At 42.0% G+C, this 144,179-nt stretch overlaps 2 protein-coding genes and 2 long non-coding RNA genes across 7 annotated transcripts; 3 read left to right on the top strand and 1 right to left on the bottom strand.

Moving 5' to 3' along the window:
• Positions 1-33,542: 33,542 nt before the first annotated feature.
• LOC139543230 (uncharacterized) lies at positions 33,543-36,092 on the bottom strand. Its single transcript, XR_011668627.1, has 6 exons — positions 35,944-36,092; positions 34,945-35,025; positions 34,641-34,695; positions 34,090-34,182; positions 33,869-33,934; positions 33,543-33,723 (listed from the first exon to the last, which is right to left on the bottom strand). It is a non-coding gene; the product is annotated as an uncharacterized lncRNA (long non-coding RNA).
• Positions 36,093-65,364: 29,272 nt separating this feature from the next.
• cd37 (CD37 molecule) lies at positions 65,365-83,636 on the top strand. 4 transcript variants are annotated; one of them, XM_071346931.1, is made up of 10 exons: positions 65,365-65,447; positions 66,310-66,382; positions 66,604-66,667; positions 67,114-67,244; positions 73,337-73,411; positions 74,154-74,261; positions 75,226-75,390; positions 75,640-75,723; positions 77,367-77,470; positions 83,432-83,636. In XM_071346931.1, exons 2-10 carry the CDS (start codon positions 66,317-66,319, stop codon positions 83,442-83,444), a joined length of 810 nt encoding a protein of 269 aa, XP_071203032.1. In that variant the 5' UTR covers positions 65,365-65,447; positions 66,310-66,316; the 3' UTR covers positions 83,445-83,636. The 4 variants fall into 4 exon arrangements, with proteins under 4 accessions (XP_071203032.1, XP_071203033.1, XP_071203031.1 ...); XM_071346929.1 differs by lacking the exon at positions 65,365-65,447 and adding an exon at positions 66,157-66,206; XM_071346932.1 differs by lacking the exon at positions 77,367-77,470 and having other exon boundaries at positions 65,366-65,447.
• Positions 83,637-94,880: 11,244 nt separating this feature from the next.
• Positions 94,881-111,436, top strand: LOC139543229 (uncharacterized). The gene is made up of 4 exons (XR_011668626.1): positions 94,881-94,894; positions 107,819-107,876; positions 108,093-108,230; positions 111,161-111,436. It is a non-coding gene; the product is annotated as an uncharacterized lncRNA (long non-coding RNA).
• A 12,994-nt stretch (positions 111,437-124,430) lies between these two features.
• On the top strand, positions 124,431-130,521 carry tbx6 (T-box transcription factor 6). The gene is made up of 8 exons (XM_071346928.1): positions 124,431-124,723; positions 125,380-125,593; positions 126,102-126,369; positions 126,570-126,713; positions 127,060-127,130; positions 127,213-127,262; positions 127,502-127,808; positions 128,367-130,521. Exons 1-8 carry the CDS (start codon positions 124,654-124,656, stop codon positions 129,703-129,705), a joined length of 2,463 nt encoding a protein of 820 aa, XP_071203029.1. The 5' UTR covers positions 124,431-124,653; the 3' UTR covers positions 129,706-130,521.
• Positions 130,522-144,179: the final 13,658 nt, after the last annotated feature.

Below are 144,179 nucleotides of genomic sequence, written 5' to 3'. Positions count from 1 at the left end.
TGATCCAGAGGAGGAATGGGAGAAGGTCATGTGGTCTGATGAGACAAAAATAGAGCTTTTTGTTCTAAACTCCACTCGCTGTGTTTGGAGGAAGAAGAAGGATGAGTACAACCCCAAGAACACCATCCCAACCGTGAAGCATGGAGGTGGAAACATCATTCTTTGGGGATGCTTTTCTGCAAAGGGGACAGGACGACTGCACCGTATTGAGGGCAGGATGGATGGGGCCATGTATCGCGAGATCTTGGCCAACAACCTCCTTCCCTCAGTAAGAGCATTGAAGATGGGTCGTGGCTGGGTCTTCCAGCATGACAACGACCCGAAACACACAGCCAGGGCAACTAAGGAGTGGCTCCGTAAGAAGCATCTCAAGGTCCTGGAGTGTTCTAGCCAGTCTCCAGACCTGAACCCAATAGAAAATCTTTGGATGGATCTGAAAGTCCGTATTGCCCAGCAACAGCCCCGAAACCTGAAGGATCTGGAGAAGGTCTGTATGGAGGAATGGGCCAAAATCCCAGCTGCAGTGTGTGCAAACCTGGTCAAGACCTACAGGAAACGTATGATCTCTGTAATTGCAAACAAAGGTTTCTGTACCAAATATTAAGTTCTGCTTTTCTGATGTATCAAATACTTATGTCGTGCAATAAAATGCAAATTAATTACTTAAAAATCATACAATGTGATTTTCTGGATTTTTGTTTTAGATTCCGTCTCTCACAGTTGGTGTACCTATGATACAAATTACAGACCTCTACATGCTTTGTAAGTAGGAAAACCTGCAAAATCGGCAGTGTATCAAATACTTGTTCTCCCCACTGTATATACATTTGCAAAAATGTCTTAAAACCTTTTCACTTTTTCATTATGGGGTATTGTGTGTAGATTGATGAGGGTAAAACATTATTCAACCAATTTTAGATTAAGACTGTAATGAAGCAAAATGTGGAAACAGTCAAGGGGTCAGAATACTTTCCAAATGCACTACAAATGGATAAAGCTATGCAGAAATATAGCAGCAGTTAACAATGAATGTCCAGAAATGGGGTGCAATAGCATGAGGCATTGTAGGCCGATTTCTTTTTGGCATAGTAATTTTTCAATGGCTACCTTTTATATTTTTTGTTTGCTTGCCATGCTAACAAAAGTAGCAAGCAAAGCCATAAAGCAGGCCTAGTTAGCACAAAAAGTGTTAACAATTATGAACGTGTCCATTAACACTACATGTAACAAAAATAACTGATCTGTCACGCCCTGACCATAGTTTGCGTTGTTTGTTTCTATGTTTTGTTTGGTCAGGGTGTGATATGAGTGGGCATTCTATGTTGTATGTCTAGTTTGTCTGTTTCTATGTGTTTGGCCTGATATGGTTCTCAATCAGAGGCAGGTGTTTCTCGTTGTCTCTGATTGGGAACCATATTTAGGTAGCCTGTTTTGTCTTTGTGGGTTGTGGGTGATTGTTCCTGTTACTGTGTTTACGTTACGGGACTGTTTCGTCTTCGTTCATTTTGTCGGTTTATTGTTTTTGTTCGTTGTCAAAGTATTCTATTAAAATGGATAATCATCACGCTGCATTTTGGTCCTCCTCTCTTTCGCCCGACGAAGAACGTTACACGATTAGTAGGCTCAAAATGGCTGTTTGACCGAGCCGTTAACATTTCGCAGTCATTAGCAGCCGATACCAACTATACAAAACAAAGATAAAAGGCTGGTTCTCACATTTCATTGACACATACTGGTTTTTGTTTGTGAGAGTTCTTTGTTGTAATCAACTACTCAGCTCTGTCTGGGTGGAATGCCCAGACAGAGTTATATAGAGGGCACACCTGCCACGAACGCCCTCCCACGCATCCACGTCCCGGAGCAGAGATTTCTGTACAAAGATTAAAAACTGTCAGTTCCTTTTGGCTTTACCAGTACAAACCATCAACAATCACCAGACAACCAATAATACATACCCAGACAGTGACTTGGTCTACTCAGACAATCATAAATACTTAGGAATTCAAGTCACACATCATATCATCAAAGAGGATCATTTCAAATGCCATATATATGATTGTTTGAGTAGAGCAAGCCACTACCTGGGTTGCCTAAACGTCGGACTGTTACCATGGTTACTCCATGGATATCAGTCTTAAAAAAAATATGCTGCAGTCTCTACAAGGCAGAATGTTGAATAAAATTATATTTGCACTTACTCTACCGGTTGTACATGCCGTTGGTCCTTTTGGCGGTATAATGTAGAGATGGGGTTTCCACAGGAAAGTGTTGTTTACCTGACTGCTCGTGGCACTGGTAGGTTCCGTTGCTTGTATTTACAATCTGTTAACGTGTTGCATGTGATGCCCAATATGTAAGCAATAGCCAAATGTCACCGAATGTAGTCAAACGAAACACGCTACCTCACGTTCAGCTGAAATGCGAGGCCGTTCGGTTGTGTTAGGCTCGGCCATATACTGCAACTGTTTGTCACTTGAAAATAAAAAGAGTAAATACAAACGATATACAGACCAGCGTACTGGAGGCCGGGTTGATAACACTTCCTTGTGGATATTTTGTGTCCGATTACCTCAAAAAATAGTGTCAAAATCAGCAGACAACAGGTAAAGTATGTTGGAATTAAGTTTGTTCAACATTCCGACTTGTAATGGGACTGTTTGGGAATGTTGAGCTTACATGTTAGAGATGAGTGTGTAAGTATTTCACCCTCGGATTCTAGAAAGAGGCTGCCATCTGGATATGTATTACTTGGTTGTCTGATGATTGTTGATGAAAAAGGAACTGGCAGTTGGTTTTTAATCTACAGAATTCCATGCTCAGTGATATGGACGCAAGAGGGGGCATTCGCGGCAGGTGTGCCCTCTACCCATCTCTATGGTCACTTGAGGATGGAGGGATCTTGTGGTAGGTATCCCCTCTATATAACTTCATGGCAATATATTTATATGTACACATATGTACAGGTTCAACGACGCCTCTATTCAATCTGGGTCCTTCACCCAGACAAAGCTGAGAAGTTGAGCACGACAAACAACTCTCTCGAACAACAACCAGTATGCGTGAGTGAAACGTAAGTACAAGCCTTTTATCTTATGAAATAAACTCAGCAAAAAAAGAAATGTCCCTTTTTCAGGACTCTCTTTCAAAGATAATTCTTAAAAATCCAAATAACTTCACAGATCTTCATTGCAAAGGGTTTAAACACTGTTTCCCATGCTTGTTCAATGAACCATAAACAATTAATAAACATGCACCTGTGGAACGGTCGTTAAGACATTAACAGCTTACAGACGGTAGGCAATTAAGGTCACAGTTATGAAAACTTAGGACACTAAAGAGGACTTTCTACTAACTCTGAAAAACAACAAAAGAAAGATGCCCAGGGTCCCTGCTCATCTGCGTGAACGTGCCTTAGGAATGCTGCAAGGAGGCATGAGGACTGCAGATGGGGCCAGGGCAATAAATTGCAATGTCCGTACTGTGAGACGCCTAAGACAGTGCTACAGGGAGACAGGACGGACAGCTGATCGTTCTCGCAGTGGCAGACCACGTGTAATAACACCTGCACAGGATCGGTACATCCGAACATCACACCTGCGGGACAGGTACAGGATGGCAACAACAACTGCCCAAGTTATACCAGGAACGCACAATCCCTCCATCAGTGCTGAGACTGTCCGCAATAGGCTGAGAGAGGCTGGACTGAGGGCTTGCAGGCCTGTTGTAAGGCAAGTCCTCACCAGACATCACCGGCAACAACGTTGCCTATGGGCACCAGCCCCACGGTTGCTGGACCAGACAGGCAAAAAGTGCTCTTCACTGACGAGTGGCGGTTTTGTCTCACCAGGGGTGATGGTCGGATTTACGTTTATCGTCAAAGGAATGAACGTTACACTGAGGCCTGTACTCTGGAGCGGGAACGATTTGGAGGGTCCGTCATGGTCTGGGGCGGTGTGTCACAGCCCTTCCTGCAGGGTACCACATGTCATCCTGAAATGACCCTCCAGAATGACAATGATACCAGCCATACTGCTTGTTCTGTGCGTGATTTCCTGCAAGACAGGAATATCAGTGCCCTGTCATGGCCAGCGAAGAGCCTGGTTCTCAATCCCATTGAGGGTGAGACCTGTTGGATCGGAGGGTGAGGGCTGGGGCCATTCCCCCCAGAAATGTCTGGGAACTTGCAGGTGCCTTGGTGGAAGAGTGGGGTAACATCTCAAAGCAAGAACAGGCAAATCTGGTGCAGTCCATGAGGAGGAGATGCACTGCAGTACTTAATACAGCTGGTGGCCACACCAGATACTGACTGTTACTTTTGATTTTGACCCCCCCTTTGTTCAGGGACACATTATTCCATTTCTGTTAGTCACATGTCTGTGGAACTTGTTCAGTTTATGTCTAAGTTGTTGAATCTTGTTATGTTCATACAAATATTTACACATGTTAAGTTTGCTGAAAATAAACGCAGTTGACAGTGAGAGGACGTTTCTTTTTTTTAGGATAGGAAGAGGACTCACCATTGTTTGTTTTGTATAGTTGATATCATCTGCTAATGGCTGGGGAATGCTAAAGGCTCAGTCAAACAGCCATTTTCAGTCTATTGATCTGTTCTCTTTGGTACTTGTAGTGTTAATTGTTGCACATTTTGTGAATAGCCTTTTTTATGCTAACTAGGCCTGCTTTATGGCTATGCTTGCTACTTTTGTTAGCTTTATATTGTTTGTTTGCTTGCCATACTATGTTATGTCGCCATTGATTAAATTAGCCTGCTATAGCTTCGGCCTACCATGCCGCATACCATTACACCCCGTTTCTGGCCATTCCTTGTTAACTACTACTATATTTATGCAAAGCTATACCATTTCATATGCTTACTGCATTTACATATTGTCATTGATTATTTCCATTAACAGACAGTTTAGTTTAGCATGTTCATTGCGGTTATTGCACTTTATTATTTGCAACTTTCTGTGTTTCCTTTAAGATAAATCATACTCCATACAAAGCGAACCAAGTCTCAATTCAAGATGAGCGTCTCATGTTAACTGTCAATCATTCCCTGCAATGTACAGTGCCTTCAGAAAGTATTGACACCCTTTGACGTTTTCCACATTTTGTTAGCCTGAGTTTAAAATGGATTAAGCAGAGTGTCACTGGCCTACACACAAAACCCCATAATGTCAATGGAATTATGTTTTTCGAAATGTGTACAAATTAACTAAATGAAAAGCTGAAATGTCTTGCGTCAAGAATTCAACCCCTTTGTTATGGTTCTGGGTGCAACAATAGTGTTTAACATGATTTTTGAATGACTACCTCATCTCTGTACCCACCACATAAAATGATCTCTAAGGTCCCTCAGTCAGGCACTGAATTTCAAACACAGATTCAACCACAAAGACCAGGGAGTTTTTCCAATGCCTCACAAAGAAGGGCACCTATTGATACAGTGGGGCAAAAAAGTATTTAGTCAGCCACCAATTGTGCAAGTTCTCCCACTTAAAAATATGAGAGAGGCCTGTAATTTTCATCATAGGTACACTTCAACTATGACAGACAAAATGAGAAAGAAAAATCCAGAATATCACATTGTAGGATTTTTTATTTATTTATTTGCAAATTATGGTGGAAAATAAGTATTTGGTCACCTACAAACAAGCAAGATTTCTGGCTCTCACAGACCTGTAACTTCTTTAAGAGGCTCCTCTCTCCTCCACTCGTTACCTGTATTAATGGCACCTGTTTGAACTTGTTATCAGTATAAAAGACACCTGTCCACAACCTCAAACAGTCACACTCCAAACTCCACTATGGCCAAGACCAAAGAGCTGTCAAAGGACACCAGAAACAAAATTGTAGACCTGCACCAGGCTGGGAAGACTGAATCTGCAATAGGTAAGCAGCTTGGTTTGAAGAAATCAACTGTGGGAGCAATTATTAGGAAATGGAAGACATACAAGACCACTGATAATCTCCCTCGATCTGGGGCTCCACGCAAGATCTCACCCCGTGGGGTCAAAATGATCACAAGAACGGTGAGCAAAAATCCCAGAACCACACGGGGAGACCTAGTGAATGACCTGCAGAGAGCTGGGACCAAAGTAACAAAGCCTACCATCAGTAACACACTACGCCGCCAGGGACTCAAATCCTGCAGTGCCAGACGTGTCCCCCTGCTTAAGCCAGTACATGTCCAGGCCCGTCTGAAGTTTGCTAGAGAGCATTTGGATGATCCAGAAGAAGATTGGGAGAATGTCATATGGTCAGATGAAACCAAAATAGAACTTTTTGGTAAAAACTCAACTCGTCGTGTTTGGAGGACAAAGAATGCTGAGTTGCATCCAAAGAACACCATACCTACTGTGAAGCATGGGAGTGGAAACATCATGCTTTGGGGCTGTTTTTCTGCAAAGGGACCAGGACGACTGATCCGTGTAAAGGAAAGAATGAATGGGGCCATGTATCGTGAGATTTTGAGTGAAAACCTCCTTCCATCAGCAAGGGCATTGAAGATGAAACGTGGCTGGGTCTTTCAGCATGACAATGATCCCAAACACACTGCCCGGGCAACGAAGGAGTGGCTTCGTAAGAAGCATTTCAAGGTCCTGGAGTGGCCTAGCCAGTCTCCAGATCTCAACCCCATAGAACATTTTTGGAGGGAGTTGAAAGTCCGTGTTGCCCAGCAACAGCCCCAAAACATCACTGCTCTAGAGGAGATCTGCATGGAGGAATGGGCCAAAATACCAGCAACAGTGTGTGAAAACCTTGTGAAGACTTACAGAAAACGTTTGACCTCTGTCATTGCCAACAAAGGGTATATAACAAAGTATTGAGAAACTTTTGTTATTGACCAAATACTTATTTTCCACCATAATTTGCAAATAAATTCATTAAAAATCCTACAATGTGATTTTCTGGATTTTTTTTTCATTTTGTCTGTTATAGTTGAAGTGTACCTATGATGAAAATTACAGGCCTCCTCTTTTTAAGTGGGAGAACTTGCACAATTGGTGGCTGACTAAATACTTTTTTGCCCCACTGTATATGGGTAAAAATTTGGATTCTGTATCAATACACCCAGTCACTACAAAGATACAGGCGTCCTTCCTACCTCAGTTGCTGGAGATGAAAGAAACCGCTCAGGGATTTCACCACGAGGCCAATGGTGACTTTAAAACAGTTACAACGTTGAATCCAACTGAGGATGGATCAACATTGTAGTTACTCCACAATACTAACCTAAGTGACAGAGTGAAAAGAAGGAAGTCTGTACGGAATAAAAATATTCCAAAACATTCATCCTGTTTGCACTAAGGCACTATAGTAAAACTGCAGAAAATGTGGTAAATAAATGAACTTTATGTCCTGAATACAAAAGGGTTATGTTTAGGGAAAATACATTACTTAGCACAACTCTTCATTTTTTAAACAAGGTGGTGGCTGCATCAAGTTATGGGTATGCTTGTGTAACGGATGTGAAATGGCTAGCTAGTTAGCGGTGGTGCGAGCTAGCAGCCTTTCAGTCGGTTACGTCACTTGCTCTGAAACCTAGAAGTAGTGGTTCCCCTTGCTCTGCAAGGGCCGCGGCTTTTGTGGAGCGATGGGTAACGATGCTTCGTGGGTGACTGTTGTTGATGTGTGCAGAGGGTCCCTGGTTCGCGCCCGTGTCGGGACGAGGGGACGGTCTAAAGTTATACTGTTACACTTGTCATCGGCAAGGACTAGGGAGTTTTTTTAGGGGGATAAAAAATAAATGGAATAGAGCTAAACACAGGGAAAATCCTTGAAGGAAACCTGGTCCAGTCTGCTTTACAAACACTGGGAGACAAATTCACCTTTCTGCAGGATATTAACCTGAAACACAAGGCCAAATATACACTGGAGTTGCTTACCAAGACGATATTGAATGTTCCTGAGTGGCCTAGTTACAGTTTTGACTTAAATCGGATTGAAAATCTATGGCAATACTTAAATGTCTATCTAGCAATGATCAACAACAAACTTGACAGAGTTTGAAGAATTTAAAAAGGAATGTGATAATGCCCTCGAAGCCAGTGTTTGGAGGATATATTGGCACGGTCGAGCCAATGATTGACGTTAAACGTTTTGATTTAATTTATTCATACTATTTCATCCTTCAAGATATAGTCCTGACACAAATCTAGGGTTGCTGCCCAATTCGGCTGGTTGTTCGTTTGATTGGTTCGGTTGCTTGAGATGAAACCCAGTCGTTCAGTCTTTTTTGTTCTGTATCTATGGACACGACCCAGTCGTTAATTTTTTATGTTCCATTGCCATACTGGCTGGCAATGTTCTTATCCCTTGCTTGCTAGCTAGCCAACTATGGCCAACTTAGTCACGTCAAAAAGTGCATCCAGAATAACACCAAAGTAGCCGCATTTGTTTAAGCTGTTTTTTTGGTGACATTTGGATACATCCAGAACAATGAGCTAATAAAGCGCGGTTTTGCCTGGCATAGAAAATGTGCTCACCGTTCAGGACACTGTTGTTCAGAGGAGCTAGCTAACAACACAGCTAACACAGTCACTTCAAACTGAAGCTGGAAAGACTGCAAACTAACCTATTTCCAATTAACATTTCTTTGTATATATCCATAAAATTGATGACAGCAGATTATGATTTAGACTGTCTGGGAAATGCTGTCTGTCTCGTCCCGACACGCTCCATACTATGGAACAGCTGGAGATTGAATTTTAATATTGAAACACTGTTGCAAATGTCGGAGAGAAAGACAGCAAGGTTTATACAAATCTCCGCTGTTAAACTAAATGTTAGTCTAAAATAAATCATGTGAAATAATGCCTAGATGCTTTTTATAGTGGAGATCAAGTTTATAAATTGCCTGGCTGGACTGATGAGAAAGTGAATTGTGCAGTCAGATGGAACAGAGTAAATAGGCGTTTTACCGGCATAGATTTAGTCAGTGGTAACTTGTGGAAAAGACACCGGCTAGAATGCGGTTTTAACCAATCAGCATTCAGGATTAGACCCACCCGTATAATATTGTTATAAGCTTACATAAATAGTCTATGGAAAGGGGAGACTCTCACAAACACTATGGTGTTCTCTCTCTTTCTCTATGACCCCCACAAGTGTCATGGGACTTATAAATGAATGGATGTATCTAGGTAGTTTTGTGCAAAAAAAAAGAAGGGGTTAAATACAGTGCCTTCGGAAAGTATTCAGACCCCTTGACTTTTTAGACATTTTGTTACGTTACAACCTTCTAAAATTGATACAATTGTTTTTCATCAATCTATACACAATACCCCATAATAATAAAACAAAAACAGGTTAAGAATTTTTGCTAATTTCTAAATGATTAAAAAGCTGAAATATCACATTTACATAAATATTCAGACCCTTTACTCAGTACTTTGTTGAAGCAACAGTGGCAGCGATTACAGCATTGAGTCTTCTTGGCTGATGCTACAAGCTTGCACACCTGTATTTGGGGAGTTTCTCTCATTCTTCTCTGCAGATCCTCTCAATCGCTGTCAAGTTGGATGGGGAGCGTTGCTGCACAGCTATTTTCAGGTATCTCCAGAGATGTTCGATCGGATTCAAGTCGGGGCTCTGGCTGGGCCACTCAAGAACATTCAGAGACTTGTCCCAAAGCCACTCCTGCATTGTCTTGGCTGTGTGTTTAGGGTCGTTGTCCTGTTGGAAGATGAACCTTCACCCCAGTCTGGGGTACTGAGCACATTGGGGCAGGTTTTCATCAAGGATCTCTGTACTTTGCGCCATTCATCTTTGCCTCGATCCTGACTAGTCTCCCAGTCCCTGCCGCTGAAAAACATCCCCACAGCATGATGCTGCCACCCATGCTTCACCGTAGGGATGGTGCCAGGTTTGCTCCTGACGCGACGCTTGGTATTCAGGCCAAAGAGTTCAGTCTTGGTTTCATCAGACCAGAGAATCTTGTTTCTCATGGTCTGATAGTCTTTAGGTGCCTTTTTGGGAAACTCCAAGCGGGCTGTCATGTGCCTTTTACTGAGGAGTGGCTTCCGTCTGGCCACTCTACCATAAAGGCCTGATTGGTGGAATGCTGCAGAGATTGTTGTCCTTCTGAAGGTTCTCCCATCTCCACAGAGGAACTCTGGAGCTCTGTCAGAGTGACCATCAGGTTCTTGGTTACCTCCCTTACCAAGGCCCTTCTCCCCCGATTGCTCAGTTTGGCCAGACAGCCAGCTCTAGGAAGAGTCTTGGTGGTTCCAAACTTATTCCATTTAAGAATGATGGAGGCCACTGTGTTCTTGGGAACCTTCAATGCTGCAGAAATGTTTTGGTACCCTTCCCCAGATCTGTGCCTCGACACAATCCTGTCTCTGAGCTCTACGGACTATTCCTTCGACCTCATGGCTTAGTTTTTTCTCTGACATGCACTGTCAACTGTGGGACCTTATATAGGCAGGTGTGTGCCTTTCCAAATCAATTGAATTTACCACAGGTCGACTCAATCAAGTTGTAGAAACATCTAAAAAATGATCAATGGAAACAGGATGCACCTGAGCTCAATTTTGAGTATCATGGCAAAGGGTCTGAATAGTTATGTAAATAAGCTATTTCTGTTTTTTATTTTGAAAACTTTCCTAAAAACTTGTTTTTCTTTGTCATTATGGGGTATTCTGTGTAAATTGCTGAGAATTTGCTTTTATTTAATCCATTTTAGGATAAGGCCGAACGTAAACAAAATTTGGAAAAAGTCAAGGGGTCAGAATACTTTCCGAAGACACTGTATGTGTAACGGCTGTCGTCTTCCTCGTCTGAGGAGGATAAGTTAGAAGGATCGGAGGACCAATGCGCAGCGTGGTAATTGTTCATCTTGTTTTAATAAAGGTCAACACTCCAAAATACAAAACAACAAAACAGCCACTCTGGCGGCTCCTGACTGGCGGGCGGCTCTGGCGGCTCCTGACTGGCGGGCGGCTCTGGCGGCTCCTGACTGGCGGGCGGCTCTGGCGGCTCCTGACTGGCGGGCGGCTCTGGCGGCTCCTGACTGGCGGGCGGCTCTGGCGGCTCCTGACTGGCGGGCGGCTCTGGCGGCTCCTGACTGGCGGGCGGCTCTGGCGGCTCCTGACTGGCGGGCGGCTCTGGAGGCTCCTGACTGGCGGGCGGCTCTGGCGGCTCCTGACTGGCGGGAGGCTCTGGCGGCTCCTGACTGGCGGGCGGCTCCTGACTGGCGGGCGGCTCTGGCGGCTCCTGACTGGCGGGCGGCTCTGGCGGCTCCTGACTGGCGGGCGGCTCTGGCGGATCCTGACTGGTGGGCGGCTCTGGCGGATCCTGACTGGCGGGCGGATCTGGCGGCTCCTGACTGGCGGGCGGCTCTGGCGGCTCCTGACTGGCGGGCGGCTCTGGCGGCTCCTGACTGGCGGGCAGGCTCTGGCGGCTCCTGACTGGCGGGCGGCTCTGGCGGCTCCTGACTGGCGGGCGGCTCTGACGGCGCTGGACAGACGGGCGGCTCTGACGGCGCTGGACAGACGGGCGGCTCTGACGGCGCTGGACAGACGGGCGGCTCAGGCGGCGCTGGACAGACGGGTGGCTCTGGCCTGCTGAGGCGCACAGTAGGCCTGTTGCGTGGTGCCGGAACTGGTGGTACCGGACTGGGGACACGCACCACTGGGCGAGTGCGGGGAGGAGGAACAGGGCTTACAGGGCTCTGGAGACGCACAGGAAGCCTGGTGCGTGGTGTAGGCACCGGAGGGCTGGTGCGAGGGACTGCCACAGGAGGGCTGGTACGTGGGGCTGCCACAGGAGGGCTGGTGCTTATTTAATCCATTTTAGGATAAGGCCGAACGTAAACAAAACTTGGAAAAAGTCAAGGGGTCAGAATACTTTCCGAAGACACTGTATGTGTAACGGCTGTCGTCTTCCTCGTCTGAGGAGGATAAGTTAGAAGGATCGGAGGACCAATGCGCAGCGTGGTAATTGTTCATCTTGTTTTAATAAAGGTGAACACTCAAAATACAAAACAACAAAACAGCCGCTCTGGTGGCTCCTGACTGGCGGGCGGCTCTGGCGGCTCCTGACTGGCTGGCGGCTCTGGCGGCTCCTGACTGGCGGGCGGCTCTGGCGGCTCCTGACTGGCGGGCGGCTCTGGCGGCTCCTGACTGGCGGGCGGCTCTGGCGGCTCCTGACTGGCGGGCGGCTCTGGCGGCTCCTGACTGGCGGGCGGCTCTGGCGGATCCTGACTGGCGGGCGGCTCTGGCGGATCCTGACTGGCGGGCGGCTCTGGCGGATCCTGACTGGCGGGCGGATCTGGCGGCTCCTGACTGGCGGGCGGCTCTGGCGGCTCCTGACTGGCGGGCGGCTCTGGCGGCTCCTGACTGGCGGGCGGCACTGGCGGCTCCTGACTGGCGGGCGGCTCTGGCGGCTCCTGACTGGCGGGCGGCTCTGGCGGCTCCTGACTGGCGGGCGGCTCTGGCGGCTCCTGACTGGCGGGCGGCTCTGGCGGCTCCTGACTGGCGGGCGGCTCTGGCGGCTCCTGACTGGCGGGCGGCTCTGGCGGCTCCTGACTGGCGGGCGGCTCTGGCGGCTCCTGACTGGCGGGCGGCTCTGACGGCGCTGGACAGACGGGCGGCTCAGGCGGCGCTGGACAGACGGGCGGCTCTGTTCTGCTGAGGCGCACAGTAGGCCTGGTGCGTGGTGCCGGAACTGGTGGTACCGGACTGGGGACACGCACCACTGGGCGAGTGCGGGGAGGAGGAACAGGGCTTACAGGGCTCTGGAGATGCACAGGAATCCTGGTGCGTGGTGTAGGCACCGGAGGGCTGGTGCGAGGGACTGCCACAGGAGGGCTGGTACGTGGGGCTGCCACAGGAGGGCTGGTGCTTGGAGAAGGCACCGGATAGACCGGACCGTAGAGGCGCACTACAGGTCTTGAGCACCGAGCCTGCCCAACCCTACCTGGCTGGATGCTCACTGTAGCCATGCCAGTGCGGCGAGGTGTCTGCCCGTACTCTCGCTCTCCACGGTAAGCATGGGAAGTTGGCGCAGGTCTCCTACCTGACTTCGCCACACTCCCCGTGTTCCCCCACCCAATAATTTTTTGGGGCTGCCTCTTTCTCCTGTTGCGCTGCCGTGTGCGTGTAGCCTCCTCCATTCTCCTGTAACCCTCCTCGCACTGCTCCAGCGAATCCCAGGCGGGCTCCGGCACTCTCCCTGGGTCGACCGACCACCTCTCTATTTCTTCCCAAGTTGTATAGTCCAGATTCTCCTCCCAGGTCTAGTAGTCCTGCTGCTGCCAGTCACCACGCTGCTTGGTCCTTTCTTGGTGGGTGGTTCTGTAACGGCTGTCGTCTTCCTCGTCTGAGGAGGATAAGCTAGAAGGATCGGAGGACCAATGCGCAGCGTGGTAATTGTTCATCTTGTTTTAATAAAGGTGAACACTCAAAATAAAAGTGACAACCGAAACAGTTCTATCTGGTGCAGACACACAAAGACTGAAAACAACCACCCACAAAACCCAACACAAAACAGGCTACCTAAATATGGTTCCCCAATCAGGGACAACGATTGACAGCTGCCTCTGATTGAGAACCATATCAGGCCAAACACAGAAATAGCAAAACATATAAATACAAACATAGACTGCCCACCCCAACTCACGCCCTGACCATACTAAATAAAGACAAAACAAAGGAAATAAAGGTCAGAACGTGACAGTATGTGTCCAAATATTTTTTTTCTCCCTGAGCTTAATCTCTTAGATGTAAGATAGATATTTCAAATTTGTGTTCCTTATGTTGGGCTATAGTAGTAAAGGCCAAGATCAATATTTTATCAAATCATTCTTACAACTTTTGTTTTGATACCTAAAGGAGTCCTAAAATTCCAAATCAAATAGCTAAATGATCCATGCTATGACCATCTTAAAACAATTCCATATGTATGCTTAGTAGAACCCCCCCCCATACAAGCCTATCACCCCCTATATACACACGTCTATAGGTGATAGGCTTGTGTACTGTATATAGGCTTACATTACATTAGCATTATGGTAATAGTTTATCTTGCCTTATGATTGGCTGGGTTGAGATGACACCATATTGCTTCCACGTGCCCAATCATCTCAGATCTATAGGATTGGCTAAGGAATAGTGGCTAGGGGTCCAATTGGATTTCAGCATACCAGGTATGCATCATGGAATCGTTTTTGTGGCATAAACAAACATTTGCAGTCAACACAAACAATGCCAAAAACAGTTTACAAAAACAGTTTAACTGTGGGGAAGAAATAATATTATTTTGACGTTGACCCATGCCTTGTTGACACATTTTACTGTAATGTTTCCTGTATCCTAAAGAGTAAACAACCATTTCCATCACTAAATCCTCCTCTTCTCTCTTAAATAACTGCTTCTATGGGACCAATGTTGTTGGGTGTTTGGGTATCTTGGGTCCCAAATGGCACCCTATTCCCTATATAGACCACTGCTTTTGACCAGAACCCTACGGGCCATAGTCAAAATAGTGCACTTTATAAGGAATAGGGTGCCATTTCAGACGCAACCCTATGTGTGTCTACCCTGTGCACCTGTGCCCCTCACTCACGCTCTGCCTGTACCATAGGGAAGGGAGGGAGTGTGTGAGAACTTTGAAGGTGATATGTAACTGAATTACCACATTTCCTGACAGGATACTCACTCTTGTACTCAGTGGGCAGAGGAAGCTGAATGTCGGACTCATGCAGGCTGGCGACCTGCAGGACTAAAACAACAGGATGCATAAGGGATAGGGTGTAAGGTAGAAGACCCGTGGCAAAGTGCGAGGGAACTGTAAAAACAACACAATGCAATACATCTTTATTGTCCATTGAAATGGACATGTCTTAATTTGCTGTCATACAAAGTCCTATACCATGGCGTTTTTGAATACATGATTTTGATTGGCCTTGGAAAAGTACTATAGCCATTACTGCACATGCATTTATGTGTAGTGTCCTCTGCTGGTAAGAAGCATTGATGTAAGACTAAACCACTTGTAGTTTAGTTTAAACATAGGAACCAGGGTTAGGGTCAATTCCATTTCAATTCAGACATAGTAATGAACGTGTCGGGACGAGACAGACAGCGTTTCCCAGCCAGTCGAACTCATCAATCAGCTGGCACCATTTGTATGGATATACAAAGACATTTAAATAGAAAAAAGGTCAAACAAAACGAATTGCAGCCAGTTTGCAGTCTTTCCAGCTTCAGTTTGAAGTGACTGTGTTAGCTGTGTTGTAGGCTAGCTCCTCTGAACAACAGTGTCCTGACAAGTGAGCACATGTTCTATGTCAAGTGAAATCGCGCCTCATTAGCTTATTGTTATGGATGTATCCAAATAAATGTAATTCCTCATTTGTCCAGTGTTGGTGATCACGTGCCTGCTGGAGCCGCATCTTGTTTTTAGCTGAATGGAGTGCAACCCGGTGTGGTTGTCTGCTGCCATAGCCCATCCGGATAGACAACTTGTCTGACCCAGTACTAGATGGTAGATGGTGAACCTAATAAACTGTCCGGTGAGTGAATTATAGTGGTATTCAGGTTACAGGATTTTGATATTTAATCTGTTTGTTTGCCTTGGCTAGCTATCTAGCTGGATGGCTAATTTTTGCATTAAGTAATGCAGCAGCAGTTACGGCTTTTTTGATTCACCTGTCGGTTGGAAGGTGGAGACTGCGGTGTCTGGAGATGTCAGAGAAGCTCTGTGTGTCACGTTCTGACCTTAGTTCCTTTTTATGTCTTTATTTTAGTTTGGTCAGAGTGTGATTTGGGGTGGGCATTCTATGTTGTTTTTCTATGCTTTGTTCTATTTCTATGTGTTTGGCCTAGTATGGTTCTCAATCAGAGGCAGGTGTCAGTCGTTGTCTCTGATTGGGAGCCATATTTAGGTAGCCTGTTTTCCTTTGTGTTTTGTGGGTGGTTGTTTCCTGTGTCTGTGTTTGCACCATACGGGACTGTTTCGATTTTCGTTAGTTCATTTTCTTTGTTATTTTGTATTTTTGTAGTGTTCAGTTTTATATAATAAAATGGACACTTACCATGCTGCACATTGGTCCTCCTCTTCTTCCACCCACGACGAGCGTTACAGAACCACCCACCAACCAAGGACCAAGCAGCGTGGTAAACGGCAGCAGCGAGTTCTGGACTCCTGGACATGGGAGGAGATTCTGGACGGAAAGGGACCCTGGGCACAGGCTGGGGAATATCGCCGCCCCAAGGCAGAGCTGGAGGCAGCAAAAGCTGAGCGGCGTTGGTATGAGGAGGCAGCACGGCAGCGCGGCTGGGACGAGAGGCAGCCCCAAAAATGTATTGGGGGGTGGCACACGGGGAGTGTGGTTAAGTCAGGTAGGAGACCTGAGCCAACTCCCCGTGCTTTCCGTGGAGAGAGGTGGTCCGGGCAGGCACCGTGTTATGCGGAGAAGCGCATCCTCGTATCGGCCGGGCTAGAGTGGGCATCGAGCCAGGTGCGATGAAGCCTGCTCAGCGCATCTGGTCTCCAGTGCGTCTCCTCGGTCCGTGTTATATGGCACCAGCCCTACGCACTGTGTCTCCCGTGGGTCTGCATAGCCCAGTCCTGTGCCTACGCCCCGCAAGTGCCGGGCTAAAATCAACATCCAGCCAGGACGGGTTGTTCAGGCCCTTAGTTCGAGACCTCCAGTGCACTTCCACAGACCGGTCTATCCTGTGCCTCCTCCAAGGACCAGGCCTCCAGTAGATCTCTCCAGCCTGGTGAGTACTGTGACTGTTCTAAGAACCAAGTCTCCTGTGTGTTCCTCCAGTCCAGATGCTCCAGAGCCTCCCTCCAGTCCGGACCCTCCAGAGCCGCCCGTCTGTCCTGAGCCGCCTGAGCCGCCCGTCTGTCCTGAGCCGCCTTGCTTCACTTCCACCGGGTAAGGGATGTAGTCTTTTGTAAAAGGGTGACTGTGGAAAAAAATTGAAATTATTGCTGTGCCAGACCTAACGTATGGTTATTGGTGAATGACCAAATAAATTAATGATACAAACCTGGTGTACTTGTAATCTCCCCTACCACATAAATACACGGTATGTACAGTTGAAGTCGGAAGTTTACATACACCTTAGCCAAATACATTTAAACTCCGTTTTTCACAATTCCTGACATTTAATCCTAGTAAAAATTACCTGTCTTAGGTCAGTTAGGATCACCACTTTAATTTAAAAAATGTGAAATGTCAGAATAATAGTAGAGATAATGATTTATTTCAGCTTTTATTTCTTTCATCACATTCCCAGTGTGTCAGAAGTTTACATACACTCAATTAGTATTTGGTAGCATTGCCTTTAAATTCTTTAACTTGACTCAAACGTTACTGGTAGCCTTCCACAAGCTTCCCACAATAAGTTGGGTAGATTTTGACCCATTCCTCCTGACAGAGCTGGAGTAACTGAGTCAGGTTTGTAGGCTTCCTTGCTCGCGCACGCTTTCTCAGTTCTGCCCACAGATTTTCTATGGGATTGAGGTCAAGGCTTTGTGATAGCCACTCCAATACCTTGACTTTGTTGTCCTTAAGCCATTTTGCCACAATTTTGGAAGTATGCTTGGGGTCATTGTCCATTTGGAAGACCCATTTGTGACTAAGCTTTAACTTCCTGACTGATGTCTTGAGATGTTGCTTCAATATATCCACATAATTTTCCTTCCTCATGATGCCATCTATTTTGTGAAGTGCACCACTCCCTCCTGCAGCAAAGCACCCACACAACATGATGCTGCCACCCCCGTGCTTCACGGTTGGGATGGTGTCCTTCGGCTTGCAAGCCTCCCCTTTTTCTTCCAAACATAACAATGCTCATTATGGCCAAACAGTTCTATTTTTCTTTCATCAGACCAGAGGACATTTCTCCAAAAAGTACGATCTTTGTCCCCATGTGCAGTTGCAAACCGTAGTCTGGCTTTTTTATGGCGGTTTTGGAGCAGTAGCTTCTTCCTTGCTGAGCAGCCTATCAGGTAATGTCAATATAGGACTCGTTTTACTGTGGATATACATAATTTTGTACCTGTTTCCTCCAGCATCTTCACAAGGTCCGTTGCTGTTGTTCTGGGATTGATTTGCACTTTTTGCACAAAAGTACGTTCATCTCTAGGAGACAGAAGGTGTCTCCTTCCTGAGCGGTATGACGGCTGCGTGGTGCCATGTTGTTTATACTTGCATACTATTGTTTGTATGCAGATGAACGTGGTACCTTCAGGCGTTTGGAAATTGCTCCTAAGGATGAAGCTTATGGAGGTCTACAATTGTTTTGGGGAGGTCTTGGCTGATTTCTTTTGATTTTCCCATGAAGGTAGGCCTTGAAATATATACACAGGTACACCTCCAATTTACTCAAATGATGTCAATTAGCCTATCAGAAGCTTCTAAAGCCATGACATAATTTTCTGGAATTTTCCAAGCTGTTTAAAGGCACAGTCAACTTAGTGTATGTAAACTTCTGACCCACTGGACTTGTGATACAGTGAATTATAAGTGAAATAATCTGTCTGTAAACAAGTGTTGTAAAAATGACTTGTGTCATGCACAAAGTAGATGTCCTAACCGACTAGCCAACAATATAGTTTGTCAACAAGACATTTGTGGAGTGACTGAAAAACGAGTTTTAATGACTCCAACCTAAGTGTATGTAACCTTCCGACTTCATCTGTGTGTACACATGCGATTGTGTGCAAAACAATGACTCAATGTGTTTGTTTGACTGTAAAATAACTCCAGATGTTTTCCTCAGGAACAATATACAATAGACTTCAGGGAAGCAGTGGGAGAGAGAGAAGGGGGAGAGAGAGAAGTGGCGAGGCGGGGGGTATTGTGAGAAAGAAAATTACAATATTTCCTCACTGTGGAGATTAAATGATAACCCCTAATAATATTGTTTTCCTTGAAGACTGAGTTATAGTATGACATGACAATAATTCTGAAATTCATCTGATTATAATTATTATAACTGAACTGGTCATGAGGGAGTTTTTTGGGGGGGGGGGTGTGAAGGACATTTCAGAAATAAACACGGTGACGGCAAACGTGACTCAAGGGAAATTATGGCAGGAAGATTGGGACGATAAAGAGAGAAGAGATGGAGTTATTTTGGGCCGTTGGGTTTCCTGCAGGTGATGGAAATGAAATAGTATTCTAACAAAACAATCGCTCCACAGATTGCGAGCGAGGTGGGGAGAGGAGGAGGATGAGGAGGAGGGAAGTGTGCAAGAAGAGGAGTGATTATAGCACATAAACAAAATTAGAATTAATAGAAACATTCGATATGGAGCAATATGATTTTAAGTTACATGTGACGTTGACTTGGATACTATATACGAAGTGTTTATATTTAAAGTGTAGCTGTTAGTAAATGCACAATAACACTGTCAAAACTATTGATTGATTATTGGAGGAGGAGTTGGCTTATTGTGAGTATAGTAACTTTTGGACACACCTCCCCTCACCCCATCTCTCCAGTTTATAAAAGGAGAGAGCAGGAGAAAATATGCTAACGTTTGAGAACTAGAATCCAGGGACCAATACAATACAAAAATAATTTCAGGATTAATGGTTTACCTAAAAAGGCATAACACTGTTTTCAGTTGTCTTAGTGGTGAGTTTTCTTTCATTTCTATTCTTGTATTCATTCATTCATTCAAAGTCTATTGCATTTGTATATGAATTATGAAGTTTATCAGTACTTTAAAAGTCTATCAGTACTTATCGGTATCAAGGTTTATCTGTACATATATCCCCTTGCATGAGAATTGATAAATGTATGAAAATATTGAAATGTATTCCAGTGATAGCATGGATAATCATATCATTATAGGTGCAATATATTACTATGCTATGTAGTGTAATGTTATATAATACAATTTTATTGTGATTTCTATGTAATAATTATTTGATCTTCCTTATAGGCCACCACAGTATGGAGATGGCTGTACTGCTGCTTCTGACTGTTCCTGTGACAGTAGCCTCACCCCTCAGATCAACATATTGGTGATTTATAGACTGCTTCTATTACCACAACCCTCAGACTTAGCACAGGCAGAGATACGGACCACATACCACCAGGCCTGGGTCAAATAAATATGTAAAGTACTTTAAAATACTGTTTGGAAGTATTTTATGTGCAGTTGATTTAGCTTGTAGTTTGCACTTTTGGGACTATTCAATTGGTTCCATTGTAGGCCTACTGGGCAAACGAAATCAAACAGGTCAAGCATTTGACATAAGTATTTGACCTAGGTCTGACAACCACACCACTCAGAGATCCAGACAGTTTCTGTGGAAGTAATTACACAACAAATACAAATTACAGAAGAGAACCACCTTTCTCATCCTCAATACACCAGCCTCCACTGAACAATGGGAGAGTAATTGATGACATCTGTATCCAAAATCACTGATTACACAGAAGAGCATCTACCTTCTTCCAGACAATACTGAGGCAAATAAGATACACACCCAGACACATGTTATATTCCTCAGAATATGACATCAAGCAGTAGTCAAATAATGGCTATAGTATGAACTTGAAGATTGCAGCCTTTATGGTCATGATCTGTTGGCAATAATCTACTTTTGGCCCCACAGGACGCAGTCTGATACCTACCAATCAGGGGGGCACCTACAGACGTTAGAGCTAAACAGGAGGTTAGAGGTCATGTCAGAAGTCATGCAAGATCTACACCTACCAGAACTAAAGGTCATTCCACTTGTTCAAATACAAGACATGGACGTTTTTCCGTATAGGTAAGCTGCCTACGAGTGTTGCATTGTAGTCTCTGACCATGTGGCATTGTGAGAGGGGGTTAGGGCTACTTTTTTACACAATAAAAAAAAAAATGTATTTAAAATGTTCAATTGGTCGTACTTAGGCACTCTTAATAGGCTACACTCTGTTTTCATGGTTAGAATGTGTTTTATATAATACTCTCTTTCTCCCTTCCTTTCTCTCAGCATCAGGTTGAAACTCCGTTCGAAGCGAGCTCCTCAGCGCGGGTGTCAACTTGGCACTTGTCAACTTCACAACCTGGCCAACACATTGTACCAGATGGGCAAGACCAGTGGAAAAGATGAGTCTAAAAAAGCCCACGATGCCCATGGTTATGGGAGATAGTGCCTAGAGAGAAAGGAAACGATTATGGACTATTAATGGTAGAGACAGTTTGGAGCATATTCAACGTTATTATTACGTTATAACAAAGTTATTATCTCACCAATTGACTGTCCTTCCCCGATGGAGCTGGTACTCATACATTCGTTAAAGTGATGCTTCGTTTAAAAATCAAAGTTTGTCAGTCCAATGTCAAGAAGAGTCCATGTTCAGCTATTTGCCTCAATCCAAAATGAATGGGAGTTAAAGAGGCTATCTTTCTCATTGATTTGTGATTGAGGCATAGCTGGATTTACATGGCAGATGGCGTAGGGAATAGACTCATCTCAACAAGACTACTTCTGAGGTTTGAAAATATTTGACAAACTTTCATTTTGAGGTGAACTATCCATTTAACAGTGCTCTGCACCCAGGAGGTGAATGAGATTATTGTGAAAGAATGACAAATATAATACAATGTTTTGTACAAAGGGAGATGCTTCTATAGGCTATTTAAATGTATTGTAAAATAAGAAATTATTTTGGTTGTGGTTTGACTTTCCCTTATTACAGTAAATGTTATAAAATATCTGCTCAATATACTGTTTGTCAAGTCCTGCACGGGCATTGTTTGTCTACAGTCTAAACTTGTTATTCATAGGTTGCATTGCTCTACCGCATTTTCCGCCATTGGTCACGTTCCACTGCTTAGACGTTGCCAGATCTTACAACGCCCGGACACGTTTGGTCCTCTGATAGACCTTTAAGCGTCTACCGTAGTCCAAAACGTGTACCCACAGCATTATTATAGAATATTGGACCGTTGGCTTTCATACTTTTCAAATTCTCAGCGCAGCACAAGCAATTGCTCCAACTGTCAACACATTCAAATGAATATGATACGTTGGATGGGAATTGTGGGCCGTGAGTCTCCCGCGGCTGGTGGTCTTAGAGCCGCTTTGCTATGTCGTAATGGGACGCCGGACTATCGCTTCTCACCATCTGTGGACTATGATTTAGGCCTTAAGCAGTGGACGAGACCATTCTTTTGCAAGGTGTCAGGCTACTTTTTTCTTCTTTCTTCTTCTCGCCTTTCATGATTCTAAACCCCACCATCACCCAGGGCCTCATTTATAAATGTTGCGTTAGTACAAAATATACCGTAAAACATACGCGCGCCAGTTTTGACGCAGAAGTTGGCATTTATAAAAACTGAACACGACGTGAGAATGTGCTTATTTTCATGCAAATTTTAGCCCATGTGTACACTGTAAACCCCTACTCCATTTGATCTCAAATACTTCTAGTAAGTTGAGCTCAAACTCAATGAAAAGTAATTATTACTTAAAGTGTTTGTGGTACTGACTCAAAACTAAATGAGAGGTCACATCAACTCTATTTTTTAAAGTTATGATAACTTTTTTCCACGCATGCTCTACTGCAGGTAGATTTATTGGGATTGTTTTTATATCTGTGTTTTTGCATGTACATTGAGTGAGTAATTGATTGTTATACTACACAAAGATAAATACCATACATTTTTCTAATCCAATCATTTAGTTAGATTTTCTGCACCCCTTACTGATATGTGACCGACCACCTGGATTCGGTCCTATGTAACAAAATTTGAAATTGTGTTTTTTACATTGGATAAAAGTAGAGGCTCGAAGCTACAAATGTTATCATACACTACAGTTGAGGAACAATGGGAAAGTAATTCTGCATTTTAAGTTAATAAACGTGTAACCCCACTTTTGAGAAAATGTCCCTTCAATGTTTTGGTACACCTACTGGAGAGCTCTACTTTGTCTGCATTTACATTACATTTAAGTCATTTAGCAGACGCTCTTATCCAGAGCGACTTACAAATTGGTGCATTCACCTTATGCACCCATTCAGCATCGTTCACACCCTCTTAAGCCTTAGCCCCACCCATCTATTTAAGGATTCACATGTGAAGCCATGTGCTAAACAACCAAATATTTTAAGACTGAAGGCTGGTTTATACTACGTCTATCGATATGTCTGTAGACCGTTGTCGCAGTGACCTCATGAACATTCTATTGTCGTCCGACATCAAATTTGTCGTTGTCGTTATGAAAAAGTATAAACACAAAAATGACAGGCTACATGACAACCGCAGCCTAGTGGTCCAAAATAGCATAACTGGTGTATTTAAGCACCAACAAACCCATCTGTTTAAAAATGAATTTAGAATATGTCAATCTAGACAACCAGGCAACTAAAATCAACTTTCTAAACAATGTTTTGGTTAGTTTCTGAATTGTTAGCTAGCTAACTAACATTAAGTTAGCTGGCTAGCCAACTGAAATAATGACATATCATAGCTGACAACGTCTTAACTTTAGCAAACTTTTATTCATTATTACAGGAAAATAAACTCACAACAAGATCAATATTTACAAGTTAATGGTGAGCAAATTACAGAAAATAGCTTACGGTTGTGAGTGTGACTAAAGTTATATCCTAATTTCTGTCTCTGGTAAACAAACACTATCAAATAAAATCTAAGTTTATTTGTCATAAACGGTACAGTGAAATGGTTACTTGCATAGTGGAGTATTTTGTTTAGACATGTAGCTAGCTAGTTATCTAAACAATGAACCATAATCCCAACTCATAATGTTGCAACCATGCATTAATCTGCAGGTAACTAAATGTCACTAACTAGGCTCAATGTTAGCTAGCTAGTTAACATTAGGCTATAACTAACAATGCATATCCCTTTGTGAGATACAAATAATATTACTACACAGATCATATACGTAACGTTAGCTAGTGAGCCAGCCAGTGCACTTCAACTTGAGTTGAATTATAATGATAACATTCGCATAGGATGAAAGGACCGACGCAGGAGATGAGAAGCAGGTACAGGGAGTGAAGGATTAATAACTGACGGACATGAAACAGAACAGGAACAGTGTCTGGACAGGAACACATAACAATTCATGCGGACACAGGGAACACCACCGAGGAACAGACAGATATACAGGGGCAATCAACCACGTGAAGGAGTCCAGGTGAGTCCAATGAGAGCAACTGCGCGTAATGATGATGACAGGTGTGTGTAAAGGTAGCGGAGAGGGAGCAGGCGTGACATAGGAACTCACTTGGTGAATGCCACAGGACTGGAAATGAACAAATTCAACAACCATGTTTATGTCACTAACAAATACAGTCATGGGTGGGAACTCTACAATTCACTCAAAGTCAAGGCTCACTGAGAAATTATATTGGAGGCATGGTTTAGTGGGGGCATTACTCAATGTTGAAGCTGATTCAACTAAAATCTGGACCCCCTACAGTGTCACAGTGACTCTATCAGTTTGAGTAATGACTACAAAATCAGCAACTGTACTCAGATATAGGAAAATTCCACCCCAAAACTATATTTTGGTGTTTGTTTCCTTAGTCCATTGTTAGATAGTGCAAACATTTTTTACACGTCAGCAATCAAGTTGTATATCTTTCAAAATACAGAAATACAGCAGGTATGATAGGGGGGGCGCGGCTCTGTTGCATCCTGCAGTGTGTGAGACGTTTGGCGTGGCGTGGCGTTTGGTGTGGAATTCTTTTATGTTTTTAATTTGTACACTTAGTTCACAAACAATCTGCCAACCATGGATTCACAGTGGTGGGGTGTTGGACTGATCTTGCTGATCAGTTGGACTGATCTTGCTGATCTTGTACATACTGACTAAATTCTGAAAACGCTGCTGGCAGCGGAACCCAATACAGCAGAGAGTTCTTACTACAATGCAACTCAAACACAAACACGATGGATATCCCAACGGACCAACTAATCCCTGATTGTCTGTGAGTGGACTACAAACCCAATGCAAACATGGAAAACGCGGGGGAATCAGACAAAGACTTTAAAAATTAAACAACTAAATTCTCTTACCCACCACCTTGCTGATTAATGCCAGGTCACTGAGGGGGAAAGCGGATGAGCTGTCAGCGAATCTGCACTTCCTACACGAGTATCGGGAGGCCTGTTTGCTGGCATTTACTGAGACTTGGCTGGATGACAGAGTCCCGGACAGAGAAGTGGAGCCGGCTTCACTCTTCACTCACAATCCAGCCCTACATTCTGGCACAGAGACTCATTCGGGACTACTCCTTAGATGGGGGACTGGTTTTGTGGCTGTTGGACTTCCTGAGCCAATGCTCATAGCGAATAGGTCCCCACGTGTCGGACATACGCAACACCAACACAGGCTCTCCTCAGGGATGTGTTTTGTCCCCACTCCGGTACATCTTGTACACTAATAGTTGTACTAGTTCCCTTCCTGACAGACACCTCGTTAAGTTCGCTGATGACACTGCCTTGACTTCAGGAAGTGTACAACACCTACCTCTGCAACATCTATCAGAGGTCAGAATTTAGAGATTGTAGAGGAATACAATTACCTGCGTGTCCTCTTGGACAATACGCTTCAGTGGAGTAAATGTACAGACCTGATCTACAAAGAGTCAAGAGAGACTGTACTTTCTCAAAAAGCTGGGATCTTTTAATGTTACTTGTACTATACTGACTCTGTTTTACAAATCTTTCATTGAGAGTATTTTTATTTGTTGTATTGTTTGTTGGTTTGGCAATGCCACTGTCAACCAGAGAAATATGCTGAGAAGGATTATCACCACAGCAAGCAAGGTACTTGGAGTCAAACAGACAGACGCAGGTATAGGGCACCCCTCAGCAGGAAAAACAGAACTAGACAACCATTTGTGCCAGGTGTGATATCCCTCCTAAATAGCTCGGGCTAATGTTCCTATCGACCCAGTAAGGCCAGCAGTCTAGTCTTTTTTTCATCGGTATGTAACTGTAATGAAAGTTGTATTGTCAATGTTGTTTTGTTATTACAACTATTACATTGCAAGTAGCCTATATAGCCTAGTTTTTGGTGCAAATGGTGGATGTGAAGACACGCTTATTCATAACAAAAAAAACATAATAACAAAACGCAGTAAGTTGATTTCACTGTCATGTTCACTAAACTATTCCTGGACAATCCTAGCTTTGTGGCATGGGGGGCATTATCCTACTGAATAAAATATATTTGCAGATTGATACACTGTTGCCATGAAGGGAGGCACCTGATTGGAAATGATGTTCAAATATCCCGTGGCATTCAAACGTGGCTCCGCTTATATCAAGGGGCCCAATGTGTGCCATGAAAACACACCACACGCCATCACACCACCACCAGCCTGCAATGTTGACACACGGATGGATGCATGTACTCGTGATTTTCTTCATACCATAGTCCTCTCATCACCGTGAAACAGCAGAAACTGTGATTCATCAGACAAGGCATGTTTTTCTAAATCTCCAGTGTCCAGTGTTTTTGTTCCTTAGACAACTGCAACCACAGTTTCTTGTTTTCTTGCTGAAAGAAGTGGAACTCTGTAAGGCTGCCATACCACATTCATGTCAACGTACGACGAGTTGAGAATTATTTTATGGGTCGTTGGGCACCAATGTTGTACTGGACTGTCAGTAGTTGACTAACTGCAGCCCGTCTGTTGCTCTGCACAATTCACGTGAGCCTCCTTTGTCCTCTTTCATCAATGACCCGTTTTTGACCAATGGCCTGAAGTTGGCTGGATGTCCTTTGGGTGGTGGACCATTCTTGATACACACGGGAAAATGTTGAGCTTTAAAAACCCACCAGCGTTGCAGTTCTTGACACACTCAAACTGGTGCGCCTGGCACCTTTTAACATACCCAATTCAAAGGCACCTAAAAAATGTGTCTTGCCCATTCACCCATGGCACACATACACAATTGATGTGACAAGGCTTGAAAGTCCTTCTTTAACCTGTCTCCTCCCCTTCATCTACACTGATTTGAAGTGAAATGAACAAGTGACATCAATAAGGGATCATAGCTTTCACCTGGATTCACCTGATCAGTCTATGTCATGGAAAGAGCAGGTGTTCCTAATGTTTTGTATACGCAGTGTATGTACAGTACCAGTCAAAAGTTTGGACACACCTACTCATTCAAGGGTTTTTCTTTATTTGTACTATTTTCTACATTGTAGAATAATAGTGCAGATATCAAAAGCACGAAATAACACATGGAATCATGTAGTAACCAAAAAAGTGTTAAACAAATCATATATTTTATATTTGAGATTCTTCAAATAGCCACCATTTGCCTTGATGACATCTTTGCACACTCTTGGCAGCTTTACCAGCTTCACCTGGAATGCTTTTCCAACAGTTTTGAAGGAGTTCCCACATACAGTGGGGAGAACAAGTATTTGATACACTGACGATTTTGCAGGTTTTCCTACTTACAAAGCATGTAGAGGTCTGTCATTTTTATCATAGGTACACTTCAACTGTGAGAGACGGAATCTAAAACAAAAATCCAGAAAATCACATTGTATGATTTTTAAGTAATTAATTTGCATTTTATTGCATGACATAAGTATTTGATCACCTACCAACCAGTAAGAATTCCGGCTCTCACAGACCTGTTAGTTTTTCTTTAAGAAGCCCTCCTGTTCTCCACTCATTACCTGTATTAACTGCACCTGTTTGAACTCGTTACCTGTATAAAAGACACCTGTCCACACACTCAATCAAACAGACTCCAACCTCTCCACAATGGCCAAGACCAGAGAGCTGTGTAAGGACATCAGGGATAAATTGTAGACCTGTACAAGGCTGGGATGGGCTACAGGACAATAGGCAAGCAGCTTGGTGAGAAGGCAACAACTGTTGGCACAATTATTAGAAAATGGAAGAAGTTCAAGATGACGGTCAATCACCCTCGGTCTGGGGCTCCATGCAAGATCTCACCTCGTGGGGCATCAATGATCATGAGGAATGTGAGGGATCAGCCCAGAACTACACGGCAGGACCTGGTCAATGACCTGAAGAGAGCTGGGACCACAGTCTCAAAGAAAACCATTAGTAACACACTACGCCGTCATGGATTAAAATCCTGCAGCGCACGCAAGGTCCCCCTGCTCAAGCCAGCGCATGTCCAGGCCCGTCTGAAGTTTGCCAATGACCATCTGGATGATCCAGAGGAGGAATGGGAGAAGGTCATGTGGTCTGATGAGACAAAAATAGAGCTTTTTGCTCTAAACTCCACTCGCCGTGTTTGGAGGAATAGAAGGATGAGTACAACCCCAAGAACACCATCCCAACCGTGAAGCATGGAGGTGGAAACATCATTCTTTGGGGATGCTTTTCTGCAAAGGGGACAGGACGACTGCACCGTATTGAGGGGAGGATGGATGGGGCCATGTATCGCGAGATCTTGGCCAACAACCTCCTTCCCTCAGTAAGAGCATTGAAGATGGGTCGTGGCTGGGTCTTCCAGCATGACAACGACACGAAGCACACAGCCATGGCAACTAAGGAGTGGCTCCGTAAGAAGCATCTCATGGTCCTGGAGTGGCCTAGCCAGTCTCCAGACCTGAACCCAATAGAAAATCTTTGGAGGGAGCTGAAAGTCCGTATTGCCCAGCGACAGCCCCGAAACCTGAAGGATCTGGAGAAGATCTGTAGGGAGGAGTGGGCCAAAATCCCTGCTGCAGTGTGTGCAAACCTAGTCAAGAACTACAGGAAACGTATGATCTCTGTAATTGCAAACAAAGGTTTCTGTACCAAATATTAAGTTCTGCTTTTCTGATGTATCAAATACTTATGTCATGCAATAAAATGCAAATTAATTACTTAAAAATCATACAATGTGATTTTCTGGATTTTTGTTTTATATTCCGTCTCTCATAGTTGAAGTGTACCTATGATAAAAATTACAGACCTCTACATGCTTTGTAAGTAGGAAAACCTGCAAAATCGTCAGTGTATCAAATACTTGTTCTCCCCACTGTATGCTGAGCACTTGTTGGCTTCACTCTGCGGTCCGACTCATCCCAAACCATCTCAATTTAGTTGAGGTCAGAGGATTGTGGAGGCCAGGTCATTTGATGCAGCACTCCATCACCCTCCTTCTTGGTAAAATAGCCCTTATAGAACCTGGAGGTGTGTTGGGTTATTGTCCTGTTGAAACACAAATGATAGTCCCACTAAGCCCAGACCAGATGTGATGGCGTATCGCTGCTGAATGCTATGGTAACCATGCTGGTTAACTGTGCCTTGAATTCTAAATAAATCACAGTGTGACCAGCAAAGCACCCCCACACCATAACACCTCCTCCGCCATGCTTTATGGTGGGAAATACACATGCAGAGATCATCCGTTCACCCACACCGTGTCTCACAAAGACACGTGGTTGGAACAAAAAATCTCCAATTTCGACTCCAGACTAAAGGACAAATTTCCACCGGTCTAATGTCAATTGCTCATGTTTCTTGGCCCAAGCAAGTCTCTTCTTATTATTGGTGTCCTTTAGTAGTGGTTTCTTTGCAGAAATTCAACCATGAAGGCCCATGAAGGCCTGATTCACAGTCTCCTCTGAACAGCTAATATTGAGATGTGTCTGTTACTCTGTGAAGCATTTATTTGGGCTGCAATTTCTGAGGCTGGTAACTCTGGGTCTTCCATTCCTGTGGCGGGTCCTCATGAGAGCCAGTTTCATTGTAGCACTTAATGGTTTTTGCGACTGCACTTGAAGAAACTGTCAAAGTTCTTGAAATGTTCCGTATTGACTGACCTTCCTTCATGTCTTAAAGTAATGATGGACTGTCATTTCTCTTGGCTTATTTGAGCTGTTCTTGGTCTTTTACCAAATAGGGCTATCTTCAGTATACCCCCCTACCTTGTCACAACACAACTGATTGGCTCAAACACATGAAGAAGGAAATAAATTCCACAAATATGTTACTTGAAATGCATTCCAGATGACTACCTCGTCAAGCTGGTTGAGAGAATGCCAAGAGTTTGCAAAGCTGTCCTACATGATTCCATATGTGTTATTTCATATGTTGATGTCTTCAATTTTTTAAGAAAAACCCTTGAATGAGTAAGTGTCCTTAAACCTTTGACCGGTAGTGTACATATGGGATGAGTAATGCAAGATATGTAAACATTATTAAAGTGGCATTATTAAAGTGACTAGTGATCCATTTATTAACTTCATTAGCACACTGGTTATTGTTCGGAATTTCAGATGACTGACGTGCCCAAAGTAAACTGCCTGTTACTCAGGCTCAGAAGCTAGGATATGCATACACTTGGTAGCATTGGATAGAAAACACTCTGAAGTTTCTAAAACTGTTAGAATAATGTCTGTGAGTATAACTGAACTGATATGGCAGGCGAAAATCTGAGGAAAATCCATCCAGATTTTTTTTTTTTTTTAGGTCACAGGCCATTTCAATGCTAGCCTATGGGAAATACAAATAGAAAGGACCCAGATTGCACTTCCTATGGCTTCCACTAGATATCAACAGTCTTTAGAAAGGGTTTCAGGCTTGTTTTTTGAAAAATGAGAAAGTAGTTGTAGTTTTTCCAAGGTGCCGCTCATTAGAAAAGTAGTCTTGGAGCGTGAATGAGGTGCACACTCTTTGTTATTTATTTTCCCTATTAAACATACTACTCTCCATCTTAAATTTTATCGTTTAGATATTAGAGTACCTTAGGATTTTTTAGAAACATCGTTTGACTTGTTTGGACGAACTTTACCGGTAACTTTTTAGATTTGTTTGTATGCATGTTCAACGAGTGGATTACTGAGATCATTGGCGCCAACTAAACTGACTTTTTTGGATATAAAGAAGGACTTTATCGAACAAAACGACCATTCATTGTGTAGCTGGTACCCTTGGGATTGTAAACAGAGGAATATCTTCAAAGGTAAGTATTTTATTTAATTGCTATTTGTGATTTTGTGACGCCTGTGCTGGTTGAAAAAGTATTTTGTTGTGGGGCGCTGTCCTCAGATAATCGCATGGTATGCTTTCGCCATGAAGCCTTTTTGAAATCTGACAACGCGGTTGGATTAACAAGAAGTTAAGCTTTTAAATGATGTATGACACTTGTATTTTCATGAATGTTTAATATTACGATTGTTGTATTTTGAATTTCGTGCTCTGCAATTTCACCGGATGTTGCCATAGGTCTCCCGCTAGCGGTTCATGCAACCAAACAGGTTTTAAAGTGGCCAATGATTTCAAGTCTGTATGAAGGCAGCAGCCTCTCTGTATTCGTGATGGCTGTTTAACAGTCTGATGGCCTTGAGATAGAAGCTGTTATTCAGTCTCTCGTCCCAGCTTTAATGCACCTGTATTGACCTTGCCTTCTGGATGCAGCCCGACAGGATGCTCTCGGGCCGCAGCACTGCCTGGTACGGCAACTGCACCGCCCACAACCACAAGGCTCTCCAGTGGGTGGTGCGGTTTGCACAACGCATCACCGGGGGCAAACTACCTGCCCTCCAGGACACCTACAGCACCCGATGTCACAGGAAGGCCAAAAAGATCATCAAGGACAACAACCTTCCTGAGCCACTGCCTGTTCACCCCGCTACCATCCGGAAGGCGAAGTCAGTACAGGTGCTAATAGGCTAGCGTATCCATTTATGTAGCAAGCTAAAAATACAGAGCCTAATGTTAGCGAGATAGCTGCTTCGAGGACGTCATGTTTTTCAGTGGCTATACACAGCTAGAGATGCAGGTGTCATTTGGTTGGCTAGCAAGAACTTGAACAACTGTTATCCAGTTAGCATAACTCTAGCATTCGCAAATTCACTCTGGCTATCTTCTATGATTTCAGAGCACTCTCGTCTGAGTGTGCCAGATGGTAGAATAACTGATTAATTTATGAACGCGCAACACCCACTGAATATGACCGGTGTCAGTAAATATATGTAAAACAAAAAAAGTTATAGTTAGTCACAAACACTCTAGGTAACATGTAAACAGCCTAGCTAACCAGCTATTCTAGGGCAAGTAAAATGGTCAGAGTGAGGTGTTCTCTCATTTGTGTCTGGCTAGACAATTTTATCCAGTTAGCTTGGGTGTTTGGTTGCAGGCAAGCTCAGATGGACGAGTAGGCTAATATTCCCCATCATTTATCAGTGCAATTTTGATGGCCAACTAACTGAAAATGTTTGAGAGGGTTTGTATAATGTTCCTTTGTTAGATTTTATCACATCTTGCTCTGCCTGGCATTAGTTGTTGATCTTGTTGTTGTTGATGGGGGTCACCTTGGGGTCATGATAGGGGCTGCACCAAATGATTGATGTATTATAATAATTGATTATGTTTATGTTGTATTATTAGAAGGGGAAGGGCTAAAACTACATTTATAGGGTCCTGGACCATAGATTAGCAATATATGCATTATAAGGTTTAATACTGTTCCACGGTTCTTTTCTAGTCTCTGCCTCTTATAGAAACGGTCTGAGCAGATGTGTGAGTTATTGCCGTCAAAACAGGGTGTCTGTGAGAAAGCACCTCAAGGCTAAAAGAGATACATAGACGCAGACCCCTGCAGGGGAGTAAATAGATAAGAAACAGGTCAGACATACCACAAAATTACTGCTGAGCCTTTAGAAAACACTGGACTACTGTTTCCTCCTGCAAGTTTGTATATGCATGGGCTTGGTCTCATGAGTAGAAGGTGTTGACATAGGCAGTTACACCACTAGGGGTCGACTGCAAGTATATTAAAGCAACTTTTACCTTTTTTATTTTGCAGAACTTACTCTGAAACATACGTGCTGTGTTTCCGTCAACTTCTGCCTGCAATTGCATTAATAAAGGTTCGATTGATTTACTTAAAGAAGATATTGCTGATTTCACCAATAAGCCAATGATTGACAAGGAACAAGGAACCTACCCCAACAATGTGCTACCTGAGGGACAGAGAGACTACTCTGTCATGGTTGTTTGATCAATAGGACTGTAAAGTTCCAAAATGTAAGAGGACTCCCATGGTATTGACACATTTGCAGAAATCCATTCAGGTGTATTTTGTGGCTTTTGGCGAAAGTGTTCTAATGATATAAATTCACGCTGTTGCAACTGCCTGTAAACACACAGTCCAGTTCAAAGTGAATGATGGTAGGCCTGTGTGGCAAATGGCTTGTTTTCATTAAGGCCTCTGTTTGGCTATGGTGCAACAGGTTGCGTCGACTCTGGTCCTGGACAAGACATCATTTTTTATTCGGTTTTATGTACTGCAGTGTCTATTAATTGTCCAAACAAACAGCTGCTTTCCCACTCTATATTGCTATAGAATTTTCACAAATGCCTTAGTATACATAATTCCCAAACATTCTAAGAATTTATGAAAATGTGAAAATCACCATATTGAAGTGCTCGAAGTGTAATATTCTTCCTGGGGGTGTATATGAACACATTTTGTTAAGATTTCATGTTGCTAAAATGTTGTCAGCTGTCAGGATATTTTTTTGCCAGCCAAGGCCTAGTCTTCTAAGAGTCCTTAAAAAGGCAAGAACATAGAGAAAAACTATATAAATAAAAATGTATAATAGAAAGTATGTTTATTTACATTGTTTTGTCATACCATTGAAAAAGCAGTTGAGTACCATAGAAACAGGTGGAGGTGGAAAATAATGTTTTGACAATAGGAGAGGAGTACTGATTTCTTATTATGACTTCGTTTCTGCAAGATAATGGGTGCTCACATCCTCCATCTCTCCAATCTCTACAGGAGAAAAGGTGACATTGACATTACTGATTATTGATGGAAAAATTCAACAGAGAAGTTACCCAATTTATAAACACACATTCAAGCCATAGACACTCTTTGAATGTACAACACCCAATTATTCAACAAGGAGAGAGTTCACCTTTCAGACGTAAGTAAGTAATGAAGTCCAGAAAGGCTTGAACGTAGGCGTCATCGATGACAGACTCTAGAACATGCAATTTCAATGTAAAAAATCACAACAGTAACATCGAATAGTAGCCCATGTTTGTCGATGTGGTAATATTAATAAATTAATCTAATAGGAAATATTGTAAGTGTGAGCTGTAGGTTTACAAACACTTGGAAACGTGGGAGACTCACCGTATTCACTGTTTTGGAATGGTTTCACATCTTCCCAAACACTCCTTTTGCCCAGTCGGGGTCTATGCCTCACAGTCAGCGTTCGTTGTGCATCTGAGTAAGGAGAAGGACAGACATGGTCTGACCGGTTCAAACAGGTTTTCCTCTGCCCCGTTTCCATGGACCTGTTTGAACGTTCTCCTAGATAATATCCTGCACAACCATTAGCTCCACAGGAGAAGGGTTAGCCATCCCTTTATGAATATATTGTTTCTATATATTCAGTCACAAGGTAACAAGACAAAAGGACATACACACATCCTCTTCAACATACACGAACATACATCACTCACATATAACACCCACAAAGCCTATCAACATATTAATTGATCTACCATTATCCCACCCCACTATTGTTGCCCATCACTGATCTACAGAATAGTTTTTGTATTAAGCATTAGCATAGGTGGGTAAAAGGTTTGACCTGTGCTAATGCTTAATATGAAAACGATGCTGTAGATCAGTGTGTTACGTTCTAAAATGTACTTGGAGTACAGATGAGGGTAACTCACATGGCCCAAGGAGGTATCCTGCACTATTCAGTGTCCAACCTCTCTTTTCTGAACCCTAATAAAAAATGAATTAACACAATGACGGAACATCAACAACTTTCTGAATGTTGATTGGAGTTTAAATCTTTCAATTAATGAAATATCTTTAAGCAAACAAGCAACATCCGTAATCTACCTTAAATTATTTTAAATTGTGAAATTAAAGTTTTCACTCATGATCATGATGTATATTTTTTATTTGAAACAAATGTAGGTGGAAAAATAGAATTTAACTTTAGCAATAACTCCATAGATTTGCTCTTACCATTAATGCCATTCCACTGGATTCAGACAGTTGTCCAAAGAGGACAAGAAATGCACACAGAATAGTATTACGTCTTTGCATCTGTTGATAGAAAACACATCACATATTCTGTGGTTGTTAAGCAGACGCGTATCTAATGTGACCATATCTGAATTAGTTTAAATATGGGCAGACTACATAACATCTGACCAAATTACGCAAGATTTTAGCTCTGAGTTTCCGAGATTAGTTTTAACACAATAATCATAAGCATAAGGTATATGCTCCCTGGTCAAAAAGTCCATTGTGGGACAAAACATTGTTCTAATAAATAAAGTCACTTGGGAACATACATCAGGATATGCAGGTTCATTCTCTTTGTAAATTTTTAGCTCAACCCAGTACCTGCCAAATATACTTTGAATGCTTCGAATGTGACCTTAAGTGTTTAACAAAACAACAATTTTCAATGACAAAATGTGTATTATTCATATAATACCTAAACATCTTAGCACATACAAAATGTGTAAACTGTTGAGACATCCGCCAATAATTCACAGACACGGACATAATCAACAAACTGAATCCAACAGACACAGGATAAAGACAGCTGACATCACATTTATATTAACCCTAGAATCATTTCAGCATGATAAATGATATATGTAATTGTGTGAACTTCGTCCAGATTTGTGTTTGAGAGTAGCAACCAAGTATTGGAGTTGGATATTGCTCATACCTACAAAATACAAAACAAAATGTTACATTTGTCCTAAATGGACAGAGATGAAACATTCATATAGCCTTACATTAAAATCCATCCAATTATATCAGAGAGTAAACAAATGTGGGTAGTCAAATGTTGTAACACTACTCATAATGACAAAGACATTGGACCACAAATGAATGAGTGACAATTGAAGACAAAGTACAAAACGGCAGAATAACCCTGGAAATTACTAAAGCAATCCTCAGATAAACAGCACATGTATAAACAAATTTGCATCCAAAATAACATACCTTTTTGTTGAAATGAATTTGGTCAGTTCTCAGAAGAAACGACAAATACACCCGACAGCTCTCCCTACTAGACTTATACGGTGATGATCAATAAGGTATGTCAACACCCATGAGAGCGTCGGTCTCACTTTATTTTGGAGTGTGTGACCGATGGCGTGTTAGTCTAATGTCCCCCTGAGTAATGCCTTTTTTGCATAATGAAACATCATTAATTGTAATTGGTGCTGCTGTTACTGAAACCGATAATGAGAGGACATGCGCAAAGTGATGAGGAAAAATGTACTCAAATGATATTTCACAGAGATCTCACTTTTAGGTCACATGCAAATTCACTCAATAAAATGATCATGGCTACATCAATTTGGTAAACTATATCCAAATTAAAGGTAGTCAGTAAGATGAGGCCATCATCAAAAATAGTTCATTTTTGACATCAACATACATATAACACATATTATTTAGCCTTTATTTGCCTTTCCTTGTGCCAAACGATGGCAAAGTTTGTCAGAAAGCAGAATCAATGGCTAAATTTGAAGTAAGATACAGTTTTGCCTACATCAAAAACAAAGCTTTTGTTTGTGATTGTGTAATATATAATCATTCAAATTAAGCAATAAGGCCCGAGGGGGTGTGGTATATGGCCAATATACCACGGCTAAGGGCTGTTCTTAGGTAAAACGCAACGCGGCTATATACCACAAACCCCTGAGGTGCCTTATTGATATTATAAACTGGTTATCAACGTAATTAGAACAATAAAAATACATGTTTTGTCATACACGTGGTATACGGTCTGATATACCACGGCTTTCAGCCAATCAGCATTCAGGGCTCGAACCACCCGGTTTATAATAATGTATATACTGCCACACCCAAAATTACTGACTCTTACTTTCCTAACATTTTGGAATATTCTTTGAAATCTCTGGAAGCTGCTGTCAGATCATCCGGAACCCTTGTTGAGAAGTAAAATTCACAGAATGTAGGAATAGACGACTGGGTCACAGAAGCGGATTCTCTGCCAGAATGTTTAGATGTCACAGCAACCTGACGACACCACATTCTAAGGACATCTGCAAGATGTTCCTAGAAAAAGTATGGATTCCAAGATATTCATGGCAGCAATGGACTTAGGTGATGTGAAATCAATGAACACGAGGGTTTAATACCGGTAACCAGTATCCAAAGATCTCTCGACCAAGCTTGTTCCTTTTACGGGTACCGTGGACCAATACTATACCATTTCTAATGCAAAAATACAAAATATGCACGTCTGATAGCTCCATGAAACGGACATATCAACTTTGGCTTCATTCATTCATTAGACCAGCTAACAGCCTACCTTATTTACTCAACATAAAGTCCCCAATAGAAAACATCACTTACTTGCATGGCTTCTGGGTGATTCCAGTGTTATGGACATTACATTTGCATACAAAATCACAACTTTAATGTCTCAATGAATGGACAAACAAAATATACAGTGTATTTGGAAAATATGCAGACCTCTTGACCAGATAATGACGAAGCGAAAACAGGTTTTTAGCAAACTTATTACAAATAAAAAACAGACATACCTTATTTACATAAGTATTCAGACCCTTGCTATGAGACGCGAAATTGAGCTCCGGTGCATCCTGTTTCCATTGATCATCCTTGAGACGTTTCAGCAACATGATTGGAGTCCACCTGTGGTAAATTCAATTGATTGGACATGATTTGAAAAGGCACACACATGTCTATATTAGGTCAAATCACATGTTATTTGTCACATGCGCCGGATACAACAGCGGTAGACCTTACAGTGAAATGCTTACTTACAAGCCCTTAACCAACAATGCAGTTTTAAGAAAATACACAAAAAAGTAAGAGATAAGAATAACAAATAATTAAAGAGCAGCAGTAAATAACAATAGCGGGGCTATATACAGGGGGTACCGGTCCAGAGTCAATGTGCGGGGGCACCGGTGTTGAGGTAATTGAGGTAATATGTACATGTAGGTAGAGTTAATAAAGTAACTATACATAGATAATAACAGACTAGCAGCAGCATAGAACATGGGGGAGGGGCAATGCATTAAGTCTGGGTAGCCATTTGATTAGATGTTCAGGAGTCTTATGGCTTGGGGGTAGAAGCTTTTTAGAAGCATCTTGGACCTAGACGTGGCGCTCCGGTACCGTGCGGTAGCAGAAAGAACAGCGCCTGGTACACCCCCTGGTATAGAAGTCCAGGATGGCAGGAAGCTTGGCCCTGCTGATGTACTGGGCCAAATGCACTACCCTCTGTAGTGCCTTGCAGTCAGAGGCCGAGCAGTAGCCATACCAGGCAGTGATGCAACCCGTCAGGATGCTCTTGATGGTGCAGCTGTAAAACCATTTGAGGATCTGAGGACCCATGCCAAATGTTTCAATCTCCTGAGGGGGAATAGGTTTTGTCGTGCCCTCATCACGTCTGTCTTGGTGTGCTTGAACCATGTTAGTTTGTTGGTGATGTGGATGCCAAGGAACTTGAAGCTCTCAACCTGCACCACTACAGCCCCATCGATGAGAATGGGGATGTGCTCGGTCCTCCTTTTTCTGTCATCCACAATCCTCTCCTTTGTCTTGGTCACAGTGGGGGAGAGGTTGTTGTCCTTGCACCACACGGTCAGGTCTCTGACCGCCTCCCAATAGGCTGTCTTGGCGTTGATCAGGCCTACCACAGTTGTGTCATCGGCAAACTTAATGATGGTGTTGGAGTCATGCCTGGCCGTGCAGTCATGAGTGAACAGGGAGTGCAGGAGGGGACTGAGCATGCACCCCTGAGGGGCCCTCGTGTTGAGGATCAATGTGGCAGATGTGTTGGTACTGTCACGATGCGCCCTTTTAGGGCATGAAACTCTATAAACAACATTTTCCCATGGTGCCCCAACTTACTAGTTAAATACTATTCCATGATTTTTTGAATTACGGAATAAATACACAGAGAATTGATTTGATAATATTACAGTCTTCACAGTTGCAGAGGGAGGTGTTTAGTCCCAGTGTCCTTTGCTTAGTGATGAGCTTTGAGGGCACTATGGTGTTGAACCAGTCAATGAATAGCATTCTCACATAGGTGTTCCTTTTGTCCAGGTGTGAAAGGGCAGTGTGGAGTGCAATAAGAGATCGCATCATCTATTTTCCAAGATGGCGCAGCAGTAAGACGTATTTGTTTTTGTCCCATGTAAATATTCAGTCTTTTCGTTTTTTTGGTTACATTTCATTATATTTCAATCTCTTTATTCCATTTTCGAATAAAATATACCTTCCTGCAACCCACCTCACCTAATGTGGTACGGATCTGATATTCTTTTAAAGATCCATCTCCTCAGAAATAAGTCCCTCACTGTTGCCGCTTGTTATAGACCCCCTTAGCTCCCAGCTGTGCCCTTGACACCATATGTGAATTGATTGCCCCCCATCTATCGTCAGAGTTCGTACTGCTAGGTGACCTAAATTGGGATTAACACCCCGGCCGTCCTACAATCTAAGCTAGATGCCCTCAATCTCACACAAATTATCAAAGAGCCTACCAGGTACATCCCCAAAACCATAAACATGGGCACCCTCATAGATATCATCCTGACCAACTTGCCCTCTAAATACACCTCTGCTGTTTTCAACCAGGATCTCAGCGATCACTGCCTGCGTCCGTTATGGGTCCGCGATCAAACAGCCACCTCTCATCACTGTCAAATGCTCCCTAAAACACTTCTGCTAGCCTTTCTAATCCACCTGGCCCGGGTATCCTGGAAGGACATTGACCTCATCCCGTCAGTAGAGGATGCCTGGTTGTTCTTTAAAAGTGCTTTCCTCACCATCTTAAGTCAGCATGCCCCTTTCAAAAAATTTTGAACTAAGAACAGATATAGCCCTTGGTTCACTCCAGACTTGACTGCCCTTGACCAGCATAAAAACACCCTGTGGCGTATTGCACTAGAATCGAAATGTCCCCGCGATATCAAACTTTTCAGGGAAGTCAGGACCCAATACACACAGTCAGTTAGGAAAGCAAAGGCTTGCTTTTTCAAACAGAAATTTGCATCCTACAGCACTAATTCCAAAAAGTTTTGGGACACTGTAAAGTCCATGGAGAATAAGAGCTCCTCCTCCCAGCTGCCCACTGCACTGAAACTAGAAAACACTGTCACCACTGATATAACCACGAAAAACGAGAATTTCAATACACATTTCTTTACGGCTTGCCATGCTTTCCACCTGGATACCCCAACCCCGGCCAACAGCTCCGCACCCCCCGCAGCAACTGGCCCAAACCCCCCCGCTTCTCCTTCACCCATATCCAGACAGCTGATGTTCTGAAAGAGCTGCAAAATCTGGATCCCTACAAATCAGCTGGGCTAGACAATCTGGACCCTCTCTTTATAAAAATATACGCTGCCGTTGTTGAAACCCCTATTAATAGTTTGTTCAACCTCTTTTTGTATTGTCTGAGATTCCCATAGATTGGAAAGCGGCCGCGGTCATCCCCCTATTCAAAGGGGGAGAGACTCTAGACCCAAACTGTTATAGACCTATATCCATGCTGCCCTGCCTTTCTAAAGTCTTTGAAAGCCAAGTAAACAAACAGATCACCGACCATTTCAAATCCAACTGTAACTTCTCCGCTATGTAATCTGGTTTCCGAGCTGGTCACGGATACACCTCAGCCACGCTCAAGGTCCTAAAAGATATCATAACCACCATCGATAAAAGACAGTACTGTGCAGCCGTCTTCATCAACCTGGCCAAGGCTTTCGTCTCTGTCAATCACAGTATTCTTATCGGCAGACTCAACAGCCTTGGTTTCTCTAATGACTGCCTCGCCTGGTTCACTAACTACTTCTCAGATAGAGTTCAGTGTGTCAAATCGGAGGGCCTGTTGTCCGGACCTCTGGCAGTCTCTATGGGGGTGCCACAGGGTTCAATTCTCGGGCCGACTCTGTTCTCTGTATATATCAATGATGTCGCTCTTGCTGCTGGTGAATCTTTGATCCACCTCTACGCAGACGACACCATTCTGTATACATCTGGCCCTTCTTTGGACACTGTGTTAATAACAAACCACCAAACGAGCTTCAACGTCAAAACAACACTCCTTCCGTGGCCTCCAACTGCTCTTAAATGCTAGTACAATTAAATGTATGCTCTTCAACCGATCACTGCCCGCACCTGCCCGCCCGTCCAGCATCACTACTCTGGACGGTTCTGATTTAGAATATGTGGACAACTATAAATACATAGGTGTCTGGCTAGACTGTAAACTCTCCTTCCAGACTCACCTTAAGCATCTCCAATCCAAAGTTAAATCTAGAATCGGCTTCCTATTTCGCAACAAAGCCTCCTTCACTCATGCTGCCAAACTTACCCTCGTAAAACTGACTATTTTACCGATCCTTGACTTCGGCGATGTCATTTACAAATGAACCTCCAACACTCTACTCAGCAAATTGGATGCAGTCTATCACAGTGCCATCCGTTTTGTCACCAAAGCCCCATATACTACCCACCACTGCAACCTGTATGCTCTCGTTGGCTGGTCCTCGCTTCATATTCGTCGCCAAACCCACTGGCTCCAGGTCATCTATAAGTCTTTGCTAGGTATAGCTCTGCCTTATCTCAGCTCACTGGTCACCATAGCAACACCCACTCGTAACACGTGCTCCAGCAGGTATATTTCACTGGTCATCCCCAAAGCCAACATCTCCTTTGGCTGCCTTTCCTTCCAGTTCTCTGCTTCCAACAACTGGAACGAATTGCAAATATCAATTGGAGACCTATATCTCCCTCACTAACTTTAAGCATCAGCTGTCAGAGCAGCTAACCGATCACTGCACCTGTACACAGCCCATCTGTAAATAGCCTACCTCATCCCTACCTACCTACCTCATCCCTATATTTGTTTTTGTATTTCTGCTCTTTTGCACACCAGTATTTTTACTTGCACATCCTCATCTGCACATATATCACTCCAGTGTAAATTGCTAAATTGTACTTACTTCGCTACTATTGGTCTGTTTATTGCCTTACCTCCTTACTTCATTTGCACACACTGTATACAGATTTTTCTATTGTGTTATTGACTGTACGTTTGTTTATCCCATGTGTAACTCTGTGTTGTTTTTGTCACACTGCTTTGGTTTTTCTTGGCCAGGTCGCAGTTGTAAATGAGAACATGTTCTCAACTGGTGAAATAAAAATAAAAATATCTGTGGGTCTGTTGGGGCGGTATGCACAATGGGGTGTGTCTAGGTTTTCTGGGATAATGGTGTTGAGGTGAGCCATGACCAGCCTTTCAAAGCATTTCATGGCTACAGACGTGTGTGCTACGGGTTTGGTAGTCATTTAGGCAGGTTACCTTAGTGTTTTTGGGCACAGGGACTATGGTGGTCTGCTTGAAACATGTTGGTATTTCAGACTCAGGCAGGGAGAGGTTGAAAATATCAGGGAAGACACTTGCCAGTTGGTCAGCGCATGCTCGGAGTACACGTCCTGGTAATCCATCTGTGGATGTTGACCTGTTTAAATATCTTACTCACATCGGCTGTGGAGAACACAGAGTTATCGAGAACAGCTGATGCTCTCATGCATGTTTCAGTGTTACTTGCCTCGAAGCGAGCATAAAAGTAATTTAGCTCATCTGGTATAGTGGTTCCTTCTTTAAAAGTTGCGAGTTTACATTGTGGGACTTAGAGGTACCCAGCGTCACGGCTTCATTGCTCCAGACCACCGCAAGGGGGAGTTAGAGCACTCATTATGCGATTGGGTCCTAAGGTTTTTATATGACCAATCATGTAGAGTGGTTCCAATGACGAATTTGATGCGAGCCACCCGTTGCAGGTGACTTTCTTCAGCAAAAATGCCTGACAAAACATTACAGTGGAAGCAAATGTAAGTAATTGTAACGTCATAACGAGTCAAGCAAAACATTTACAATTGAGAGGAATATGTTAGTTGATGTAGAGACAAACAAATGTGCATATTTTGGGGTCATAAAGTTAATTTACGAAAATCACTATTTAGCAAGTTAGCTGACTAGCTAACATTAGCCAGCTAGCTAGCTAGTGTTATGACATGAGTATGAAATTGTAATTGGTGTTGTTTAATGTTTTATGGAATTCTGAGAACCAGCAAACCAGGCTGTCGTCTTGTGAAACAGTGGATTTAAAGAATCTAGCTAGCTAATGCATTTACTGCAAATTGAATGTACAAATGCGTAAGCTTGCCTTGCTTATATTTGCCATGCAATGCAGCTGAAGTAACATAGCTAGCTAACTATTTACTTTCTTATTGTGTAGTGGAGGATAAATATAACTGTATGCCTATGGATGTGTAGCTAGCTACAATATGTTGCCGATCTGTGTATGGACCCTAAATGTTAGGTTCTGAACTAATATTCATACCAATCCATGAATCTCAGCTATCATAGTTGTTGTATCAACCTCAAGTTTGAATGGCAATAATGAATACCATGGATTGAGTAGAATATAATAACTTTATTGTGCCAAGTCCTATATCTATGTAGTTATTACTACGCATGAGATCCCCACATTGTAGCCTGTGCATTGAATATATTCACTGATCATGTACTATGTTATTGACTTGTTTATTGTTTACTCCATGTGTAACTCTGTGTTGTTGTCTGTTCACACTGCTATGCTTTATCTTGGCCAGGTCGCAGTTGTAAATGAGAACTTGTTCTCAACTAGCCTACCTGGTTAAATAAAGGTGAAATAAAAAAAATTAAAAAATAAACTCTTCTTGGCAAATAAAGGTGCTGTTCCATTCTTTGAATGATGCTGTGTCTGCATGTATGTATTGCAATTATGCACTTCAACAGTGTTTACCACTCCTGCTCCTGGGACATCAATGATTACACATTGTAACTATGCATAATACTAGAAACATGATTTAAGTAAAGGCTGATTTGTAATTCAAATATACAGAAAAAAACAGTACACTACACTTCGTATGCGTATCTAACTCCCTTCATCTGGATTAATCTGAGGACACAGGATAGGTGTAGTATTTCAATGAGATACTTAATTTCAACCAGTGGAGAATGTGAAACGCTATATTGAAAGTTCATTATCCAGGTGTTATAAATACATAATACATGCATTATAAATATAATAATTGTAATATATTATAAATACAAGCTCAATCTGTACTTCAATGCAGATATGGTGTGCATTATAAAAAAAGAGGAACAAAGAGGAGGTGGGGAGAGGGGGGTGTAGAAGACAAAAGGAAAGAGGTAAAACAGGAGCGGGGAAGACAGCATATGATTAATGAATTTAAGGTGCTACCCTAATATTCTCTCAGTTCATCACAATTACATAGTGTCTCTAGCGGTGTCTCCTAACCAGCCTTGGGCTCCCAGTCGGCCCGCAGGTTATTATAAGAGTGGGTGAGGTGGCGATGACGGGACAGGCTACCTCTCTCACATCAAAACATACCTGCAGACGAGAGATGGATGGATAGAGAGAGAGCATGATTAAGCCTTGTTTTTTTTATTCTAACGCTGTCAGTCATCATAATCATCAGGAGGGGAAATGCAAAACGGACCTTGGATCATTAACTCTGGGACTACTACATCTCTATCTGTATTTCAATGTAAAGCATCTCTTTAGTAATACTTCCTGTTGACCCGACCAAGTCACCTCTCACCTATAATCATGCTGTGCCCTCTGTGTCAGCCAGTTCAGATGCGGGAGGGGTTCACCAACACAGCTGATATAACCTAGAGGATTTAGGGAGAAGGGGGAGAGGGCTGAAGTGAAGGAGAGAGACTGTTATTGAGAAAATAAGGTAGTTAAAGAGACTGTGTTCAACAGGAATCTGTGTGTGTGTAGTCTCACCTGGTGTCCACGCTCCAGAGTACTTTATGCTGAAAAACAGACATTTGAGGACAAACAGAAGATAATGTCATTAAGAGACTTTTACACTACCAGATCATTGTGAATTACTAAAGTATAATATCCCTTATAACAAATCATGATAACATTGGATAGATGCATGTGAAAATAGCAGGGTAATATCAAGGATAGTGTCACAAATGAATACATAAATACCACTTGAAGCTTGATGATGACTTGATCATTTGAATCAGCTGTGTAGTGCTAAGGCAAAAACAAAAATGTGAACCCCTTTAAGTCCCCAGGACCAGGACTGAGAACCGCTGCTCTTCATTGGGACCTCTTAATCTGCAGACAGGCTTTCACAGCTCTCTGTATCTGAGGACAGAAAACCTCACAAGAAATAGACTTCATTATACTCAAATTAGACAGCACTGAAAACCTCACAAGAAATAGACTTCATTATACTCAAATTAGACAGCACTGAATATGATGTTCTCTGTCCTCACTTCTAAGGACTGGAACTACACAAAAGTACCTGCTCTATCCAGAATAGCCTCCTCTCTCACTTTGACAGCTGGGGCTGCTATCCTTTCACCCTCCTCCATGGCTGTTAGCTAGCTACCTACACATGTATTTTACAATGTTAAATATATCAAGATAGCTAGCTAATATGAAGTTAGGTAGCTGGTCAAATGTAATTAACTTAGCTAGCTATCTATACCGTATGTAAACTAGCTAGCTACGTTAGCAGCTCATTTGAATAAAATGCACTGTAGCTAGTTACTGTAGCAAATAATACATAATTTGTTTTACATATTCAAAATGTATTTACTTAATTGAATAGGTTCTCCCAGCCATGTGGACAATTGAAAACTGTGCAGATAAGTTTGGTTGTCACCAGAGCGGTTTAGAGCATATTACTATTTGCCTGTGAATAAACATACAAACTTGCTTTGCTGAATTCTTGACGCACAACCGAAGGTGCTGCCATATCATGCCAGCACACCCACAAGCGAGCCACTCAGGCGGAGAATGACGCATGGAAGAGGGCAAGGAACAAGATGGGAGTAACAATCCAGGCTGTTTAACAAGTGGAAAGGGGAAAAAGTATTATTGTTATTAACCCCACACATGAATTATATAAAAGCCCTTTAGAAATTCTGTTTCGACAGCTGGAGGCATTTTGTTTCACACAAACGTACTGTAGCAGGCTGTGAATTCTGCAAACAACGTTTCTAGGGTGGGCTATTAGCTGAACAATAGAATATTCAACCTTTACTAAAGAATTGTCTAATAGCCGAGCTAGGTGTGAAAAACCTCCCTCCCCAACTTGCAATAAAAAATAATTGACCGTTCTAAGGCAATGAATCTCAGTGCAAGAAGCATTACTACAGTCCCTGGATCGAATACAGGCTGTATCACATCCGACCGTGATTTGGAGTGCCATAGGGTGGGGCACAATTGGCCCAGCATCATCCGGGTTTGGCCGGGGTAGGCCGTCATTGTAAATAAGAATTTGTTCTTACCTGACTTGCCTAAAGGTTCAATTTAAAAAACAGCTGGCGGCAACCGCAGCGCAATCAATAGGATGTGAACAGTCTCTGGTGCTGAAAATATAGAATCAAAAAAAGAGGGTGCTGTCACGTTCCTGACCTGTTTTCTGTTAGTTTTGTATGTGTTAGTTGGTCAGGACGTGAGTTTGGGTGGGCAGTCTATGTTTTCTGTTTCTATGTTGGTTTAAAGGGTGACCTGATATGGCTCTCAATTAGAGGCAGGTGGTTGTCATTTCCTCTGATTGAGAGTCATATTAAGGTAGGTGTTTTCACACTGTTTGTTGTGGGTGGTTGTCTCCTGTGTCAGTGTCTGTATGTTACGCCACACGGGACTGTTTCGGTATCGTTCGTTCGTTAGTTTTGTATGTAGTCTGTTTCCTGTTCATGCGTTCTTCACGTTATATGTAAGTTCGTGTCCAGGTCTATCTACATCGTTTATTTGTTTTGTAGTTTATCAAGTGCATTTCGTTTCGTCTTCGTCTTGTTTAATAAATCATTATGTCACATAACCACGCTGCATTTTGGTCGAATCACTACTCCTCCTCTTCGTATGAAGAGGAGGAGGAATTCCGTTACAGGTGCAGAAATGTTATGCTCTTAGTGTAACCTTTATTTAACTAGGCAAGCCAGTTAAGAACAAATTCTTATTTGAAAAGGCAGCCTCCTCCTTCCTCGCCATCGGGGAATTGAACCCCGGTCTCATGCGTGCCCTGCCTCTTTAGCTAAATATTTTCCATTCCAACCTAACAGAAACCCAGAGGGTTTTTCTTTTTCTTGGAATAGAAACACCATAATATTAATCAAATTAATTAAGCAAGTACCAGTCAAAAGTTTGGACACACACCTACTCATTCCAGGATTTTTCTTTATTTTTACTATTTTCTACATTGTAGAATAATAGTGAAGACATCACAACTATGAAATAACACATATGGAACCAGTTAAAAACAAATTCTTATTTACAAAGACAGCTTAATCCTTCCTCCCCTTCTGCGTGCCCGCATTCTCTGGTACAGCCATTATTGAAGGTACTTGAGGTCACCGAGAAAGTCTGGACATGGCCTGCTCTCCCTTATGTAAGGAAGTAGGCACTCTCCCATGTTTACTACAGTATGTATTGTAGGTTATGTTTACTTGTCAGACTGCACAGTAGCCTAATAAACAAATGCAGGTGGCTTATATCTTCAAAATGCTTTAAATACTTTATTATCCAAATGTAAAAGCATATACTGTACAGTACTGTATTTATTCATCAGCATCTTTATGCTTTCATTAATAAAATAATGATACAAATATTATTTCAAAATGCAAATGTTGATTTAGTTATGGATCCATAACAAAATACTATGGGAATAAATATTACTGAATTACAGAAATATTGGAACAAAGTTGTCTAATGAAGGCAAACAAATGGTTGCTTACTGGAAAATACTCTTTCAAACACACATGGTCACGTTGTACAGCGTCATTATGGCTATTAGCAGGGCTATATTTTGGCCTTTATTCAGATTACAATTGCTTACTGTCGTTTTTTTTAAACGTCTATTTCAGCACCGGTTCACGCTGCTCTGAGACAAGCATGCGGAAACAAGAATTTTAAATTTTATTCCATGATATTCTTAAGATATATGTGTTGACTGAATATAAGCAAGTGATGTCTGCTAAATAATCAAGTTACAATTATTTATTTCTGTAGAAACCTAAATAACAAACTGTCTTTATTTACAAATTAGTGAGAATGTCTCACCCGATGTTCAAGAATTGCCTTTTTCTCGCTCACTCTAGGTTAAATGAAAACGAAATCTCCAAAATATGTTACTTTTTAAACAAAGCGATCATTATTATTATTATTAATTAATTTAGAATTAAATAAAAGTCCCTTAGATATTCTCAGATATTCTCACAGATCCTAACAGAAAATCCCCCTTTGATATTAATTTAAAATCCTCCAATCCTCCAAATGAAATTATTGACGGAGTCACATCAATGAAAAAATATTTTGCCTATGAGTATTGAGTATTGGTTACATGAGTATTGGTTACACTACATTTAGGGTGTGGAAATGTTATGCCCCTTAGATATTAATTTAGAATCCTCCAATCCTCTTATGCTTTAGTCTACTCCCGAACGTCATGTTGTACAGCGCAATATTTACAAATGTATATTTTGAGATATCAACAATTGCTTCAGTAAGTCTGAAGAATACATCTCAGAACAAGCAAACAAAATGTGATGAATGCACAAGCATCTGAACTAAGATATGATACATCAATATTCATCACATCCACATCCGTTATGGATGTTATGGAGATCATAATGCTGATAAAGGAATAATGATATACCATATCTATCTTTGATGAAGTTTTACAGAGAACATTTCAAGACGATCTGATGGAAGATGCATGTTCCACAATAACTTTTACACAAAAACATTAGGGATTTTACATTGCCTGTCCCAGCCACCCAACTATCTTTACAATACTGTAGAGCACGCAAACAAAGCTCAAGACACACTCAGAAAAAAGGGTTCCCAAAGGGTTCTTCGGCTGTCCCTTTTTTGGTTTCAAGCAGCTCTTTTGGGTTAAAGGGTTCTACATGGAACTCAAAAGAGTTCTACCTGGAACCAAAAAGGGTTCTTAAAAGGGTTTTCCTATGAGGACAGCCGAAGAACCCTTTTAGGTTCTGGATAGCACCGTTTTTCTAAGAGTGCACTTCAATTTGGTCTATATTGCTTCATTAATACCTCATCTTCATAACTAACACTGGGGACAGTGGTGTAAAGTACTTAAGTAAAAATACTTAAAAGTACTACAAGTAGTTTTTTGGGGAATCTGTACTTTACTTTACTATTTATATTTTTCACAACTTTTACTTTTTTTTTTTTTACTTCACTACATTCCTAAAGAAAATAATTTACTTTTTACTCTTTACATTTTGAATGCTTAGCAGAACAGGAAAAGGGTCCAATTCACTTATCAATTCAATTATCAAGAGAAAACCCCTGGTCATCCCTACTGCCTCTGATCTAGCGGACTCACTAAACACACATGCTTCATTTGTAAATGATGTCTCAGTGTTGGAGTGTGCTCCTGCCATTCCGAAAGAAAAATAAATATATATATATATATATATAATATACCGCCATCTGGTTTGCTTAATTAAAGGAATTTGAAATGATTTGTACTTTTACTTTTGATACTTAACTTCTCTAGGGTAGGGGGCAGCATTTTCACGTTTGGATGACAGGCATACCCAAATTCAACTGCCAGCTACTCATCCCCAGGAGATAAGATATGCATATTATTAGTAGATTTGAATAGAAAACACTCTGAAGTTTCTAAAACTGTTTGAATCATGTCTGTGAGTATAACAACTTATTTAGCAGGCGAAACCCAGAGGACAAACCATTCAGATTTTTTTTTTTAGGTCACTCTCTTTTCAATTAAATTTCATTGTGAAACCAGATTTCTAAGTGAAATACTTGCAGTTCCTACGTCTTCCACTGGATGTCAACAGTCCTGAGAAATAGGTTGAGGTTATTCCTTTGTGTAATGAAGAAATACGGCCATCTTGAAGTCGAGTCACTCAAGGTGTCTTGTTTGATTGAAGCGCATGTCCAAAAGGCATGCTACATTTGGTTTTAATCCTGTATTGAACACAGATCATCCTGTCTTCAATTTTATCGATTATTAACATTAATAAATACCTAAAGTTGTATTACAAAAGTAGTTTGACATTTTAAAATGCAAATTAATTACTTAAAAATCATACAATGTGATTTTCTGGATTTTTGTTTTAGATTCCGTCTCTCACAGTTGAAGTGTACCTATGACCTCTACATGCTTTGTAAGTAGGAAAACCTGCAAAATCGGCAGTGTATCAAATACTTGTTCTCCCCACTGTATATCGACGGAATTAATCGAACAAAAGGACCATTTGTGATGTTTATGGGACATATTGGAGTGCCAACAACAGAAGCTCGTCAAAGGTAAGGCATGAATTATATTTTTATTTCTGAGTTTTGTGTCGCGCCTGCAGGCTTGAAATATGCTTCTCTCTTTGTTTACTATTGTGCTATACTCAGATAATAGCATTGTATGCTTTCGCCGAAAAGCCTATTTGAATTCTGATATGTTGGCTGGATTCACAACCAGTGTAGCTTTAATTTGGTATCTGTCATGTGTGATTTAATGAAAGTTTTATTTTATAGTAATTTTCATAGTAATTCATTTGAATATGGCGCTCTGCATTTTCTCAGGCTTTTTGCCAAGTGAGACAGTAGCGTCTTGCCTAAACTCAGTTTTTTGGATATAAATATGAACTTTACCGAGAAAAAAAATACATGTATTGTGTAACATGAAGTCCTATGAGTGCCATCTGATGAAGATCATCAAAGGTTAGTGATTAATTTTATCTCTATTTCTGCTTTTTGTTACTGCTCTCTTTAGCTAGAAAAATGGCTGTCTTTTCTGTGACTTGGCTCATAGCTAACATAATCGTTTGGTGTGCTTTCGTCGTAAAACCTTTTTGAAATTGGACACTTTGGCTGGATTTACAACAAGTGTAGCTTTAAAATGGTGTGAAATACTTGTATGTTTTAGGAATTTAAATTATGGGATTTCTGTTGTTTTGAATTTGGCGCCCTGCAGTTTCACTGGCTGTTGACGAGGTGGGACGCTACCGTCCCACATACCCTAGAGAAGTTAAGTATATTTTTGCAATTACATTTACTGAAGTATATTTAAAACCAAATACTTTTTTAGACTTTTCCTTGAGTAGTATTTTACTGGGTGACTCACTTTTACTTGAGTCATTTTCTATTAAGGTATCTTTACTTTTACTCAAGTATGACAATTGGGTACTTTTTCCACCACGGAGTGGTAAGTGTAAAAACAAGCTCAGTGAGCCCTTTCTAAAAGCCATGAAATATGAATGACTCAAAGGCCTTTTTTGAGAAATGGCCACAATTTATGCAATTTTTTATATGATCTTTTCATATAAAGCCTGAACTCCAGTGTATAGACCTTAAGGATCATTATGAATGTGGTTACATTTGGAAATGACTAACTAACTTTATTTTTGACATGCTCAGGTTGACCTTCCCAAGGAATCGCCCTTCTATAAAATGTAATTGCTGACTATCATGTGTAGGCTACACATGACCCCTCGACGCAGTTACGGTAGAGTAGACAATCTGACTCACATTCACAAATCTCAAAACTAGCTGTCCAATTTTTTTTGCTGGTATTATATGCTTTTAAATAGAATTTCAGATTTGAACATGAATACAGGGATAACCGGGGGCCGTATCCACAAATCGCCACAGAGGATCCTCAAAAGGGTGCCGACTGAGAGGGCTGCCTCGCTTCTAGTCCTTAGGAAACTTTGCAGTATATGTTTTTTAAATAGATTTTTTCTTACATTGTTAGCCCAGAAAAGATTAAGTGTTATTACATACAGCCGGGAAGAACTATTAGGTATCAGAGCGGCGTCAACTTACCAGCACTATGACCAGGAATACGACTTTCCTGAAGTGGATCCTTTGACCAAACTACCCAGGGCATTTGAGTTGATTCCAGAGGCTGACACAAACCATGCCGCCAGAGAAGAGGTAGATGGAGCGGTCTTCTGGTCAGACTTTGAAGGCGCACACACCACCCACCGCTTCAGAGTATATTACTCGCTAATGTCCAGTCTCTAGATAACAAGGTATATGAAATTAGGGCAAGGGTTGCTTTCCAGAGAGACATCAGGGATTGTAACATACTCTATTTCACAGAAACATGGCTCTCTCGGGATATACTGTCGGAGTCGATACAGCCACCTGGATTCTTTGTACGTCGCGCTGACAGGAATAAACATCTCTCCGGGAAGAAGAAGGGCGGGAGGGTGTATGTTTCATGATCAAAGACTAGTGTAATTGTAACAACATACAGGAACTCAAGTCCATTTGTTCACCTGACTAGAATTCCTCACAATCAAATGCCGACTGTATTATCTCCCAAGAGAATTGTCCTTGGTTATTGTCACAGCCGTATATATCCACCCTCTAGCCAATACCACGACAGCCCTCAAGGAACTTCACTGGACTATGCAAACTAGAAACCATAGATCTCGAGGCTGCATTTATTGTAGCTGGCGATTTTAACAATGCAAATTTGAGAACAAGGCTACCTTAATTCTATCAGCATATTGACTGTAGTACGCATGCTGGCAAAACTCTGGATCACTGCTACTCTAACTTCCGCAATGCATATGTCACGATGTGCGCAACTGGTTGAAGGTAAGTCAGGTGTAGGAGAGCAGAGATGGGTGATAACAGGCGCACTTTATTCATGCCCAAGGAAAACAGCGATAACGCCCAAAGTACACAAACGGTACAATAAACAAAACACACGGGTCAAACACATACCCGGCACAAGCCAGCCTGATGCGAACCACACGTAACAAACAAACAATTCCACACACAGACATGGGGGGGAACAGAGGGTAATATACATTTAGTCAGATGAGGGAATGTGAACCAGGTGTGCGGATAACCAAGACAAAACAAATGGAAAAGGAAAGGTGGAGCGGCGATGGCTAGAAGACCGGTGACTTCACAAAATAGATGGCATCATGAGGAGGAAAATTATGTGTATATATTGAAGCAACATCTCAAGACATCAGTCAGGAAATTCAAGCTTGGTCGCAAATAGGTCTTCCAAACGGACAATGACCCCAAGCATACTTTCAAAGTGACAAACCTGACTAAGTTACACCAGCTCTGTCAGGAGGAATGGGCCAAAATTCACCCAACTTATTGTGGGAAGCTTGTGGAAGGCTACCCGAAACGTTTGACCCAAGTTAAACAATTTAAAGGCAATGCTACCAAATACTAATTGAGTGTATGTAAACTTCTGACCCACTGGGGATGAGATGAAAGAAATAAAAGCTGAAATAAATCATTCTCTCTAATAACATTTGATTTGATTTGAGTAGAAAATTGGTCGGAAGTGCTGAGAATAGAAACATTTTACTCCTACTCTTACGGGTAACAATTAAAGTTATGCATGACGCCTTTTTAGTCATGAGTCCCACTTAGTTGACATGTCCCACTTAGTTGACGGAAACCAGTTAAGTGTTACCAGCAGGTGTCTTGACAATAAAAAAAGGGCAGAGAGTCAGTGGTTCTTGCGCAATAGACAGGCAATTGCTTTGGAGTTGTTAAATTAAAGTTTTGATATTTCTATATGACCACTGGGCATGGGGTGGTCATGACCCCCCCACATTGTGAAATTGCCTTTTTGGCCCCCCCTAGTTATATCTTTGCACTGTGATAACAAAAGTGGCCTATAGGCATGCCGCTAGCGCCCCACCTCGACAATATTGAAATTGCAGAGCGCGAAATTCAAAATACAAAATTCGTAATATTAAACAGTCATGAAAATAAAAGTGTCTCACATCGTTTAAAAGCTTAACTTCTTGTTAATCCAGCCGCTTTGTCAGATTTCAAAAAGGCTTTACGGCGAAAGCACACCATGCGATTATCTGAGGACAGCGCCCCGCATACAAAAGCATAACAAACATTTTCCAAACAAGCAGAGACGTCACGAAAGTCAGAAATAGCTATAAAATAAATCACTTACCTTTGAAGACCTTCCTCTGTTTGCAATCCCAAGGGTCCCAGCTACATAACAAATGGTCCTTTTGTTCGATAAAGTCCTTCTTTATATCCCCAAAAAGTCAGTTTAGTTGGCACGCTTCCCTCGTTCAAAATGCATACAAATGAATCCCAAAATTTACCAATAAACTTCGACCAAACAAGTCAAACAACGTTTCTAATCAATCCTCAATCCCCCTAATACGTAAATAAACGATGAAATTTAAGACGGAGAATAGTATGTTCATTACCAGAGATAAATAACGAAGTGAGCGCTCTCGTCCACGCGCGCCACAATACTATAGCCAAAATGGGAGCCACCTAGAAAAACAAAAAATTCTAGCTAATTAAAAAAAAAAACTAGCCTGAAACTCTTTCTAAAAACTGTTGACATCTACTGGACGACCTAGGAACTGCAATCTGGTAGGTATTCCATTGATTTTCCCATAGACAGACATTTTAAATTGTGTCACCTCCAGGTTTTTGCCTGCTATTTCAGTTCTGTTATACTCACAGACATTACTTTAACAGTTTTGGAAACTTTATAGTGTTTTCTATCCCAAACTACCATTTATATGCATATCCTAGCTTCTGGGCCTGAGTAACAGGCAGTTTACTTTGGGCACCTCAGTCATCCAAACTTCCGAATACTGCCCCTTATCCCTAAGAAGACCATGCAGACACCTCAGAGTGGTTGGGTAGGCTATTTGGATGTTTCACCCAACTGGATTTAGGACCGCTCACACACCACAGAGCAGGCGGACTGGCTGTGTGAAGGCAAAGCTTCTGAAAGGCTGGCTGGACCATTATGGGAGAGTTGGACAGAGGCAGCTGGGGTCAGTGTGTATGTCTTGCACTCTTTAGTTGACTGACGTAGCTGGCAAGATAACTGCTGTTTAACTTAACAGAAAAAAACTAAACTAGTGTGAGGAAGACCTGGTAGAAGCTGATAATGATGATGAATGGATACAGACGTGTTTGATATAGAGGATGTCTTTGTACTTTATTTTTTTAAGAGTTGTTCATTTGTTAGGCTATTGGTAAAGGTGCAAAATAATATTGATTATTTAATTACTTTTGATCTAGTTCAGTTTTATCAATCAGTTAAACATATTTAACAGTGATCTCTTACCTGGCTTGATGACTGGGAGCATTTTTGCTTACTTTTTTATGTTCTAAATAGAGACGCCTAGAAGGGCCATGAGTCTTACTGGATTGTCTAGAAATGCAGGAAGTGCGCTTTAGATGCTCCTAAAAACTCTGGAAGACAAAATAATCACATATTTTTCATTCGATTATTTAATTAACATACATCATGTTATTTCACGTTATCCCTTTGGAATTCAATATCAAATCAAATCAAAATAAAATACAATTGTATTGGTCACATACACATGTTTTGTAGATTTTATTGCAGGTGTAGTGAAATATTAACGCAACATATCAAGTGTTGATCCCATGTTTCATGAGCTGAAATAAAAGATCCCAGAAATGTTCCATATGCACAAAAAGCTTATTTCTCTCAAATGTTGTGCACAAATTTGCCAAGACATCTGACAGGTGTGGCATATCAAGAAGCTGATTAAATAGCATGATAATTACACAAGTGCACCTTGTGCTGCGGACAATAAAAGGCCACTCTAAAATGTGCATTTTTGTCACACAACACAATGTCACAGATGTTTCAGGTTTTGAGGGAACATGCAATTGGCATGCTGAGTGCAGGAATTCCACCAGAGCAGTTGCCAGACAATTGAATGTTCCTTCCTTTACCTTAAGCCGCATACAACGTCATTTTAGAGAATGTGTCAGTACGTCCAACCTGCCTCACAACCGCAGAACATGTGTAACCACCACGTCAGCCCAGGACCTCCACATCCGGCTTCTTCACCTGCGGGATGGTCTGAGCCACGCCAACTGTGGGTTTGCACAACCAAAGAATATCTGCACAAACTGTCAGAAACAGTCTCAGGGAAGCTCATCTGCATAAATTACGGACAATGAAGACAATTGAATTTTATCGATGGCATTTTGAATGTACAGACATACCGTGACGAGATCCTGAAGCCCATTGTTCTGCCATTCATCTGCCGACCTTCACCTCACATTTTCTGCATGATAATGCACGGACCCATGTCGCAAGGATCTGTACACAATTCCAGGAAGCTGAAAAAATCCCAGTTCTTCCCTGGCCTGCATACTCACAAGACATGTTACCAATTGAGCATGTTTGGGATGCTCTGGATTGACGTGTTCGACAGCATGTTCCAGTTCCTGCCAATATCCAGCAACTTCGCACAGCCATTGAAGAGGAGTGGGATAGCATTTCACAGGCCAAAATCAGCAGCCTGACCAACTCTATGCGAAGGAGATGTGTCTCGCTGCATGAGGCAAATGGTGGTCACAACAGATACTAACTAGTTTTCTGATCCACACCACTACTTATTTTAAGGTATCTGTGATCAACAGATGCATATCTATATTCACAGTCATGTGAAATCCATAGATTAGGGCCTTATGAATTCATTTCAATTGACTGATTTCCTTATATTAACTGTAACTCAGTAAAATCTTAGAAATTGTTGTATGTTGCGTTTATATTTTTGTTCAGTGTTTTTATACAGTGCTTTCGGAAAGTATTCAGACCCTTTGACTTTTCCACATTTTGTTACTTTACAGCCTTATTCTCAAATTGATTAAATTGTTTTTTTTTCTTCTCATCAATCTACACACAAATACATTTTGCAAATAATAAAAAAACTGAAATATCACATCTAAAATAAAAATACATCTTTGGCAGCAATTACAGCCTTGAGTCTTCTTGGGTATGACGCTACAAGCTTGGCACACATGTATTTGGGGAGTTTTTCCCATTTTTCTCTGCAGATCCTCTCAAGCTCTATCAGGTTGGATGGGGAGCGTCGCTGCACAGCTATTTCCAGGACTCTCCAGAGATGTTCATTCAGGTTGAAGTCCGGGCTCTGGCTGGGCCACTCAAGGACATTCAGAGACTTGTCCCGAAACCAATCCTGCGTTGTCTTGGTTGTGTTCTTAGGGTCGCTGTCCTTTTCGAAGGTGAACCTTTACCCCAGTCTGAGGTCCTGAGTGTTCTAGAGCAGATTTTCATCAAGGATCTCACTGTACTTTGCTCAGTTTATCTTTCCCTAGATCCTGATAGTCTCCCTGTCCCTGTCGCTGAAAAACATCCCCACAGCATGATGCTGCCACCACAATGTTTCACCATAGGGATGGTGCCAGGTTTCCTCCAGACGTGACACTTCGCATTCAGGCCAAAGAGTTCAATCTTGGTTTCATCAGACCAGAGAATCTTGTTTCCATGGTCTGAGAGTCCTGTAGGTGCTTTTTGGAAATAACTCCAAGCAGGCTGTCATGTGCCTTTTACTGAGGAGTAGCTTCCGTCTGGCCACTCTCCCATAAAGGCCTAATTGTCCTTCTGGAAGGTTCTCCATCTCCACAGAGGAACTCTGGAGCTCTGTCAGAGTGACCATCGGGTTCTTGGTCACCTCCCTAACCAAGGCCCTTCTCCCCCGATTGCTCAGTTTGGCTGGCCGGCCAGCTGTAGGAAGAGTCTTGGATGATGGGTGAACAGGTCGAGGCTCGGGTGGTTGATGTCCTTGATGATCTTCTTGGCCTTCCTGTGACATCAGGTGCTGTGTCCTGGTGTCCTGGAGTGCAGGCAGTGTGCCCCCGGTGATGCGTTGGGCAGACCGCACCACCAACTTGAGAGCCCTGCGGTTGTGGGAGGTGCAGTTGCCGTATCATGCGGTGATACAGCCTGACAGGATGCTCTCAATTGTGTATCTGTAAAAGTTTGTGAGCGTCTTAGGGGCCATGCAAAATTATTTCAGCCTCCTGAAGTGGAAGAGGCACTGTTGTGCCTTCTTCACCACACTATCTGCTATCTGTGTGGGTGGACCATTTCAGTTTGTCAGCGATGTGTACACTGAGGAACTTTCCACCTTCTCCACTGCAGTCCCGTCGATAGGGGCGCTTCTGCTGTTTCCTGAAGTCCACGACCAGCTCCTTTGTTTAGTTGACATTGAGGGAGAGGTTATTTTCTTGTCACCACTCCGCCAGGGCCTTCACCTCCTCCCTGTAGGCTGTCTCATCATTGTTGGTAATCAGGCCTACTACTGTCATTTAGTTCAGTTACCTTTGCTTTCTTGGGTACAGGAACGATGGTGGACATCTTGAAGCAAGTGGGGACAGCAGACTGGGATCGGGAGAGATTGAAAAGGTACATTAACACTCCAGCCAGCTGGTCTGCGCATGCTCTGCGGACACAGCTAGGGATGCCATCTGGTCCGTCAGCCTTGTGAGAGTTAACATGCTTAAATGTCTTACTCACGTTGGCCACGGAAAACGAAAGCCTAGAGTACTTGGGAGCCGTCCGCGTCGGTGGCACTGTGTTATCATCAAAGTGGGCGAAGAAGGTGTTTAGCTGGTCCGTTTGTCAGTGTCTGCGACGTGGCTGGTTTCCCTTTGTAATCCATGATTATCTGAAGGCCCTGCCACATACATTTTGTATCTGAGCCGTTGAATTGAGACTCCACTTTGTCTCTGTACGGACGTTTTGCCTGTTTGATTGCCTTACGGAGAGAGTAACTACACTGTTTGTATTCAACCATATTCCCAGTCACCTTGTCATGGTTAAATGCAGTGGTTCGTGCTTTCAGTTTTGCGCAAATGCTGCCATCTATCCACGTTTTTTGGTTTCAGTAGGTTTTAATAGTCACAGTGGGAACTACATTCCCTATACACTTCCTGATAGATTCAGTCAGCGTGTCCGTGTATACCTCAATGTTATTTTCAGAGGCTACCCGGAACATATCCCAGTCCATGTGATCAAAACAATCTTGAAGCATGGATTCTGTTTTGGTCGTACCGTATGTCTGACACCTCAACACTGGCCTGAGGGCTGGAACCGGTCTGCGAGCGCATTCAATCTGGCCCGCGAGATGTTTGAGTAAAAAAATCGGAGAAGAACAATTTAAATGAATAAAACCAAAACGAAACTGTGTAAAATATTATAATGGACCTACATTTATATTCTCTTCATTCTGTCCAGCTTGCTAACAATCATCGAAACAAATGCTAGACAGTCAGGGAGCATCGGATATTCCAAAGCCATGGATATGGAACAATTGTTTTGTAAAATATAATACAAATGTTGTGTGGCCTTCCGGACCTTGGGGAAGACTCAATGTGGCCTGCTTTAGGTCCTTTGATTGTGTTAGATGAAAATGATAGACCTTTCAAATGCTTTATGCAACATTATTGGCAAGTGACTTGATGCCTACCATGCCAAAGCAATTTAGAGTTGTTGAATGGGGGTGACATAATCTACCGGTCAAAAGTTTTAGAACACCTACTCATTCAAGGGTTTTTCTTAATTTGTACTATTTTCTACATTGTAGAATAATAGTGAAGACATCAAACTATGAAATAACACATGTGGAATCATGTAGTAACCAAAAAAGTGTTAAAACCTCTAACGAGTCACAAACCCGGATCCGGGATCCCCCCCATCAAAAAAGCTGACTAGCATAGCCTAGCCTAAAGCCACAGGGATATCATATAATAAAATGTTCATGAAATCACAAATACACATCTTGTGAATCCAACCATCATTTCATTTACACAATATGTATTTCTATTAGCTAACCACCATAGCAAAAGACACAACTTTTTTTTCTCCACCATTTTTTTCCTGCATAGGTAGCTATCACAAATTCGACCAAATAAAGATATAAATAGTCACTAACCAAGAAACAACTTCATCAGATGACAGTCTGATAACATATTTATTGTATAGCATATGTTTTGTTCAAAAAATGTGCATATTTCAGGTATAAATCATAGTTTTACATTGCAGCCACCATCACAACTCTCACCAAAGCAACTAGAATAACTACAGAGAGCAAACGTGAATTACCTAAATACTCATCATAAAACATTTATGAAAAATACACAGCATACAGCAAATGAAAGACAAAGATCTTGTGAATCCAGCCAATATTTCAGATTCTTTAAGTGTTTTACAGCGAAAACACAATTTAGCATTATATTAGCTTACTACAATAGCCAACCACACAACAGCATTGATTCAAGCCAACAGTAGCGATAACGAATAAACCAGCAAAAGATATTAATTTTTTCACTAACCTTCTCAAACTTCTTCAGATGATAGTCCTATAACATCATATTACACAATACATATATTGTTTGTTCGAAAATGTGCATATTTAGCGGCACAAATCGTGGTTATACAATGAGAATAGTAGCCACGCTGCCAACAAAATGTCGGGAGAAATCTTGGGAGAGGCACCTAATCTAATCAATAACTAATCATAAACTTGACTAAAAAATACAGGTTGGACAGCAAATGAAAGATACATTAGTTCTTAATGCAACCGCTGTGTTAGATTTTTTTAAATTAACGTTACTACGACATACAGCGTGCGCTAAAGCGAGGCCGCACCGAAATTAATGGCGGAATAATAGTTTTACATTTTTCAACAGAACAACGAATTAACATCATAAATAGTTCTTACTTTTTGATGAGCTTCCATCAGAATCTTGTGCAAGTGGTCCTTTGTCCAGAATCATCGTTGCTCGGTTGTAGATTGCCGTCTTCAACTTAGGAATTAGCAGCAAACATTAGCTATGTGGCCCAGACGTGCCCAACTCTTCATAACGCAGCACAAAGAAATATCCGAAAATCGCAATATACTGATATAAACTGATATAACTCGGTTTAAAATAACTACATTATGATGTCTTTAACACCTATATCGAATAAAATCAGAGCCGGATATATCTAAGGCCTATAACGAGAGCTTTTCAGAATTCCATCCTGAGGTCCTCCTTTGCGCCATGACGAACGTTGAAAAGAGTGCACCCCCGGTTCCATGAGCCTTTATATGGCCTCAGATCTGCCTAGCAACACAATTCCAATTCTCACTGCTTACTGACATCTAGGGGAAATCGTATGCAGTGCATGTCGACTCATAGATCACATGCAATTTAATAAACTGACCCTGGAACAGAGCATCGATTTCAGATTTCTCACTTCCTGACAGGAAGTTAGCTGCAACTTGAGTTCTGTTTTACTCACAGATATAATTCAAACGGTTTTAGAAACTAGAGAGTGTTTTCTATCCAATAGTAATAATAATATGCATATTGTACGAGCAAGAATTGAGTACGAGGCAGTTTAATTTGGGAATGAATTTTTACAAAGTCGAAATGGCGCCCCCCTATTGATTAAACAAATCAAAACATATGTGTTATTTCATAGTTTTGATGTGTTCACTATTATTCTACAATGTAGAAAATAGTAAAAATAAAGAAAAACCCTTGAATGAGTAGGTGTTCTAAAACCTTTGACCGGTAGTGTATGTGTTGAGAAAACAGTGCTATTATCAAACCTCTGCTTTTAACAACCATCATAGCCTACTGAATGATTCATTGCAATAGGCAATTATCACATTATTCTAAATTGGTAAAAATAAAATGTTCTTAATGCCATTAGGCAAGAATTAAGAGTAGTCAAAGTGACCGTATCAGGGAAAAATTATATGAAATGTTTTACAATCGCAACATTTGATGTACAGTCACTTTCACCGTGGAGGTTTGAAGCGTGCTATAGATTTCACAGTATCCGTAAATTGACAGTTGATAGTCGGATCAGATAATACCCATGATCGGAAAACAAGGAAGTGAAGTTGGCGAAATACCTATTTCCCTGCACTGTTATAGACCCAAAAAAGCTGCAGATTATGAGCAGCGTGCGGAGGCATGTGTTTTTGTCTGTGTCTATGTGTCCTCAATTTGCAACAGGGCGTTTGCTGTCACTTAGGGTGTTTTCACATTTAGTCCTCTTTAAAAGAACCGATCTGAGTACTCTTTAAATTGAACTGGTGTAAAAAAAAAAGTTAAAAAAAGAGCATATTTCGTATCTAAATGATCAGACCCAAACATTGGAAGAGAAGTGATCTGGTAGAGCGAAGCCGAAGCGAAGAAAAAAAGAGTGAGGTGACAGAGAAATACGGCTTCGCTCTATCCAGTCAATGTAACAGGATCAACGTACAGCCCGCCCTTCTCTTTACAGACAGAAATCTTATCAGGAAAATAGACCATATCCGTTACTTACTTGTTTTGTCCGACTTCTCGGCACATCCCTAGTTATTCTCCATGATTTTCAACAACGGTAATGAGCGTCATCACCATCTTTCCTTTGCGGTACCTCTTGATTACCAGCTGAGATAAAGATGTTAGTCCTGGCTCAGTTTGACTGAGCAGTGTCTTCACATCATCCTAAAACCTACTCTGAGCTGAGAGTTTTTTTCTTTCTCTGAAAACAAGTTTTAACAGGATTCCTAGGACCTTTTCTGAGACGCTTTGTGGATTTGGCCCCAGGGAAATATTACACCCTAATTAACACGTTCTCAGAACACACAAAAATTGTCCAACTTAAAGTTTCTTAGATGTTAATTTTTTTATGGACACCTATAACTTTCAGGTGTATGTTCTTCAGAAATCAAACATCTGCATGAACGTTCAAGAAACGTCTTGGGAACCAAAACTGGTCAATAAGGCAATAACAAAGGCTAGCTGGAGTCATTTTAGAAGAGAGCCCCGTTTATTACGTTTGCAATTGAGAGCTCGTACAAGCAAGCCCCCCACTTTGTTAAACACCATATATTCCATAATAGGACAAAATCCATTAACATTGCTCCCTTGATGTATCTAATGGCCTAGATATAATTATGGTATAATTTCATCCACCTCCTGCTAGCCATTAGCGTCAGACCACGAAGATCAGTTAGGCTAATAACTAAACGCAAAAAACCTTGCACAGAAATAGAACAAAGCTGAAGGGCTTCAAGTTTGACCTGCTACTGAAAACTGATTGAAACCGGATAGAGGCGAATGACTGAAGTGAAATTCATAACTTTGATTAAGAGAAAGGGTTTAACCAAGTCACCAGTTGTGCCTGCACAAAATGCCTTTTATTTCTTTAGCCAATCTCTTCCTCCCACTCGCATGCCTTTGGAGTTGACCTGGGTAAGTGAGACACTTGCTAAAATGTTCTGTGCTGCTCTATTTGTACTTAACCGTCTCGGGCACACAGTCCAGGGCACAAATGGAAAATCAGGTGAATGTTTATGATTGATAATTATTCACTTACACTACCGGTCAAAAGTTTTAGAACACCTACTCATTCAAGGGGTTTTCTTTATTTTTACTATTTTCTACATTGTAGAATAATAGTGAAGACATCAAAACTATGAAATATCAAATGGAATCATGTAGTAACCAAAAAAGTGTTAAACAAATCAAAATATATTTTACATTTGAGATTCTTCAAATAGCCACCCTTTGCCTTGATGACAGCTTTGCACACTCTTGGCATTCTCTCAACCAGCTTCACCTGGAATACTTTTCCAACAGTCTTGAAGTAGTTCCCACTTACACTGAGCACTTGTTGGCTGCTTTTCCTTCACTCTGCGCTCCGACTCATCCCAAACCATCTCAATTTGGTTGAGGTCGGTGGATTGTGGAGGCCAGGTCATCTGATGGAGCACTCCATCACTCTCCTTCTTGGTAAAATATCCCTTACACGGGTGTGTGTTGGTGTGTTGGGTCATTGTCCTGTTGAAAAACAAATGATAGTCCCACTAAGCCCAAACCATATGGGATGGCTGCAGAATGTTGCAGAATTATGTGGTAGCCATGCTGGTTAAGTGTCTCTTAAATTCTAAATAAATCCCAGACAGTCTAATGTTCATTGCTTGTGTTTCTTGGCCAAAGAAAGTCTCTTCTTTTTATTGGTGTCCTTTAGTAGTGGTTTCTTTGCAGCAATTCGACCATGAAGGCCTGATTCACATAGTCTCCTCTGAACAGTTGATGTTGAGATGTGTCTGTCACTTGAACTTTGTGAAGCATTTATTTGGGCTGCAATTTCTAATGAACTTATCCTCTTCAGCAGAGGTAACTCTGGGTCTTCCTTTCCTGTTGCTGTCCTTATGAGAGACAGTTTCATCATTGCGCTTGATGGTTTTTGTTACTGCACTTGAAGAAACTTTAAAAGTTCTTGAAATTTTACAGATTGACTGACCTTCATGTCTTAACATAATGATGGACTGTCGTTTCTCTTTGCATATTTGAGCTGTTCTTGCCATAATATGGACTTGGTATTTTAACAAATAGGGCTATCTTCCCCCCCACACACACACACACTTTGTCACAACACAACTGATTGGCTCAAACACATTAGGAAGGAAAGAAATTCCACAAATGAACTTTTAACAAGGCACACCTGTTAATTGAAATGCATTCCAGGTGACTACCTCATGAAGCTGGTTCAGAGAATGCCAAAAGTGTGCAAAGCTTTCATCAAGGCAAAGGGTGGCTATTTGAAGAATCTCAAATATAAAATATATTTTGATTTGTTTAACACATTTTTGGTTATTACATGATTCCATATGTGTTATTTCATACTTTTGATGTCTTCATTATTATTCTACAATGGAGAAAATAGTAAAAATAAAGAAAAACCCTTGAATGAGTAGGTGTTCTGAATCTTTGGACCGGTAGTGTAGGCTAAACCTGAAAATTGTTCCTTTGATAGCTCTCGACATTGAGAGTGGTTGATGCTGAGAGTGGTAAAAACAGATTGGATGTGAATACGAAGTGATTTTGAGTTATTAATGCTTTGACTGCCTGGTTAGCCACGCCATCTCATATCAGTTGTTGGGAAAAACTCATCACTGCTCATTCACTTCAGACATTTTTCACCATGAACACTATTGTTAACTAAATGTCCCCAAATAAAATGCCAAATGATCCTAATTGTTTGTTTCAGCACACTGTTCATACTCAGAAAAAATATTAACCACATTGTAAAGTCTTCTAAATAGTGATGATTCAGGAATTTAAGGCAAATCAAGCCGACAATTACCATAAAGACTTTCTCAAAGGTTGCTAGAACAGAACCAAACCGATGCTCTGTGAAATATCATAACTAATTATATCTAATTAGTTAAGTCATATGAAGTAGTTTAGATTGTGGTTGACAAAAAATATAAGCTACCCTTTTTCCTCCTCCTGGTTTCATTCATTTTTAATTAAGCAGGCAGATTGGTTACAGCGAGTGTACTTACGCTGGTCAAACAAACAATTACAGGCAAATTAAACTGATTGAATATGGGATATTAAAAACCAACTGAAAAAACATCTTGGAGGAAAGTGAAAATATATGGTTTGTAGTATTTGCTCAGCTGTGACAGTTCATTTGCATGTTCTATTTGTATCTCTGTAACCACCCTGTTTTTTCCTGTACCGTCTCGCTCAAAAACCATTTCTGCTTTAATCGGTTCGTTGTTACTTCTCGTTACATTTCAGGTAAGAAAAGAATGTGTATTTCAAGTTTAGAAATGAGCAGTTAATTTAATATCAAAAGAGATGTATATCTTGAGGGCAAATCAAGATAAATGTGATACTGTAGGATTTTAAATGCTTTATATGCAGACATTCTTTGATAAACTAATCATGGAAGCTTGATTTACAAATGACAAAACCAACAAAAGGCTTCGCACTGAAGATGGGACTTGTATTCAAGCTTCAAAGACTTTCTCAAAGGTTGCTTCAAACAGAAAGATGTGTTTAATTTTTGTGTAATTCAGTGTAATATTGCAACATGGAAAATATTTAGGAAAACCACAGTTGCTAAAAACAGCTATTTATAAACTGATCATGAAAGTAATAACGTCTACATTGACATTAAGCTTAGTTACAGTGTTGGAGAGCTGTATAAAGGTGACTAAATAATTAATCACCTTGAAGGGTAATATAATATGTTGGATTGTATCACCTAGGAGAAGGGTATATGACACCCATGTGTTTTTTTATCCCATTCCCTTTCCGTTTGCTTGTCGAGCCAAATGTTGGCTCGACAAGCAAACCCCTGTCTCTCTGAAGCGATTACAACACGTGGTCCAGAGTTGTTGGTGTTAACCCTCAGCCACACACCCACGCTGGTCTGTTACTAATAACAGAGAGCATTGATTTTCCACCCGTTGACCACCAACCTTTGAAACCGCATTGGCAAGGATTCAAACAAACGTAGATGACCAACATTACACTGCACTCGACTTGTAGAAGGTTAATGCTGTGTCGGGAAGCAGAAACGCAGTCCAAACGACCATCAAATAACAGAGCAGTGAGCAACTCCATAATGACTGCGATTGTGTTTGTTATTTTTCAGATACAGAATGGCATCCCAAGGCTGTATTGGTCTCATCAAATATTTCCTATTTCTTTTCAATCTCCTTTTTTCCGTAAGTTTGATCATCCGCTTATTTAAACGTTTACGCTGCTAGACATGAGACTGTTGGTAACTGTTGCCCAAATTCACTGATCAAAGTACACCCAATGTATATTTTGCAGGTTGATTGAACTTGCGTGAAGTCTGTCGAAATATCTATTGATAGGCGAAATTAATGCTTAGTTGAGAGATGTGTGTATTGTGCACTGCAATAAGTTATCACCCTCCCACCAGTGTGCGGGCGCCCTCCTGCTGTCACTTGGGATATGGATAGTCCTTGCTGAGACAAGCTTCTTCAGTGAGTTTCTGTTTTCATCGACAACTCCTTACAACGAATGATAGTATGTGATATTACATAATGTAATATTTCCACACACAAATATCCTTAACTACAATGATGTATCTGTAGTAATATAGGAATAACATTCCCTGAGATAGTCCTTTTTTATACACTAGGAATTGTCTTTCTGATTCACTTTTGGATCTCATGAACAAAATCACAGTATTTCAATCCTGATGTCCCTCCAAAACATGCTTCTTTGGTATTTATATTAAGAAATATTAGTTTATTCATTCAAAACAGACAGCCTGTAAGCTACACATTATATTCACAAACTAGTAAAATAATAGGCCTACTTTAACCCCAGATTTGTTTTAAATTGAGACATGATTGTGCTTTGGTTCGACACGGGTCCAATTCTTATTTCAAAGTATCTCAAAGTTTGTTATTTCCTCTTTTTACAGTGCCTGCCCCTCCCTATATGTCTTTTACTGTCTTCTCCTATTTTCTGGTCATTGGTGGAAGTGCGACGATGTCGTTGGGCTTCATCGGGTGTCTGGGTGCATTGAAGGAGGTGAAATGCATGTTAGGAATGGTAAGAAATAACTCAAAACAGCTGACAAGCTCCGAGTGCATTTCTAAAAAATAATTTTGTGTGTACATGACAAGATTATTATGGACAAAAGAGTGAGATTATTTGTATTTGTCAAATGGCAGCCAAGCATCGATCATCATGTCACCAAAATAAAACCGTCAATATTTATTGTAAAGGAGCATCAAGATTATCACCGTGTACTTTCACCACCCTGTGAAGTTCATCATAAATGATTTCATTTGTAGCCTAATAAACTGCACGCTTTCCCGAGTCGTAGTGCGAGGACAACACAACATATGATGGTTATTACAGTGCATTTGGAAAGTATTCAGACCCCATGACTTTTCCCACTTTTTGTTACGTTACCTTATTCTAAAATTGATTGAATTGTTTTTCCCCTCATCAACTTACACATAATGACAAGCAAAAACAGTTTTTTAGAAATGCATGCAAAACTATTAAAAAAACAACAGCTGTGCAGCGACGCTCACCTGACCGAGCTTCAGAGGATCTGTGGAGAAGAATGGTGAAACTCCCCAAATACAGGTGTGCCAAGCTTGTGTCGTCCTTTCCAAGAAGACTCAAGGCTGTAATCACTGCCAGAGCTGCTTCAACAAAGTACCGAGTAAAGGGTCTGAATACTTATGTAAATGTGATATTTTCACATTTACTCTGAAGCTCGGTCAGGTGAGCGTCGCTGCACAGCTATTTTCAGGTCTCTCCAGAAATGTTTGATCGGGTTCAAGTCCGGGCTCTGGCTGGGCCACTCAAGGACATTCAAAGACTCCTGTTTTATCTTGGCTGTGTGCTTAGGGTCGTTGCCTTGCTGGAAGGTGAACCGTTGCCCCAGTCTAAGGTCCTGAGCACTCTGGAGTATGTTTTCATCAAGGAACTCTCTGTACTCTCTGTTCATCTTTCACTCGATCCTGACTAGTCTATCAGTCCCTGCTGCCCCCACCATGCGTAGGGATGGTGCCAAGTTTCCTCCAGATGTGATGCTTGGCATTCAGACCAAAGAGTTCAATCTTGGTTTCATCAGATCAGAGAATCTTGTTTCTCATGTTCTGAGTCCTTTAGGCGACTTTTTGAAAACTCCAAGTAGGTTCTCATGTGTCTTTTACTGAGAAGTGGCTTCCATCTGGCTCTCTACCATATAGGCCTGATTGGTGGAGGGCTGCAGGGATGGTTGTCATTCTGGAAGGTTCTCCCATCTCCACAGGGAAACTGTCAGAGTGACCGTCTGGTTCTTGGTCACCTCCCTGATCAAGGCCCTTCTCCCCCCATTCCTCTTGGTTGTTCCAGACTTCTTCCATTTAAGAATGATGTAGGCCACTGTGTTCTTGAGGACTTTCCATAAATTTTTTGGTATCCTTCCCCAGATCTGAGCCTCAACCCAATCATATCTTGGTGCTTTATGGATAATTCCTTTGACTTCATGGCTTGGTTGTTGCTCTGACATGCAACATGTCAACATGTCTGACATGTCAACTGTGGAAACTTATATAGACAGGTGTGTGCCTTTCCAAATCATGTCCAATCAATTGAATTTACCAAAGGTGGACTCCAATCTAGTTGTAGAAACATGATCAATGATCAAGGATGATCAATGGAAACAGGATGCACTTGAGCTCAATTTCATAGCAAAGAGTCTGAATATTTATGTAAATAAGGTATTTCTGTTTTTTTATATACACTGCTCAAAAAAATAAAGGGAACACTTAAACAACACAATGTAACTCCAAGTCAATCACATTTCTGTGAAATCAAACTGTCCACTTAGGAAGCAACACTGATCGACAATACATTTCACATGCTGTTGTGCAAATGGAATAGACAAAAGGTGGAAATTATAGGCAATTAGCAAGACACCCCCAATAAAGGAGTGATTCTGCAGGTGGTGACCACAGACCACTTCTCAGTTCCTATGCTTCCGGGCTGATGTTTTGGTCACTTTTGAATGCTGGCGGTGCTCTCACTCTAGTGGTAGCATGAGACGGCGTCTACAACCCCCACAAGTGGCTCAGGTAGTGCAGCTCATCCAGGATGGCACATCAATGCGAGCTGTGGCAAGAAGGTTTGCTGTGTCTGTCAGCGTAGTGTCCAGAGCATGGAGGTGCTACCAGGAGACAGGCCAGTACATCAGGAGATGTGGGGGAGGCCGTAGGAGGGCAACAACCCAGCAGCAGGACCGCTACCTCCGCCTTTGTGCAAGGAGAGCACTGCCAGAGCCCTGCAAAATGACCTCCAGCAGGCCACAAATGTGCATGTGTCAGCATATGGTCTCACAAGGGCTCTGAGGATCTCATCTCGGTACCTAATGGCAGTCAGGCTACCTCTGGCGAGCACATGGAGGGCTGTGCGGCCCCACAAAGAAATGCCACCCCACACCATGACTGACCCACCGCCAAACCGGTCATGCTGGAGGATGGTGCAGGCAGCAGAACGTTCTCCATGGCGTCTCCAGACTCTGTCACGTCTGTCACATGTGCTCATGTGCTCAGTGTGAACCTGCTCTCATCTGTGAAGAGCACAGGGCGCCAAAGGCGAATTTGCCAATATTGGTCTTCTCTGGCAAATGCCAAACGTCCTGCACGGTGTTGGGCTGTAAGCACAACCCCCACCTGTGGACGTCGGGCCCTCATACCACCCTCATGGAGTCTGTTTCTGACCGTTTGAGCAGACACATGCACATTTGTGGCCTGCTGGAGGTCATTTTGCAGGGCTCTGGTAGTGCTCCTCCTTGCACAAAGGCGGAGGTAGCGGTCCTGCTGCTGGGTTGTTGCCCTCCTACGGCCTCCTCCACGTCTCCTGATGTACTGGCCTGTCTCCTGGTAGCGCCTCCATGCTCTGGACACTACGCTGACAGACACAGCAAACCTTCTTGTCACAGCTCGCATTGATGTGCCATCCTGGATGAGCTGCACTACCTGAGCCACTTGTGTGGGTTGTAGACTCCGTCTCATGCTACCACTAGAGTGAGAGCACCGCCAGCATTCAAAAGTGACCAAAACAGCAGCCAGGAAGCATAGGAACTGAGAAGTGGTCTGTGGTCACCACCTGCAGAATCACTCCTTTATTGGGGGTGTCTTGCTAATTGCCTATAATTTCCACCTTTTGTCTATTCCATTTGCACAACAGCATGTGAAATGTATTGTCGATCAGTGTTGCTTCCTAAGTGGACAGTTTGATTTCACAGAAGTGTGATTGACTTGGAGTTACATTGTGTTGTTTAAGTGTTCCCTTTATTTTTTTGAGCAGTGTATATACATTTGCAAAAAAACTTTGTCACTTTGTCGTTACGTGTATTTTTTGTAGATTGATGAGGAAAAATGTATTTTATCCATTCTAGAATAAGGCTGTAACGTAACAAAATGTGGAAAAAGGGAAGGGGTCTGAATAATTTCTGAAAGCACTGTACATCAATATTTGCTGTTATCATCAGGCCTGTCATGCCATTTGTAGAATTGACATTTTACAGAATGCTGATGAAACACTTGCCCTACTGATTTTTATAAACCCTATCCATTCACTCCTATATTCGTAAATTATTCACATCCCTTGACTTTTTCCAGTTTTTGTTGTGTTATGAGATGTTTCCATCAAATTGACTTGTTGTGGATAAAAGACTGTGCGTGATGACGTAGTGCACATAAAATGTAACTAAAAAATACAAGTTAAATGGGTTTGCTTCGCATTTTCAACTGTACTAATGGTTTTGTCACAAAACATGTTATGTTACATGGAAAATGTAAGATGGCGCCGGAGCAGAAGGCAGACGTTTTACGTGCCCCCAACCGATCGTATTTTTTTGTTCGTTAATTTGCGTAGTTTGTTACTTCTTTTTTTTACTAATTTTGTACATAATGTTGCCGCTACCGTCTCTTATGACCGAAAATAACTTCTAGACATCAGGACTGCGATTACTCACCACGGACAAGCAGAATCCTTTTTCTTTTTTCACGACTCTGACGAGCCCGAGGCGGAGAATATACGGCTCCTTCAGGAACAGACCCCGACACCCGTGATCTGCGTGAAGAGGAGGAGGAGAAAGAGAGGCCGGAGAGCGGGCTGCCTTCTGAGAAGTCGGAGGCGATTGAATAAACCCCCCCCACTTCCTTCAATTCTGCTAGCAAACATGCAATCTTTGGACAATAAAATCGACGAGTTACGGGGAACATTAAACTACCAACGGGACATTAAAAACTGTAACATCTTAAGCTTCACGGAGTCGTGGCTGAACAACGACAATATCAACACACAGCTGGCTGGTTATACAATGTACCGGCAGGATAGAACAGTGGCGTCTGGTAAGACAAAGGGCAGCGGACTATGTATTTTTGTAAATAACAGCTGGTGCACTATATCTAAGGAAGTCTCGAGCTATTGCTCGCCTGAGGTTAAGTATATCATGATAAGCTGTAGACCACACTACATACTGAGAGAGTTCTCATCTGTATTCTTCGTAGCTGTTTACATAAAACCTCAGTCAGAGGTTGGCACTAAGATAGCATTGAATTCCGCCATAAGAAAACAAGAAAATGCTCACCCAGAGACGGCGCTCCTAGTGGCCGGGGACTTTAATGCAGGGAAACTTAAATCAGTTTTCAAAAATTTCTATCAGCATGTTAAATGTGCAACCAGAGGCAAAAGAACTCTGGACCACCTATACTCCACACACAGAGACACATACAAAGCTCTCCCTCGCCCTCCATTTAGCAAATCTGACCATAACTCCATCCTCCTGATTCCTGCTTACAAGCAAAAATTAAAGCAGGAAGCACCAGTGACTAGATCAATAAAAAAGTGGTCAGATGAAGCAGATGCTAAGCTACAGGACTGCTTTGCTAGCACAGACTGGAATATGTTCCGGGATTCCTCCAATGGCATTGAGGAGTACACCACATCTGTCATTGGCTTCATCAATAAGTGCATCGATATCGTCATCCCCACAGTGACCGTACATACAACCAGAAGCCATGGATTACAAGCAGCATCCGCACTGAGCTAAAGGCCGCTTTCAAGCTCATCACCGTGTGCTTTCACCACCCTGTGAAGTTCATCGTAAATTATTTAATCTGTAGCCTAATAAACTGTATGGTTTCCCGAGTCGTAGTGGGAGGACCACACAACATATCATCGCGTGACTCCAAGTTTACTTCGATATGATGTGATATATCAATATTTGCCCATAAAAGCGTTTTGTAGACATTTGGAAAATTTACTGACAAATTGGATGTTTTCATCAGGCCTGTCGTGACATTTTTTTTATCCGACATGTACTTTACTCACATAAAAAGGTTGGATGGAACCTGGTTTATTGTTCTGTTAATGTAAAACTTAAATGAAACGCTGAGTCTCAAATATCGCCTGTCCCATTTAATAGCTGGGTAATAGCACACATTTCAGCAAATAAACGGCTGTTTCAAAGAAACACCAGGTCTAAATGAATTATTTATGAGGTTACCATGAATTACCATGAATTGTTTATGAGGGTTAATGTTTGATTTGTTATATTAAATAACTCAGTAATGCCTCGAAAAAATATGTTTTTTATTGCCAGTAAGAAACTGCTAGCCATTGGCTGCAATCGGCAGAGAAATGCTAGCTAACTGGGAAGCACAAAAAAAGTGAACAACTTCGGGAGTACAGACACCCAGAAATTTGAAAAAACTGCACAGTCAAAGAGGAGAATAAATATTCTGCGAAGTAAAAGTAATTTTTCATCCAAAACAGAGGCATACTAAGACAAAAGAAGCAAAACACTGTAAGTGAAGGATAACACATTAGTGCAGGAAATGAAGAAATTGATTAAGATGCAGGAAGTGAATGCTGGAATCAAACAAACTATGCGAATGAGCAAAATACTGTGTGGATTAAGGAAATAAACACCTGGCTCAAATAGACGCCTGGCTCTAATTAGCGCCTGTTGTGGTCAGTGATTTAAGAAAATAAACACTGGGCTTTTACAGTATGTCCAAACTTGTGTAGATTACCCACACCTAAAACACGAACAAATCAATTATGCAGCAGCACATAAAAATATGTCAGTGATTGATCTACTCTAACTGTTGCTAACTTTACTGTCTTTACAGTATTTCTTCCTGCTCTCCATCCTTCTTGCTGCTCAGATTGTGGGAGCGGTTCTGCTCTTCACTCAGAGGACTTCAGTAAGACATTTACCTATGATATCACCTGAGTAACTACACGTATTTACTTATCTTCACACGAGCCATGTACAATGCTTAAATTCCCACACTCATTGGTGTTATTTGACCATAGTTACACATCACAATCAACAATGACACTATTTAAACTATTAGAACATGACTGGCACTCACGATTGTGTTGTGTTCACCCGTATTTATGAATTACAAAGATATTCAAAGATTGGTGACATTAAAGATTACTTCTTGAACTAGCTATATATCTATGGTAAATCATTTTTCCCCCTATGACAAGGTTTCCGTTTTTTTTCTCCCCTGGCCACATTTTACATTTGCAATTGAGTAATTTAGCAGAAGCTCATACATCCCCGTGGGAATACGAATCCACAACCCTGGCAATGGAAGGTCCATGCTCTACCAACGGAGCCACGCGCCTAGGAGCAAGTCAAATACATAAGAATTTCATAATGATGTGACAATCATCATTGCAGGGAGATTTTGAAAATAATATTGTTGCCTAAAGAGGACACTGCTATTATATCTAATTCCACAGCGTCACATTCTCTGTATGCAATAGCCTAGTTTTTCTCAGGGTGTGCCACGAAAGTAAAACCTCTTTTGTTACCTGGTGAATGGGTTGAAAGGGGATCTTGTAAGTCGATATCAGTGGGTATGTTATTCACACAATAGTTGGAGTGACTTTTGAAAAGCATCTCGTTTTTTTCTCACACAATTTTTGTTCTAGATCGAGAGCAAAGTCGAAGAGCATGTCCTGCATCTCATTGCATCATTTGGCAAGAACGAATCCAACTATCTGAATTTGGAAAAGACTCTGGACTACGTGCAGCAGGAGGTAATATATGCAGTAGTATACACTGCCAGTTGGTAATTTGTCCTTTGGATGAGATGTTGAACTGAGGTATTGAAGAGTAGGGGTGTTAACCCCGATGTCCTGGCTAAATTCCCAACCTGACCACGTATTGTCATGGCCACCAAATCACCCCCTGATTCCTAATTGGCAGAAATCCCTTCTCACCTCTCCACTGTGAAAGCTAACGTATGGTGAGCTTTCTGTCTTAAAATGGCTGCTGAGGCATCACCCTAGTGGGTGCTAAACATTGGTGAAGGATAAGATGAGTTTCCACCCCACATTAAAGTGCTTTGAGCATCTGGAATAACACTCCATACATCCAGTCAGTTAACAATGATTATCAATTGGAATGGATCAGCCTAATTCTTTAAGAGTCATGGTTTGTTTGGATAGTTCCCTATACATGCTCCAAATATTATCGAAACTACAGAAAACTCATCTTACATTTTAAATCGAGTTGCTGCTGACGCTTGATATGTGTGAATTAATTTTGAGAGGTCATCCACGATAGGATCTAGTTCAATTAAATTTAGGCCGGGATTCAAACCCACACAGATTATTGCTATTGCACTTGATTTGCTGTGTAGGAGGTGTAACCACAGTAACAGTAATTAAACCACAACAAAGCCCACTTCAACATAGGTGTCTTCTAACTTGATGCATGATTTCATTTCCATGTGAATGAAGTGATTTATATAATGAAGTTGGATAATCAATGTTTGAATTTGGCATATAACACATTTGTAATCTAAGAAATAATTTAAGAACGGGTATGGTTTGGTGATGCGCGACCCAATGGCAATTTCCACCATAGAAAGTTACGTCCGAATCAGGATCGCAGTGTGTCAAGTGCAGTACGATGGTCAGTTGCCTGCATGGTTTGAATCGCGCCTTAGACTTTGAAAAAGTGTTAGATTAAGCATTATCTTCTCTTACAACCATGCAGATTCATTGTTGTGGATGGACAGGACCAAGCATCTGGTTGGAGGCACCCTGCTCCTGTTACCACCCCATCAATAACACCCAGAATGCCTCAAATTCTTCTGAAATGTGTGACTGCAATGACATCCGGTCTTTTTCAAATTACACAATGTGTGACATCTATCAAAAAGTAAGTGGTCCTGACTCATGGTATTACTTCAAATGTGTTACATTTGATATAACAATATTTTTTTAAAGGCCAGCAAACTTGTATGTTATTTTCATTTGTATGTGATCTATTTTTGGTCCCAAACACCCTTTTTTACTTGTTTAAAGAATGTGAAAGAAATGTGCTTAGAGTTAAGCACATTCTGTACCTTAACTGAGAAGTTTGACATTTCCTGGTATTTTACTGATTGCTTTAACTTCTCTGTTACAGGGGTGCAGAGAGAGTATTAGAGAGTGGTTGGACGAGAATGTGCTCATTATTTTTGCCGTGCTACTTGCTGTGATGACGGTGGAGGTAAATTGGATAATCTCATCTCAACTTGACAAACCGGGTCACAAATCACAACATGCTAAACCGAAAGTGTTCTCACATGAAAATGAGTTGTAATCATAATGGTTAGAATCATTATGAAGCAACAAATGTTTAGAGGCCAGGGGCTTTCAGTTTCAGTGAATGGTCATATTGACCCTCCATAGGTGGTCTGAGAATGTGTATATCCTCACAACATAGTCGTTCCCGTAGTATTTGTATTTATTATGGATCCCCTTTGCTCTTCCTGGGGTCCAGCAAAATTAAGTCAGTTTATACAATTTAAAAACATTACAATACATTCACAGATTTCACAACACACTGTGTGCCCTCAGGCCCCTACTCCACCACTACCACATATCTACAGTACTAAGTCCATGTGCATGTATAGTGCGTATGTTATCGTGTGTGTGTGTGTATATGCATGTGTCTGTGCCAATGTTTGTGTTGCTTCACAGTCCCCGCTGTTCCATAGGGTGTTTTTTAATCTTTTTTTAAAATCAAATTTTAGTGCTTGCGTCAGTTACTTGATGTGGAATAGAGTTCCATGTAGTCATGGCTCTATGTAGTACTGTGCACCTCCCATAGTCTGTTCTGGACTTGGGGACTGTGAAGAGACCTCTGGTGGCATGTCTTGTGTGGTATGCACAAGACAGTAGGTACACACAAAACAACGAGAGTTCCTCAAGGGTTGTTTGGGAAGGGTGATGGCTCTATGTGGAACCATGCTGACCCGAAGAACCCTTTGAGCCCTTTAATGCTTCTTTGCAGTTCAAAAAAAGGGTTCTTTCCTCTTTGGGTGATCATTTAAATGTAGGGGTGGTGGCTCATTAGAATAATTTGTGGCATGGTTTAGACACAACTTTTTTGTTGTGCAACCGTGAGTGAGAGTGTCATTCCAGTTGAGTGAATCCGTCGTGCTATGCTAAATCATGTTATATTCGACTATTGCTAGTGAAGGTGTATTGTGAAAGACCCAAGCGTGGCTTTGGGTCAGTTGTGAATGGTTTACTAACTTAGTCAGTAGTTCTCAAGTCTCTCCCCAGGGACCCTCTGCTATTTCAGCGCTAACACACACGATTCAACTTGTTTATAAACAACAATCAAACCTATAGAATTTTAACAATATAATATGGTTATTAAACCAGAATAAAACAGCCTGTATGGCTCTACAAAGAACCTTTGATATTGAGAAAAGTTCTTTATGAAACCGTTCTCCGTAAAGGATAAGTAAAGAACCATTAAAAAGGGTTGTAACCATAGCAGAACCCTATTTTTTTGGTGCTACATAGAACCTTTTTTTAATGGTTCTATATATAAGCTTAGTAAATGGTCCTTTATAGCACCATTCAGGTTCCATTTAGAACCTGATGAGCATGGTTCCTTATAGAACAAATAAAAATATAGTTACAAGCAAACTAACCTTTATTTGGCACTCTACAGAACCGTTTGTTTTTAGTGTGTACTAGGGAAGCTTTAACAATCACACCATTACTGTAACCCCTCCTATGGTGGAGCAATCACATTGTTCGAGTTTTGTTTAAATGCAACATGAGAAGACCAGTAGTGACCCTTATAAGTAAGAGTTGTCTACGCTTTGTGTCTTTGTCTCCATGTTCTTATCCCAGTGTCTCCAATGGGTGTGTCTCCTGGTTCTTTGTTGTTTGAGTTGTACTCCATGTCCATGTTGTCATCCCTCAAAGACTGAAGGCAGGCACTTTCAACTTTCCAGGTCTGTCATGTTTTTGTGTAGTGGTGATGCAGTAAAAAATACAAAATACGACATATATACACTACCGTTCAAAAGTTTGGGGTCACTGTTTTTGAAAGAAAAGCACATTTTTTGTCCATTAAAATAACATACAATGGATCAGAAGTACAGTGTAGACATTGTTAATGCTGTAAATGACTGTTGTAGCTGGAAACGGATGATTTTTAATGGAATATCTACATACGCGTACAGAGGCCCACTATCAGCAACCATCACTCCTGTGTTACAATGGCAAAAGAACACAGACACTAGACAGAGGAACACTGCCTAGAAGGCCAAAATCCCGGAGTCGCCTCTTCACTGTTGACGTTGAGACTGGTGTTTTGTGGGTACTATTTAATGAAGCTGCCAGTTGAGGACTTGTGAGGCATCTGTTCCTCAAACTAGACACTCTAATGTACTTGTCCTCTTGCTCAGTTGTGCACCGGGGCCTCCCACTCCTCTTTCTATTCTGGTTAGAGCCAGTTTGTGCTGTTCTGTGAAGGGAGTAGTACACAGCGTTGTACGATATCTTCAGTTTCTTGGCAATTTCTCGCATGGAATAGCCTTCATTTCTCAGAACAAGAATAGATTGACGAGTTTCAGAAGAAAGTTATTTGTTTCTTGTCATTTTGAGCCTGTAATCGAACCCACAAATGCTGATGCTCCAGATACTCAACTAGTCTAAAGAAGGCCAGTTGTATTGCTTCTTTAATCAGCACAACAGTTTCCAGCTGTGCTAACATAATTGCAAAAGGGTTTTCTAATGATCAATTCGCCTTTTAAAAAGATAAACTTGGATTAGCTAACACAACATGCCATTGGAACACAGGAGTGATGGTTGCTGATAATGGGCCTCTGTACGCCTATGTAGATATTCCTTTAAAAATCTGCCATTTCCAGCTACAATAGTCATTTACAACATTAATTAACAATGTCTACACTGTATTTCTGATCAATTTTATGTTATTTTAATGGACAAAGAATGTGCTTTTCTTTCAAAACCAAGGACATTTCTAAGTGACCCCAAACTTTTGAACGGTAGTGTATATATTTATATATGCTGTATAATTCCTAATGAAAGTTTACACACACTTTGAACGGTAGTGTATATATTTATATATGCTGCATAATTCCTAAAGAAAGTTTACACACACTTTGAACGGTAGTGTATATATTTATATATGCTGTATAATTCCTAATGAAAGTTTACACACACTTTGAACGGTAGTGTATATATTTATATATGCTGCATAATTCCTAATGAAAGTTTACACACACTTTGAACGGTAGTGTATATATTTATATATGCTGCATAATTCCTAATGAAAGTTTACACACACTTTGAACGGTAGTGTATATATTTATATATGCTGTATAATTCCTAATGAAAGTTTACACACACTTTGAACGGTAGTGTATATATTTATATATGCTGCATAATTCCCAATGAAAGTTTACACACACTTTGAACGGTAGTGTATATATTTATATATGCTGCATAATTCCTAATGAAAGTTTACACACACTTTTCCCATTTTGCTGCCTTAAATTAATATCTAAAAAAGGATTAAGTTTTAAAAAATCCTACTGATCTACACAACTTACTCCACATTCTTAAATACCATTTTATAAATTTAAAATTTAAAAATAAGTCAAAGATGGCTTGATTGACACAGCAAATTTGAGATCAGAATTTTAACACCCACAGTGTTCAATTGAACACTTTCTTAGAAATGAAGTGCCCCACAGAAATAGTTTTAAACAAAAATCTTTCAGTGTTCACAAACTCACACCCCTAGAGTGTTGGTCCCTAACACCACGGGTGTTGCAAATTCCGACTTAAATTAACACTTTATTAGAGTTGATGCTGACACACTTTTTTACTGTTAGGAAATAACACATGTAGTTTCACACAGCTTGTTTTAATACTGCAGGTTGTAAAGCCACATATGCATAATTGTGCAGCTGAAAAACAAAACTCTATCCCAGGGTTAAGTCTTCAGAAGACTGAGGCATGTTTTCCTCTAAGTTTTTACCTGGACTTTGGTCCTTTCATATTTATTTTTTCAAACTCCCCAGTGCCCGTCGGTGACAAGCAGACCCATAACAAGATGCTGCCACCACAATACTTGAAAATACAGAGGGTTTCACTCTGATGTGTTGTATTGGATTTGACCCATACCTGAAGTTGTCATTTAGGCCAAAAAGTTAATTTATTTGCCATGTTGTCTTGCGGTATTATGGGCATTTTTGCAAACGGGCATTGTTGCAAACAGGATGGACGATTCACTTTGTCATATTGGCCAGTAATGTGGAGTGAATGCAATGTTGTTGATCCATGCACAGCTCTTTCCACCTCAGCCATTACATTCTGTGGCTGTTTTAAAATGATCTTAAGCATCATAGTGATATCCCTGAGCAGTTTCCATTCTCTCCCGCAGCTCAGTTAGGAAAGATGGCCAGATCTTTTCAGTGTCTGGGTGATATGATAGACCATCCACAGATGAATGACCATACTCAAAGGGATATTCAGTGGCTTGGGATATTTTATTTGACCTCCCCTGATCTATTCCAAACGAAATGTATCCCAGACATACTTGCAAGGCTCATTGGTGGCTCTGAGGTTGTATGTACAGTATGAGTTATTCTTAAATCATGACAACTACTGTTTCTGCAAACAGACGGATCTCATTCAACAAATTGTGCGATTTTGTTTCTGAAAATAGTATCACCTGAACATATTTAGATGTGCCACAGCAATGGGTGGGGAGACCTTTTCAAAAAGCACTTATTTGTTTTTATTCATTTCAGAACATTTCTATCATTTTTAGATCAGTGGAAAATCCCCAGTTGAATCCCTTTTTAGATTGAAATTTAAGGCAGCCAAATGTGAAAATTGTGCCAGGGTGTGTAAACTTTCAACAGGCACTGTATGTAATGGTTGAATTTCAGATTATGTTTAAAATTAATAATCTTTCTGAATCATTTAACTCCCTCCAGTGATATTTATATGGAATATTGGCAAGGTATATTTTGAATGCTTTCATTTTTCATGGTTTGATGTTACATTATAGAGACAGAGAGCCAAAGTGGCATTGCATTGTTCCTGCCCAAGGGTCTTTTCAACCCTGTGTTTTTACAGAATCATTTATTTGATTTTCAAATAGTTAGATAGTATGTCTGAGTCTAAAATGGCAGGGTATGATGACAACACTTTGTCCCTCTATGTGGTGCAGTGTAATCTTAGTGTGTGCTTTGAATAACTGTTTTGTTAAAATAGTGCCATTTAGTTCAAAAGGTTTGATCAGGCATTAACCATATTCTTCTGACAGAGCAAAGATGTGTATCTTCAACAACAAAAAATAGTGTCTCGAAATTCATTGGACCAATGAATGATATATGACAAAATGTAAGACATATTCAGTGCGTATCATAAGTAAGTATTCACCCCTTGGATTTAATCACATTTTGTTGCGATACAAAGTGGGATTGAAATACAGAATATTTCATTGTGATTTGTCATTGATCTACACATAATACTCCATAATGTCAAAAGTGAAAAGAAAATTCGACACATTTTCACAAATTAAATTACTAAAATATTGTTGTTGCATCAGTATTCATCACCTTTGTTTAGGCAAGCCTAAATTAGTTCAGAAGTAAAACTTGGTGTAACAGATCACATAATAAGTTACATGGTCTCAATCTGTGTGAAATAATAGGGGTTGACATGAATTTTGAATGACTACACCTTCCTCTGTCCCCCATTGAACAACATCTGTAAAGTCCTTCAGTCAAGTATTGAATTTAAGCACAGATTCAATTACAAAGACCAGGGAGCTTTTCAAAAGCCTCAAAGAAAGGCAGTGATTGGTACATGGTTAAAATGAACAAATCAGACACTGAATATCTCTTTAAGCATGGCCAAGTTAACAATTATGCTGTGGATGATAGGGATGGTGCAAAGTTTCCTCCAGACGTGACGCTTGGCATTCAGGCCAAAGAGTTCAATCTTGGTTTCATCAGATCAGAGAATCTTGTTTCTCATGGTCTGAGACCTATAGGGGCCTTTTGACAAACTCCAAGTGGACTGTCATGTGCATTTTACTGAGGAGTGGCTTCCGTCTGGCCACTCTACCATAAAGGCCTGGTTGGTGGAGTACTGCAGAGATGGTTGTCCTTCTGGAAGGTTCTCCATCTCCACAGAGGAACTCTAGAGCTCTGTCGGTGTAACTATCTCGTTCTTGGTCACCTCCCTGACCAAGGCCCTTCTCCCCCGATTGTTCAGTTTGGACGGTTTGCCAGCTCTAGGAAGAGTCTTGGTGGTTCCAAACTTATCCCATTTAGGAATGATGGAGGCCATTGTGTTCTTGGGGACCTTCAATGCTGCAGACACTTTTTGGTACCCTTCCCCAGATCTGTGCCTCAACAAAATCTTGTTTTGGAGCTCTACGGACAATTCCTTCGACCTTGTGGCTTGGTGTTTGCTCTGACACTGTCAATTGTGAGACCTTATATAGAGAGGTGTGTGCCTTTCCAAATCATGTCCAATCAATTGAATTTACCACAGGTGGCCTCCAATAACATTGTAGAAACATCTCAAGGATGAGGAATCACCTGAGCTCAATTTTGAGTCTCATAGCAGAGGGTCTGAATAATTATGTAAATAAGATATTTCAGTTTAAAATGTTTATAAATGTGCAAACATGATTTTTTTTTTAACAGTTTTTTCTTTGTCATTATGGGGTATTGTGTGTAGATTGATGATGGAAAAACATTATTTAATCCATTTTAGAATTAGGTTGTAACATAACAAAATGTGGAAAAAGTCAATTGGTCTGAATACTTTCCGAATGCACTGTAAAGCCCTTTTTACATCAGCAGATGTCACAACGTGTTTATACAGAAACCCAGCCTCAAACCCCAAACAGCAAGCAATGCAGATGTAGAAGCACAGTGGCTAGAGAAGACTCACTAGAAAGGCAGGAACATAGGAAGAAACCTAGAGAGGAACCAGGCTCTGAGGGGTGGCCAGTTCTCTTCTGGCTGTGCCGGGTGGAGATTATAATAGTACATGGCCATTTAGGCCAGAATGTTCTTCAAGATGTTCAAACGGTCATAGCTGACCAGCAGGGTCAAATAATTTCCACAGTGGTTGTAGAGGGTGCAACAGGTCAGGACCTCAGGAGTAAATGTCAGTTGGCTTTAGTTTTTTACATTTTCCAGGTCAAGATTTGACTTTTTCAGGAGAGGCTTTTTACTGCCACTTTTAGTGGGTCTGGTACAAATCCGGAGGATAGGGAGCCGTTTATTATGTTCAACATAGGAGGGCCAAGCAGAGGAAGTAGCTCTTTCAGTAGTTAAATTGGAATAGGGTCCAGTAGGCAGCTGGAAGGTTCAGAGGCCATGACTATTTTTGTGAATGTGTAAGGAGATATAGAATTCAAAAACTTGAGTGTCTCCATTGATCTTAGGTCCTGGCATTCTGTGAATACTCAGGACAACTGAGTTTTGGAGAAATACACAGATTGAAAGAGGAGTCCGTAATTTGCTTTCTAATGAAAATTATATTTTAGAATATAATTTATAAACTGTCCGATTAAATCCATTTTAATCCCACTTTGTAACACAATAAAATGTGAAGAAATCCAATGGGGATGAGTACTTACGATACCCACTGTAATACCAAAATATATGATTAATTGATCTAATATGTTGGTCAGAATTTGTCCACATGGTTTTTATAAAGATGTATATAGATCAGGGGTGGGGAAAAACGTTTTGACTCACTGTTGAATTTCTGAATCCCAATGTGCCCCCCAAATTATCTCCCATCTATGATGCTCATGTGCAAATGGGTGTGGGGTCCATAGGTTATGCATCTATATGTTAATGATTATCTCTCTCTCTCTCTCTCTCTCTCTCTCTCTCTCTCTCCAGCTATGTGGTATGACCCTTTCGATGTGTCTGTATAGATGGACCGGCCTGGATTACAGCATGCTGATGCAATACTCATAAAGTAGGACAGAGTGCTGCATAAACATCTATGAAGAATATAATTGGTTTTCCTATGTTTATAAAGCTAAATAAAAAATGCATAGTTGTATTAATCATTGTTAAAATTTGAGTAAACTTATTAATTGATTGCTTTGATATAACTCCTTCATTCTTGCTCATTTCTTCATAACTTTCATAACTTCATAAATTATATTGCTGTGTCTACTACTACTGTTTCATAACCATAAGTGTTTCAAGACAAGCGAGTACACACATTTACTTCGGTAAATGTCCTTTTCTTGTTTATAGCTAAACTCATCACAGGTTATAGAAACTTCAAATCATGCGTCAGTGGTAGTAGTATTGACGGCAGTGGCGATGGTAGAAGTAGTAAAGGTTTTAAATAGGGTTTTCATAGGCTATGTGTTAGCTATAGTGACCTATTTTGGGGTGGTTTGTAAGTGTGGTGTTATAGTGGGCTAGTATAGTAGGCTTGAGTAAGTACTATGTCATCATAAAGCCATAGAATGTTTTTTAAGCTCTCAAAATGTTTTATTTGGAATATTCGGAATGTTTGTGGCAGCGATATCAGTTTAGAATGTTGAAGATTGCATTCCGCCATTAAAATGTATGGGATACAACACGCTTTATAGTTTATGAAATATGAATGGTAGCAAAAAGCTGTGTTGAATCAATTTTAGTTTAAATCAGTCTCCACATTTCAACGTTGGGTTGGTGTTAGTATCTGAAATGGATCAAGAGCAGTGTTGAATCCACATTTTGCCTTAAAAGTATATGGAGCTTTTATGCTAATTTAAAATTGTTATATTTCAAAAGTACAAATAGCATCACAATCTTTTGACAAGCAATCCAAGTTGAGTCAATTTGAACATGCCAACATTGGTTTGGTGTTTTGTAGGTTCAACTGTTCAAGAGAAGTAGCGAATCCAAATACTTCCCATTCAAGCCTATGGAGCTTTTATGAACATTTAAAATGGTTATAGTTTAAGTATCAATGGTATCAAAAAGCTTTATACAAGCACACATTATAAACCGGACTGTACGTTTGATAGTTTGAATGGTGTTTCTAGTGAAGCCCTTCCATGCAGTCAAATGACCTAGTGGCCTCATGGGTGGAATGTTATTCATATTTTTCATAATTACATAATTAATAAACATTATTTTTTTGAAGACGCAGAAAATCCGGTGTTTCTATGTTAAACAGTTTTGTTATATTCCAGTGTTCTGTGAGGTATATAAAGTTTAATATTAGGTTGCAAACTAAAAATGTAAAACATTTCAACACTATATAATAGTGAAATAGGGTTATTCAACCTCCTAGGCCCATTCTTGTGTCAAGACTGTCGAGAGGCTCTCCAGGGGCGGACTATTGTTAGACAGACAATACATGACCTGGAATCTGTTCCAAAGATGTGTCGATACTGACTTGTTATCTTACTGTTCTACTGTGTATTTCTCAAGCTATTCTATTTACCAGCTCAGACATTTTAGTTGCAACAAGTTCTTCCTGAAGGATTTTTAGAATGTATATGTTATCAGATGTGGGACAGCTTTTGTCAGGAAATGTGGAACACATTTTTAAGCTTAAACCGTGCTGTATAACTATAATGCTAAAATAAATATAATATAAGCAACTATTCAGTTATAATATGAAGGTTTGACTTGAAAAGGCTTTTTCACCTGGTCACAGACAGCTGAAGTCCACAAGTGAAGGGTAAAAGTGAAAGGGGGAGAACGCGTAGATACTAGAAAAATTATACAACGAGCAAAGTGATCATGCTGTTTGTATGTGCTTGCTATGAAAGTGAACTGTGTTTGCGTGGGATCAGGGGTGTATCCATTCCACCGATTATGTAACAAAAAAAATCTTAAACGGAAGTAAATGTAATGAAACAGGGATAAACATACCTGAATTTGTCCAATAGAAACTCTCGTTTACAACTGTTGGACTAATGATTACAACATAGATCAGCTGGATGCAGGACAGAGTGTGCAAAGCGATATTGAATGTGTCACTGTCACCTTAATTACTCCATTTCTTCTCTCTACCTGTGCAGTTACGTTGTAAACTTTCATTCATAGGCTAGGTTGTATCAACCTCATGATGTGGTATAGGGAAAATGTGAGTATCATGTAGTAGCCTAAACCTATCTATGTTACATTGAGCTGGGTGAATGGAATATGAATGACAGTCATCCAATATGCTGTCATAGAAATAAGACTATGCTCATAAAAAATGCAACATTTCCTCCCTCACCGACCGCCACTGGCCTGCAGCATGATGGTGAACTGAGCACGTCTCCAGAGCCGCTGAGCTGGAGGAGCGAGTATTAATCCTGCTGTAGAATTCATTGCAGTCACTCAGAAACACCAATCATGAATCTCGAGTCAATAAAAAGAGTAGTTAAAAAATAATGAATCGTTTGCGAACTGCACATCACTTCTTCACTCACGTAGTAGCCTATTCCTGAACAAAAGCCTGTGACTTGTCTGATAATGTGATTTTGTTTCTCTAAATCTCCATCTGTTTAGTTGGTTCATTTATCTCTGGCTGGGCAAATAAGCGGAGGTGGTAGGTCATCTAGTCGGCCGCTCATCTATCACTGATCAGAAACATTTAGCATGCCACAATGTAGCCTAAATCAAGATGATTATTTTGCTATGGACTCGCGGATATGTAAAGGAGTTTAAGAACGTGCCAAAAGTTCACTCCACAGCTAGCTTGAAATGTTGCCGATGGAGCGATCTAATTTGATATTTTTCAAAAGCTCAAACTGTTGGTACGTTGTAAAAGAGGGCGGTCATGTGTGCTAGCAAGGCAGAGGTCCCAGGTTTGAGGCTCGGCGTGAGCTAAGCAAGCAGCGTGATATCCGTAACACATCGTAGGCAACTCCAAACGCCCGCTGAGTTTGTAAATTATGAACACCAGACTCACATGCTTTTTGAAAATATAAATTGCTATTATTTTCTACAGGTGTCATGATGAAGATAGTCCAAATTAAACACCCTAAGCTCCCTACTAGAATTTACAACAATGTGTGCTCATAGAAGGCTTTCGCCGAGTTGGTGCAACGGGTATAATTCTTTGGTCCAGCATCGAGCGCGTTTTAGTATGGCAACCGGCCAGTAATGCTTAATGTACTATATAATACTAACCCCCTAAGGTCGATGTCCGCGCCTCCGCGGAAATCTATTTAGCATAACACAAAAATCCCCATAAAAATCTGTGAGATGAAGCTAGAGATATGCATCTCAATCCACCGCATCCGCCTACGTCACACTTCCTCATCTGCGGCGAATGGTGACAAGCTAGAGAGGTGTTTGTCAGACCATGAGACATCACAAAATTGTCTGTAGCGTCCAGAACGGTTTGGCCTACAAAACTGTTATGACCCCTCTATAGAAAGACGAGAATCTCGTGAACACGATGGAGTTCTTCGTTTTGCTCTCAGACCCGTCTGAAGTCAGGACAGCCGATCTGACAATTTCTGTCTGTAGCGTCCGAATAGTTTGGGCTACACACTAATACCCCTCCGTGCACAGGCGAGACTCTCACGAACACGTACATGTCGGTTGTTCTGCTCTAGGATGCCCACAAGGCCTCAAACGACCAGTTGAAAACATGTATGGAAGTATACAGGGCATTCGGAAAGTATTCAGACGCCTTGACTTTTTCCACATTTTGTTACATTACAGGCTTATTCTTAAATTGATTAAATCTTTTTTTCCCCTCATCAATATACACACGATACCCTATAATGCCAAGCAAAAACAGGTTTTTAGAATTGTTGCAAATGTAGTAAAAATAAAACACTGAAATATCACATTTCCATCAGTATTCAGACCCTTTAACCAGTACTTTGTTGAAGCACCTTTGGCAGCGGTTAGACCCTTGAGTTTTCTTGGGTATTATGCTACAAGCTTGGCACACATGAATTTGGGGAGTTTCTCCCATTCTTCTCTGCAGATCCTTTCAAGCTCTGTTAGGTTGAATGAGGAGCATCGCTGCACAGCTATTTCCAGGACTGGGATACTAGTCAGGATCGAGGCAAAGAAGAATGGATCAAAGTACAGAGAGATCCTTGATGAAAACCTGCTCCAGAGCTCTCAGTACATCAGACTGGGGCGAAAGTTCACCTTCCAATAGTACAATGACCCTAAGCACACAGCCAAGAGAACGTAGGAGTGGTTTCGGGACAAGTCTCTGAATGTCCTTGAGTGGCCCAGACAGAGCCCGGACTTGAACCCAAACGAACATCTCTGGAGACCTGAAAATAATTATGCAGCGACGCTCCCCATCCAACCTGACTGAGCTTCAGAGGATCGGTGGAGAAGAATGGGAGAAACTCCCCAAATACAGGTGTGCCAAGCTTGTAGCGTCATACCCAAGAAGACTCTGAATACTTATGTAAATGTGATAATTCCTGGGGTATTTTTGTTGTACATATGCAAACATTTCTAAACACCTGTTTTTGCTTTGTCATTATGGGGTATTGTGTGTAGATTGATGAGAGGAAAAAACTATTTAATACTTTTTTTTATAAAGTTATGTGGAAAAGGTCAAGGGGTACTTTCCGAATGCACTGTATAAGTTAACATGTAGAATCATGATTCTTACGAGAGTTCATCGTTTGCCGGTAAGGGGTACTGCATGATCTGGGCATTATTGAATCAAATTAACGAAATTAGTCGAAAGTGTAAGGACAGATGCTTGGAGACGAGAAGCAAGTACAGGGAGTGAACATTTAATTAATAAACAGACATGAAGCAGGACAGGACAGCGTTTGGACATGAAAAACATAACGACATTCATGCTGGAACGGGGATGAAACAGAGGAACAGACAGATATAGGGAAGGCAATCAAAACATGAAGGAGTACAGGTGAGTCCATTGAAGCGCTGATGCGCGTAATGAAAGTGACAGGTGTGTGTAATGATGGGCAGCCTGGCGCCCTCAAGCACCAGGGAGGAGGAGCGGGAGCAGGCGTGACAGAAAGATTTATTATTTTGACCGAACAAGTTAAAAAGTTTAAAAGATCTGAGTCAGTATAAAGAGTCGAACTTCCCATTGATAAAGTGAAGAGCAAAATAATCCAGTTGTTTTAGGCTACATAACATGCTAGCAAAATGGTCTGAACAGTGATCATACACTCTAAAAAATGCTATGTTGTTTGGTTGACACAACTGCTGCGTTGCAGGTGTTTGGTCACTTAGTTGGGTTGTTTTCTTTCAAAACTGCTGGGTTTTTGATGCTGGGTGCTGGATTATTGGAACTGGGTTATTGAGATATTACCCAGTGGGTCAGATCAGAAGACTGGAGGTGTGGTTTAGTTGTGGCGTGGCATTCAGCTAGTTCTTTTAAGCCACCCATCTGTTCGTTTGCATAGTTATCACATTTAGGTAGCTTCAATGACACTTACAGAAGTGTGAGTTTCCTAAAAGCTGCATGGTGGAGATTTTCTAGGGTTGTGTCCTTTTCTCTACTCTCTCACTCTCTTCTATCCTTTTCTTTGAACGGACCAGGAGGCACCAACAGTAACAGTGGCTTAACAGCTTCTGGCGGTGCCTTTCTGGTCCAGTGGAAAGGGCAGAGAAGGCCTGAAGGACTGGGGAAGACGGAAGGGTAACAGTGTCTTGTCTTGCCCGACCTGGCTCTTCAGTCCCCAGACAACTCTGAACTCCCCAGCATCCAGAACCAGCAACGGACCAGCTGCCTAAGGAGGAGACGACGGACTGCAGTGAGCCTTACTCACTTTACCCTTGGCATGCAGCCCTCCTCCCCTGCCCTCCACCACTGACCAGACCAGGATCAGCCAACCGCCAACCACCCAGAGCAGACCAGACAGCATTTCCACCAGAAGAAGAGGCGTGGAGGAAGGACCAAAGACACCAACCTACACCTACACTGAGCGACCAGGTGTGTCTGCCTGCTCTGATGTTTGGCCTGCCTCCCTCTGTAGGCCCAGAGCAGACCCAAAGAAACACCAACCCCCACCTGACTAAGACGACCAGGATGAACCCAGGAGAGATGCGCCGCTACAACGCGGTGAGGCTGACGCTAATCCCCAACGAGGAGGTTGCAGAGGACGGCGCCACCAATCGCCAGAGAGGTATGGGCTTTGTGCCGTCTGACCGTAGATCCCGTAGAGGTTAACATCATTAGGGCACAGGGACTAAACAACTTGGTCACCATCATTCACAAGACCGACAAGAAAGTTTTACTGGTGCAACAGGGTGTATGCCTCACACCCTACACCCTATAACTGTCCCCTACCCCTGCACTTTGAATAGATTGACACATAGCCTCATTTAAGCTACACTAGATAACCAAAAGTATATGGACACCTGCTCATCGAACAAGTCATTCCAAAACCATGGGCATTAATATGGTTGGTCCCACCTTTGCCGCTATGACAGCCTCCACTCTTCTGGGAAGACTTTCCACTACATGTTGGAACATTGCTGCAGGGACTTGCTTCCATTCAGCCACAAGAGCATTAGTGAGGTCGGGCACTGATGTTGGGCGATTAGGCCTGGCTCACAGTCGGCGTTCCAATTCATCCCAAAGATGTTTGATGGAGTTGAGGTCAGGGCTCTGTGCAGGCTAGTCGAGTCAAGTTCTTCCACACTGATCTTGCAACCGAGGACAGACGATTTTTATGTGCTATGCGCTTCAGCCCTCGGCAGTCCTGTTCTGTGAGCTTGTGTGGCCTACCAGTTCGTGGCTGAGCCGTTGTTGATATCCCTCTAGTGGTGTGGGGGCTGTGCTTTGGCAAAGTGGGTGTGGTTATATCCTGCCTGTTTGGCCCTGTCTGGAGGTATCGTCGGACGGGGCCACAGTGTCTCCCGACTCCTCCTGTCTCAGCCTCCAGTATTTATGCTGTAATATTTTATGTTCTCTCTCTCTCTCTCTCTCTCTCTCTCTCTCTCTCTCTCTCTCTCTCTCTCTCTCTCTCTCTCTCTCTCCCTCTCTCTCTCCCTCTCTCTCTCTCTCTCTCTCTCTCTCTCTCTCTCTCTCTCGCTCTCTCTCTCTCTCTCTCTCTCTCTCTCTCTCTCTCTCTCTCTCTCTCTCTCTCTCTCTCTCTCTCTCTCTCTCTCTCTCTCTCTCTCTCTCTCTCTCTCTCTCTCTCCCTCCCTCCCTCCCTCTCTCTCTCTCTCTCTCTCTCTCTCTCTCTCTCTCTCTCTCTCTCTCGTGGTAGAGATACTCTGAAAAAGCCAACTGACATTTACTCCTGAGGTGCTGACCTGTTGCACCCTCTACAACCACTGTGATTATTAATATTTGAACCTGTTGGTCATCTATGAACATTTGAACATCTTGGTCATGTTCTGTTATAATCTTCACCTGGCACAGCCAGAAGAGGACTGGCCACCCCTCAGAGCCTGGTTCCTCTCTAGGTTTCTTCCTAGGTTCCGGCCTTTCTAGGGAGTTTATCCTAGCCACCGTGCTTCTACACCTGCATTGCTTGCTGTTTGGGGTTTTAGGCTGGGTTTCTGTACAGCACTTTGTGACGTCAACTGATGTAAGAAGGGCTTTATAAATACATTTGATTGATTGATTGAAATTTGATATAGTTATTTTTTGCCACCCGCAAGTGTGAATGTCATTCCTGTTCATCATGTTATATTTGTACACTGCAAATTTCCATCAATATTTTTAAACGTTACATATTTTAATATAAATGTAATAGCATTATTGAAGTATTATAACAAAGTAATAATCCTCCCACCATTGGAATATGCATAGGCACTTTGGGAACTCATAATCTTGTTACAAAAGTCCTCAAAGTTAAAAAAGTGTCAGTGCTAAACCATTAACATTTGATGACAATTCAACAGAACAGATTAACCCGGAATGATATTTACTCTCACGGGTGGCCATAAAGAACTAGCTGAAAGCCCCTACTAAGCCACGCCTCCAGTCTTCTAAATGATCCAACTGGCTGGGTAAAAATAACCTAACGTGCGTTCTGTCCATCATTTAACGTGTGTTCTGTCAATCATTTAACCAGCGATGGGTTGTTTTTAACCCAGCATTTCTTAGAGTGTAGGTAAATTAACAGCAATTTTTGAACAATATATTTTTGGAACAGTAAAATGGACACATTGACCACACTTTTATTAACATTTTAAACATAATCCATGAATTCTATATTTATTTACAGTACCAGTCAAGTTTGGACACACCTACTCATTCCAGGGTTTTCTTTATTTTGACTATTTTCTACATTGTTTTATATATAGTGAACACATCAAAACTATGAAATAACACATCATGTAGTAACCAAAAAAATGTTAAACAAATCTAAATATATTTGAGATTTGAGATTTTTCAAAGTAGCCACCCTTTGCCTTGATGACAGCTTTGCACGCTCTTGTACTCTCTCAACCAGTTTCACCTAGAATGCTTTTCCAACAGTATTGAAGGAGTTTCCACATATGCTGAGCACTTGTTGGCTGCTTTTCCTTCACCCCGCGGTCCAACTCATCACAAACCATCTCAATTGGGTTGAGGTCGGGTGATTGTGGAGGCCAGGTCATCTGATGCAGCACCATCACTCTCCTTCTTGGTCAAAAAGCCCTTACACAGCCTGGAGGTGTGTTGAGTCATTGTCCTGTTGAAAAACAAATGATAGTTTCACCATCACACCTCCTTATCCATGCTTCACGGTGGGAACCACTCATGCGGAGATCATCCATTCATCTACTCAGGGTCTCACAAAGGCATGGCGGTTGGAAGCAAAAATCTCAAATTTGGACTCATTAAACTAAGGGACAGATTTTCACAGATCTAATGTCCATTGCTTGTGTTTCTTGGCCCAAGCAAGTCTCTTCTTATTATTAGTGTCATTTAGTAGTGGTTTCTTTGCAGCAATTCAACCATGAAGGCCTGATTCAGTCTCCTCTGAAATTTGATGTTGTGATGTGTATGTCACTTGAACTTTGTGAATCATTTATTTGGGCTGCAATTTCTGAGGCTGGTAGCTCTAATGATCTTATCCTCTGCAGCAGAGGTAACTCTGGGTCTTCCTTTCCTGCGTCGGTCCTCATGAGAGCCAGTTTCATCATAGCGCTTGATGGATTTTGCGACTGCACTTGAAGAAATTTTCAAAGTGCTTGTAATTTTCTGCAATGACTGACCTTCATGTCTTAAAGTAATAATGGAACGCCGTTTCTCTTTGCTTATTTGAGCTGTTCTTGCCATAATATGGACTTGGTCTTTTACCAAATAGGGCTATCTACTATATACCACCCCCTACCTTGTCACAACACAACTGATTGGCTCAAAAGCATTAAGAAGGAAATAAATTCCACAAATGAACTTTTAACAAGGCACACTTTTTAATTGAAATGCATTCCAGGTGACTACCTCATGAAGCTGGTTGAGAGAATACCAAGCGTGTGCAAAGCTGTCATCAAGGCAAATGGTGGCTACTTTGAAGAATATCAAATATAACATATATTTTGATTTGTTTAACACTTTTTTGGTTACAACGTGATTCCATATGTGTTATTTCATAGTTTTGATGTCTTCACTATTATTGTACAATGTAGAAAATAGTAAAAATAAAGAAAAACCCTGTAATGAGTAGATGTGTCCAAACATTTGACTGGTAGTGTACATATATATATTTTTTGAAATTATAACTATTATTTATTCATTTTTATCACAAGTAGGTCACCGGCCCTAACGCCCTAATGGGCGGGCCGCCGCTGCCACATACACACCAATGCTTGCCAACAGCTTCAAAGATCTGGTAACAATACTAAGACGAGAGAATGGGACAAAGAAGCCACGTCATGCAACTTTAGCCAGGAGCACTTCTTCTACATTGAGAAAGTGCACAGGAAAAGCAGATCAACAGGTGACCAACCCAAACAAGAAATGAGAAGTGTACAAAGCCAGCTGCCAAAGACCCTAAATAATATGAAGGTTGGATCAAATGCACAATATTCGAGGAATGGTACCATTAGCCCAGGGCTGAGAGAAATTGATAATGGTTGTTAATAAACACTGTTGATTGTTAATTGTTGAAAAAATGATATTCACAATGAAGTAGCAAAGAAGCACCTTCAGATAAAAAAACTGTCAAACCAAACAAGAAGTCCCACCTCACATGAAAAAACTGACTGGATGAGAGAGGGGGTTTTGGTTTGTTTGAGGGAGTTTAACACAATTCGAGTGAGAAAATAGCTGTTTTATAGTCTCCTGGAGCATATACCAAAAATACCTTACCATAGTCTAGAACTTATAATTTCATACACAGTGGTTACATATACACATATTCCACCCCATACCTCAGGGGTTGCCATTAGGCTGAAACAAAATCCAGATTGTGGCTTTAAATCACATGCACAACACCATGGAGTTGGAGGCCAAAGCAAATATATGATACATGGGAGACGACTATTGGCTGAAATGGATGCCTGGGGGCGAGGCTCAGATGTCATATATAAATGAAGGAGATGGTTGCTTTTGAACCATACATTCAAGTAGTCAGAGAGGTAAGAGTTCACTTTCCTCTGTATATAAACCTTCATGGACTTTTCTTGACATTTAAGAATATTGAAGGTACTTAAAAGTCTTATCAAACGTAGTAAATTTTTTTGAAAAATGTTTGATACAGCATGTAAACTTTTAGTATTATTTTAGTATTGTTAAGTATTGTTATTTTGTAAATGTTTTGAAGAATGTGGCTTTGAAATAGCTTAATACTACTTTATCTTATCATAATCCATTAAATGTATGTTGTAATTTTGATGTCTGTTAAGCATATTGTATGTATGTATGTATGTATGTATGTATGTATGTATGTATGTATGTATGTATGTATGTATGTATGTATGAATGTATGTATGTATGTATGTATGTATGTATGTATGTATGTATGTATGTATGTATGTATGTATGTATGTATCTTCACAAAAAAAGTATGGATGTTTAGGGCTATTTGCGATTGGAAAATATGTGACATCTCCTTATCTCCTTTAAGATGCAAGTCTTATCAAATGTTGGCTAAACAATTGTATTATTATAGACGTGACTATAGCAATGCATGTTAAAGAGAGTTTTTCGCCCTTATAATTTCTCAGTCAATATTCCATATTACGGAACAAAATGTAGCACAGCGGTTGAGAACTCAATTCCTTAAATGGCAAGCTGATGGTGCCGCGATCCACTCTCTCATTTTCTTTCTTGAAGGATGTATAGAAAATCTCTACAATGACATTTAAGAAAATCCACTAAATTGTCAACAGTGACACTCAAATCACAGAAAAAGATTACATAACAGAAGTGCCTTCCTTTTGAATATCTGAGAAAGGTGTTGTTGATGTAATTAAAAATAATATTTTTTCTGTTATCTTTTACAGCAAAGAATGAAGGTAAGCTAACTAAATTACATTGGGGCTAACAGGCTAATAGTTCATTTTTGTTGAAGGAGAAACAGAAAAAGATAGACAGAATTAGGATTACAGATCATGCAGTCAAAATCAAATTGAGAAATGCAGCATACCTTCATTGGAAATCTAAAAGGTCTATGTACCAAGCTGTGAAGCAAAACTGACACCTAGCCACTCTCTCCTCTCCTAGCAACAGTAGCTAGCTTTTAGGTTTTTAGCTAGATAACGTTACTTATATCCCGACAACATTGACGCTCAATATATTTTTGTTCTCAGCCACATTCATCTAAGCCACATTCAAAATTGAATTCAAGCCAGATAGCTTACATTATGGAAATTGTATCTGTTTTGTTTGTTGATGTTGTAATGTCAGTTGTTAGCTACCTAACTAGCTTGCTAGCCAGGCTCCCGGGTTCACGTCTCGTCCGAGCAGCCCACTTATGGCACAAGTATGCTAGCTGGCTAGCTAACTCATCGTATCTTGACAACATTAACCCTCAACATAATTATTTTGTTAAATTATCTCAGCCATAGTCACAATTACATTCAAGGCAGATTAACTATCTAACAGGCATGAGCTCAGATCGGCTACAAACATTACATTTGTTGAATCTAACCAACATTCCACCTTATGTAGCTAGCTAGTTAGCTAAATTCGCTAAATTAAATTACTTTATGAGCACTCAACGACGGTTGAATTTAGCCGGTGTCAGTAAACGTCGGCAAAAAGCCAAATTCAATTGTTTCCAGCAGCACAGTTACAGTCACCAACGCTCTGGTTAACACGAAAACTGCCTTACCAGCTCTGCTAGGCTGAGCAAAATGGTCAGAGTGGTCTCATTTGTGCCTGGAAGTAGCTAGCAAGCTAGCCAACGTTAGCTTGGGTGCTTGACTGCCGTTGTAAGGCCAGAACGCTCAAATCAACCCTACTCCTCAGCCAGAACGTCCAGTGTGCGCTCTGAGAGCTGACAATAAACTGACAATCTGACAACGCTTTGAATTTATGAGCGTCACGTTGTACAGCGCCATATTTTCTCTTCCATCCTAATGGAAACCCAGATGTTTTTTCATTTTTCATGGATTAGAAACACCATAATATTAATCAAATGAATTAAGCATGTACCAGTCAAAAGTTTGGACACACCTACTCATTCCAGTATTTTTCTTTATTTTTACTATTTTCTACATTGTAGAATAATGAAATAACACCGTTCTCCCGAGTGCCCCGCATTCTGTAGTACAGACATGGCCTGCTCTCCCTTATGTAAGGAATTAGGCACTTTCCCATATTTACTACAGTATGTATCGTAGACTGCACAATAGCCTAATAAACAAATAAACACATTTCGTTAATAAAATAATGATAAATATACTCTTTCGAAATGCAGATGTTGATTTATTTATGGATCCATAATGAATTGCTATGGGAATGAATATCACTGATTTACAGAAATATTGGAATAAAGTTGTCTAATTTACATTTAAGTCATTTAGCAGACGCTCTTATCCAGAGCGACTTACAAGTTGGTGCATTCACCTTATGATGTCCAGTGGAACAACCACTTTACAATAGTGCATCTAACTCTAAGGGGGGGGGGGGGGTTAGAAGGATTACTTTATCCTATCCTAGGTATTCCTTAAAGAGGTGGGGTTTCAGGTGTCTCCGGAAGGTGGTGATTGATTCCGCTGACCTGGCGTCGTGGGGGAGTTTGTTCCACCATTGGGGTGCCAGAGCAGCGAACAGTTTTGACTGGGCTGAGCGGGAGCTGTACTTCCTCAGAGGTAGGGAGGCGAGCAGGCCAGAGGTGGATGAACGCAGTGCCCTTGTTTGGGTGTAGGGCCTGATCAGAGCCTGAAGGTACAGAGGTGCCGTTCCCCTCACAGCTCCGTAGGCAAGCACCATGGTCTTGTAGCGGATGCGAGCTTCAACTGGAAGCCAGTGGAGAGAGCGGAGGAGCGGGGTGACGTGAGAGAACTTGGGAAGGTTGAACACCAGACGGGCTGCGGCGTTCTGGATGAGTTGTAGGGGTTTAATCGCACAGGCAGGGAGCCCAGCCAACAGCGAGTTGCAGTAATCCAGACGGGAGATGACAAGTGCCTGGATTAGGACCTGCGCCGCTTCCTGTGTGAGGCAGGGTCGTACTCTGCGAATGTTGTAGAGCATGAACCTACAGGAACGGGTCACCGCCTTGATGTTGGTTGAGAACGACAGGGTGTTGTCCAGGATCACGCCAAGGTTCTTAGCGCTCTGGGAGGAGGACACAATGGAGTTGTCAACCGTGATGGCAAGATCATGGAACGGGCAGTCCTTCCCCGGGAGGAAGAGCAGCTCCGTCTTGCCGAGGTTCAGCTTGAGGTGGTGATCCGTCATCCACACTGATATGTCTGCCAGACATGCAGAGATGCGATTCGCCACCTGGTTATCAGAAGGGGGAAAGGAGAAGATTAATTGTGTGTCGTCTGCATAGCAATGATAGGAGAGACCATGTGAGGATATGACAGAGCCAAGTGACTTGGTGTATAGCGAGAATAGGAGAGGGCCTAGAACAGAGCCCTGGGGGACACCAGTGGTGAGAGCACGTGGTGCGGACAGATTCTCGCCACGCCACCTGGTAGGAGCGACCTGTCAGGTAGGACGCAATCCAAGCGTGGGCCGCGCCGGAGATGCCCAACTCGGAGAGGGTGGAGAGGAGGATCTGATGGTTCACAGTATCAAAGGCAGCCGATAGGTCTAGAAGGATGAGAGCAGAGGAGAGAGAGTTAGCTTTAGCAGTGCGGAGCGCCTCCGTGACACAGAGAAGAGCAGTCTCAGTTGAATGACTAGTCTTGAAACCTGACTGATTTGGATCAAGAAGGTCATTCTGAGAGAGATAGCAGGAGAGCTGGCCAAGGACGGCACGTTCAAGAGTTTTGGAGAGAAAAGAAAGAAGGGATACTGGTCTGTAGTTGTTGACATCAGAGGGATCGAGTGTAGGTTTTTTCAGAAGGGGTGCAACTCTCGCTCTCTTGAAGGCGGAAGGGACGTAGCCAGCGGTCAAGGATGAGTTGATGAGCGAGGTGAGGTAAGGGAGAAGGTCTCCGGAAATGGTCTGGAGAAGAGAGGAGGGGATAGGGTCAAGCGGGCAGGTTGTTGGGCGGCCGGCCGTCACAAGACGCGAGATTTCATCTGGAGAGAGAGGGGAGAAAGAGGTCAAAGCACAGGGTAGGGCAGTGTGAGCAGAACCAGCGGTGTCGTTTGACTTAGCAAACGAGGATCGGATGTCGTCGACCTTCTTTTCAAAATGGTTGACGAAGTCATCCGCAGAGAGGGAGGAGGTCTAATGAAGGCAAACAATTTAGAATCCTCCAATCCTGTAGCCTACTCCCGACCGTCACGTTGTACAGCGCCATATTTTCCATTCCATCCTAATGGAAACCCCGAGGGTATCATTTTAATCTGAATAGAAAGATTATAATATTATTCAAATTAATTAAGCCAAAATTCTTAAAATCCATCCCATATACTATGTTATTACAAAAAGCTTTTAAATTCTCTGGTAATGTCAATATGGAATACTATCAAATGCTTCTCAAAGATGCCCTCTTGTGGTCAAACTAGCAATAACTTTCATTAACAGAAACAATGTCTGACAAATAGATAATGTGCCACAGAATGCTGCAGCAGCCTGCAAGGTGTGCCGCAGTATGACGCAACTTTTAAAGGAGGAACCACTGTATAACCTAGATATTCATTTTTCCGGCATATTCATAAATAGCTAGCAAAATAACTGGCTAGGCAACTAACGTCAACTTTTAGGACCTATACCTAGACGTTTTCACTGACAGGAAAACTATTATTGGTAACGTCAGCTAACATGTTAGCCTCTTCGCTCCGGGAGACCTGTAAGTTACAGGTCATTGGTGTATCCAATGTGTACAGGTCTCCCGGAGTGAAGAGGCAACTAGCAAGAGGAATGTAACTAACTAGCAAGCCTGTAGTTAGTTAAAGATGTCGCTTTGCCGAATGTCACAAGTCTGTAGCTACCTAGCCAGGCAGGTAGATAATCTTGGCTAGTTTGTCTGTGACCAAACGTTAGATATCTAGATAGTTAGATATTTGCTAGCTAAAGGTAGTGTCGCCTAAAATTGCCGGTACGATGCCACCATTCGTTAACTTAACTAACGCTGTGTAGCTAGCTACAACGTTAACATAGATTAAAAAAGGAATACAATTACTTATTTGGTTACAATGACTGAAAGCCCTATCAAACTAGCTAGCTGTGTATCTTATGGGGGGGGGGGGGTATAGTTATATCTTATGAAATAGTTTTTATGAAATAGTTCGCTAGCTCGCTATCAATGTTCAAACCTTATCTGACCTAGCTAGCTATCTAGCTAAGGTAGCTAATTTTATGTTCAAAGTTTAACATTGTTAGCTAGACACAAACAGAATGAAACATGGAATGATCTGCACAAAAAAGCTAACAAATCCCCTTTGGCCTGTTTTAATTAACATTTTAACGTTTTGACAACCGTCACTTCCCAGAGACAGTTTCAACAAACAAAGCAACAACTTTCTACATTCGATAATTCTAACCTTAACATAATAGCTAGTAGTGATGTTAATTTTGATTCCGGAGCTCTGAGGATTGCACATTTTGGTCACCAAAAAAAATGGGGAATGGGAAAAACCAAAATTGCACCACCATCTAACCCTGCACCTATACACTAGCACCCAAAACCCACCAACCCATCCCATTACTTGGCCCCAAACCATCCTACACTAGGCCGTCGGCCTGGAAGGATGGAACACCTTCTCTCTTCCTGTAGATCTTCTGCACTAAACTCTCTCACACCCAAATATGTATCTGTTGCTGCAACAAACACATCTATCTTCTGTGATTTCCGCTCCATATGTACAGTGCAGTTGATCACCGTGGCTATAAATGCAAGAAATACAACCTTACTCAAACTCATCCTCTCTGGCTTGCTCTCTTAAGGACTACTCACCTTGGGCTATCCTCTACTGTCTTCACTGCCTCAGCATAGGAAACTTTCTGCCCCACTTGAACTCTGGCAATCTCAACCCGTCTTTCTCTCACAGGGCACTTCGTATCCCCAGCTCCCCATGGGCACCCCCAGATTTAACACAGTGATTTCTCTACCCCAATTGTACACTCCCTGTGACTATGCCCTACTGCACATTTCTCACATCGTGGGATCTCCCTTTTACACAATACTGCAACGTGTCCGAATCCTTGGCAAAGCGAGTTCGGAACATAAACCCTCACAGAATAGCAAATATAGCCTAACATTATCAGGTAGAAACTCTGTGTCAAAACTCAACAAGACAGACATGCTATTCTCAGTTTCGCCATTGCCACCAGGTCTACGTCTCACCAAACGGCGAGCGTCACAAACACTAGGAATTGTCACACCCTGATCTGTTTCACCTGTCTTTGTGCTTGTCTCCACCCCCTCCAGGTGTCACCTATCTTCCCCATTATCCCCTGTGTATTTGACATTTTGACATTTTAGTCATTTAGCAGACGCTCTTATCCAGAGCGACTTACAGTAGAGTGCATACATTTTATTACATTTTTTACATACTGAGACAAGGATATCCCTACCGGCCAAACCCTCCCTAACCCGGACGACGCTATGCCAATTGTGCGTCGCCCCACGGACCTCCCGGTTGCGGCCGGCTGCGACAGAGCCTGGGCGCGAACCCAGAGACTCTGGTGGCGCAGCTAGCACTGCGATGCAGTGCCCTAGACCACTGCGCCACCCGGGAGGCAATTTATTTATTTATTTATACCTGTGTTCTCTGTTTGTCTGTTGCCAGTTTGTTTTGTTTTGTGAAACCTACCAGCGTTTGTTCCCCTGCTCCTGTCTGTTTCTGGCTCCTGTTTCCTAGTCCTTCCCGGTTCTGTCTGCCCTGACCCTGCCTGCCATTCTATACCTTGGCCCACCTCACTGGATTATTGACCCCTGCCTGCCCTGACCCTGAGACTGCCTGCGGTTCTGGACCCTTTGCTCCTTCTCTGGATTACTGACCCCTGCCTTTGACCTGTCGTTTGCCTGCCCCTGTATTAGAAATAAACTTTTGTTTCTTTGACACTGTCTGCATCTGGGTCATACCTGAAACGTGATAAGGAATATTTATTTTCATTTGATCCACCTCTACACTCAATGCTACCCCAATGATCACCCCTTTTTGCAGCGCCCTGCTCCAGAGAGCAAGCACACCAGAGGTTGAGCTCTGAGCCGCGTGACTTGAAGCACCCTCTTCCTCTGGGACAATTCCACTTCCCGAAATGCCGCCACCTAATGTACTGGAGTGTGTAGTCAATCACAGCTTAGACTAAATAAACAAACATTAAGAAAAAGTAAACCCTCATATCTGATCCTGTACTACTAAGAACATTTACTTCTAACAAACCCTCACCCAACCCCCAAATCTCTCAATGACCCTACACAATCTTTCCCCCTCTTCCACATACCGGGTACTTAAAACAATGTAAACACATGCATCACTGTTTCAAACATACTGTACACTTCAGGTGTACATAACCAATCACATGCTTGCCAACCAGATGTAATGAGTTTAATGTACAATATCCTAGATGCAACCATGCAAAAACCACCTCTTCCTTCCTAATCAGACCTTTTAATCTTGGTCCACCAACCTTTCTTTGGGCTCGCTGTCCCACATCTACATTAATAGCTCTAATCTTACATTTGGCCTCAACTACTTCTCCCTGTCATACTGTCTGGACTAACTTGACTGTGTATATCAGGGTTCCCCTCATGTATGCATATTTAAATCATTATATAGTTCATAAACTATTAACGTAATTGCAAGACCTATTTACATTTGGTCTAGTTTAAACTGTTAAGGAGCTGTAAAATTTTGAAAAGCAGCAACTTTAGGCTGCCATGTTGTTTTATGCAATTTCAATCAGTTATAGTGCACAGTAATAATGCTTGGTGTCAGGATATGTCCTATGATTTTCCAGGAAAAGAAAGGTTGAGTTTAGCTTTTGTCTTAAGCCGAAAAAGACAGAACATTTAAAGCACATTTGATCTGTGCACTAACAAGGCTTTTCAGCATAAGCAGCTTGACTGTAACAGAAACGCTGAGAATCGAGAAGCAGGTAAAGCGTTTAATAAAACATGGAACGAGACAACAGAACAGTAGCGTCTACGCATAAACACAGGAACAATACTGACTGGGGAAAGAACCTAAGAGAGTGCCAAATATAGGGGAGGTAATGGAGTCCAGGTGTGCCTCATGACGTACAGGTGCGCATAATGATGGATGCCAGGACCGGTGGTTAGTATACCGGCGACGTCGAACGCGGAGAGGAGGAGACGTGACAGTACACCTCCCTCTCCCGTACGCAGCTCCAGCCGTAGGACGATGCCGACCAGAGGGACGGCCCTGAGGACGAGGAGACGAAGGTGGAAATCCCGGATGATCCAGAATGTCCTCCAGATACTGGAGCCGACCCCCACGACGGCGGGAGTCCAGTGGAGATTTGACGGCATAGGTTGGACCCCCTTGATGTCTTGGGGGGGGGGGGGGGGGTCGTGGGGGACAGCATCAGCTAGGAGACCAAGAATCACCAGCCTGAGAAGGGAGACATGAAAAGAACGTGAGATGCGGTAGTCTCTGGGAAGCTGTAATCTATACGTCACCTCGTTGACCTACCGGAGCACCTTGAACGGCCCCACAAACCGGGGGCTCAGCTTCTTGCAGGGCAGGCGCAGCGGGAGGTTCCTGAGAGAGCAAGACATGATCCCCAGGGTGGTACATGGAGGGGTCACACTGCGGTGGCAGTCTGACTGCTTGTTTTGACGGTGGACGGCGCGCTGGATTCTCACGTGAGCGTTGCTCCACACTTCTGTACGCCTGAACCACTCATCAACCGCAGGAGCGTCGGTCTGCCCCAAGGTCCACGGAACCAGGACAGGCTGAAAACCCAGAACACACTGGAAGGTGGTCAACCCAGTGGAGGAGTGACGTAGCGAGTTCTGGGCGTACGCCGCCCATGGAAGGAATTGAGCCCAATCTCCCTGCCGGTCCTGACAGTGACGCCTCAGGAACCTCCCCAACTCCTGGATCATCCTCTCCACCTGCCTGTTAGACTGAGGCTTATATGCGGAAGTGAGGCTGACCGTGACCCCGAGCTTCTCCATAAAGGCTCTGCATACCTGTGAAGTGAATTGGTGGCCACGGTCAGAGACGATGTCCTCCGGAAGGCCATAATGCCAGAAGACCTGCTGGAATTGTGCTTCAGTGACCTGGAGAGCAGTAGGGATACCAGAAAGAGCGATTAAACAGGATTTTGTAAATCTATCCACAACCACCAAAATGGTGGTGAAACCGTCAGAGGGGAGATCAGTAACAAAGTCAATGGATAGATGAGACCAGGGACGCTGAGGCATGGGAAGCAGTTTCCCTGCTGGAGCGTTACGGGGGGGGGGGGGGGTTGGTTTGGGCACATAGGGAACAAGAGTTGACATAGCGAGTGACATCCTGCGCCAAGGTGGGCCACCAGTACTTCTCAGAGATGGATTGGGTAGTGCGAGAAATACCTGTCCAGGTAATGGAGTCCAGATGTGCTTGCACATCATGATGACATGCAGGTGCGCGTAATGATTGCTACCAGGTGTGCGTAATGAAGGAGCCTGGTTAGTATGCCGGCGACATCAAACGCCAGAGTGGAGGAGCGGGACAACTACTGCTAGAGTACTGTAGCCTTATTGATCTACTGTACTTCAACAACAGATGTACTCACATTGGATGGGTTGATTAGGACACAAACTTTCTCTCAAACAGCCTAATACATACTCTTGGAGTAGGTTTACCCCATTGATGTACTTGCTAATGTAAAGATGTTTTTTCATGTAAGACACTCATGCAATCTGCCATCTGGGAATATGTTATGTTCCTAATCCTGATATATACCCATTGGTTTTTAAAGGGGCAGTATGCAGTTCAAAAAACAACACTGTTTTGGTAAAAAGCTGAATAATTGGGGGTAGAGAAATGTAACCACTCTCAAATTCATTGATAGAGTTATGGATACAAAATGACAATTTTAACCATATGGGACCGACCGCCTCGATTCGGTCTTATGTTGAAAAATGTGAAATTGTGTTTTTTACATTGGATAAAAGTAGAGACTCAGAGCTACAAAATGGTATCATACACTGCAGTTGAGGAACAATGGGAAAGTAATTCTGCTTTGAAAGTTGATAAACTTGTAACTCCACTTTTGAGGAAATGGCCCTTGAATGTTTTTTGTACACCTACTGGAGAGCTCTTGTTTATCTATACCTATTCAGCATCATTCACACCATCTTAAGCCTTTGCCCCACCCATCTCTTTAAGGATTCACATGTGAGGCCATGTGCTAAACAGAGTGAGTAAGGTAGTGCAGTAAACATCCAAAGATTTCAAGAATAAAAGTGGTGAAAATAGTAGCCTACAATGAGGAAAAACTCCACGTACAAATACACTTGATCTAGTCCTTGGCCTAAATCCAAATCTGACTTTGGTGCAGGTCATGTTGTTCTCCACATTACCGTCTCTGGTAAACACACTATATCAAATAAAATATGTTTATTTGTCACATGCACAGGATACCGAAGGTGTAAACGGTACAGTGAAATGTTTACTTGTGTATTTACATAGTAGCAATATCAAAAATAGAAAGTGTCCAGATAAAAAATATTGTATAAATATTTCATAATTATTAGATGATGCTTACCCAGACACACTTGTATAAATCGATGGGTCATGTGAAAGAAATGCTATGACCACCCCCCAGCCACATCTATCTAAGTGGATGGGTCACTATTGTCTGAACATGTACACATGTTCATGAAATACAATAGATGGCCGTAATCGGGCCCAGACACACTGGCTAACTTGATGGGTCATCAATCATCTGGCGAAGTAGAGACATGAACCATAATCCCAACACATAGCTACAATACGAATAGAAAAATAGAACGTTAGCTAGCTAGCTAACAGTGTGCTTTAACTTACAATGAAAAAAGCTTTCTGACAATATTTGAAACGTATATTATCTGAAAATGTAGCTAGACTCTTACCAGTATACATGGATGAACGCTTTATGGCAGCGTGTCCATTTTTCTGATTATAGCTAGCTACAGCTTGTTTGGCCCGTTGTGTCAAGTCACTCCAGTTTACACTGACCATGTGCAGAAAGTAGTCAATCACAACTTTTTGCCACTGATTTTTGTCGATAGCGCCTGCTAAATTCAGGGGAGCAATGTTGTTGAGAGCAGTAGCAACACTTTTGCAGTTCTCCATGGCTAATGTTATATTTGATTTAAAAAACTGCCGTAGCAAGGATAATCTACCCATACTGAGCAGCTCATGTTATAGACAGAGACGTGCTAAATGGCAGATCAACTCATCTCTCGGCATGTCCAGCCCATCCATTATCTTAGCTAATCATGGCTCCTGTCTTTTTACCGTGGCTAAACCAACTAGGCTCGTAATTAAACAAATTGTATTCATATTTACAGATGGCATACAAGTTTGTTATTAAAAGGCACATGGAAGAAAAAAAAACGTTTTGATTAAAACATTTTTAAATGATGTTCAAATGCCTCTCCTGTGAAGTAGTGATGTGCGACATGTGCCTAGCTTCTTGAAATGAGTCACATATTCAGAGGCTAAACAGTGTTTGTTAATAAATTACAGTTGAATTAAACAAATAAATATGTGGGGATCTGATGGTGTATGACAATTGGACTAAGATCATGATATTTTTTTTTTAATATAAGTTATATTCTTCAAGAATCAATGGGTGTTTTATTTAAATAATTTAAAAGTAAAACATTTTATGAAGCAATCACAGATGGACCCTTTCAATCAGAGCCGCAGGAAACATGTGGCAAGACCGCATTTGCCCAATACTTCTCACCACTTTCAAAGAAAGCAAGCAGCGCCAACCGGGCCAGTTCTCCGTGCATTTTTGCATTCCAGTTCAACATTTACCTGCTCTGTCGCGGTCTACTATAGAAAACCATTGAAGACTACATGCAGAAACGCGGTGCTATTTGTATTTGAGCAATATGACTGGCTGTTCATTCATTCAAGCACCACTACACCCCCACGAGTGACTTCTCGAGCACTCGAGCAGTACACGAGTTGATACGTTCACACAGCACATGCAAGCTGTCCTGAGCAAAAATAATTGCCCATCAATCTGCTCGCTGAGCTTTTTTTTTATGTTGGGGAAAGTAATTTACAAAAGTAAACCTTCAATAGTGAACATAATAGCAATGTGCTGGCTACTGTTGATAGTCTACAAAAAGAAAGCCACAACAATACACTGTAGCGTTTGTCTTGTCTAGCATACCGTAGCCAGGTCAAATTCTCTTAAAGGGGCAGCGTCCTATTTTGAGATGTACATTTTTTTAAATCTCTAAATGACATAATTTAGAAACAAAAATAAATGCAATTAATAAAATGCAATTCTAAAGAATAGAGAAATGACTTACATTGATAAATTATATTAAACAGCTTCATAATTTCCAAAAGGTGGCAGCAGGTTAGACCATTGGGCCAGTAACCGAAAGGTTACTTGTTTGAATCCACTAGCCAACAAGGTGAAAACTCTGTTGATGTACCCTTGAGCAAGGCACTTAACTCTAATTGCTCCAGGGTTGCCGTTAATAATGGCAGACACTGGCTGTGACCCCACTCTCCGTTGGTGTCTCAGGGAGAGTTGTGATATGCAAAAAACACATTTCCAATTCACACATGCGTATTAATGCACACTTGTACATGTGTGAAGTAGGACAAATATAAGCACCCACCAAATGATTTGTATTTATTCATTATAAATATAGCCTATTAATAGCTGCATATAGAGAGAAAGCATGCCAACCTAGAGGCCCTGCATGACCCCAATGCATTAAAAACTACATCATGTCCTTGCCAGTAGAAATTCTGTCCAACTGGTCCAGTTATGACAGTAAGAAAAAAAAATTGCGTTGGACCCTGTCCTAGCCTACGAATAGGACCCAAAGTTTTACCCGACCAGGTGACGAAATCAGGAAAAACTCCAGGCCCCAGAAAGACATGTACAACTTTTGCCACACCACTTTTGAACCTGTGGTGCCACCTCTGCTTTAAGTACTATAACTTATAAATGTCTCTAGCATAACTGTCTTACCCTATCATAACTCAAAATATAAGTTTGCATTACTCCATTCTTTATAACAGAAACATGAAAAATGTATAGCTTCAAAATAATTTCAAACGCTGTCCACTACCTTGTCCATTTCCCATCCGAGTAAGCTTATGTTTTAAGCTAGGTCAAATATAGGGTTAAAAAGCGGTTTTGAGGAAACAGATAACACCTCGTCCTGGGGTATAAATAATCTTGCTTTTTAATCCATGACTAGGCTTAATCTTTGTCCAGGCAAACCTCCCCATAATGTTTAAATGAGTGAAATGGGATGATGTCTTACATGAAAAAAAACATGTTTACATTACCAAGTACATTATTAGGTTAAACCTACTCTAAGAGTAAGTATTAGACTGTTTGAGAGGTTTGAACCCTAATCCACCCATCCAATGTGTGCACATCTGTTAGTGAAGTACAGTAGATCAATAAATCTGCAGTACTCTAGCAGTAGTCAAGCAGCTGATGATGAAAAGCCTTTGTTGGTGCATAGGTCAAATTAGCTTTTACATGTCCTGTATTTTTCAGTTTCAGACAAGAGCTAATATTTTACTTAAAACACATTTTTTTGGTATTATTATAATACATAAGGAAAGAATGTGTGGCAGCAGTGGGCTGAAAGACTTTTTGCTATATTTAAAATTCTGAAATCTATGTCTGACAATAATAACTAAGTTTCTGCTTGATTTAGGTCAATACAATGGCATCCATGACACTTGCTTTAACAGTGCTTGTTGCAGTATTCTGTGGTGAGTTGAAAGTGATCCATGAAAACATTCTACATATTATTCTAGATTGGTTGTAGAATAGCATTGCAACTGATATCAGAGTTATCAGTACACTTTCGACTGCATCTTTAACATGAATGTGCTATATAAATGTTATACTTTAAGATCTTACCTCTCTTAAAAACCTCATAACTAATTACCTTTGTTAAATAATTATTTCTGTTTATTCCAACTCAGCTACTGTGGCACTGAAGTGTCACAAATGTACTACCATCGATCCAGACCATCCAACCTGCACCCAGACTGACATAACCGAGGTGGAATGTGGTGTCAGTTTCACCCACTGTGGAAGAATTGTTTTCCACAAACCAGCCTGTAAGTGAACAAATTATTAGGACTCGCAAGCAAACCAATTGTTTTTGATGGAATTCTTCTTTCGTTCTTTCTTTCTTGTTATTCTTCCACCTTTGTCGCAATATATCAGTGCACAACTGATAAAATAAATTATACTTTGCCGATATCAAAGTATATCAACACCGCTACCCAGACACCAAAAACAACACAGATTGGCCAATAGTTGGGGCTGTAATAAACATTCAAAGTCTAAGGCTCAGCCGCGCCGCCTCATTTGACTGATAGTGGATTCGGAAAAGAACTCAGACCCCTTGACTTTTTCCATATTTTGTTACATTACAGCTTTATTCTAAAATTGATTAAATAAACACTTTTCTTCATTAATCTACACACAATACCCCATAATGACTAAGCGGAAAAACAGAAATACCTTATTTACATAAGTATTCAGACCCTTTGCTATGAGACTCGAAACAGGTGCATCCTGTTTCCATTGATCAGACTTGAGATGTTTCTACAACTTGATTGGAGTCCACCTGTGGTAAATTCAATTGATTGGACATGATTTGGAAAGGCACACACCTGTCTATATAACGTTAAACAGTTGACCGTGCATGTCAGAGCAAAAACCAAGCCATGACATCGAAGGAAATGTCAATGGGCTCCGAGACATGATTGTGTCAAGGCACAGATCTAGGGAAGGGTACCAATACATTTCTGCAGTATTGAAGGTCCCCAAGAACAGTGGCCTCCATCATTCTTAAATGGAAGAACTTTGGAACCACCAAGACTCTTCTTACAGCTGGCAGCTTGGCCAAACTGAGCAATTGGGGGAGAAGGGCCTTGGTCTGGGAGGTGACCAAGAACCCAATGGCTACTCTGATAGAGCTCCAGACTTCCTCTGTGGAGATGGAAGAACCTTAAAGAAGGACAACCGTCTCTGCAGCACTCCACCAATCAGGCCTTTAGGGTAGAGTGGCCAGACGGAAGCCACTCCTGAGTAAAAGACACATGACAGCCCGCTTGGAGTTTGACAAAAGGCACCTAAAGGACTCTCAGACCATGAGAAACAAGATTCTCTGGTCTGATGAATCCAAGATTGAACTCTTTGGCCTGAATGAAAAGCGTCACGTCTGGAGGAAACCTGGCACCATCCCTATGGCGAAGCATGGTGGTGGTAGCATCACACTGTGGGGATACTTTACTGCGGCAAGGACTGGGAGACTAGTCAGGATTGAGGCAAAGATGAACGGAGCAAAGTACAGTGAGATCTTCGGGACAAGTCTCAGAATGTCCTTGAGTGGCCCAGCCAGAGCCCGGACTTGAACCCGATCGAACATCTCTGGAGAGACCTGAAAATAGTTGTGCAGCAACACTCCCCATCCAACCTGACAGAGTTTGAGAGGATCTGCAGAGAAGAATGGGAGAAACTCCCCAAATACAGCTGTACCAACCTTGTAGCGTCATACCCAAGAAGACTTGATGCTGTAATCGCTGCCAAAGGTGCTTCAACAAAGTACTGAGTAAAGGGTCTGAATACTTATGTATTTGTGATATATATATATATTTTTATACATTCGAACAAAATTCTAAAAACCTGTTTTTGATTTGTTATTATGGGGAACTGTGTGTAGATTGATGAGGGAAAAAAAAGATTTAATCAATTTTAGAATCAGGCTGTAACAACATAATGTGGAAAATGTCAAAGGGTATGAGTGATTTCTGAATGCACTGTATAACACTCGGAACACTTTTTACATTAACAACGAGATTTTAACACACGTTTGCTGTGTAGGAAGGTGTATGCCGTCTGAAGCAAGTCTTGATATCTTAAAAAAAACAACATGGAAACAGCAAGCAATTCAGTTGTGAACCTCAAAACTGTTAGCATTTATTTGAATGCTAAAAAGCTATCTAAGGGTCAGCCACGCCACCCCGTTACACATACAACAACAAAACTTAATATATGAGTGTTTTAGCTTAAGGAACATATTTGCATCATATACCAATGATTTCCATCATATTGGATTTTCCTTCATATTAGATTTTTTTAATCAAATCTCCCAAAAAATTGTATTCTGATGAACAGTACATCTGATTGACTTGAAACTCAGAAAGTATGTCCATCATGTCAGCCTCTACTAAGTCAAAATGTGGAAGAGCCAGCACCCCGTTCGTAGCTATATTTCATCTTGCTTTAGTAATTCTAGCACATTACACTGCATCTATTGGTAGTCAAAATACTACATGATGCCACAAATGTAAAAATCGAAACACAACTGGAGCCAGTTTGGGGTCAGGAAGTTAGAGGCGGTAGCTAACTAACTGTACATTTATGTACATAGCTCTGCTAACTGTGGGGAATAATAATTATCTTATTTGAAGTTTTTTTTTCAATTGTTTATCAATTACTTAAAGGGGCAATCTGCAGTTGCTACATCCATTTGTGGACACAATTATTTTGGACAGATTAATGATATGTACCCATTTATTCTCGAAGAATATCATTTATAAATGCCTCATGAGCTTAGTTCAACTGTTGTACCCCATCAAAACTAAAAATATAAGTTTATTTTTACTCCAATGATTGTAAACAAAGCCAATGTAAACAAACACTATAAAGCCTCAAAACATGGTTAATAATTTGAACATCATGGATGGTCAGTCCTTGCATCCATAACTCTGTCTATGAATTTGAGAGTGGTTAGATTTCTCCGGCCCAATCTCTCAGCTTTTTACTGAAACAGGGGAGTAGAGAACGCTTTGTTATTGTTTCAACTGCTGATTTCTGCTTTAACTATCGCACCTACTGTCTTTCCTATCAACAATTTCCCCCTATTATTTAGTATTTTTGATTGTGTATGTATTTGCTATGACATTGTACAGAACGATTGGGCATTTGTATATTTCTCCACTAGGGCCCCCATTAACGTGTGTGCCTTCAATTTCAGATGGTGAGGTGAGAAAATGTGCTACTGAAAAAGAATGTAATGTCAAGTCGCAAAAGAGTGTGGTGACAGAATGCTGCACAACAGATCTCTGCAACTGACCCACGCTGGGAGAACCTGACTCACACCTGCAAATGGAGTAATATCAGCAAGGAACAAGGAAATTGAATCAACATACTGAAAACAATTTTGTTTTCAATTGATAGCTAATAATTATTACGTTATCACATTTCGTACCTTCCCCTTTAGTCAAATGAAAATAAAATCCAATTTCTGAAATGCTGTTAAAATATTATTTTCATATCATAAGCTTGGTGGACTGATTATTATAGGAATGTCTGGTAGGGCCTGTTGTCAACGTTGAAGATTAGTGAAAAGAATTGTAGACCATTTTCATACACCTCCTGACATCATTTCCCAAGCCTTCACCCAAAAGGACCAATGCAAAGAAAAGCCCTCCTTTCATGTGTGTTTTCACTAGCGCCCCATTGTGTACATTTTATAATGGTGCGGAACTGTAATTTTCTTATTTGCTATATTTAGGAGCGGCTGAAGAAAATTCCCACACAGCTCCTGACATCATTACCCTTCAACCAAAAGGATCAAAGCAACAACAAAAAAATATATAAGGGCCATTTTGTTTTACCAGCACCCCATTGCACAACCACCCACCCACTCCAGAATCAGAAACAGGGTATATATTTTATAAGCATATGTGATGCCTTTACGTTGAAACCCACTATTCCAACCCATCATTTTTTTTATTGTCACATACACCAGATAGGTGCAGTGAAATGTGTTGTTTTACAGGCTTAGCCATAGTAGTACAGTGCCACTGTAGTAAATTAGGGTTAAGTGCCTTGCTCACGGGCACATCAGCAGACTTTTCACGTTGTCGGATCAGGTTTTCAAACCAGTAACTGTTCAGTTACTGGCCCAACACTCTAACCGCTACCCTTAGTAGGGCCCTATAAAATGTATAATGCAGAAAACGGGAACGGAATCACAGAATCCAGACATTAAAATAGAATTAAACAATATAAAACTTGTATTGAACATGTATTAAATGTATTGAAGTTAAGTTTCTCATAATTGATAATAATGCATCAAGGAGAAATATTTCTTGCAAAGTAATGATATGGAAATGCGCCTGTTAGTTTTGTGTAGCCAGTTAGCATGCCGAAATAGTAATTTCTTTCTCAAAAAAATCTTCCCAATTAAATGTTGACTGCAAAGTAGGCCTACCTGGCAGAATTATATCATGATGATTTGTATCAATCGATTGGGCATTTGTTTAGACAACTCTGCCATCACATGTGCAGTACAGAAACACAGCTAGCTAAACACAAAGGACTCTTAATTGGTGCGCACTTGAATTAAAGGGGAACTACACCCTCCAAAACCATGAAAAAATTTATATTTTTCCCAGACCTCAAAAGTGGTCTCCTTGTGTGTTTTAGGCTTTGATTTGGACTAAGAACATCAAATCAAATCAAGTTTATTTTATATAGCCCTTCGTACATCAGCTGATATCTCAAAGTGCTGTACAGAAACCCAGCCTAAAACCCCAAACAGCAAGCAATGCAGGTGTAGAAGCACGGTGGCTAGGAAAAACTCCCTAGAAAGGGAGTTTTTTTTTTTTTTTTTTATATAAAAATGTGTGATTTTGAGGGTGAAAACTTTAATAAAGTGGGAAAAACCAGAAACCTGAAAAAACTAAATGGAGTTAACAGATTTTGAAGGGCCCTAAATTAGCCCCGAGGGAGGGATATAGCTCATTAGCGCACCATCACAATGTTGTATGTCAAAGTGCACAAATATTCAGTGGCGATTTTAACATGTACATCTTGGTAGGGCAAAGTCATTTTTTTTTAGATGCATGCCATTGAAGACACTACACAACACTACACATTTATTAATGCACAATAACGGTGACATAAGCTGACCATGGAGTTAATCATGACCACAGCTACACCTGGTCATCAGGAAGCCGCCTCCGGCAGCCTAGCTGATATGGCTGACTTGCTTAAAGGTCCCGAACAGTAAAAATGATGATTTTCATGAAATTGGATGATATTTGGATGAAACCATTATTTCTCTCACCAATCTACACACAATACCCCATAATGACAAGGTGAAAACATGTTTTTAGAAATATTTGCAAATGTATTGAAAATTAAATAAAGAAATATCTATTTTGCATAAGTATTCACACTCCTTGTCAATACTTTGTAGAAGCACCTGTGGAATCCTGGGAGGTCTACCCCGGGGGTTGGTGATAGAGGGGAGGTATGTGCCGCGACGTTGGCTCCCTCTGCTGGGAGTACTTGGGCTGGGCACCCCGACGCTGACTGCTCCAAGTAGAGGTAATTAGGGGAGAGTGCCAACCAGCCGTGCAGGCCACATAAAGGGATCACCGTGGCACACCGCGAGGAGGAACAGAGAGACAGACATGGAGCAGAACCTGAGAAGAATGAGCCAAACCTATGTTATTTTGTTGCCTAGTAAAGTTGTGTTTTCTGACTAGAACCTCCCTGTCTCTGTGTTAATATCTGCGTGCTCAACCCAACACCCAACGGTTTACCACACACCTTTGGCAGTGATTGCAGCTGTGAGTCTTTCTGAGTAAGTATCTAAGAGCTTTCCACACCTGGATTGTGCAACATTTGTCCATTTATTCTTTTCAAAACTCTTCAAAGTCTGCAAAATGGTTGCTGGTCATTACTAGACAACCATTTTCAGGTCTTGCCATAGATTTTCAAGTATATTTAAGTCAAAACTGTATCTCGACCACTCTGGAACATTCACTGTCTTCTTTGTAAGCAACTCCAGTCTAGATTTTACCTTGTGTTTCAGGCTATTGTCCTGCTGAAAGGTGAGTTAATCTCCTAGTCTCTGGTGGAAAGCAGACTGAACCAGGACTGAACAAGGCTTATTTTTTATCCTGAAAACTCCCCAGTCCTTAAAGAAAAACGAACAGGTCTGTGAGAGATGGAATTCTTACTGGTTGGTAGGTGATCAAATAATTATGTCATGCAATAAAATGCAAATGAATGACTTAAAAATCATACAATGTGATTTTCTGGATTTTTGTTTTAGATTCCGTCTCTCACAGTTGAAGTGTACCTATGATAAGAATTACAGACCTCTACATGCTTTAAGTAGGAAAACCTGCAAAATCGGCAGTCAAATACTTGTTCTCCCCACTGTATATATACAAATGTGGACACCCCTTCAAATTGATGGGTTCGGCTATTTCAGCCACACCCATTGCTGACAGGTGTATACACTTGAGCACACAGCAATGTAATCTCCATAGACAAATGTTGGCAGTAGACTGGCCTTACTGAAGAACGTGGCACGTTCATGGGGTACCACCTTTTCAACAAGTCAGTTGATAAAATGTCGGCCCTGCTAGAGCTGCCCCAGTGTAGGAGCAACAATAGCTCAGCCGCAAAGTGGTAGGCCACACAAGCTCACAGGATGGGACCGCTGAAGCGCGTCGCACGTAAAAAATCGTCTGTCCTCGGCTGCAACACTCACTACCGAGTTCCAAGCTGCCTCTGAAAGCAATGTCAGCACAAGAACTGTTCGTCAGGGAGCGTCATGAAATGGGTTTCCATTGCCAAGCAGCTGCACACAAGTCTACGATCGCAATGCCAAGCGTCGGCTGGACTGGTGTAAAGCTCATCGCCATTGGACTCTGGAGCAGGGGAAATGTTTGGTGGAGGAGGAATAATGATCTGGGGCTGTTTTTCATAGTTCAGGCTAGGCCCCTTGGTTCCAGTGAAGGGAAATCTTAATGCTACAGCATACAATGACATTCTAGACGATTCTGTGTTTCCAACTTTGTGGCAACAGTTTGGGGAACACCCTTTCCTGTTTCAGCATGACAATGGCCCCGTGCACAAAGTGAGATCCATACAGAAAAGGTTTGTCGAGATCGGTGTGGAAGAACTTGACTGGCCTGCACGGAGCCCTGACCTGATTTAGAATTACTCCTACTCTGAGACGCTTGATCCACCCTGAATTTTCAATACTTTCAATACAGATTGTATTGGAAAAACTCACAAAGAAATAAACTATGAAATACTCAAATAAGGCTTACAAAGCACATGTTGGTGGTAAGAGCAGAGGCTGGTGCAAAGAGTAACACACAAACACACAGAAAGACACACCACAGCCTCGGATGCCAAAAGCATTTTGCACATACATGACAGGGGGGGGGTTGTGGTAATGGCTATAGAACAACACTAAACAAACAGGCTACAGTACACAATACCAACAACTCACTCTAGTAGTCATGAACAGAACCCACAGAGGGAAATGATCCCCATCATTACTGATAATGGAAGCCTGGTGCCAAAGTGCCCCATCACACCTGTTGGCCCATAAACACATTAACCCCCCCCAACATGGGTAATGACCTCGCTCCTCACCCCCTTTGTGGCAGACAGGCGGGGTGTCCTCACTTCTCACCTCCACTTCCCTTCCATCCCACTGGCTGCCTTTCATCCCTCTCTCCAACCCCCCACAAATGGACAAGAAAAACATCAACAACATTCAGCCTCTCCCTCCATTTTCCCCCTCCCCTCTCCATCTGTTACTTTGGCCTGTGACTAGATTTAATTACTATTTATTTATCTATTTGCTTTTTATTTGACTTTTGTCATCGGCATCTGCGTTTACTGTTACATTCAGAGTTAGTACATTCAGGGTGAACACAGATGGCAAAAATCTGATTAAAAGCCAATAAAGACGTAAAAGTGAATTCATTTTAGTCATAACGGGGATATATGCACTTAGCAGACGCTTTTATCCAGTGACTGACTTGAGTGAATATACTTTGTTATGCAGGAATAAAACACACAACGTACCAACTGAACCACATTCGTTTGGCTTTTACCTATATTTGAGCCAGTGCTTAATTTGAGCCAGATCCTGCAGAACAGGATCCGGCACCTTTTTGTTTCGGACAATTTTTCCGCAAGCTACTTGGCCAGATCCGGTATCTATCATTGCATGATTTTTTCCCCCTTCACTTTTTGCAATTTAAAAATTACAATAAAAGTGATCGAAGTTCATTTGAGTTGCCTCTGTTAATTCTCCTGTCCCCACAAAAAAACGTAATGTGAAAAAGACGATTTTCAGCCCGGGCCTAGTATTCTAAGAGTTGATTAGGGTTGGGCGGCCAGGGTTTATGGTTAGTTTACAATGTTTCTCAATGTTTGAGACCAACGCATGGCAGTGACCTTGTGAGATGCATGCCAGTATCTCTCTCATAATTAGAATGAGATTCCCTTTTTATGATATCTCTCTCCCTCTCTGCCCTGATAGATATCTGCAACCCATCTCTCCAGCGTTGCACTTCATCATTTTTTTCCCTAATAGAGTCATAGGGTTCTGAAGGAACTGCGAGCATCACTGATAAATGAAAATACATTTTCCAAAGTTATAGAATTACTGCTGTCTGTTCAGAAATAAATTAAATCATTCAGAATAACCCACTACTGTACACCATGAGAAAGCCTATAATTTCGCCACATATGATCAATAGCTTCTTTTTAAAAATAGCCTAGCTGTAGATTGTAGCCCAATAAAAAGGAAAAGCCTACAGTCGTGAACACACGCTAATCATCAGTGAAAAAACAGCACGCAGACTAAACAGGCCTTTTAGCAAAATTTCAAATACAATCGAGGGAAAACACAGGATGGAAAGCAAATGTCTCCTGCTGAAAAGAGAAGACTCTAAGATATAGGCCAACAAAATATTTGATCAACTTCCAAATATTTATTTACAAAAGATTTTTACAAAAGATCACCAGCTAGTGAGCTGCTCGTCATTGGGTGAGTCAGAAACTGGAAAGCCTTTTTAGAACTATTGAAGCCTACAATATGTATCTTCACAAACCTAGGCTATTGATGGATTCAAGACCAGGTCATTTTTATTGATCTCAGATTCTCAGTTTGTCAGTGTCAAAGTAGCCTGCCATTTCGATCATTTGTGCGGTATTAAAAAATATTCAGCCAAATTTCCCCCCCACTCTCACTTTTTGTTCCGGCACCTCCCGATTGACCAATTAAGCACTGATTTGAGCACGTTAGATGATGAGGAAATTTATACTGGGAAAAAAACATATCAACCCAACCTGTAACGTGTTGGTCCTATGTTTAATGAGTTGAAATAAAAGATCACAGAAATTATCCATAGGCACAAAAAGCTTATTTCTCTCACATGTTGTGCACAAATGTGTTTACATTCCTGTTGGTGAGCGTTTCTCCTTTGCCAAGATATGCCACACCTGTCAGGTTATCAAGAAGCTGATGAAACAGCATTATCATTACACAGGTGTACCTTGTGCTGGGGGCAATAAAAGGCCACTCTAAAATGTGCAATTTTGACACCAACACAATGCCACAGATGTCTCAAGTTTTGAGGGAGCATGCAAATGACATGCTGACTGCAGGAATGTCCACCAGAGCTGTTGAATGTTCATTTCTCTACCAAAAGTTGCCTCCGACATCGTTTTAGAGAATTTGGCAGTATGTCCAACCGCAGACCACGAGTAACCACGCTAGCCCAGGACCTTCACATCCGGCTTCTTCACCTGCTGGATTGTATGAGACCAGCCACCCAGACAGCTGATGAAACAGGAGTATTTCTCTCTGTAATAAAGCCCTTTTGTAGGGAAAAAGTCATCCTGATTGGCTGAGCCTGGCTCCCCAATGGGTGGGCTTATACCCTTCCAGGCCCACCAATGGCTGCGTCCCTGCCCAGTTATGTGAAATCCATAGACTAGGGCCTAATTAATTTATTTCAATTGACTGATTTCCTTATATGAACTGTAACTCATTAAAATCGTTAATTGTTGCATGTTGCGTTTATATTTTTGTTCAGTATATATTCAACGAATCATGGATACATCAGCATGGATGAATGTTGACAAGAAGTCACTCTGTTGTAAAACAGGTCAAATTGAGGATCATATTGAAAATAGATTTCGGTCCAAAATTACCATGGAATGCAAAACTGTTATGATGACAGTTCAACACCTCCTGTCTAACCAGAACTCACTGAACTTAACTCTGAGGAATGTGCTGTGATTCTGAAAAATCAGCATGTCGAACTGCATCTACGGAAAAGTATGGACTGTAAATCTGCTGATATTACCTCCATTGTTATTACAGCCATTAATAACCTAGCATTAATTAACCATTAATTGAACTAGCAAATAAATGCTTTCAATTTAGTTCTGATGAAGACAATCGGGTCAAACCGTTGTAAATCAGCTGAAACATTCATCGGTGTGCGGGTATTGATTATTTCACAAATTTCAATTCTTACACCATGCTCCTTTTTAGAATTCTAGATCATTCTAGACATCCTTGTTTATGTAAAGACCAAACTGGCAGCCCAGGACCAAACTGCCTCTGTTCAAGTCTTCCACCTGCATACGACCCCTGGCCTCCCACTGGGAGAGGGTGACAGGGAGTCCCAGAGAGGAAGACTAAAGCAATCAAATGACCACAGGGAACCCGCCAGTAGCCCCCCAATATAGGCGTGTGTGATGGGAGGGGGAGGGGGGGTGTGTGTGTGTGTGTGTGTGTTGACAGTGATGGGCAGTATGTTATAGATGATTTTTATTATAGTTGTCATTGTTTTTATTTAACTTGGTCCCCACACCCCCTCAATGGTCATGCTACTACTCCTATGGTCATTCCCTCCCCATCAACAGTCTTTACTCTGCCTCCACCCCAATCGACATTTATTTATTAAACACTGCTACAGTTATGATGTATATAATGCTATTTATACATTTATTTTTATTTGATTTTTTTTCATTTTATTTGGCTTAGTCCTGCATGTTGGAGCTTGGAGCCTAAGCTATTCGCTGTACCCTGCAATTACACCTGCACCTCTGTACATGTGACTATTCAACACTCTGAATCTGAAAACAGTGTTAACTGCTGGTTCATCACTAGGAAAAGGTTAAATGGGGTCCAAAAAGTATTGTGCACTGGTACTTATGTCAGTGATATCTGTTCTTTTACTGTGGCATACCCTTTTGCCAGATGGATTAAGATACCGAGGTGAGACATTTCAGGTGCTGTATGAGCTTGTACATGTCATGTTACAAATACATCTAAGATGACAACCAGGTTAATATTACAGTAATGACGCAGTATGACGGTAAAAAAAGATATACACTATATACACCAAAATACAGTTGATGTCGGAAGTTTACATTCACTTAGGTTGGTTGTGCATGACACAAGTAATTTTTCCAACAATTGTTTACAGACAGATTATTTCACTTATAATTCACTGTATCACAATTCCAGTGGGTCAGAAGTTTACATACACTAAGTTGACTGTACCTTTTAAACTGCTTGGGAAATTCCAGAAAATGATGTCATGGCTTTAGAAGCTTCTGATAGGCTAATTGACATAATTTTAGTCAATTGGAGGTGTACATGTGGATGTATTTCAAGGCTTACCTTCAAACTCAGTGCATCGTTGCTTGACATCATGGGAAAATCAAAAGAAATCAGCCAATACCTCAGAAAAAGATTTTAGACCTCCACAAGTCTAGTTCATCTTTGGGAGCCATTTCCAAACACCTGAAGGTACCATGTTCATCTGTACAAACAATAGAATGCAAGTATAAACACCATGGGACCACGTAGCTGTCATACCGCTCAGGAAGGAGACACGTTCTGTCTCCTAGAGTTGAACGTACTTTGGTGTTAAAAGTGCAAATCAATCCCAGAACAACAGCAAAGGACCTTGTGAAGATGATGGTGGACACAGGTTCAAAAGTATCTATATCCACAGTAAAACGAGTCCTATATCGACATAACCTGAAAGGCCTCTCAGCAAGGAAGAAGCCACTGGTCCAAAACCGCCATTAAAAAAAGCCAGACTATGGTTTGCAACTGCACATGGGGACAAAGACCATACTTTTTGGAGAAATGTCCTCTGGTCTGATGAAACAAAAATAGAACTGTTTGGCCATAATGACCATTGTTATGTTTGGAGAAAAAAGGGGGAGGCTTGCAAGCCGAAGATCACCGTCCCAACCGTGAAGCACGGGGGTGGCAGCATCATGTTGTGAGGGTGCTTTGCTGTAGGAGGGACTGGTGCACTTCACAAAATAGATGGCATCATGAGGAAGGAAAATTATGTGGATATATTGAAGCAACATCTCAAGACATCAGTCAGGAAGTTAAAGCTTGGTTGCAAATGGGTCTTCCAAATGGACAATGACCCCAAGCATACTTCCAAAGTTGTGGCAAAATGGCTTAAGGACAACAAGTCAAGGTATTGGAGTAGCCATCACAAAGCCCTGACCTCAATTCTATAGAAAACTTGTGGGCAGAACTGAAAAAGTGTGTGCGAGCAAGGAGGCCTACAAACCTGACTCAGTTACACCAGCTCTGTCGGGAGGAATGGGCCAAAATTCACCCAGCTTATTGTGTGAAGCTTGTGGAAGGCTACCAGACAAGTTTGACCCAAGTTAAACAATTTAAAGGCAATTCTACCAAATACTAATTGAGTGTATGTGAACTTCTGACCCACTAGGAATGTGATGAAAGAATTAAAAGCTGAAATAATATAATATTCTGACATTCCACATTCTTAAAATAAAGTGGTGATCCTAACTGACCTAAGACAGGGAATTTGTACTAGGATTAAATGTCAGGAATTGTGAAAACATGAGTTTAAATGTATTTGGCCATGGCCATGTATGTTAACTTACGACTTCAACTGTATGTGGACACCCTTTCAAATTAGTGGATTCGGCTATTTCAGCCACACCCGTTGCTGACAGGTGTATAAAATCGAGCACACAGCAATCTCCATAGAAAAACATTGACAGTAGAATGGCCTTACTGAAGAGCTCAGTGACTTTCAATGTGGCACCGTCATAGAATGCCACCTTTCCAACAAGTCAGTTTGTCAAGTTTCTGTTCTGCTAGAGCTGCTAGAGCTGCCCCGGTCAACTGTAAGTGCTGTTATTGTGAAGTGGAAACGTCTACAATGTGGTAAGCCACACAAGCTTACATAACGGGACCACTGAGTGCTAAAGCGTGTATTCGTGTAAAAATAATTTGTCCTCGGTTGTACACTCACTACCAAGTTCCAAACTACCTCTGGAAGCAATGTCAGCCCAATAACTGTTCATCGGCTGTAGTATTGTTATGCTCGCCGCCATTGGACCCTGGAGCAGTGGAAACGCATTCTCTGGAGTGAGGAACCACGCTTCACCATCTGGCAGTCCGACGGACGAAACTGGGTTTGACGTATGCCAGGAGAATGCTACCTGCCCCAATGCATAGTGCCAACTGGTAAGATTGGTGGAGGAAAAATGGTCTGGTGATGTTTTTCATGGTTCGGGCTAGGCCCCTTTGTTTCAGTGAGGGGAAATCTTAACACTACAGCATACAATGACATTCTAGACGATTCTGTGTTTCCAACTTTGTGGCAACAGGTTGGGGAACGCCCTTTCCTGTTTCAGCATGACAATGCCCCCTTGCAGAAAGCGAGGCCCCTACAATAATGGTTTGTGGAGATAATTGAATCGCCTAACATCAGTGCCCGATCTTACTAATGCTCTTGTGGCTGAATGGAAGCAAATCTACAAAGCAATGTTCTAAACAACTAGTGGAAGACCTTCCCAGAAGGGTAGTCTGTTATAGCAGCAAAGGGGGGACCAACTCCTTATTAATGCCCATGATTTTGGAATGACACATTTGACAAGCAGGTGTCCACATACTTTTGGTCATGTAGTGTATATATACAGTGCCTTCTGAAAGTATTCAGACCCCTTGACTTTTTCCACATTTTGTTACATTACAGCCTTTTTTCCCCTCATCAAACTATACACAATACCCCATAATGACAAAGCAAAAACTGGTTTTTAGAATAAATAAAAAATACGAAACAAAAATGTGACATTTACACAAGTATTCAGACCCTTTACTCAGTACTTTGTTGAAGCACCTTTGGCAGCAATTACAGCATTGAGTCTTCTTGGGTATGATGCTACAAGCTTGGCACACCTGTATTTGGGGAGTTTCTCCCATTCAGAGACTTGTACCAAAGCTACTCCTGCATTTTCTAGGCTGTGTGCTTAGGGTAGTTGTCCTATTGGAAGGTGAACCTTCGCCCCAGTCTGAGGTCCTGAGGGCTGTTGAGCAGGTTTTCATCAAGGATCTCTCTGTACTTTGCTCCATTTATCTTTGCCTTGATACTGACTAGTCTCCCAGTCCCTGCTGCTGAAAAACACATCCACACCATGATGCTGCCACCACCATGCTTCACCGTAGGGATGGTGCCAGGTTTCCTCCAGGTGTGACGCTTGGCATTCAGGCCAAATAGTTCAATCTTGGTTTCATCCGACCAGAGAATCTTGTTTCTCATGGTCTGAGAGTCTTTAGGTTCCTTTTGACAAACTCCAAGCAGGCTGTCATGTGCCTTTTATTGAGTAGTGGCTTCCGTCTGGGCACTCTACCATAAAGGCCTGATTGGTGTAGTGCAGCAGAGATGGTTCTCCATCTGGAAGGTTCTCCCATCTCCACAGAGGAACTGTAGAGCTCTGCCAGAGTGACCATCGAGTTCTTGGTCACCTCCCTGACCAAGGCACTTCTCCCCCGATTGCTCAGTTTGGCCGGGGCTTCCAGCTCTAGGAAGAGTCTTGGTGGATCCAAACTTTTTCCATTTAAGAATGATGGAGGTCATGCTGTTCTTGGGGACCTTAAATGCTGCAGAAATGTTTTGGTACCCTTCACCAGATCTGTGCCTTGACACAATCCTGTCTCGGAGCTCTACGAACAATTCCTTCGACCTCATGGCTTGGTTTTTGCTCTGACACGCAGTCAACTGTGGGACCTTATATAGACAGGTCTGTACCTTTCGAAATCATGTCCAATCAATTGAATTTACCACAGGTGGACTCCAATCTAGTTGAAGAAACATCTCAAGGATGATCAATGGAAACAGGATGCACCTAAGCTCAATTTCGAGTCTCAAAGCAAAGGGTCTGAATACTTGTATAAATAAGGTATTACTGTTTTACTAAATTTGCTAAAAATCGTGACTTGAATTCTAAATAAATCACTGACAGTGTCACTAGCAAAGCACCCCCACACCATCACACCTCCTCCATGTTTCACGATGGGAACCACACGTGCAGAGATCATCCGTCTCACAAAGACACAGCATTTGGAACCAAAAATGTCAAATTTGGACTCATCAGACCAAAAGACAGATTTCCAACTGTCTAATGTCCATTGCTCGTGTTTCTTGGCCCTAGCAAGTCTATTCTTATTGGTGTCCTTTAGTAGTGGTTTCTTTGCAGCAATTCGACCATGAAGGCCTGATTCACGCAGTCTCCTCTGAACAGTTGATGTTGAGATGTGTCTGTTACTTGAACTCTGAAGCATCTATTTGAGTGGCAATATCTGAGGCTGGTAACTCTAATGAACTTATCCTCTGCAGCAGAGGTAACTCTGGGTCTTCCTTTCCTGTGGCGGTCCTCATGAGAGCCAGTTTCATCAAACTTTCAAAGTTCTTGACATTTTCCGGATTGACTGACATTCATGTTGTTTCTCTTTGCTTATTTGAGATGTTCTTGCCATAATATGGACTTGGTCTTTTACCAAATAGGGCTATCTACTGTATACCACCCCTACCTTGTCACAACACAACTGATTGGCTCAAACGCATTAAGAAGGAAGTAAATTCCACAAATTAACAAGGCACACCTGTTAATTGAAATGCATTCCAGGTGGTTGAGAGAATGCACCAGGAGTGTGCAAAGCTGTCATCAAGGCAAAGGGTGGCTACTTTGAAGAATATAAATTATATTTTGATTTGTTGAACACTTTTTTGCTTACTACTTGTTTCATAGTTTTGATGTCTTCACTATCATTCTACAATTTCGAAAATAGTAAAAATAAAGAAAAACCCTTGAATGAGTAGGTGTGTCTGAACTTTTGACTGGTACTGTGTGTGTGTGTGTGTATATATATATAAACTGGCCTTATTTCTTGATGTAACCCATCGGACGCTGCTCTGTGCTGTTTTTGTATTAGTCAGCTGTCTGTTTAGAGAATGAGAACAGAGAGGGGGCCTGCAGCCTGAAGGTTGGTCCTAGGGAGAGTTAAAAAGAAGGGAGTGTGAAAACTGCCCATTTGGCCCGATGTGTGAAGCCTCACTCACCTATATAACACATCGGCCCTGAGCCAGAGGGACATTTAAAGAAGAGAAAGAGAGAGGGACAAGACAGACAGAGGGGAAATTAAGAAGAAATACCATAGCCAAAAAGAGAACTCAAAGAGAATACTACAAGGACAAGATCGAAACATCAAGGACAAATCGCACTGGAGAACAAACAAACTGATTGGCAGTAAATGGACAGAGAGAAAGAGATAAATAGAGTGAGTTACTGAGCAAGGGAGAGGAAAAGGAGAGGTATAGCGAGAACGAAGAGATGCTGAGTGTGGAGATGTACCCCAGTTTGGCCCTTGGGCACCAAAGAGTGGGAGACTGCTGCTATAGAGGCGAGTGTGTGCTTGTGTGCGTCTGTCTGTCTGTGTCAATGTGTATTTGAGAGAAAGCATCAGTGTGTATGCATGTCATGTGGTGCTTTACAATTTATGGTTAATCCTTTGAAATACTGTCATAATTACCCAGTCCAATTCAGATCATGGTTAAAGTTGACCTTGTCAATCATTACCATTGTTTATTGATAAGATCTGCTCAAATTAATTAGTATGAATATCAGAGTATTAATAGTATGTGGTAATGCTTATCTCAATGCCAAAATGGTCATTGATCAACACCAAATTCAGGATTGTAATTACTTATTTACTTATCGGGGTGTCATTTCTCATGAAGATGCTACAAATTGAAATGGGGATACCCTGGCTTATTAAAGGAAAATTTCACGCAAAATTTTTCTTTTGGTATTTGTTTCATTAGCCCAATGTTGATATAGTCCCAAAATATTTTGCATGTCAGCAATCAAGTTTTCAAGACATAAAACTTTCAAAATACAGAAATAGAGCCAATATGATGCATTTTGCATCATACCGGTGGTATTTCTGTTTTTGGGTGGAAATTTCCTTTAATTTAGATGTTAGGTTGCACAGCACTCCCATGCTTACTTGAACCCTAACTGAAGCTAATTAATTATAATTATACGCCCCCCTACCAGAGAGGGAACCTCCTGCCCACATGCCCCTCTACCCCTCCTCCTATGACATGGCTGCCGGGGCCATGCCCTCTCACCCTCTGGCCCCACCCCCCACCCCCAGCGAGCCAACCTGTAAAGGCCAGCAGGACAGCGTCAAGATGGAGCTGGAGAACGCTTCACTGTGGAAACATTTCTGCTCCGTGGGCACAGAGATGATCATCACCAAGAAGGGCAGGTGAGTGCTGTCCATCTGTGACCCATGTTGACATTTTTTTTCAATAAAGTTTGATTTAAATGTATCTCCTCTGCTAAAAGGTCAAAGGTTAATAAAGGAAATTCATTTACTGGGAAATGCCTTCTCATAGGTGTTAATGTTTGAAAATTATTATATTTATCAATCTCTCTCCCACTTCTTCTTTCTCTCTCTCTCTCACCCTTCTGTTTCTTTTTCTCTATATCCTTTCCTTATATTCCTCTATTTCTTTCTTCCCCTTTGTCTCCTTCTCCCACGCAACCTATCTCTCCCTTTCTTCCCTTTTCTTCTTTCACTCTCCATCTTTTCCTCTCTTCCTATGTAATGTGTAAATTGTATCAAATAATTCAGCCTAGCTGCCATTGATACTTTGTAATGCTTCTAAAATTGTGTAATAAAATTGTGTAATAAAACCATTATCTTTCCCTCTCTTTCTCCCCCTCCTTATTTATCTGTCTCCCTTCATCCACTCTTTCCTCCCTCCTCCAAGGCGGATGTTCCCCCAGCTGAGGGTAAAGCTGTCAGGCCTGAACCCGGCGCTGCGCTACATACTGCTGCTGGATGTGGTGGCCATGGATACCTCTCGCTACCGCTTTCAGGGCGACACCTGGCAGGTGGTGGGTGGCGCTGAGGCCCGCTTACCCGACCGGGTGTTTATTCACCCAGACTCACCAGCCACGGGTGCCCACTGGCAGAGCAGGAGCATCTCCTTCCACCGCGCCAAGCTCACCAACAACACGCTGGACACACAGGGATATGTGAGTATAGTGGGAGAAAGAAAGTATGACTGTGTGGGGTGGGGGGGGGGGGGGGGATGATGGATGTATGTGTGTGTGTATAGGTGTGAATCTAGGCCTATCTATTTCTTAAAAACAAAAATGGTCATGTCATACCCAACTTTCTATAATGACAATAATAATGACTTTCTTCCTTCCTCGCTCTCTCTTCTTTCTCGTAGATCATCCTCCACTCCCTCCACCGTTACCAGCCACGGGTACACGTGATCGAGGCCAGAGACGTGCTGAGGTGGGGGGGAGGGCAACACTCCTTCATCTTCCCAGAGACCCAGTTTCTCACTGTCACCGCCTACCAGAACAATAAGGTAAGGAGGATAGGGAAGGAAGGGGTGTGTGGGTGTGTGTGTGTGTGTGGGTGTGTGTGTGGGTGTGTGTGTGTGTGTGTGTGTGTGTGTGTGTGTGTGTGTGTGTGTGTGTGTGTGTGTGTGTGTGTGTGTGTGTGTGTGTGTGTGTGTGTGTGTGTGTGTGTGTGTGTGTGTGTGTGTGTGTGTGTGTGTGTGTGAGAGAGAGAACTAGTGACAGTATATATGCATAAAAGATCAAATGGGTCAAATATAATATAGTTTCTCAGAGAATGTTTTTATACACTTCTAATATACAATACTTTCTATTCTTCTTATAATGGTTACTGACTGTGTGACTGATTGGCAGATCACTGAACTGAAGATCCAATCCAATCCCTTCGCGAAGGGCTTTAGAGAGGATGGCATGAATAGCAAAAGGTATAGCACACACACACGCACGCACACACACCAATTTTTCCACATACACTCACCCATCTATATATATATTTTTTTCTTCCAGACAGAGGGACGTGAGGCAAAAGCGGAAGCTAAATGAACCTCTAGATATTGGTGAGTTTAATATTACTCAAATTTCTCTCAACTTGTTGATTCCTCTTCCATCCTACAATCATTCATTGCAATGGAGATGCTTTTCTGACCATTTTCTGTGTCCTCCTCAATGATTTGATTTATGCATATGCTTTGTTTATTGTTTTTAAAATGGTCAACTAAAATCCTATTTTACTCGTTTTTCTGTCCCTCTATTCATCCCTCTATTTTCTATCTACTTCCTCTATCCTCTCTCTCAGTGAGCTGTGACCCATGCGACTCCACTGAGCTCCTGTCTCAGTACTCCTCTTCCTCCTCCGACCTCCAGAGCCTGGCCCTGGCATCTCTCCCCTCCCTTCCCCCTCTCCCTGAGTCTGTGTGTGGGTATGGCTCCAACGAAACCCCTTTCCAGGAGAGCCCTGTTCCAGAGCAGCAGGCTCTAGACCTGGTCGGCCAAACCTTCATTGCCTCCCAGATGACTGACATCACAGCTAACATCACGGCCGATATGACCAAGGGGCCACAAGATGCATCAGGCAACAAAGTCCCCGATGGAATGATGGACAGGTGAGTTTCGGGTTTATAATGGGTGCATGTTGGTTGTCTAAAGTAAGGATCTGCGGCCAAGGTTAGCTCTTTGGGGCGGCAGGTAGCCTAGTGGTTAGAGAGTTGGGCCAGTAACAAAGGTTTCTGGATCAAATCCCCAAGCTGACAAGGTAAAAATCTGTCATTCTGCTCCTGAAAAAGGCAGTCAACCCACTGTTCCCCGGTAGGCCATCATTGTAAATCATAATTTATTCTTAACTGACTTGCCTAGTTAAATAAAGGTTACATTTAAAAATATATATGCTTCATCTGCACTGATATGAAAATCCTGGCTATATAAAAGCAATGTGGAGCTCGAGGATGCCTACCTGGACTCTGCTGGATTTCACCTGCCACCTCCTTTAATGTCAGGGAGTGCAGATGGATACAAGGAGACAAAGACACTTTAGAGTATTGAGATGTACCCCATCCATATCTTTAAATAACTTACAAGTCATTGGTACAACACCTTTGGTCAGCTGTTATGTGTCAGTTACATTCACAGCAGGTTACAATAATAAGATTTATTTTACCTTGCAGGTCCGTCACTATGAGTCTTTCCACTTACAATGGGACATATCCAGCCACTCCTCTTGGTTCTTCCTCTTTTGCCCCTGCTCCTCATCCTCAGTCTTCGTCCTCCTACTGCTCAGATCCCTCCATCCCCCAACCCTCCCCCACCTCTACTTTTAATTATCCATCCATGGCCACCACTGACTATCCCTCTATTCTCGCCTCTTCTCCTACCCTCCCTTCCTCCACCACATCTCCCTCGCTTCAGCAAACTAGTTTCACCTACCCCACCTTGTCTATTTCCACTTCATCCTCCCCCAAGCCTCTCCTGTCCTCCACCTCCATTCACTCCATCCTTCCATCCAACCCACAGCAAGGCCTGCTCAGTCCTCATACACCCACAAATACCTCTTTTCCATCACTCCCTCCTCCCTCCTGTCAACCCATCCAGCAGAATGGGGTGACCACCCATTCCATGCTCCCTCCCCCGAACCAGGCACTACAAGCTGTCCCCATCTCCAACCAGACCCCCCCTCTGTTGATCTTTAACCCCACAGCATACCCCTACCCAAACCTACCTCTCTCCAACGTCATCCAAACCACCACTCCGTCTCTCTTCAACCTCTCAAGTCACTCAACTTCTCAATCCCACCCCGTTCCCTCTCTCCCTTACTCTCTTTCTTCCCATCCCGCACCTCTATCTTATCCCTTTCCCTCGCTCCCTTCATCCCTCTCTTCTTGCTCTTCTTCAGTTCAAAATTGGACTCTTCCGAATGTTTCCTCCGGCTCCGTCCACTCCGCTGTGTCTATTCCCATCCCGACTCAGATCCAAGCTTCATCTGTCGGGTCGTCCTTTCTTCCTTCCTCCTTCACTCACCCCCCATCCTCCCTTCCTAATCCAGTTTACCAACCCTCTTCCTGTTCCGCCATTCCCTCTGTGTCCGTCGCCTCTTTCCAGCCTTCTGCCTCTTCTCACATCCCGCCCTTCTCCCTGACCAACCACTCCCTCCCTCCAACGACTTGTCCCCAGAACCAGACCCCCACGCCCTCCTCCTACCCCCCGATAGCGCCCACCGAGATTGGCACCTTCTCCCAGTTCAACTCTGGCGCACCCTATCTTCCAGAAATGGTACTTCACCACCCCTCACTCCTGCCTCCACTGGATCCCTCTCTTTCATCCTGTGTCTCCTCCTCCTCCACACCCCCCGCCCTCTATCCCCCCTTCTCTTCCTATCCTCTGCGCCTGTGTCAGGACCCCCGCTCGTCCTTCCCCATACCTCTCAGGCACATGTACAGGCAGCACCAGCATGGCCACACCCACCCTCAGGGGTCCTACCTGGATACGAGTGGGAGGGCTGTATTCTGAGGTAGAGGAGATAGAAGGTAATGGTCGAGTTCCAGCCAAACTTGATGTGCAGGCGTTCCATTGCATCAACCAATGGTTGTGTGCCAAGTCATCGACTGTGTAGTTGGCCATCAGATTGCTATATCATATGATGTGGTTAGCTGATATGTTAAATACCTATCCAGGCATTGTACAGTAAGATCTGGAATGCGTCTGCAATGTTGTCGGGCAGGAACTCAACCGGTGTCATTGGAAATGTAATGGCCGTGTTTGAGAGCATCAAAACCGTGTTGTATTTTGACTAACTGGCTGATCACAAATACTATTGAGTAGTTATGTATGACGCAAGGTGCTTTGTTGATCAGTGAGTCTCGGCTCGCCTTTAAAGTCGGCTGCAACGCCCCCAATGTTTTCATTTATGAAGATGACATGCATCAGAAAATGGTGTACTGTGTATGGAGAGAAAGAGAGTGGATCAACAGAGAAGAGCTACAGTGGTCAAAATAGTTCATTTGAAATGCGGCCTTTTGCTAAACTGTTTTGTGATAGCAAGTGTGTTCATTACAAATAAATACAAATGTATAGATTTTATAACGCTTTTAAGGATCCAATGTGTAGTATTAGTTGAAGTTGTTGGAAAATAATTTGATTTCTTTTTTTACTTTGTCCGTGTGAAAGTTTGTTGACCGACTGTGCATCAAACTATGGTGACGTTTTCAAGTTCCATGTTTTGTTTTTTCTAACTAAAAAAAACTGTTGAATTGGACTTCATCTTGTAAATAGTTTTTTAATCTGTTCTTTTTGAAATCCATTCCAGTATTAAAACAATGAAGTGCGTTCTTGACCATGCTTTTGTGAATCGATTACAGTGAAATGATTAGTCATTTTGTATTTATTTAACCTTTATTTTCACAGGAAAGACATATTGAAACCTAGGTCTCTTTTACAAATGCACTCTGTATATACACCATACATATACACATAATACCAAAACTATACAGTACCAGTCAAAGTTTGGACACACCTACTCATTCAAGGTTTTTTTCTTTATGTTGACTATTTTCTACATTGTAGAATAATAGTGAAGACATCAAAACTATGGAATAACACATATGGAATCATGTAGTAACCAAAAATGTGTTGAACAAATCAAAATATATTTTGAATTTAGATTCTTCAAAGTAGCCACCCATTCTCTCAACCAGCTTCAACAGTGAAGAGGCGATTCCGGGATGCTGGCCTTCTAGGCAGAGTTCCTCTGTCCAGTGTCTGTGTTCTTTTGCACATCTTAATCTTTCATTTTTATTGGCCAGTCTGAGATATGGCTTTTTCTTTGCAACTCTGCCTAGAAGGCCAGCATCCCGGAGTAGCCTCTTCACTGTTGACGTGGTGTATTGTGGGTACTATTTAATGAAGCTGCCAGTTGAGGACTTTTGAGGTGTCTGTTTCTCAAACTAGATTTTGTGTTAAAGGATCTACAACAAAGCTTTCTTAGTGTCCAACAAGCTTTCTCTACCCTTAACCTTGTTCTGAACACCCCCCAAACAAAGGTCATGTGGTTTAATAAGAAGAATGCCCCTCTCCCCACAGGTGTGATTACCACCTTTTGAGGGTTTAGAGCTTGAGGTAGTCACCCCATACAAGTACTTGGGAGTATGGCTAGACAGTGCACTGTCATTCTTTCAGCACATATCAAAGCTGCAGGCTAAAGTTAAATCTAGACTTACTTTCCTCTATGGTAATCGCTCCTCTTTCACCCCAGCTGCCAAACTAACCCTGATTCAGATGACCATCCTACCCATGCTAGATTAGAGACATAATTTATAGATCGGCAGGTAAGGGTGCTCTCGAACAGCTAGATGTTCTTTACCATTCGGCCATCAGATTTGCCACCAATGCTCCTTATAGGACACATCACTGCACTCTACACTCCTCTGTAAACTGGTCATCTCTGTATATCCGTCGCAAGACCCACTGGTTGATGCTTATTTATAAAACCCTCTTAGGCCTCACGCCCCCTACCTGAGATATCTACTGCAGCCCTCATCCGCCACATACAACACCTGTTCTGCCAGTCACATTCTGTTAAAGGTCCCTAAAAAACACACACCCCTGGGTTGCTCGTCTTTTCAGTTCGCTGCAGCTAGCAACTGGAACGAGCTGCAACAAACACTCAAACTGGAGTTTTATCTCAATCTCTTCATTCAAAGACTCAATCATGGACACTTGCATGACAGTTGTGGCTGCTTTGCGTGATGTATTGTTGTCTCTACCTTCTTGCCCTTTGCGCTGTTGTCTGTGTCAATAATGTTTGTACCATGTTTTGTGCTATAGCGATATGTGGGAGATGATTTCCTTTACCTCTCGCTTTCAGTTATTTGAAATCTGAATAAAGGGAAAAAGGCCTTTCTTGAACATAGGGTGAGACATTCTTAATCATTTGCTTGAGAACCAGTTTGGATTTAAGTATAACTTTTGTAAAACTGAAGCCTTTAGTGAGAAGTCTAATGCTTTAATATTTAACCATTTCTGCCCTCCAAATTCATATTCATTATATAAATATGCCCGTTTAATTTTGTCTGGCTTGTCGTTCCAAATAAAATGGAATCTTTTTTTCTCATATCATTTAAAAAACAGTTCGCTAGGTGTAGGCAAGACCATAAGCAAATAGGTAAACTGGGATATGACTAAAGAGTTAATCAAGGTGATTTTCCTTTCCATGGTAGCAAGATCTTATCTGTTTTTGCTAACTTTCTATCAAAATGTATCCTTCATATGAAGGATTGAAAAGGATTTTCCAGTAGATTGTCAACATGATTCATGATGATGAATGCTTGTCTAGCTTGCTAGCTAAGATTTTGAAAGTATGATGTTGGCATGATCAGTACAATCAAAGCTAGATATAACGTGATTGTACATCATTTTATCTGTGGCCAATGACCATGAGCATTCTTGGGCAATTCTTGAGGGCTTGAGTTTTCGAGCTCTGCCCGTAGATTTTGCGGTGACGTAGTATCCCCATGAGTGAAAGAACACTGAGCCAATCACAGCGCAAATAGAGTACATTTACCAACCCCTACTCGTCGTATTTTCTGCTGGCATTGCCAGCACCACAGAAAGCACTGAGCTAGGATGAAAATTAGTGCCAGGTTGCACCAGTGGCGACCTGGCTTCATTAACTCAATATTATAACTTTTTTTTTTACATTGTTTGCAAACTGCCCTGGTGCGGGGGTACAGGTTAGTCGAGGTAATCTGTACATGTAGGTAGGGGTGAAGTGACTATGCATATATAAACAGAGAGTAGCAGCAGTGTACAAAACAAATGGAAGGGGGGGACGGGGAGCAGTCTTAAGGCTTGGGGGAGAAGCTGTTAAGGAGCCTTTTGGTCCTAGACTTGGCACCCCAGTGCCACTTGCCGTGCGGTAGCAGAGAAGACAGTCTATGACTTGGGTGACTGGAGTCTCTGACAATTTTTAGGACCTTCCTCTGGCACCGCCTGGTGTAGAGGTCCTGGATGGCAGGAAGCTTGTCCCCAGGGATGTATTGAGCCGTACACACTACCCTCGGTAGTGCCTTGCAGTCGGAGGCCGAGAAGTTGCCATACCAGGCAGTGATGCAACCCTTTAGGATGGTGCAGCTGTAGAACCTTTTGAGGATCTGAGAACACATGGCAAATATTTTCAGTCTCCTGAGGGGGAATAGGTTTTGTCGTGCCCTCTTCACAACTGTCTTGGTGTGCTTGGACCATGTTAGTTTGTTGGTGATGTGGACGCCAAGGAACTTGAAGCTATCAACCTGCCCCACTACAGCCCCGTCGATGAGAATGGGGCCGTGCTCGGTCCTCCTTTTCCTGTAGTCCACAATCATCTCCTTTGTCTTGATCACGTTGAGGGAGAGGTTGTTGTCCTGGCACCACACTGCCAGGTCTCTGAACTCCTCCCTATAGGCTGTCTCATCGTTGTCGGTGATCAGGCCTACCACCGTTGTTTCACCGGTAAACTTAATGATGGTGTTGGAGTTGAGCAGCCATTACTGAACATGGAGTACATTGAGGTATTTAAAACAGTATTATAATCTCCCACAATAATAACAGTCTTGTATTGCTTGCAGGGTTGATTAATTTATTATATATATTTTCAAAGAAGCATGGATCATCATTATTTGGTCCGTAAAGTTTAATGATCCATATCTGTTTACGGTCCAATAAAATATTTATAATCATCCACTACCTTGCGGATCTGTTTGGACAATTTGCACATTCGGAACAAAATTACTGTTAATTAATATCATCACCTCTTTTGAGTTTCTTGGGAGAAGTATATTTCACCCCCCCAGTCCATTTTCCACTCACCCTATATTCCTTCCCTTTGAGCCAGGTAAATATTTTTCTTCTTTTCTTATTATCTGCTAAGCCATTACAATTATAAATGGCTATACTTATTTCACCATTTACCATAATGAGATACAAGTTTCAAATCTATTCATCATGGTGTTTGAGTGTCCATATAGCTGTACCATATTTGCATAAAAAAATATATATATTTAACCTTTATTTAACCAGGTAGGCTAGTTGAGAACAAGTTCTCATTTACAACTGCGACCTGGCCAAGATAAAGCAAATCAGGATGGAATAAACAAACATACAGTCAATAATACAGTTTAAAAAAAAGTCTATATACATTGTGTGCAAGTGAGGTAAGATAAGGGATGTAAGGCAATAAATAGGCCATGGTGGCGAAGTAATTACAATATAGCAATTAAACACTGGAATGGTAGATGTGCAGAAGATGAATGTGCAAGTAGAGATACTGGGGTGCAAAGGAGCAAGATAAATAAATACAGTATGGGGATGAGGTAGTTGGGTGGGCTATTTACAGATGGGCTATGTACAGGTGCAGGGATCTGTAAGCTGCTCTGACAGCTGGTGCTTAAAGCTAGTGAGGGGGATATGTGTCTCCAGCTTCAGTGATTTTTGCAGTTCGTTCCAGTCATTGGCAGCAGAGGTCTGGAAGGAAAGGCGGCCAAATGAAGAATTGGCTTCAGGGGTGACCAGTGAGATATACCTGCTGGAGCGCGTGCTATGGTTGGGTGCTGCTATGGTGACCAGTGAGTTGAGATAAGGCGGGGCTTTACCTAGCAAAGACTTGTAGATGACCTGGAGCCAGTGGGTTTGGCGACGAGTATGAAGCGAGGTCCAGCCAACGAGAGGTTACAGGTCGCAGTGGTGGGTAGTATATTGGGCTTTGGTGACAAAACGGATGGCACTGCGATAGACTGCATCCAATTTGTTGAGTAGAGTGTTGGAGGCTATTTTGTAAATGACATGGCCGAAGTCGAGGATTGGTAGGATAGTCAGTTTTACGAGGGTATGTTTGGCAGCATGAGTGAAGGATGCTTTGTTGCGAAATAGGAAGCCGATTCTAGATTTAATTTTGGATTGTAAACTTCTTATGGCTGGGATCCCGTTAAAGGGATCGATATGACAACAGCCAGTGAAAGTGCAGGGCGCCAAATTCAAAACAACATAAATCTCACAAATAAAATTCCTCACAGCCATTTTTCCAGCCAAAGAGAGGAGTCAGAAAAAGCAGAAATAGAGATCAAATTAATCACTAACCTTTGATGATCTTCATCAGATGACACTCATAGGACTTCATGTTACACAATACATGTATGTTTTGTTCGATAAAGTTCATATTTATATCCAAAAATCTCAGTTTACATTGGCGCGTTATGTTCAGTAATGTTTTGCCTCCAAAACATCTGGTGATTTTGCAGAGAGCCACATCAATTTACAGAAATACTCATAATAAACATTGATAAAATATAAAAGTATTACACATGGAACTTTAGATTAACCTCTCCTTAATGCAACCGCTGTTGTGGAGTCAACAGATCAGAATAGCATTATAAATATTCCCTTACCTTTGAAGATCTTCATCAGAATGCTCTCCCAGGAATCCCAGTTCCACAATAAATGTTTGATTTGTTCCATAAAGTCCATCATTTATGTCCAAATACCTCCTTTTTGTTCGCGCGTTCAGCGAAAAGTCATATTACAGTTCGTAGAAACATGTCAAACGAAGTATAGAATCAATCAGTCTGTAGAAATGCGATGGAACGCAGGTCTAACTATCACGTGAACGCGCGTGGTCAGCTCATGGCACTCTGCCAGAGCCCTGACTCAAAGAGCCCTCATTAACCCCTCCTTCACAATAGAAGCATCAAACAAGGTTCTAAAGACTGTGGACATCTAGTGGAAGCCTTAGGAAGTGCAATATGACCAATATCCCACATAAGCGATGAGTTAAACTACAAACCTCAGATTTCCCACTTCCTGGTTGGATTTTTTCTCAGGTTTTTGCCTGCCATATGAGTTCTGTTATACTCACAGACATCATTCAAACAGTTTTAGAAACTTCAGAGTGTTTTCTATCCAAATCTAATAATATGCATAATAATATGCATATACTGGGCCTGAGTAGCAGGCAGTTTACTCTGGGCACCTTATTCATCCAAGCTACTCAATACTGCCCCCAGCCATAAGAAGTTATTGTGAGTCTGAAAGGAGAGTTTACAGTCTAACCAGACACCTAGGTATTTGTAGTTGTCTACATATTCTAAGTCAGAACCATCCAGATTAGTGATGCTGGATAGGAGGGCAGGTGCGGGCAGCGATCGGTTGAAGAGCATGCATTTAGTTTTACTTGCATTTAAGGGCAGTTGGAGGCCACGGAAGGAGAGTTGTGTGGCATTGAAGCTCGTCTGGAGGTTAGTTAACACAGTGTATAAAGAGGGGCCAGAAGTATACAGAATGATGTCATCTACGTAGAGGTGGATCAGAGAATCACCAGCAGCAAGAGCGACATCATTGATGTATAGAGAGAAGAGAGTCGGCCTGAGAATTGAACCCTGTAGCACCCCCATAGAGACTGCCAGAGGTCCGGACAACAGGCCCTCCTATTTGACACACTGAACTCTATCAGATAAGTAGTTGGTGAACCAGGCGAGGCAATCATTTGAGAAACCAAGGCTGTTGAGTCTGCCGATAAGAATGTGGTGATTGACAGAGTCGAAAGCCTTGGCCAGGTCGATGAATACGGCTGCACAGTATTGTCTCTTATCGATGGCGATTATGATACCGTTTACGACCTTGAGCGTGGCTGAGGTGCACCCATGACCAGCTCTGAAACCAGATTGCATAGCGGAGAAGGTACCGTGGGATTCGAAATGTTCGGTAATCTGTTTGTTAGCTTGGCTTTCGAAGACCTCAGAAAAGCAGGGTAGGATAGATATAGGTCTGTAGCAGTTTGGGTCTAGAGTCTCCCCCTTTGAAGAGGGGGATGACCTCGGCTGCTTTCCAATCTTTGGGAATCTCAGATGATACGAAAGAGAGGTTGAACAGGCTAGTAATAGGGGTTGCAACATTTTCGGCAGATAATTTTAGAAAGATAGGGTCCAGATTGTTTAGCCCGGTTGATTTGTAGGGTCCAGATTTTGCAGCTCTTTCAGAACATCAGCTATGAATGGGGCCATGTATCGTGAGATTTTGAGTGAAAACCTCCTTCCATCAGCAAGGGCATTGAAGATGAAACGTGGCTGGGTCTTTCAGCATGACAATGATCCCAAACACACTGCCCGGGCAACGAAGGAGTGGCTTCGTAAGAAGCATTTCAAGGTCCTGGAGTGGCCTAGCCAGTCTCCAGATCTCAACCCCATAGAAAATCTTTGGAGGGAGTTGAAAGTCCGTGTTGCCCAGCAACAGCCCCAAAACATCACTGCTCTAGAGGAGATCTGCATGGAGGAATGGGCCAAAATACCAGCAACAGTGTGTGAAAACCTTGTGAAGACTTACAGACCTCTGTCATTGCCAACAAAGGGTATATAACAAAGTATTGAGATAAACTTTTGTTATTGACCAAATACTTATTTTCCACCATAATTTGCAAATAAATTCATTAAAAATCCTACAATGTGATTTTCTGGATTTTTTTTTCTAATTTTGTCTGTCATAGTTGAAGTGTACCTATGATGAAAATTACAGGCCTCTCTCATCTTTTTAAGTGGGAGAACTTGCACAATTGGTGGCTGACTAAATACTTTTTTGCCACACTGTATCTGGATTTGGGTGAAGGAGAAATGGGGGAGGCTTGGGCGATTTGCTGTGGGGGGTACAGGGCTGTTGACCGGGGTAGTGGTAGCCAGGTGGAAAGCATGGCCAGCCGTAGAAAAATGCTTGTTGAAATTCTCAATTATAGTGAATTTATCGGTGGTGACAGTGTTTCCTAGCCTCAGTGCAGTGGACAGCTGGGAGGAGGTGCTCTTATTCTCCATGGACTTTACAGTGCCCAATAACTTTTTTGAGTTTGTGCTGCAGGATGCAAATTTCTGCTTGAAAAAGCTAGCCTTAGCTTTCCTAACTCCCTGTGTATATTGGTTCCTAACTTCCCTGAAAAGTTGCATATCACAGGGGCTATTTGATGCTAATGCAGAATGCCACAGGATGTTTTTGTGCTGGTCAACGGCAGTCAGGTCTGGAGAGAACCAAGGGCTATATCTGTTCCTGGTTCTACATTTTTTGAATGGGGCATGCTTATTTAACATGTTGAGGAAGTCAGAATAACCAGGCATCCTCTACTGACAGGATGAGGTCAATATCCTTCCAGGATACCCGGGCCAGGTTGATTAGAAAGGCTTGCACGCTGAAGTGTTTTAGGGAGCGTTTGACAGTGATGAGGGGTGGTCGTTTGACCACAGACCCATTACGTATGCAGGCAATGAGGCAGTGATCGCTGAGATCTTGGTTGAAAACAGCAGAGGTGTATTTGGAGGGCAAGTTGGTTAGGATGATAACTATGAGGGTGCCCGTGTTTACAGCTTTAGGGTTGTACCTGGTAGGTTTATTGATAATTTGTGTGAGATTGAGGGCATCAAGCTTAGATTGTAGGATGTGGTGTTAAGCATGTTTAGGTCACCTAGCAGCACGAGCTCTGAAGATAGATGGGGGCATCAGTTCACATATGGAGTCCAGAGCACAGCTGGGGGCAGAGGGTGGTCTATAGCAAGCGGCAACGGTGAGAGACTTGTTTCTGGAAAGGTGGATTTGGGGTACAGACCTGGATAGTAAGACAGAACTCTGCCGGCTATCTCTGCAGTAGATTGCAACACCGCCCCCTTTGGCAGTTCTATCTTGTCGGAAATTGTTATAGTTAGGGATGGAAATTTCAGGGGTTTTGGTGGTCTTCCTAAGCCAGGATTCAGACACGGCTAGGACATCTGGGTTGGCAGAGTGTGCTAAAGCAGTGAATAAAACAAACTTAGGGAGGAGGCTTCTAATGTTAACATGCATGAAACCAAGGCTTTTATGGTTACAGAAGTCAACAAATGAGAGCACCTGGGGAATAGGAGTGGAGCTAGGCCCTTCATGGCCTGGATTAACCTCTACATCACCAGATGAACAGAGGAGGAGTAGGATAAAGGTTATAAGAACTGGTTGTCTAGTACATCCGGAACAGAGAGTAAAAGGAGCAGGTTTCTGGGCGCGATAGAATAGATTCATGGCATAATGTACAGACAAAGGTATGGTAGGATGTGAGTACATTGGAGGTTAACCTAGGCATTGAGTGATGATGAGAGAGATATTGTCTCTAGAAACATGATTTAAACCAGGTGATGTCATTGCATGTATGGGAGGTGGAACTAAAGGGTTGGATAAGGTATATTGAGCAGGGCTAGAGGCTCTACAGTGAAATAATCACTAACCAGAACAGCAATGGACAAGGCATATTAAGGAGAGGCATGCGTAGCCGAGTGATCATAAGGGTCCAATGAGTAGTGACGCTGGTTGGAGTAGTGAAGCCAATTGTTCTCCACTACTCCACCTGCCAAAGCCCCTCCCAAGTTGGATTGTCATCCCAGTGACCGGCAGACCACCCACGTTCCCCCGGATCCCTAGGCCCCCCGAAAGGCCAGGACCCATCCTTCGAAAAGAGCACACAGTGCCACCCACAGAACAGAAGCAGATCAACCGCTAAAAGTATTTCCAATGCTCTCACCTCAATTTGCTTTATACACTGCTCAAAAAAATAAAGGGAACACTTAAACAACACAATGTAACTCCAAGTCAATCACACTTCTGTGAAATCAAACTGTCCACTTAGGAAGCAACACTGATTGACAATAAATTTCACATGCTGTTGTGCAAATGGAATAGACAAAAGGTGGAAATTATAGGCAATTAGCAAGACACCCCCAATAAAGGAGTGGTTCTGCAGGTGGTGACCACAGACCACTTCTCAGTTCCTATGCTTCCTTGCTGATGTTTTGGTCACTTTTGAATGCTGGCGGTGCTTTCACTCTAGTGGTAGCATGAGACGGAGTCTACAACCCACACAAGTGGCTCAGGTAGTGCAGCTCATCCAGGATGGCACATCAATGCGAGCTGTGGCAAGAAGGTTTGCTGTGTCTGTCAGCGTAGTGTCCAGAGCATGGAGGCGCTACCAGGAGACAGGCCAGTACATCAGGAGACGTGGAGGAGGCCGTAGGAGGGCAACAACCCAGCAGCAGGACCGCTACCTCCGCCTTTGTGCAAGGAGGAGCACTGCCAGAGCCCTGCAAAATGACCTCCAGCTGGCCACAAATGTGCATGTGTCTGCTCAAACGGTCAGAAACAGACTCCATGAGGGTGGTATGAGGGCCCGACGTCCACAGGTGGGGGTTGTGCTTACAGCCCAACACCGTGCAGGACGTTTGGCATTTGCCAGAGAACACCAAGATTGGCAAATTCGCCACTGGCGCCCTGTGCTCTTCACAGATGAAAGCAGGTTCACACGCACATGTGACAGACGTGACAGAGTCTGGAGACGCCGTGGAGAACGTTCTGCTGCCTGCAACATCCTCCAGCATGACCGGTTTGGCGGTGGGTCAGTCATGGTGTGGGGTGGCATTTCTTTGGGGGGCCGCACAGCCCTCCATGTGCTCGCCAGAGGTAGCCTGACTGCCATTAGGTACCGAGATGAGATCCTCAGACCCCTTGTGAGACCATATGCTGGTGCGGTTGGCCCTGGGTTCCTCCTAATGCAAGACAATGCTAGACCTCATGTGGCTGGAGTGTGTCAGCAGTTCCTGCAAGAGGAAGGCATTGATGCTATGGACTGGCCCGCCCGTTCCCCAGACCTGAATCCAATTGAGCACATCTGGGACATCATGTCTCGCTCCATCCACCAACGCCACGTTGCACCACAGACTGTCCAGGAGTTGGCGGATGCTTTGGTCCAGGTCTGGGAGGAGATCCCTCAGGAGACCATCCGCCACCGCATCAGGAGCATGCCCAGGTGTTGTAGGGAGGTCATACAGGCACGTGGAGGCCTGAGCCTCATTTTGACTTGTTTTAAGGACATTACATCAAAGTTGGATCAGCCTGTAGTGTGGTTTTCCACTTTAATTTTGAGTGTGACTCCAAATCCAGACCTCCATGGGTTGATAAATTTGATTTCCATTGATAATTTTTGTGTGATTTTGTTGTCAGCACATTCAACTATGTACAGAAAAAAGTATTTAATAAGAATATTTCATTCATTCAGATCTAGGATGTGTTATTTTAGTGTTCCCTTTATTTTTTTGAGGAGTGTATATAGCTATTAAAAATACATATATATTCAAATATCTTGCGTATCTTAATTTCCATCATTTACAATTAATATGCGTAATAATGTCAGCAGTTTGTGCAAACGATTGTTTCCTATGACCAGGATTGCCATTGCATGACATGCAATCAAGCAATTATTATTTTAGCAAACGATTATTGTGATTCCTCCTATATTATCCCTAACATCCTTAACCCCATGCAACAGATGTGGGATACATACATACACACACACGCACACACACACACACACACACGCACACACACACTCTTACACTGTCAATCCCTTTCCCCACCCTCAACCATAAGCTCAGATGTTCAACGGTTGTTACATTCCAGAGCCCAATTCAAGAAAGGACCTGCTGTATGAATAGATATACAGTTACAGCTGTTTGAGAAAAGCATGCAAGATTGAGCAAAAATGGTCAAGACCTAGGTGATGGAGATCAGATCCACCCGTTCCCCTGAAACACACGCACGCCTGTCCCCTGTTGTGACCATTTTCCCAAGCATCTCTGTGCAATCAGACCTTTAATTATTTTGTGCCACCAGGGCCACAATAGTACGCCCACTCTCTGATTGTCCGAGTGTGACCCCCTCCCATGGGTTACTGCAGCTAGTGTTGCCAGCACTGCCACTACCTGGGTGGGGGTACCCCACCAGAATCCCCACCGGCTCGGTACAAGGCCGTCAAGGTTCTCATTAGCAGCTTTGAGAATTTCCTTGTATATTATGCTCTCCCTTCAGGGGGCTCTGGCTTTGTATGACCAACCCTGCCAGGCAGGCTCAGAATCTTGAGGGGGCGGTGCTGCTCTACAAGGTCTCTGACCACCTTTATCTTTCTGTTTTGGCTGCATATACGCAGCTTACAGCAGGCCCATAAAACAGATAGGGACTTCTCTTTAGTGTATGGGTCATTCAGGTGGGGGTCTAGGGTATAGGGTTGTGGACCATTCCATTATGATAGGACAATAAAATAAATAAATTAGATGTATAATTTATTTTAAATGTAGGTCCATCACGATAGAACAATACAGAAATAAATTAGATGTTTTAATTCATATAAAATGTATATCCCTCATCTGCACAAAATTGAAAGTTCTCTCTCAAGCCCTGCTCACAGACACACATTGGTTCTGGGATATGCAACCATTTCCTTTCTCACTCACTTAACGCCACCCTTCACCAAACACCAAAAACAAACGCCACACCTTCCATCACAATACATCCACACATACCCACATACTGTGCCTTCTATGTCTTCTGTTTACTGTGTGTCTATCTCCACCATGTTAAATGTGTTATTTTGTGTTCCAATTACTTATATTTGAAGATGTGTTATTTTGCTAGCTATCCTTTCTTCTAATGCTGTTTTATCTGTTTATAAAGTACTATAAATGGAAAATTGAATACTAATTATTTTACAACATTCCCTATCTTGTTTGGTTTCGCGTAGTTGTACTTTATTTATTTCATAAATATTGCATTTCTATAATTTTTTGTATTATTACAATCCCTACCGTGGCTAGTATTGGGTGTTCCATTATTCGACTCCTCTATGAAAACGTTGTAATTTTTTAGAATAGCCATAGTAGTCTTTGTGTCTCAGAACATTTGGTTGTCAATATACAGTTTATCGACTACGAATCTATTTTCCTTGAAGATTGGATACAGAACTCTGTTCTGCAAGCTCCCTCAGGAACTGATCATTCATGCCTCTTTTCGTGCCAGTGAGTCTTTTACCCAAGCTTTTAACCTTTACTTTATCCTTAAAGACAGCAAATTTGGCAACAATTCGACGCTCACATCTCTGTCCTCTGTCCGAAATTGTGTACACTTTATCCACGTTTACTCTCCGTCATGTTTGAGTGTTGCTTGTTTTTGTAATATTTGTCAAAACATTTCTCTAGCCTTATGATTTGTTTTGTGTTCATTTCCAGATTGAATGTAATTACCCCCGAGTATATGAAGTGATAATATTTGGTCTAAATTACTGATATTGAATATTACGTATTATCTTCATATGATTTTGCACCGGTGTGTTAAGTACGCCATTTTGCCAGCTGCATTGCAGACTTTTGGCATTCTCTCAACCATTTTCACCTGGAATGCTTTTCCAACAGCCTTGAAGGAGTTCCCACATATGCTAAGCACTTGTTGGCTGATTTTCCTTCACTCTGCAGTCCAACTCTTCCCAAACCATCTCAATTGGGTTGAGGTCAGGTGATTGTGGAGGCCAGGTCATCTGATGCAGCACTCCATCACTGTCCGTCTTGGTCAAATAGCCCTTACACAGCCTGGAGGTGTGTTGGGTTATTGTCCTGTTGAAAAACAAGTCCCACTAAGCACAAACTAGATGGGATGGTGAATCGCTGCAGAATGCTGTGGTAGCCATGCTGGTTAAGTGTTCCTTGAATTCTAAATAAATCACTGACAGTGTCACCAGCAAAGCACCATCACACCTCCTCCTCCATGCTTCGCAGTGGGAACCAGACATGCAGAGATCATCCATTCACCTACTCTGCGTCTACAAAGACATGGCGGTTGGAACCAAAAATCTCAAGTTTGGACTCATCAGAGCAAAGGACAGATTTCCACCAATCTAATGTCCAATGCTCGTGTTTCTTGGTCCAAGCAAGTCTCTTCTTCTTACTGGTGTCCTTTAGAAGTGGTTTCTTTGCAGCAATTCGACCATGAAGGCCTGATTCACACAGTCTCCTCTGAACAGTTGATGTTGAGATGTGTCTGTTACTTGAACTCTGTGAAGCATTTATTTGGGGTGCAATTTCTTACACTGGTAACTCTAATGAACTTATCCTCTGCAGCAGAGATAACTCTGCGTCTTCCTT

Source organism: Salvelinus alpinus, chromosome 17 (genome assembly GCF_045679555.1).
Source record: "Salvelinus alpinus chromosome 17, SLU_Salpinus.1, whole genome shotgun sequence".
In the NCBI taxonomy this organism is placed as follows: Eukaryota; Metazoa; Chordata; class Actinopteri; order Salmoniformes; family Salmonidae; genus Salvelinus; species Salvelinus alpinus.
Note: the sequence above shows the minus strand (reverse complement) of the source record. Positions and strands in the feature narration are given on the sequence as shown.

Excerpts from the sequence above, each read along its gene's own strand:
- cd37 (XM_071346929.1), top strand. The coding sequence starts at position 66,172 with ATGACCAACATTACACTGCACTCGACTTGTAGAAG. Across the intron at positions 66,207-66,309 it reads CTGCACTCGACTTGTAGAAG|ATACAGAATGGCATCCCAAG; the intron begins GTTAATGCTGTG and ends GTTATTTTTCAG. Across the intron at positions 73,412-74,153 it reads TCTTCACTCAGAGGACTTCA|ATCGAGAGCAAAGTCGAAGA; the intron begins GTAAGACATTTA and ends TTTTTGTTCTAG.
- tbx6 (XM_071346928.1), top strand. The coding sequence starts at position 124,654 with ATGCTGAGTGTGGAGATGTACCCCAGTTTGGCCCTTGGGCACCAAAGA. Across the intron at positions 124,724-125,379 it reads GGGAGACTGCTGCTATAGAG|AGAGGGAACCTCCTGCCCAC; the intron begins GCGAGTGTGTGC and ends CCCCCCTACCAG. Across the intron at positions 126,714-127,059 it reads CCGCCTACCAGAACAATAAG|ATCACTGAACTGAAGATCCA; the intron begins GTAAGGAGGATA and ends ACTGATTGGCAG.